General features: G+C 43.0%; 1 protein-coding gene across 1 annotated transcript; it reads left to right on the top strand.

Moving 5' to 3' along the window:
- Positions 1-52,183: 52,183 nt before the first annotated feature.
- On the top strand, positions 52,184-114,412 carry LOC132400436 (glycoprotein endo-alpha-1,2-mannosidase-like). Its single transcript, XM_059981386.1, has 5 exons — positions 52,184-52,240; positions 60,439-61,500; positions 66,090-66,199; positions 105,588-105,661; positions 110,044-114,412. The coding sequence occupies exons 2-5, from the start codon at positions 60,957-60,959 to the stop codon at positions 110,678-110,680; spliced, it is 1,365 nt and encodes a 454-aa protein (XP_059837369.1). The 5' UTR covers positions 52,184-52,240; positions 60,439-60,956; the 3' UTR covers positions 110,681-114,412.
- The last annotated feature ends 29,767 nt before the right edge of the window (positions 114,413-144,179 follow it).

Genomic DNA, 144,179 nt, shown 5'->3' with positions numbered 1-144,179 from the left:
GGATGAGGATGTCCTAGTCAACTTGCTCCTGGGGCTGGCGAAATCCGCCATCCGTGGGTCCTGGAAACGGGTGGCGGGAGGATCTCCCCGGGCAGACTGCCTGGCGATGTTTAGGGGGTATGTTCATGCCAGGGTAACTATTGAAAAGGAACACGCGCAGTCCACAGCGGCCTTGGAGGAGTTTCGTGACCGTTGGGCTCCGCGGGGTGTGAATGCCATCGTGGATAGGGATGGCAACATTCTGGTGTAATGTCTATTGTCTATTTGTAGTGCAGTAATTGTGTTTGCCACTGTTTTGTATATATTGTATAGCACCGATATTTGTAATAAAGGATTTTGTAATAAAAAAAACAGTGAGTGCAGGCAGTGAATGAACCCGGGGCAGAGGAACAGCAGACTCTGTCACAGTGAGCGCAGGCAGTGACTGATCCCGGGGCAGAGGAACGGCAGACTCTGTCACAGTGAGCGCAGGCAGTGACTGATCCCGGGGCAGAGGAACGGCAGACTCTGTCACAGTGAGTGCAGGCAGTGAATGGACCCGGGACAGAGGAACGGCAGACTCTGTCACAGTGAGTGCAGGCAGTGAATGGACCCGGGGCAAAGGAACAGTAGATTCTGTCAGTGAGTGCAGGCAGTGAATGGACCCGGGACAGAGGAACGGGAGACTCTGTCACAGTGAGTGCAGGCAGTGAATGGACCCGGGGCAGAGGAACGGGAGACTCTGTCACAGTGAGTGCAGGCAGTGACTGATCCCGGGGCAGAGGAACGGCAGACTCTGTCACAGTGAGTGCAGGCAGTGACTGATCCCGGGGCAGAGGAACGGCAGACTCTGTCACAGTGAGTGCAGGCAGTGAATGGACCCGGGACAGAGGAACGGGAGACTCTGTCACAGTGAGTGCAGGCAGTGACTGATCCCGGGGCAGAGGAACGGCAGACTCTGTCACAGTGAGTGCAGGCAGTGACTGAACCCGGGGCACAGGAACAGTCGATTCTGTCACAGTGAGCGCAGGCAGTGAATGGACCCGGGGCAAAGGAACAGTAGATTCTGTCAGTGAGTGCAGGCAGTGAATGGACCCGGGGCAAAGGAACAGTAGATTCTGTCAGTGAGTGCAGGCAGTGAATGGACCCGGGGCAAAGGAACAGTAGATTCTGTCAGTGAGTGCAGGCAGTGAATGGACCCGGGGCAAAGGAACAGTAGATTCTGTCAGTGAGTGCAGGCAGTGAATGGACCCGGGGCAAAGGAACAGTAGATTCTGTCAGTGAGTGCAGGCAGTGAATGGACCCGGGGCAGAGGAACGGTAGATTCTGTCAGTGAGTGCAGGCAGTGAATGGACCTGGGACAGAGGAACGGGAGACTCTGTCACAGTGAGTGCAGGCAGTGAATGGACCCGGGACAGAGGAACGGGAGACTCTGTCACAGTGAGTGCAGGCAGTGAATGGACCCGGGACAGAGGAACGGGAGACTCTGTCACAGTGAGTGCAGGCAATGAATGGACCCGGGGCAGAGGAACGGCAGACTCTGTCACAGTGAGTGCAGGCAGTGACTGAACCCGGGGCACAGGAACAGTCGATTCTGTCACAGTGAGTGCAGGCAGTGAATGGACCCGGGGCAGAGGAACGGCAGACTCCCATGTCGAGAAGGAAACAACAGGTTACACTTAGGAATACCAACGGAGCATCAGAGGTGCAACTGAGCAACACCATGAGACAAATCATTCTCCATACACAAGGACTCCAACCTCAGCGCTAAGTGAGAGCTTGCATTCAATAATTGTAGAAAGTGGAATGCCCACACCAGTCACAATTAACTCGACAAGATTAAACAGAAAGCACAAGGACTTAACAACTCTCATTAAGACAACAATTAGTAAATACAGGTGCTCTCAAAATGCTCTACGGCTCTCTGCAGGGCATGGCTCAAGACAAGGGTTGTAGTATACTTCAGATAAATGCCAAAGAAATGAGGAAAGCAGCCAAGACACTTCACCAGAAATGGAAAGGAAGGGGGAAGGAGTCAGGTCCGATGACTCCAGGACTCCAGTCCTGATGAAAGGTCTCAGCCCAAAACATCAACCCTTTATTCCTCTCCATAGATGCTGCCTGACCTGCTGAGTTCCTCCAGCACTCTGTGTGTGTTACACTGGATTTCCAGTACCTGCAGAACCTCCTGTGTTTGTGCTTCCCATCGTCTCCTCGAACCCCTCCCACTAATTCTCCTGCCTCACACTTTGGTGTGGGACAATCTGCAATAGCTAGTTCAGCTACCAACCATCCCATCTTTGGTGTGTGGGAGAAAACCAGAGCATTCGGAAAAATCCACGGTCGGAAGGAGAACATGCAGATTTGAAGATCCAACCAGAGTCTCTGGAAGTCGGAGGCAGCAGTGCTGTTCTGTCAGTGTCCATTCCTAAATTCCAAAGTTTAGTCAACCTATCATTCTTCTGTGGTGGTGAGGTGGAGATACATCTCTACCTAAGAGGTGTAAGATGCTCCTTCCCTCTGCTAGCCTGAAGGTCACCCTTGGGCAAGGTGTTGTACTTGCTTAGCCCCCGATGAAGGTCACGTGAAGCCCTGGGAACAGGTGGTGGATGTTTGAATGACCATCTCGTGCATATCACAAGCCCTGGTTATGTGACCTCTAATGCCAGGCAGACCATCCCTGAAGAGTATTAATAGTGGCTGGAGCCACCCATCTTGTAAAGACACTTCCCAGAAGAAGGCAATGGCAAACCACTTCTATCGAAAGCTTTGTCAAGAACAATCATGGTCAAGATGATCACTTATGTCATATGGCATGTAATGATGGTCATCATCATCCTTTTCTGCTCTCTGAACTTTGGCCTTAATGCCACCTTCTTAAAATGTCAGTAGGATCATCGCTAATTGGCTTAGTGCAGGAATTCCTGGTTGGCTTCCCCGTTATGTCCCCTCCATCTCCACACAAATAGTGGGACCTCTGATAAACAAAGTACTGGACAAAGTAAGTGGCCACCTCTATAACCGTTTAGTTTCCTGATGCCTCCTCCCTCTCCAGGCCCATGTTGCAGGGAGTGGGCCACTCAGTGGGGAAGATCACTGGCTGTCAGCTTCCAACGTTAAAAGACCTGCTCATCACCAGAGCAAAGAAAAGAGCTGAAAAAATTACTGCCGACTCCACCCAGCCTAGCAATCACCATCAGGGAGATGCTACAAGTCCATCACCACCAGGACGACACGTTATCTCCGAAGCTTCTTTCCTGTAGCTATCCAGCTTCTCAGCAAAACTCTCTCAGGTATAACACTCTGACTGCCCCTGCACAGCATCCATTAAATGGTCTTTCCTGCTCTCCTGGTTCTGTTGATAATTATTGACTGTTGATATAAGAACATAAGACTGTAAGATATAGAACAGAATTAGGCCACTTGGCCCATTGAGACTGCTCTGCCATTTCATCATGGCTGATCAATTTTTCCTCTCAGCCCCAATCACTTGCCTTCTCCCCATCCCTTCATAGCCTGACTAATCAAGAATCCCAAATCTGAAGAACTTCCTACAGAGGCACTATTGAAAGCATCCTGACTGCTTGGTATGGGAACTGTACCTCCCTTAATCGCAGGATTGCGCAGAGAGTGGTGTGGACAGCCCAGCACATCTGTAGTTGTGAGCGTACCATAATTCAAGACAGTTACAAAGACAGGTGTGAAAAATGAGCCCAAAGGATCATTGAACACCCGAGTCACCCTAAACAAGGTCTATTCCAGCTGCTACCATCTGGGAAACGGTACCATAGGTTAAAAGCCAAGACCAACAGGCTTCTTCCGCCAGGCCATCAGACTGATGAACTCACACTAATTTGAGTGTATTTCTATGTTACATTGACTGTTCTATTTGTTATAACTTATTATAAATTACTATGATTGCACATTGCACATATAGACAGACGTAGCATAAAGATTTTTACTCCTAATGTATGTGAAGGATGTAAAAAATAAAATTAATTCATTCAATTCATTCATTCATTTGAATACACAGCTGCTTGTGGCAAAGAATTAGTCCCTGGCTAAAGAATGTTCACATTTATTTCAGTTTGATTGTTGACCTGTAACCATTTGGCTAGTAGTCGATTTCTCATGGCTGTTTGCACTATTGTCTTGTAAATTGTTTAGTTGCTATTGCGTTGTCTGTTATGGTATTGTACTATGTTTTATGCTTGACACCAAACCACAATAAATTTTGGTATGTCTCACATACTGGCAATAAAGTAATTCTGATTCTGATTCTGTCTAGTGGACAGATGTTACTCTGCTGTCTAATCAGCTGGAAGTAAAATAAACTAAAGTAACAAGAACAATCCACTCTCTTAAATTGAAAATATCACAAAATCCTATCGAAAATTGTGCCCTTTGCCAACATCAAACAAAAGTTTAAAGGCAACATGAGGGGGAATTTCTTTACTCAGAGAGTGGTAGCTGTGTGGAATGAGCTTCCAGTAGAAGTGGTAGAGGCAGGTTCAGTATAACCATATAACCATATAACAATCACAGCACGGAAGCAGGCCATCTCGGCCCTCCTAGTCCGTGCAGAACTCTTAATCTCACCTAGTCCCACCTACCTGCACTCAGCCCATAACCCTCCACTCCTTTCCTGTCCATATACCTATCCAATTTTACCTTAAATGACACAACTGAACTGGCCTCTACTACTTCTACAGGAAGCTCATTCCACACAGCTATCACTCTCTGAGTAAAGAAATACCCCCTCGTGTTTCCCTTAAACTTCTGCCCCCTAACTCTCAAATCATGTCCTCTCATTTGAATCTCCCCTACTCTCAGCCTATTCACATCAACTCTATCTATCCCTCTCAAAATTTTAAATACCTCGATCAAATCCCCCCTCAACCTTCTACGCTCCAATGAATAGAGACCTAACTTGTTCAACCTTTCTCTGTAACTTAAGTGCTGAAACCCAGGTAACATCCTAGTAAATCGTCTCTGCACTCTCTCTAATTTATTAATATCTTTCCTATAATTCGGTGACCAGAACTGCACAGAATATTCCAAATTTGGCCTTATCAATGCCTTGTACAATTTTAACATTACATTCCAACTTCTGTACTCAATGCTTTGATTTATAAAGGCCAGCATTCCAAAAGCCTTCTTCACCACCCTGTCTACATGAGACTCCACCTTCAGGGAGCTAAGCACTGTTATTCCTAGATCTCTCCGTTCCTCTGCATTCCTCAATGCCCTACCATTTACCCTGTATGTTCTATTTGGATTATTCCTGCCAAAATGTAGAACCTCACACTTCTCAGCATTAAACTCCATCTGCCAACGTTCAGCCCATTCTTCTAACTGGCATAAATCTCCCTGCAAGCTTTGAAAACCCACCTCATTATCCACAACACCTCCTACCTTAGTATCATCGGCATACTTACTAATCCAATTTACCACCCCATCATCCAGATCATTTATGTATATTACAAACAACATTGGGCCCAAACCTGATCCCTGAGGCACCCCACTAGTCACCGGCCTCCATCCTGATAAACAATTATCCACCACTACTCTCTGGCATCTCCCATCTAGCTACTGTTGAATCCATTTTATTACTCCAGCATTAATGCCTAACGACTGAACCTTCTTAACTAACTTTCCATGTGGAACTTTGTCAAAGGCTTTGCTGAAGTCCATATAGACTACATCCACTGCCTTACCCTCGTCAGCATTCCTCGTAACTTCTTCAAAAAATTCAATAAGGTTTGTCAAACATGACCTTCCATGCACAAATCCATGCTGGCTACTCCTAATCAGATCCTGTCTATCCAGATAATTATTAATACTATCTCTAAGAATACTTTCCATTAATTTACCCACCACTGATGTCAAACTGACAGGTCTATAATTGCTAGGCTTACTTCTAGAACCCTTTTTAAACAATGGAACCACATGAGCAATACGCCAATCCTCCGGCACAATCCCCATTTCTAATGACATCTTAAAGATCTCCGTCAGAGCTCCTGCTCTCTCTACACAAACTTCCCTCAAGGTCCTGGGGAATATCCTGTCAGGACCCAGAGATTTATCCACTTTTAAATTTCTTAAAAGTGCCAGTACTTCCACCTCTTTAATTGTCATAGGATCCATAACTTCCTTACTTGTTTCCCACACCTTACACAATTCAATATCCTTCTCCTTAGTGAATACCAAAGAGAAGAAATCGTTCAAAATCTCTCCCATCTCCCTCGGCTCCACAAATAGCTGACCATTCTGATTCTCTAAGGGGCCAATTTTATCCCTCACTATCCTCTTGCTTTTAATATAACTGTAGAAACCTTTCGAATTTACTTTCACCTTATTTGCCAAACCAACCTTGTATCTTCTTTTAGCTTTTCTAATCTCTTTCTTAAGATTCCTTTTACATTATTTATATTCCTCGAGCAATTCCTTTACTCCATGCTGCCTATATCTATTGTAGACATCCCTCTTTTTCTGAACCAAATTTCTAATATCCCTTGAAAACCATGGTGCTTTCAAACCTTTAGCCTTTCCTTTCAACCTAACAGGAACATAAAGATTCTGTACCCTCATAATTTCACCCTTAAATGTCCACCATTTCTCCATTACATCCTTCCCATAAAACAACTTGACCCAATCCACTCTCTCTAAATCCCTTCACATCTCCTCAAAGTTAGCCTTTCTCCAATCAAAAATCTCAACTCTAGGTCCTGTCCTGTCCTTCTCCATAATTATATTGAAGCTAATGCTATTGATCACTGGACCCGAAGTTCTCCCCAACACATACATCTGTCAGCTGACCTATCGCATTCCCTAACAGGAGATCCAACACTGCCCCATCTCTAGTCGGTACTTCTATGTATTGTTGCAAAAAACTATCCTGCACACATTTCACAAACTCTAAACCATCCAGCCCTTTTACAGAATGAGCTTCCCAGTCTACGTGTGGAAAATTTAAATCTCCCACAATCACCACCTTGTGTTTACTACAAATATCTGCTATCTCCTTACACATTTGTCATTTACAGTATTGTCATTTAAAGCAAAATTGGATAGGTATATGGACAGGAAAGGAATGGAAGGTTATGGGCTGAGTGCGATTCAGTGGGACTAGGTGAGAGTAAGCGTTCGGCATGGACTAGAAGGGCTGAGATGGCCTGTTTCCGTGCTGAAATTGTTATGTGGTTATTATATTATATAGTGAACATGGGTACTGATTAAATAGAAGACCTTATTTCTCTGTAGGAAATAAACACAAATTGCTAGAGAAACTCAGCAGGTCAGGTGGCAGCAACAATGGAAATGAATAAAGAGCTGACAACTTGAGCCAAGACCCATCATCAGGACTTATCAACATTTCAAGCCAAGATCTTTCAAAAAGAAACATCTTTATTCCCTTCCTTAGATGTTGCCTGACTTCCTGAATGTCAATTTTCTAGAATGTTATTATTTGTCAATTTATTTGTGGTAATATTATTTCATTTGTTGTGTGTGAGTTACACGTACATTTGAGTTACATTGTTCAACCAGGTACTGAGGACCAGTTTCATTCAGCGCTATGCATGTATATGGTTGAATGACAATAAACTTGAACTTGACCTGAGTTCCTCCAACATTTTTGAAGGTGACACAAGTGAATCTGCAGATGCTGGAAATAAATAAAAACACAAAATGCTGGCAGAACTCAGCAGGCCAGACAGCATCTATGGGAGGAGGTAGTGACGACATTTCAGGCCAAAACCCTACATCAGGAGTGAAGTAACATGGGATGGTCGAGGGGGGATAAGAAGTGGGGGGAGGGATGAAGTAGAGAGCTGGGAAGTGATAGACTGGAGGGAAATGGGCTAGAATTATGGGAAATAAAAGAGAAAGAAAGGTAGGGCTGTGGGGAGATTATAATGAGGGGGAAAAAGAGAGAGAAAGAGATCCAGACTAAAATTATAGATAGGGATGGGGTAAGGCTCCAGCGCTCCGTCCTCCAGCAGTGGCGGGATCTCCCTGTGGCCACACACTTCAATTCCACAGACCACCCCCACTCCGATATGTCTGTCCATGGCCTCATCTATCGTCAAGATGAGGCCACACGCAGGTTGATGGAGCAATACCTTATCTCCCGCCTAGGTAGCCTCCTACCTGCCGTCATGAACATTCAACTCACAGACCTCCGTTGATACCCCTGCCCCCCCCCCCTTACCCATAATTTTCCACCTTCCCCCTAGCCCATTTCCCTTCAGCCTATCACTTCCCAGCTCTCTACTTCATCCCTCCCCCCACTTCTTATCCCCCCTCGACCATCCCATGTTACTTCACTCCTGATGAAGGGTTTCGGCCCAAAACATCGTCACTACCTCCTCCCATAGATGCTGTCTGGCCTGCTGAGTTCTACCAGCATTTTGTGTTTTTGTCCTCCATCATTTTACGTGTGTTACTCTGGATGTCCGGCATCTGCAGAATCTCTTGGCGGAGAAGACTTGATGGGCCAAATGGCCTAATTCTGCTCCCATGTGTATAGTCTTACAGAGAGAAATGGATCAGCCTTGCTAAAATGGTGGAGTAGACTCGATGTGCGGTGTGTGAGATGCACGTACTGTGTTGTGCCCCTTGGTCTGGAGGCACATTGTTTTGTTTGGTTGTATACTTATGTATTGTTATGTACCCGTGACATGTGACAGTGTGTATTTGTCACGTGACTGGTGTTGAAGCTATACTGGACTTGAGGTAATGGTCTTGTGATGGTGGAGTGATGTCATTTTCCCACCAGAAGAGGTCATGTAACAGGTTTTTTTTACAGGGTATAAAAGGAGGACCCCTCCCTGTGAGGAGGGGCAGTTCGTGGCTGGATTTGCTATGTTGACTTCATGCCACTGTGTGATTTAATGGTATGACACAGTGTGGTTGAAAGATGGAGTTTCATTTAACGCCTAAAGTTTAAAAGGTCATTGCCAGCAGTTTCTGTATAATGCTGCTAGTTGAGAATCAGTGGAGAGTGAAGATTGGAGTTCGGAAGTTAAAAGATTGAGGAGAATGGATTTCGACGGTGAAACAGGTTCGACCTTGTTTGATCCTCATTCAGAAGGAATTCATTGACTGTACTCGTGTTAATCCCTGTGAATAGCAGAAAGGATTGAGTACAGTGTTGTAAAGGAAAGGTCAGTGCCTTTAAGCCATTTCATTCTTCATCTTTCTAAATTCTTCGTGGGAAAGGTTTGATTTGGAATCGCGACAAGATGACGTGAAAGAGGATTTAAATCGTCTTAAAAAGTCTCTCCCTTCAATAGACTGTAAGCATTTTGAACTTTCGCAAAATTGTTTTGAAGAACTATTTTTGCAACATCGCTTTAAGAACTGTTTAAGCTTCATTGCCTTAAGAACCATTTAAGCTGCCGCACAGCAGCTGATTTCCGGTTATGTTAGTGATTTGTTTACTTTTGGGGGTTTGTTTTCAGTGTTTAATAAATGTTTTATTTGTTATAAAAACCCCTGCCTAACTCATATATTTATTGTTGCTTGAATCCATAACAGTATAGTTGAGTGACAATAAATGTAAACTTCAGATTAAGAGGAGATTTGATAGAGTTATACAAAATTATAAGGGGTATAGGTAGGGTAAATGCAAGCAGGCTTTTTCCACTGAGGTTGGGTTAGACTACAACTACAGGTCATGGGTCAAGGATGATAGGTGAAAAGTTTAAGGGAACATGAGGGGAAACATCTTTACTCAGAGGGTCGTGAGAGTGTGGAACAAGCTGCCAATGCAAGTGATCCATGCCAGCTCGACGTCAATGCTTAAGCGAAGTTTGGATAGGTACCTAGACGGTAGGGGTATGGAGAGCTATGGACCTGGTGCTAGTTGATGAGAGCAGGCAGTTTAAATGGTTTTGGCATGGACTAGATGGGCCAAAGAGTCTGCTTCTATGCTGTACGCTTCTATGGCTCTGAGTTCCCCAGCATCTTGCATGTGTTGCTCTGAATTCCCAGTGTCTGCAGAATCTCTTGTCAGAGCAGACTTGATAGCCAAATGGCCTTATAACCATATAACTATATAACAATCACAGCACGGAAACAGGCCATCTCGGCCCTCCTAGTTCGTGCCGAACTCTTAATCTCACCTAGTCCCACCTACCCGCATTCAGCCCATAACCCTCCACTCCTTTCCTGTCCATATACCTATCCAATTTTACCTTAAATGACACAACTGAACTGGCCTCTACTACTTCTACAGGAAGCTCATTCCACACAGCTATCACTCTCTGAGTAAAGAAATACCCCCTCGTGTTTCCCTTAAACTTCTGCCCCCTAACTCTCAAATCATGTCCTCTCCTTTGAATCTCCCCTACTCTCAGCCTATTCACATCAACTCTATCTATCCCTCTCAAAATTTTAAATACCTCGATCAAATCCCCCCTCAACCTTCTACGCTCCAATGAATAGAGACCTAACTTGTTCAACCTTTCTCTGTAACTTAAGTGCTGAAACCCAGGTAACATCCTAGTAAATCGTCTCTGCACTCTCTCTAATTTATTGATATCTTTCCTATAATTCGGTGACCAGAACTGTACACAATATTGCTCTTGTGTCTTGTAGTCTTCTCTGTAAGAAAACTTCCATACAGCTATACAGCTACCATCAACTAAACACCCGACTATTTTAATAGTATAAAAGCTTTATGGACCAGAGTGGGTTGCTTCTTTAAGTTTTAGTGGCTTAGATAATGTTGCTTAGCTCTAGTAAAGCTTCAGTAACTTACTGAAAGAAATAAAGTGCTTCAGGCAGACTAATGCCACTAAGATCCATTGAAACATAACATGGCAGAGAAATTTAAGACCATCATTAGTCCGACTGCCAAATTTGCCTTAGGGCATAGCGGTATGTCTCAGAACTCCAGAATCATTTTCCAGTGGAATTAAACCATACACAGGCATGGCTTCTCTCCTGAGTTCGTTCAGTTCCCTCATGGCCAATGAATACATCATTCTCAGTAAGGCTGATTCGGCATCCTTTGACACCTCAGCTCCTTTTGCATCCAAAATGGTCCCCATTCTCCCTGTTCCTTTTCCCCCCATGTGTACAAATACATTCTAAAATAGACCATTAGTGACAAGGGGAAAACTTAGTTTCTGTTCAAGATACACTCCTTCAGGAAGAACAGCATCAGCAATGTCAAAAATAACAAAGCAGCCTTTCTCAAGGCATGAACCTGACTGCATGAACATCGATTTCTCTAATTTGCATTTATTTCTTCTCCTCTCCCTTCTCTCTGTTCCCTTTCCCCATTGTGGCTCCCCTCTTACCTCGTCTCTTCTGCTCTCTGCTTATCACTTCCCCGGCCTACTCTAGTCCACTCTTCTCTCCAGTCATATTCCTTCCTCTCAAGCTGTTACTTTTTCCACCTATCGCTTCCCAGTTTCTCACTTCATCTCCCTTCCCCACCCACATGGTCTCACCTATCATCTTCTAGCTTGTTCTCCTTACCCTTGCCCCACCTTTTTATTATAGGTTCTTCCCCTTTCTGTTCCAATCCTGATGCGAGGTCTCAGCCAGAAACATTGACTCTTTATTATTTTCCATAGAGACTGCCTTTCCTGCTGAATCCCTCCAGTACTTTGCTTGTGTTAGCCTTTCTCAAACTGCCTTTTAAAAACATTAATGTCCAGCATATATGAGGAGTAACATATCCCAAACCTCGTACTAGCAAAGAAACAGTGAAGGAAGTCATAGTGTTGATTGACCATCAGACTACAATTTCCAACTCAATAAAGCACATGCCATGCCAATTTTAGAGGACATGTAAGGGCAGTTGGTCTCTAAAAGGCAAAAAGGTTCAGAGATATTTTAGAACACGATATTTTGGCCCACAATATTTTATTGACATTTTAACCAATTCCAAGATCAATCTAACCCTAACATCATAGCCTTTGATTTATTTTATTTCATTCATTAAGAATCTCTTATATCTTTCTGATATATCTGCCTCTATCATCATCCCAGCAGAGTGTTCCACACACTCACAGATCTTTGAACCTTCTGGTGTCAGTCCTGAGGCTCCTGTACCTTCTTCCTGATGGCAGCAGCGAGAAGAAAGAATATCTCGGGTGGTGGAAGTCCCAGATGCTGGATGCTGCTTTTCTGCGACAGTTTAGAAGTGCTCAATGGTGGAGAGGGCTTTAACTATGATAGACTGTGCCGTATCTATTACACATAGTAGGGTTTTCCTTTCAAGGACATTGGCATTTCCATACCAGGCCATGTTGCAACCAATCAATATACTCTCCACCACACATCAATAAAAGTTTTCAAAGTTCACAAACTCCTAAGGAGTAGTGGCACTGCCATGCTTTGTTTATAATTGCATTACTTGCTGAGTCCAGGACAGGTCCTCCGAAATAATAACACCGCAGAATTTAAAGTTGCTGACCCTCTCCACCTCTGATCATCCACTGAGGACTAGCTCATGGACCTCGGGATTCCTCCTCAATAATCACCTCCTTGGTCTTGCTGACATCGAGTAAGAGGTTGTTGTTATTGCACCACTCAGTCAGATTTTCAATCTCCCTCCTATATACTGACTCATCACCACTTCTGATTCGGCCTATGACGGTGGAGTTGTCAGCAAACTTGAATTTGGCATTGGAGCAGTGCTTAGCTACACAGTTACAAGCATAAAGTGAGTAGAGCAGGGAGCTAAGCATATAGATTTGTGGTGCAACCCTGCTGATGATATTGTGGAGGAGAAGTTGTTGCCAATCCCAACTGATTCGGGCCAGTTCCACCCTGGGAAAAAGGGGTTGGCTGTCCACTCTAGGTCTCTTGTCATATTGTACACTTCAAACAAGTTCTGTTTCAGGAGTTGGGTATCACTGACAAGGCCGGAACATATGGTTCCTAATTGCTCTCAACAGACTGGGAATGGAAATAGAAATAGGATTAGAATTGGTATATTATTGTCACGTGTACTCAGATAGAGTGAAAAGCTTGTCTTCCATACTGTTCATACAGATCAGATTATTACACAGTGCATTGAGGCAGAACAAGGGAAAACAGGGACAATGCAGAGTAAAGTGTAGCAGCTACAGAGAAACTGCACGCAGGTAAATCATAAGGTACAAGATCAGGTAGAAAGTGAGGAAAGAGTCCACTTTATCCTGCTGGGGAGCCATTTAATTGACATAACAATGATAGAAGCTGTTTATGCGGCTGGTAGTCCATGATTTTGGGCTTTTGTATCTTCTACTGATAGAAGGGGGGAGAAGGGAGAATGTCTGGCTGAGTGATCAGGCTGGCTGCTTCATTGAGGAAGCAAGAAGTGTAGAAAGAGTCCATGATGAGGAGCTGGTTCCCATGAAGTGCTGAGCTGATGCCAATCTCTGCTGTTTCTTGTGGTAACGTGCACAGCAGTTGGCAAATGAAATCATGATGCGGCCAAATATGGTGCTTTCTCTGACGCGTTGATAAAAATTGATAAGGGTTTGCAGGGTCATCTTAGCTTTTGTAAGTTCAAAACATTAAACTAATTCAACGGAAGATAGGTGAGCCTGAAAGCCTTTGAGTTACTTTAAGTGAGGCAGACACATATATCATGTGGTAGTGTGATGATGTCTGCAATTCACGTATGTGTACAGATAGCCTGTAATACATTATTTAATGAACAACTATGATTAATCAACCAATATATATACAAATCACTTAAATACAGTTGGTCCTCCTTCTCTGTGGGGGATTGGTTCCGGAACCCCCCGCGGATACCAAAATTCGCAGATGCTCAAGTCCCTTATTTAACATGTATCAGTGTGGTGGTCTTTAGGACCCAGCAGAACCCTGGACTTTATTTAACATGTCTCCGTACAGTGGACATTAGGACCTGGCGGTGAAGCTCTGAATCCAGAGTGTTTCTGTTCATGAAAATAATCACGATCGCAATTGAAAATAAGGTGGAAGTAATAATGCGATTGGAAAGAGGTGAAACGCCATCGGTCATTGGAAAAGCGTTAGGCTACAGTCGGTCAACGATCAGAACAATTTTAATGGAGCATGTGAAAGGCCCTGCCCCGATGAAAGCTACAATTATTACTAAGCAACACAGTGGTTAAATTATTGAAATGTGTATGTTTCTTAAGTGTTTATATGCATAGAAAGGTAAAATATGTACTATATACTAAGAAAAACGTTTGACTAACTGACGCTAAATGATACCGAATGTACCTGTTCCGACTTCAAATCCGACTTAAAGCCAGACTCAGGAATGGAACTCATTCATAATGTGGGGACTGCCTGTACTTTTAAATCATTTATAGATTACTTATAATACCTAATACAATGTAAATGCTATGTAAATAGTTGTTATACTGTATTGTTTAGGGAATAATGACAAGAAAAAATAGTCTGTACATGTTCAAACAATGAGAGCTGGAGAGAGACTTCCGGGTTTTCCCAATCCGCAGTTGGTCGAATCCGTGCATGCGGAATCCGCTGATAAGAAGGGCTGACTGTATTAAGAAAATATTAAATACACAGCACTCCACCCTGCTTAGCTATAAAAACCAACTCAATACAGAATGCATCACAATTGTATACACAGTATACTATATAATACAACGACTATTTATAGACTTTCTCAATACTTAAATTGTCCCATTCAGGCCAGAAGACTTATTTACCGTGGAGGATTTCTTACTCTTGTGGGATAATGGCTTTCCTGGGGATCACTCTGCTTAGCATGTCAGACTTATGGCTGTGAAACAATTTCAGGTTCTGAGACCTCCTCCATGGTGGTTGTAGAAGGTGACTCTGAGACTGCAGGAAACGGTTCTGACAGTGATAGCCACCCTTTCTTCTTCTAGTTTGTGCATCTTGATCGAGGGGAAATGTATTTAGTCCACTGGAGTATTCTCTTATTAATCCTCCTTTGGAGCCTGAAACCATGATGCTCCTTACACCATGCTTCACCGTTGGGTTGAGGTTTTGGTGTTGGCGTGCAGTGCATTTTTGCCTCCAAACATAGCAATGTACATTTCTGCCAGAAGGTTCAACTTTAGTCTCATCTGTCCACAGAACATTGTCCCAGAAGCATTGTAGAACATCCAGGTGGTTTTGTGCAAAGCTGAGACATGCAGCAATGCTTTTTTTTAGAGAGCAGTGGTTTTCTCCTTGGTGCCCTTCCATGAACATTATTGTTGTTCAGTGTTTTTCTTATAGTGGACACATGAACAGAGACAGTAGCAAGTTCTAGAGATTCCTACAGGTCTTTTGCTGTTACCCTTGGGTTCTTATTTGCCTCCTTCAGCATTACACATTGTGTTCTTGGTGTGATCTACGCAGGATGCCCACTCCTAGGAGAGTAGCAACAATACTGAGTTTCCTCCATTTGTAGACAATTTCTCTGACTGTGGACTGATGAACACGCAGCATTTTCCAGCTTCATTAGGTACCCGTTTTTTGCTTTTACATTAACCATATAACCATATAACAATCACAGCACGGAAACAGGCCATCTCGGCCCTCCTAGTCCGTGCCGAACTCTTAATCTCACCTAGTCCCACCTACCTGCACTCAGCCCATAACCCTCCACTCCTTTCCTATCCATATACCTATCCAATTTTACCTTAAATGACACAACTGAACTGGCCTCTACTACTTCTACAGGAAGCTCATTCCACACAGCTATCATCTCTGAGTAAAGAAATACCCCCTCGAGTTTCCCTTAAACTTCTGCCCCCTAACTCTCAAATCATGTCCTCTCGTTTGAATCTCCCCTACTCTCAATGGAAACAGCCTATTCACTTCAACTCTATCTATCCCTCTCAAAATTTTGAATACCTCGATCAAATCCCCCCTCAACATTCTACACTCCAATGAATAGAGACCTAACTTGTTCAACCTTTCTCTGTAACTTAATTGCTGAAACCCAGGTAACATCCTAGTAAATCGTCTCTGCACTCTCTCTAATTTATTAATATCTTTCCTATAATTCGGTGACCAGAACTGTACACAATATTCCAAATTTGGCCTTACCAATGCCTTGTACAATTTTAACATTACATCCCAACTTCTGTACTCAATGCTTTGATTTATAAAGGCCAGCATACCAAAAACTTTCTTCACCACCCTATCCACATGAAATTTCACCTTCAGGGAACTATGCACCATTATTCCTAGATCTCTCTGTTCTACTGTATTCTTCAATGCCCTACCATTTACCATGTATGTCCTATTTGGATTATTCCTACCAAAGTGTAGCACCTCACACTTATCAGCTTTAAACTCCATCTGCCATCGCTCAGCCCACTCTTTTAACTGGCCTAAATCTCTCTACAAGCTTTGAAAACCTACTTCATTATCCACAACGCCACCTACCTTAGTATCATCTGCATACTTACTAATCCAATTTACCACCCCATCATCCAGATCATTTATGCATATTACAAACAACATTGGGCCCAAACCTGATCCCTGAGGCACCCCACTAGTCACCGGCCTCCATCCTGATAAACAATTATCCACCACTACTCTCTGGCATCTCCCATCTAGCTACTGTTGAATCCATTTTATTACTCCAGCATTAATACCTAACGACTGAACCTTCTTAACTAACTTTCCATGTGGAACTTTGTCAAAGGCCTTGCTGAAGTCCATATAGACTACATCCACTGCCTTACCCTCGTCAACATTCCTCGTAACTTCTTCAAAAAATTCAATAAGGTTTGTCAAACTTGACCTTCCATGCACAAATCCATGCTGGCTGCTCCTAATCAGATCCCGTCTATCCAGATAATTATAAATACTATCTCTAAGAATACTTTCCATTAATTTACCCACCACTGATGTCAAACTGACAGGTCTATAATTGCTAGGCTTCCTTCTAGAACCCTTTTTAAACAATGGAACCACATGAGCAATACGCCAATCGTCCGGCACCATCCCCGTTTCTAATGACATTTGAAATATTTCTGTCAGAGCTCCTGCTATTTCTACACAAACTTCCCTCAAGGTCCTGGGGAATATCCTGTCAGGACCCGGAGATTTATCTACTTTTAAATTTCTTAAAAGCGCCAGTACTTCCACCTCTTTAATTGTCTTAGGTTCAAAGTTAGCTTTGACTTCCCTTGTCAGTCACGGTTGTACTATGTTGCCATCTGTGTGTTTCTTTATTTTTGGAATACATCTATTCTGCACTTTCCTCATTTTCCCCAGAAATTCAAGCTGCTCTGCTTTCATCCCTGCCAGCATCTCCTTCCAATTTCCATTGGCCAACTCCTCTTTGATACCACTGTAATTTCCTTTACTCCACTGAAATACTGCTACATCAGACTTCGCTTCATGCCTATCAAACTTCAAGAACTCAATCATATTGTGGTCACTGACTGCTAAATATTCCTTTACCTTAAGCTCCCTAATTGCCTCTGGTTTATTACGTAACACCCAATACAGTGTGGCTGATCTCTTAGTAGGCTAATGATAAGCTGTTCTAGAAAGTTTAATGATAAGCTATTCTCTTAGGCAGTCAACAAATTCACTCTCTTGAGATCCATTACCAACATGATTTTCCCACTCTACTTGCATGTTAAAATCTCCCATGACTAACATAACATTACCCATTGCCCTTTCTGCATGCTTTTTCTATTTCCCATTATAATCTACGGTCTACATCCCAGCTACCATTTGGAGGGCTGTATATAACTGCCACCAGGGTCCTTTTACCCCTGCAGCTCTTCACTCAACCCACAATGATTCAGCATCTTCTGATCCTGTGTCACATTCTTCTTCTAATGACGTGACACCATTCTTTACCAGCAGAGCCATGTCACCCCCTCTGCCTACAGAAGGAGGTACAGAAGCCTCCTGAAAACTGTCAGTGTTTCAGGAACAGCTTCTTCTCCTCTGCATCTGATTTCTGAATGGACATTGAAACCATGAACACTACATCACTACTTCTTAAACTCTGATTTTGCTATTTTATTTAGTGTGTGTGTGTGTGTGTGTGTGTGTGTGTGTGTGTGTGTGTGTGTGTGTGTGTGTATGTGTGTATTTCACAACATATGCCAGTGATGTTAAATCTGATTCTGAATTTTCTCTTTCTCTGCACTCTTTCAATATTATTTACATCCTTCCTGAAAGTAAGTGCACACAATACTCCAAATTAGGCCCGATATTTTATACAATTTGAACATAACATCCTATCTCTTGTACTTTAATTTATGAAGGCCAATGTGCCAGAGGTTTTCTTTACGACCCTATCAACCTGTGACACCTCTTTCTGGACACCAGACCCAACCAGTTCCTCTCCACCACTGCTTTCCTCATTCTTTGGCTTCTCCCACTTCCTTCAAACAAAAGGGTTAGGCACGGCCACTTGCATGTGTCGTCGGTATCCCTGCCTGTTGTCGGCTACGTTGAACAGTCTATGTTCCGTGCTACACTGATGACTGTCCTGTACTTTTCTTACACTACATCGACGGCTGCATTGGTGCTGCTTCCTGTACCCATGCTGAGCTCGTCAACTTCAACAACTTTGCCTTCAACTTCCATCCTGCCCTCAAATATACCATTCTCACACCTCCCTCCTCTTCCTCATTCTCAGTGTCTATCACTGGAGACAGCTCATCTATTATGTCTATTATGAACCCAGACATTCACAGCTATCTAGACTATACCTTTTCCCAACTTGTTACTTATAAAAGCGCCATCCCCTTCTCTCAATTCTTTCATCTCCACCACATCTGCTATCAGGATGAGGCTTTTCATTCTAAAATGAAGGAGATGTCCTCCACCTTCAAAGAAAGGGGTTTTCCTTCCTCCACCATCAACGCTGCCCTCAATCGCATCTCTTCCATTTCACACACATCTGCTCTTACCCCATCCTCCCACCACCCTACCAGGGATAGGGTTCCTCTTGCCCTCACCTACCACTCCAACAGGCACTGTATCCAGTACAAAATTATCTGGAACTTCTGCCGTCTCCTATGGGATCCCACGAGCAAGCACATCTTTCCCTCCTGCCCACTTCCTGCTTTCCACAGGGATTACTCCCTACGTGAATCCCTGGTCCACTTGTCCCTCCAGGTGCTTAACCTCGCAAGTGGAACAAGTGCTACACCTGCCGTTACCATTCAGGGCCCCAAACAGTCCTTCCAGGTGAGGCAACACTTTACCTCTGAGTCTGTTGGGATCATATACTGTGTCCAATGCTCCAGCTATGACCTCCTGTATATCAGTGAGACCCGACGTAAATTGGAAGAACATTTTGCCGAGCACCTATGCTCCATCCACCAGAAAAAGCGGGATCTTCCAGTGGCCACCCACTTTAAATCCATTTCCCATTCTGATATGTCAATCCGTGGCTTCCCATGGATGAGGCCACACTCCGATGGAGGAACAACTCCTTATATTCTGACAGGGTCTTCAACCTGATGGCTTGAACATCAATTTCTCTAACATCCTGTAATGGCCCGTCCACCTCTCCTTCTCCATTCCCATCCCCATTTCCCTCTCATACCTTATCTCCTTGCCTGCGCATCACCTTCCTCTGGTGCTCCTCCTCCCTTTTCTTTCTTTCCTCTCCTTCTGTCCTCTCCTATCGGACTTCCCCTTCTCCAGCCCTATATCTCTTTCACTGATCAACTTCTCAGATCTTTACTTCACCCCCTCCCCCTCCTAGTTTCACCTATCACATTATGTTTCTCTCTCCCCTCCCCCACTTTTAAATCCACTCCTCAGCTTTTTTTCTCCAGTCCTGTCGAAGAGTCTTGGCCCAAAACATCAACTGTACTCTTTTCCATAGATGCTGCCTGACCTGCTGAGATCTTCCAGCATTTAGTGTGTGTTGTTGTAACAAGTCTGCTCCTACATCTCATCATGGCTGAATCATTTTTTCCTCTCAGTCTGAATCTCCTGCCTTCTCCCCATATCCCTTCTTGCTCTGACTAGACAAGAATCTGGGCCTTAAATATCCCCAGAATATCTTAAATATCCACAGCTGCCCGTGACAACAAATTCCACAGATTCACCACTTTCTGGCTAAAGAAATTACTCCGCATCTCCGTCCTAAAAGGACGCCCCTCTATTCTGAGACTGTGTCCTCTGGCCATAGACTCTCCCACCATAGGGAACATCCTCTCCATATCCACTGTATCACAACCTTTCAACATTCAATAGGTTTCAATTAGGATGAATTCAATCTCCAGAATCTCATGTTATAAATATTGTATGGAGCCTTTGCTTCTACTGTAGAGGAGATTAACGAGTAATAATATTAATGGGTAATTATGTATAATAAAACATGGCTACTGGTCTCAAGCCATTACCAACATTGGTATAAGCTTGATGTTCATTACAACTAATTTGTTGCCACTCATATTTTTCTCAGTCTTCATAGTATTGTGGACCATAAACTTCTTTTTATTTGTATTTATATCTTTTTATTATAAACAGAAGTGAAGAACACACAAGCACAGCATTTACGAAAGAGAGGTAGCCTGGAGATGTTGGGGATTTTAAGCCTCACATCACTGGAATAATGAATACTGAAACAGCAGTTACAGTGTTTAGTACAGAGCAGATCGATAACCGTGAAGTGAGCTGGGTGAGTATCCAGACATCAGCAGAGAAGATAAAGAAATGATAACAAATGTTATGTCAAGTAAAGTGCTGCTCTTGGATTTATAATGGGAAATTCAAGTCAATAAGCTTGGTCTACAGTAGAGTCGCAAAGTATTTTACAGTAATTTACCTCAAGCTATTAAACAGACCGAGTCCATAATAAAGTTGTTTTACCGAACAAATGTCATTGATGAACCAAAGGGCATATTTTTCTTAGCTTTGCTTTATGAGAGACAGTGAAAATCTATTCTGGTTGCTTTGAGCTTTATTTGAAATTTTGAAACAAATTTTAATGGATCGGTAAGTAGAATGACATAATTACAACATTGAATGTAGAATTGTATTTGACATTATATTCATCCTGGTTTAGTAATAATTCTGAGGGAATTAAATTTGATTAGCTTGAGATGCAGTAGATATGGTGTCTAATACATCATTTCCCAATGCTGCTTTTTCCCTGTTGCAATGCATATAATGTATGTGGTAATGTACACCTGACTGTATGTCTATAGATATTAGCTGCTCTCCTCAATGACGGCAAAGCTCATGTTGTCTTTGTGGGCTTATTTATTGTCATTGGATTTGAGGATGATCTCTCTAAGGGCAGCATTTGCAGACATTTGCACTCAACATGTTTGGAGGAAGTAAATAATTTTCCCAAAGAAGAAAACCCAGCCTCATTGTTCAATGTTAAGCAGCACATTTTCATAATTATTTCTGAAGTCTCACAGTCTCAGAATAGAGGGATTCCATTTAGAACAGAGATGAGGAGGAATTTCTTCAGTCAGAAAATAGCAAATCAGTGGAATTCATTGCAATAGTCAGCTGTGGAGATCAATTCATTGAGTATATTTAAAGTGGAAATTGACAAGTTCTCAATTAGGCAGGGTGTCAAAGGTTAAAGAAAAAATGCAAGAGAAAAGGGATGAGAAGGAAAATAAATCAGCCATGATGAATTGTGGAGCAGAGTCAATGGGCCAAATGGCCTGATTCTGTTCTTATGTCTTATGGCTTAATGGCGTAAGTTAAAGGAAAATCCCTTTGCTTTAAAAAAAAGGCAAGGAAAATGGCCATTATAACAAGATCACTTGCAGAATTGGACTCTCAAACCCAGACATGGTAGGAACATCATTGGATACCATGAATGCCTTTGTTCCAGACTTCATTGCTGATGAGAATAAACAGAAATCTATCCTCATCAGTGTGATGGGAGTGTTTACATGTAACTTAACAAGCAAGTTGCTAAGCCCAGAGAAGGATTGGGTGGATTTGTTGAAGAATCTGTTCTGTCCATATCCAAGTTTGATGGTTTAAGTTTAAATCACATAACAAAGCCACGGTAGAGTAGCAGTTAGCGACAGGCTATTACTGCTTGGGGCATCAGAGCTCAGAGTTCAATTCTGGTGCCATCTGCAAGGAGTCTGTACTTTCTCCCCTGTGACCACATGGGTTTCCTCCGGATGCTCCAGTTTCTTCTCACTATCCAAAGACGTACTGGTTAGTAGATTAATTGGTCATTGTCAATTCTCCTGTGATTGGGCTAGGGTTAAATCTGTGGGACACTGGCGGGGGTGGCAGTGTTCCACACTGTATCTCTAAATAAAATTAAAATAAATAGATAAAATCATTCATTGTAAATTGTCCTTTGTCTCGGCTACAGTTAAATACGTGGGATGCTGGGCAGTGCGGCTTGTGGGCCAGGAAGGCCTGTTCTGCATTGTATCTTTAAATTAATTCAATAAATAATCTGAAGCAATTATAACAACACATGCAGTCCGATGTTAAGAAACAAGTTAGTTATAAACGATAACTGAATTCAAAGGTCACCTCATCTTTGAGAACCCACTGAAAACTGCCCATATTGTGGAGTCTGTTTAATAGAAGCATGCAGGACCTGCACATGAGGCTCGCACACCACATGTTAGAGGAACTAGACAGAGCAGTAACAGGAGGCAGAGTGGGAAGAAAAGCCACCTTCACTGGTGGGCTGCCAGGGATTAAGAGTGTTCTACACGAGTCATTGTTGGGACTGCTCCTTTCCATGCCATTGATCTGGATGATAGAATTGATGGACTTGTGTCCAAGCTTGCAGATGGTACGAAGATAGGTGGAGGGACAGGTAGTGTTGAGGAAGTAGGGAGGCTGCAGAAGAAAGTGACAGATGGAAAACTGTGTCGGGAAGCCATAGTTTGGGAGAAGACTATTTCTAAATGGGCAGGAAATTCAGTAATCCAAGGTGCAAAAGGACATGGGTTTCCTCGTGCCAGATTCTACAAAGGTTGGCTTGTGTGTTGAGTCGGTGGTGAGGAAGGCAAATGCAATGTCAGTATTCATTTCAACAGGGCTAGAATATAAAAGCAAATATGTATTGTTGAGGCTGTATAAGGCACTGACAAGGCCTCACTTGGAGTATTGTGAGCAATTTTTGGGCCCTTTATTTAAAAAAGGACATGCTGACATTGAGTGGATTCAGAGGAGGTACACTAAAAGTATTCCAGGAATGAAAAGCTTATTACTAAAGGAGCATTTACGGCTCTGAGCCTGTACTTGCTGAAATTTAGAAGAATGAGGGAAGATTTCATTGAAACATGGAAAAATAGAAAACCTACAGCACAATACAGGCCCTTCGGCCCACAATGCTGTGCTGAACGTACGTACTTTAGAAATTACCTAGGGTTCCCCATAGCCTTCTACAAATGCTTGTATTTTTCTAAGCTCCATGTACCTATCCAGGAGTCTCTTAAAAGACCCTATCGTATCCGCCTCCACCACCGTCACCAGCAGACCATTCCACGCACTCACCACTCTCTGCATAAAAAACCTACCCCTGACATCTCCTCTGTACCTACTTCCAAGAACCTTAATACTGTGCCCTCTCATGTTAGCCACTTCAGCCCTGGGAAAAAGCCTCTGACTATCCACACAATCAATGCCTTCCATCACCTTATACACCTGTATCAGGTCACCTCTCATCCTTTGTCGCTCCAAGGAGAAAAGGCCAAGTTCACTCAACCTATTCTCATAAGGCATGCTTCCCAATCCAGGCAATATCCTTGTAAATCTCCTCTGCACCCTTTCTGTGGTTTCCACATCCTTCCTGTAGTGAGGTGACCAGAAATGAGCACAGTACTCCAAGTGGGGTCTGACCAGGGTCTTATATATCTGTAACATTACCTCTCGGCTCTTAAACCACTTCACACTTATCTGGGTTGAACTCCATCCGCCACTTCTCAGCCCAATTTTGCATCCTATCAATGTCCTGCTGTAACCTCTGACAGCCTTCCATACTATCCAAAACACCTCCATTGAAACCTATTGAATGTTAAAAAGTGTGAACAGAGTGGATGTGGAGAGGATGCTTCCTATAGTGGGGAGTGTAGGTCAAGAGGCCACGCCACAGAATAGAGGGATGTTCATTTAGAACAGAAATGAGGAGCAATCCCTTTAGCCTGAGAGTGGTAAATCTGTGGAAATTCAGTGCCGCAGACAGCTGTGGAGACAATTCATTGGGGTAATTAAGGCAAAGGTTGATAGACTCATGATTAGTTAGGCCATGAAAGGTTACGGGGAATGATGGTGAGAGGGAAAATGAATCAGACTTTTAGATAAGGATGTTGATGAAAGCAAAATAGAGCCTGTGTAGAAGTGGAATTTTATACAGGAAGGCAAAACATTGTTTTGTTATATGTTGTTTATATTCTATGTCCTATAGCGTTTCAAGAACTGTAGATGATCAGGTCAGAAGATGCAGATGTTCGGGTGTCACGGTAGCGTAAGGGTTAGTGCGACACTATTACAGCTCAGGGCATTGGAATTCAGAGTTCAATCCCGGTGTCCAATGTAAGAACTTTATACATCATTCCCACAGAATATGTGGGACTTCTCTGGTTGCTCCAATTTCCTCTCACACTCATACCAGTTAGTAAGTTAATTGGTCTTTGGAAATTGTCCCCTGATTAAGCTAGGATTAAAACTGGGGTTGCAAGCTGGTGCAATTTGAAGGGTCTGAAGGGTATTCTCTCTAACTAAAGAAAAATTCTCCCTTTCCCATGGGATTCAGATTTATTTATTTGGCACATGAAATGCATCATTTCCCGAGAGTGTGCTGGGTGGCACAGTGCTTCACAGTACCACCAGTCTGGGCTCCATTCCCTCTGCTGTCTGGAAGGAGATTTGATGGTCTCCCCATGAATGCATGGCTTTCTTCCAGGTGCTCCAGTTTCCTCCCACAGTCCGAAGATGTACCGGTTGATAAGTTCATTGGTCTTTGTAAATTGTGCCGGGTATAGGCTAGGGTTAAACCGGGGGTTGTTGAGCAGCACAGCTCGAAAGGATGGAGAGGACTGTTCTATGCTGTATCTCAAGGGCTAAGTTGTACATGCCACTCATTCCGGCGCCCACGTAGTATACCCACAACAAGAGCTGGAGAAAAATAAAGGAACAAATTTCACCATTCCCATCTGCTCACCAAATTGTTTTTCCTTCTTTTGTACAACCTGCCATGTTGTTGTTTCTTTGTCCTGAAACACCAGGCAATGTCGAATGGAGGATGAGCAAATTGCTCTGCCAATTTACCAGTGAAGCAACGGTGCTCGCAATAACCTTGCTGTCTCTGATCACCAAATTTTCTGTCGTGAAATGCATCCCATACCTCTTTATGACCTGGATTATGCTTTCTGTTATTCGTTGTTCTTGTTATTTCTACTCTCCCTGCTGATTACATCCCTGACCTTTCCTTGCTCTGTAAGTTATTTGTGGAAACCAGGAAACTGATCATTTGAACTCATTAAAAACACTTTGACTAGAGAGACCTCTAGTGTGAAAAGTTGAAATAGCTTTCAGCTTTCCAATAGTAGCTCGGTTTACGATATAGTATAGAGAAAATTGATTCAGAAAAAGAGGGTGATTAATTAGTTATAGAGTCATGAAACATTACAGGTCAGAAACAGGCACATTGGCACAAGTAGTTTCTAACCAAACTATTATTCTGCCTAGTTCGATCAGTCTTCACCAGAACTATTGCTCTCGATACCCCTCACATCAACGACTTCTCCAAAATTTCTTAATCATTCTGACTCCAGCCAGTGAATGGTACTGACTCCATTAGTGAGTAGAACTGACCAGCCAGTGAATTGCACTGACACTAGCCAGTGAATGCTGGTGAACAGCCAGTGAATGGTACTGTCTCCAGCCAGTGAATGGTACTGAACAGCCAGTGAATGGTATTGACACCAGTCAGTGAATGATACTGAGAAGCCATTGAATGATACTTTCACCACCCAGTGAATGCTATTGACCCCACCAGTGTTTCTGATCAGATTCATTATTGATTAACCATTCCTGGAGCTCCACACACACACCGTGAAATGTGGACATGTGCGAGGCATTGCCTGAAATAGAAGTCCAAAAGAATAAATCTGTGTTACTGAGATCTTTCAGTGTCATGCAGGGGAGTTTACCATCTGATGCCACAGCACGCCAAGGCTGTTATCACCTATGGGCTTTTCCCAGTGACACACATGAAGACAGACATTAACAGCTGCTGGCAGACCATCATTCATTTGTTCCTTATGTGTCACGCCGTATGATGTGGGGGACCATGATTACTCTTGGCAAATGTTTCTACTGAAGTGGTTTGCCATTGCTTTCTTCTGGGCAGTGTCTTTAAAAGATGGGTGACCCCAGTCATTATTAATACTCTTCAGAGATTGTCCGTCTGACATCAGTGATCACATAACCATGACTTTCGCATATGATCATCCACCACTTGCTCCCATGGGTTCATATGACCTTGTTCTGGGTGTAAGCAGGCCCTACAGCTTGTCCAAGGCTGACCTGCAGGCTAGCAGAGGGAAGGAATGCCTCACACCTCCTTTGGTACAAATGATTCTCCACCCCTCCACCCAAGGCAGGTTACTTCCTCGGTGAAAAGGGGCCCTTTGGTCTGCCAGCATATGGAGATGCCAATGGAGGAATGCTGCTGGCTGGCACGTAGTGGGCTGAACAACGCACTGAAGCTTGGTGCAGCCACCACACCAAGGCTTGGTAGGAGAGCACCACAGGGTAGGGTCCTTCTCCTGCTGGAGATGGAGGGGCTGGATTGGATGAAGAAGCCCTTCAAATTAATGTAGTACAGACAGTCCCTGGGTTATGAACAAGTTCTGTTCCTGAGTCTGTCTTTAAGTCGGATTTGTACATAAGTCGGAACAGGTACATTGGTATTATTTAGAGTCAGTTAGTCAAACATTTGTTTTAGTATACAGTATATATTTTACCTTTCTATGCATATAAAACACTTAAGAAACGTACATATTTCAATAATTAAACCACTGCATTGCTTAGTAATAACTGTAGCTTTCATCGGGGCAGGGCCTTTCACATGCTCCATTATTCTCACTTTGTCCTTTACCTGTATCCTTTAAAGTTGTTCCAATTGTTGACCGACTGTAGCCTAAAGCTTTTCCAATGACCGATGGTGTTTCACCTCTTTCCGATCGCTTTATTATTTCCACTTTATTTTCAATCGCTATCTTTTTCCATCAAAAGAACAGAAAACTGTGGATTTTATGTTCTGTCGCTGAGCAGCAGTGAACCATCTGATTGGCCTATCAGAATTCTCTTGAGGAACTAGTTGATTTAATCAGCATTTCTGATCTGGCTATCGTTCATGATCACACTTAATTAAAAAAAATACAGCAGCAGCCGCGGGCAGCAGGTCCTCTGCTCCCCGGGTCCTAAAGTCCACCCGCAGTGAGACACTTTAAATGGGACAAGTTGGCAAGTGGGGGCGGTGCTGACTGGAAAATGGGGGGTGGGGTCGGGGTGAATCTTGCTAAGAAATGTTTAAGCCAAATACAAAGTTACACACTCAACACAGTATTAACGGCAACGACTTAAAATGGTGGACGGCGTTGTGATCCGACTTAAAATGGCGGACGGCATTCTCCTTCCTCCATTTGTAAGTATGAGTTGTCCTTAAGTTGGACGTTCATAACTCAGAGACTACCTGTAATTAGTCACCATCAGACAAGGGGGGTTGCCACATGAGTTCTGAAAGTATTAGCTATGAAGAGGAGGGATTTCTTCAGCCAGAGGGTGGTGAATCTGTGAAATTCATTGTGGAGGTCAAGTCACTGGGTATATTTAAAGCACAGATTGAAATGTTCTTGATTAGTGAAGAAAGCAGGAGATTGGAATTGACAAGGATCAGGATCGCCATGATGAAATGGCAGAGCAAACTCGATGGGCTGAATGGCCTAATTTTGCTCCTATGTTTTATGGTCTTAATGGAATGTAAGAATGAAAATGCATTACACAGCTTATTCTTGTAAATAAGTTTTATTATAAACAAAGTTTATTTTGTTAATTTAAGAAAAGCCTGGCAAGAGATCCAAAGAACAATAAATTTAAATGGTGATAGTACACAAAGAATGAGAAGGTAAATGGGAAGTTAAAACTCTTTTGCTTAGTTAAATGTCAAATGCTGTAGGGTGAGGTTTAAGGTGACATGGGGAAAGTTAAAGGAGATTTTATTTTTTCTTGAGCATGTTCGGTGCCAGGAATTTGCAGCTGGGCAATGTGGTAATGTAGCAGTTAGCACATTACTTCAAAGCGCTGAGGACTGGGGTTCAATTCCCACCACTGCCCCCATAAGGAGGTTGTATGTTCTCCTGGTGACCGCATGGATTTCCTCCAGGTGCCCAGTTTCCTCCCACAGTCGGTAGGTTAATTGGGCAATGTGGACCAGAAGGGCCTGTAATTGTTCTGTACTGTACCTCTAAACTAAAGAAGTGATGTATGAAGATTCAACAGCAATGTTTAAGAGAAAACCGAGGGATGTAAAGATTAACTATTAGCTTTATTTGTCACGTGTACATCAAAACATTGAAACATACAGTAAAATGTGTCATTTGCTCTGAGTAGCTTCTGGGGGCAGCCTGTAAGTATCACCACCCTTTCAGCACCAACATAGCATGCCCACAATATACTAACCCTACGCCAACCTGTAAGTCTTTGGATTGTGGGAGGAAACCGGAAACCCACGTGTTCATGGGGAGGACATACAAATGTAGGTTCAGGTGCAGATATGGATTCACTTATCTATCACATGTAATCAAAACATACAATGAAACGCATCATTTGTGTTAACCTAAGGCTGTGTTGGGGCAAGTGTCACCATAGGCTCTGGTAGGAATCAGACCCCTAATCTGACAGCTGGAATATGTGCAATTTAAATTGGTATCTGACAATGAGAGACATTGTGGGCCGAAGGCCTGTTTCTATGCTGTGCTTTTCTATGTTCTATGTCTGCTCTTTCACATCTTTATTGTGGACGTCGATGTCACTCACAACTTGGACTCAGCAGCCATCTATGAACACACAACAGAACGTACTGCCATCATTAGATATGAAGCATAACCAATCATGTCTGTTCTAACTGCCTCCATTACCCTGACTGGATGAACTTTATAAATTAATCTCTTGATGGTGCTGATCTCACCCAATCAGATATATTCTTTCCAATCCATCTCTCTTCCATCTTCTCTACAATTTCAACTTGTTCTCTTTCTTTCTCAATCCTTCCAAAGAATCTTCTGCCTGAAGCAGTAAATCTTCTAATTTTTCTACAGGTATAACTTGTCCTGCTGAGTTTTTCCAGCCATGGTAGCAGAGCAGCTAGCACAACACTATTACAGCTCAGGAGGTCAAAGTTTGAAGTTCAATTCTGGCACCATCTGTAAATCTGTATGCAGTTTGTATGTTCTACCCGTGACCAAGTGGGTTTCCTTCAGGGACTCCGATTTCCTCCCACAGCTAATTAGTAGGTTAACTGGTCATTGTCCTGGAATGAGTGTTATGTTTAGAAACAAATTGAAAGAAATACACAGAGCCGGGATAACTCATGTATGTTCTTCATTTTATTTTTAGCAAAGCGTGCATGATATAACATGGTGGCATGATGACGTATGCTACTTACATATTATGTAAGCAATTATGTAAGCAAACAAAAAATGCTCAATTAAACAATATTTATATTACACAAATATTAATGAAATATTAAATACACACACTTCTCTCTGGTTAGCTATAAACTCCAACTCAACATAGAATGTATGTCAATTTATATAAATACAGTATATACTATATAATACAACTACTATATAGACATCCACAGCATAGTAAATTTTATATAATCCCTTTCAAGGCTAAAGATGACACAAAATTACAAGGACGTTCAGGCAGTAGAATCAATAAAGTTAGATCTAAACAAAATCCAGACAAAACTTAATGTAAGTAAATGTAAAGTATTCCACACAGGACGTAGAAATATTAGATATACACATACAAAGGGGGTCTGGACTTAGAAAGTGCTCTGTATGAGAAGGATTTGCGTGTCCTGGTAGACTCATCACTAGCAACATCTACACAATGCACAGAAGCGATTAGGAAGACTAATAGAATGTTGAGCGATATAATGCGCTCAGTGGAGCTCAAGGCTAGAGATGTTCCCCTTAAATTGTACAATGTGCTTGTGAGCTCACACCTCGAACAGTGTGTATAATTTTGGTCTCCATATTATGTGAGGATGTGAAGGCACTGGAGAGAGGCAGAGAAGGGCAACGAGACTCATTTCAGGTCTGCAGGGTATGAGCTATGAAGAAAGATTGAAATAATTAAATCTTTTTAGCCTAAGTAGATGTAGAATGAGAGGAGATGATAGCAGTGCTCAAAATCATTAAGGGTATAATTAAAGTGGATGCCCGCTGGTACTTCAAAATTAACCCAGCATCAAGGACACAGGGCCATAGGTGGAGACTGGTTAAATGGAGATTTCAGAATAACATGAGGAAGCATTTCTTTACACAGCGAGTTTTGGACTCGTGGAGCAAACAATCTAGTTATGTAATTGACAGTAGCACCTTAGAGACTTCCATATCTAAACTGGATAGTGATTTCAACAAACTGTGTGAATAGAAGCCTGCAAGCTTTGATGGGCCGAGTGGCCTGTTCTTGACAAATGTTCTAATGTTGCCTCTCAGGTTCCAGGGTCAGGGATGTCTCAGTTCGAGTCCACAACTTTCTAAAGGCGGGGTATGAGCAGCCAGAAGTCTCGATGGATCTTGGCACCAATAACATAGGTAGGAAAATTGAGCAGTTCCTGAACAGAGATGAAAAGCAAAACCTCCAGGGTGGTAACCTTTGGATTGCTGCACATGCCACATGCCAGTGAGCACAAGAGTGGAATGGCTGAATAACTGGTGCAGTGAGCAGGGTGTCAGATTATTGGGGGAGGTATGATCTGTACAAAAGGGATGGGTTACACCTGAACCCAAGGGGGACCAATATCCTTCCGGGCAAGTTTGCTCAAGCTGTTAGGGAGGGTTTAAACTCATTTGGAAAGGAGATGGGAGGGTCGGAGTGGTAGTGAAGAAGCCCTCTAGGGGATCAGCTATTCAGGATTGGTTGTCGTATATTGTATTGATCTGTATTGGGTCCAATGTTGTTTGTCATATACATTAATGATCTGGATGATGGGGTGGTAAATTGGATTAGTAAGTATGCAGATGATACTAAGGTAGGTGGCGTTGTGGATAATGAAGTAGGTTTTCAAAGCTTGTAGAGAGATTTAGGCCAGTTAAAAGAGTGGGCTGAACGATGGCAGATGGAGTTTAATGCTGATAAGTGTGAGGTGCTACACTTTGGTAGGAATAATCCAAATAGGACATACATGGTAAATGGTAGGGCATTGAAGAATACAGTAGAACAGAGAGATCTAGGAATAATGGTGCATAGTTCCCTGAAGGTGAAATTTCATGTGGATAGGGTGGTGAAGAAAGTTTTTGGTATGCTGGCCTTTATAAATCAGAGCATTGAGTATAGGAGTTGGGATGTAATGTTAAAATTGTACAAGGCATTGGTAAGGCCGAATTGGAGTATTGTGTACAATTCTGGTCATCGAATTATAGGAAAGATGTCAACAAAATAGACAGAATACAGAGGAGATTTACTAGAATGTTACCTGGGTTTCAGCACCTAAGTTACAGGGAAAGGTTGAACTAGCTAGGTCTTTATTCTTTGGAGCGTAGAAGGTCGAGGGGGGACTTGATAGAGGTATTTAAAATAATGAGGGGGATAGATCGAGTTGACATGGATAGGCCTTTTCCTTTGAGAGTAGGGGAGATTCAAACAAAAGGACATGATTTGTGAGTTACAGGGAAAAAATTTAAGGTTAACACAAGGGGGAATTTCTTTACTCAGAGAGTGGTAGCTGTGTGGAACAAGCTTCCAGTAGAAGTGGTAGAGGTAGGTTTGGTGTTGTCATTTAAAGTAAAATTGGATAGGTAAATGGACAGGAAAGGAATAGAGTGTTATGGGCTGAGTGCAGCTCAGTGGAACTAGGTGACTGTAAGTGTCGGCACGGACTAGAAGGGCCAATATGGCCCGTTTCCACGCTGTAGTTGTTATAAGGTTATATGGTTTAATAAACCGGACTTGATTATGGATCTTATGGTAAAGGAACCCTTAGGAAGCACTGATCATAATATGATAGAATTCACACTACAATTTGAGAGGGAGATGCCAAAGTTGGATGTATCAGTATTACACTGGAGTAAAGGGAATTACAGAGGCATGAGAGAGGAATTGGCAAAAGTTGATTGAATGAGAACACTAACAAGAGAAATCTGCAGATGCTGGAAATCCAAAGCAACACACACAAAATGCTGGAGGAACTCAGCAGACCAGGCAGCATCTATGGAAAAGAGTACAGTCAACGTTTTGGGCCAAAACCCTTCGACAGGACTGGAGAAAAAAAAGATGAGGAGTAGATTTAAAAGGTGGTGAGGGGAGAGAGAAACACAAGGTGATCGGTGAAACCAGCAGGGGAGGGATGAAGTGAGCTGAAAAGTTGATTGGTGCAGAGGTACAGGGCTGCAGAAGGGGGAATCTGATAGGAGAGGGCAGAAGGCCATGGAAGAAAGAAAAGGGGGAGGAGCACCAGAGGGAGGTGATGGGCAGGCAAGGAGATTAGGTGAGAGAGGGAAAAGGAATAGGGAATGGTGAAGGGCAGGGTGGGCTTCCCTGGAAGTTGGAGAGATCAATGCTCAAAGCCATCAGGTTGGAGTCTACCCAGACAGAATACAAGGTGTTGTTCCTCCAACCTGAGTAGGACCTCATCATAACAGTAGAGGAAGCCATGGATAAACATATCGGAATGGGATTGGGAAGTGGAATTAAAATGAGTGGCCACTGGGAGATCCCGCTTCTTCTGGCAGAAGGAGCATAGGTGCTCAGCGAAGCGGTCTCCCAGTCTACTCTGGGTCTCACCGATATACAGGAGACCACACCGGGAGCACAGGACACAGCCCCAATCTACTCTGGGTCTCACCGATATACAGGAGACCACACCGGGAGCACAGGACACAGCCCCAATCTACTCTGGGTCTCACCGATATACAGCAGGCCACACCGGGAGCACAGGACACAGCCCCAATCTACTCTGGGTCTCACCGATATACAGGAGACCACACCGGGAGCACAGGACACAGCCCCAATCTACTCTGGGTCTCACCGATATACAGGAGACCACACCGGGAGCACAGGACACAGCCCCAATCTACTCTGGGTCTCACCGATATACAGGAGACCACACCGGGAGCACAGGACACAGCCCCAATCTACTCTGGGTCTCACCGATATACAGGAGACCACACCGGGAGCACAGGACACAGTCCCAGTCTACTCTGGGTCTCACCGATATACAGCAGGCCACACCGGGAGCACAGGACACAGTCCCAATCTACTCTGGGTCTCACCGATATACAGGAGGCCACACCGGGAGCGTAGGACACAGTCCCAATCTACTCTGGGTCTCACCGATATACAGGAGGCCACACCGGGAGCATAGGACACAGTCCCAATCTACTCTGGGTCTCACCGATATACAGGAGGCCACACCAGGAGCGTAGGACACAGTCCCAATCTACTCTGGGTCTCACTGATATACAGCAGGCCACACCGGGAGCACCAGTCCTGCTGAAGGATCTCGGCTTGAAAGTTCAACTGTACTCTTTTCCATTGATGCTGCCTGGCCTGCTGAGTTCCTCCAGCATTTTGTGTGTGTTGGTCTGGATTTCCAGCATCTGCAGATTTTTTTTTTTGTTTTTAAGTATTTCCAAACAGGCTTGTCTAGCAGTATGCCAAAGGTTCAAGAGTGTTCGGGGTCAGAAGTGAGTGCAGTTGCTATTGCCCGGGAGAGGGCGAGAAACTGAACAGTCTGGAGATAGGTAAGTCTACTAGACTAGCTGGATGATTCCCTAGGGTTCTGAAAGAGATAGCTGAAGATTATGGAGGCATGAGAAATGATCTTTCAAGAATCACTAGATTCTGGCATAATGAAAATAGCAATGTCAGACCACTCTTCAAGAAGGGAGGGAGCCAAAAGAAAGGAAACTATAGGCCAGTTGATCTGACCTCAGAAGATGGGAAGTTGTTGGAGTCCATTGTTAATGATGTGGTTTCAGAGTACTTGGAGGTACATGATAAAATAGGCCAAAGTCCACATGGTTTCCTTAAGGGAATATCTTGCTAGACAAATCTGTTGGAATTCTTAGAGGAAATAACAAGAAGGATGGACAAAAGAGAATCGGCAGATGTTGTGTACTTGGATTTTCAGAAGGCCATTGCAAGAGACTGCTAAGATAAGGGCCCATGGTAATACAGGAAAAATACTGTACAAGCACGGATAGAGCATTAGCTGTTGGGCAGGAGACAAAGAGTAGGAATAAAGGCAGCCTTTTCTGCTGGTGACTAGTGGTGTACCACAAGGGTTCATGTAGGGACTGCTTCATCTTACGTTATATGTCAATGACTTGGATGCTGAAATTGATGGTTTAGTGGCCTAATTTGCAGATGATTTGAAGAAGGTGGAGGGACAGGTAGTGTTGAGGAAACAGGGTGTCTTGCAGAAGAACTTAAAATGATTGGGAGAGTGGGCAAATAAGTGGCAGATGGAATACAGTGTTGAGAAGTGTATGGTCATGCACTTTGGTAGAAGGAATAAATACACTGTTTATTTTCTAAGTGGGGAGAAGGATCAAAAATCCAAGATGCAAAGGGATTGTGGAATCCTTGTGCATGATTCCCTAAAGGTTAATTTGCAGGTTGAGTTGGTGGTGATGAAGGCAAATGCAATGTTAGAATTCATTTCAAGGGGACTAGAATATAAAAGCAAGGATGCTGAGGCTTTATAAGACACTGGTGAGACCTCAGTTGGAGTATTGTGAGCAGTTTTGAGCCTCTTGTTTAAGAAAGGATGTGTTGACATTATAGAGGGTTTGAGGAGGTTTATGAGAATGATTCTGGGAATGAAAGGCTTATCATATGAGGAGCAATTAATGGCTCTGTGCCTTTACTCACTGGAATTAAGAAGAATGAGGGGTGATCTATTGAAAGTTGAAAGGACTAGAAGAGTGGATGTAAAGAGGATGAAGAGGATGTGAAGAGAATGTATTGGGAGAGCCTAGGGTCAAACATCCATTTAGAACAGAAATGAGGAGAAATTTCTTTAGGCGGGGGTGAATCTGTGGAATTCATTGCCACAGGTGGCCGTGGAGGAAAGGTTCCTTGAGTGTATTTGAGACATAGGTTGATAGTTTCTTGATTAGACAGGACATGAAAGACTACGGGGAGAAGGCAGTGGAATGAAGTTGAGAGGGAAATGTGTCAGCCATGATGAAATAGCGGAGCAAACATGATGGGCCGAATAACCTAATATCTGCTCCTATACCCTATGGTCTAAATCTGTGCAGGTGTAGACTTCCATCATTCATAACATCTGACATGACTGCACCTATACCATAAGTCAAGTCAAGTCATCACTTTTTATTGTCATTTCGACCATAACTGCTGGTACAGTACACAGTAAAAATGAGACGACTTTTTTAAGGACCACAGTGCTACATGAAACAGTACAAAAACTACACTGAACTATGTAAAAACAACACAGAAAAAAATTACACTAGACTACAGACCTACCCAGGACTGCATAAAGTGCACAAAACATTACAATAAGTACAAACTCCTTCCAGAGGGCGCTGGGATTGAACTCCAGTGCCTCAAGTTGTGCTAACTGCTACACTACTGCGACACCAAAGTTATTCATTTTTTAGTCACCGCAAAGTACTAGGGCAGGACTGGGAAATGCACTTTGCTGAGCGAGAGATGTCGACCATTCCTCTGCTCCAGGAATGGTGCCTGACCCACTGGGTTCCCGCAGCAGTTTGGTTTTGCCTCCAGTATACAGCATCACAGTCACTTATATCTCCTAAATACAACCTCTTTATTTGCTGTCAGTTCTAATAGATGCCAGAAACAAAATAATAATTTTGTTATAAAGCAATTAATGCTGTTTCTGTTTCCTTAGTTTTTGCCTTCAATTATTTCCTGATTTTATTATGCAGTCACTCTGTCTGGAAAGGATTTATTTTTCATTCTCAGCGTACTTGTTATATTTATTATATTCTGTGTCACGTTTATAATATTGCATTTGACTCTTAGAGCCTTCTGTCCCTTTGGTCTCGAACTAACTCTAATCCCAATTTCCCAATCTTTTCTTTAGTATATATTCTCAGCTGGATACCTGCAGGCTTCAGTAGTGTCTTTAAAATTCCACGCAAACTCATTTTGTGGAATGACTGAAACCGCCAGTCAATTCCATTGTAATTAATTTGCTGTTTAGTTCTGATGTAAGCTATATTACTTGACTATTGTTAGTTTTCATATTGTAAATTCCAAGGCTATTCAGTCCTGTGTCACTCTCATCATTATCAGATTTTTCATCAACAGTTTACAGATTTGTGCTTTTTTTCAAACTACAACTTAACATATTTTTCACTTCTCTGTGCAGTTTTGTAATTTTTTTGTGGGGATGTATTTCTTTCATGGCTGCCTGTTAGGAGACAATCTCAAGGTTGCATAATGTATACATACTTCAATAATAAATATACGTTTAACTTTGAATTTTGAGCTATCTTTCTGACGTAGCCGGTTATTTCTGCTCTTTTTTTATTTATTGTCATGATCACCCACTCTTTATGAACTCTTTCTGCCTTTTTTTAAATGACTGCCTTTGTCCCCTCACAAAGAAACAACGTGCTGCACTTTTTTGTTTACCTCAGACTTGTCTCTCTCTCTCCCTCTCTTTCTCTCTCTCCTGCCCTGCAAAATAGAAAAGGTGATGCATTTTTCTAATTTATACAACTTGCAACATCTCAACAGGTAGGTAATAGTCTCGGGTTCATTTTCAAACTTACTCATCACTGCTATTATGTTTTGTGACTCTAGAAATGAGTCAACAGGGAAGCATTGAGCCAGAGATAACTCACGTGCATCCTGTGTTTTACTTTTAGCGGGGTACACACCATATGATGTGGTGGGGAACATGATGATGTTTGCCATTGATATACTTTTACATATAACCTGTAATGGATTATATAAACAACAAAGAATTCTTAATCAAACAACATATTTACAATATTACTCTAACATTACAGAAATATTGAATACGTAACAATTAGGCTGTAGGTGGTGGGGTGGATATACGTTTCTACAAAAGGAGGTGTAAAAAACTCCTTCTCTGCGTCAGCCTAGAGGTCACCTTTGGGCAAGGTGTAGCGCCTACTTAGCCCCTTCCCCCCCCCAGTCAAGGTCACTTGGAGCCAGGGGAGTAGGTGGTGGATGTTCGTATGAGCAGCTGGTGCATATCACAAGTCCTGGTTATGCAACCATTGACGCCAGGCAGACAATCTCTGAAGGGTTTCGATAATAGTTGGAGTTACCCATCTTGTAAAGAAACTGCCCAGAAAAAGACAACGGAAACCCACTAGAATTTGCCAGGAACAATCATGGTCATACAATACAGCTCATAATGATGATGATAATAAATCGATGGATTACTGGGTGGTGTGACTCGTTAGGCCTGAAGGCCCTGTTCCACACTACATCTCTAAATAAATAAAATAACTTGCATTTAGAAGAAGCAATGAAGTTGTTTTTACAAGTAAGATTCCCACTGGATATAAAACAAGATGGATGGTAATTTAAAATCAGGCCACGACTCTTAACTGGCATAAAGAATCATCAAACCTTAGTATGTCAATGAAAACAGGGTAGCAGTTAGCATCCTAGTCACAAATGAGAGAAAATCTGCAGATGCTGGAAATCCAAGCAAGGACTCAGCAGGCCAGGCAGCATCTGTGGAAAACAGTATAGTCGACGTTTTGGGCCAAGGCCCTTCATCAGGACTGCGGGTCTCAGGCACAAATGTCAACAGTACTCTTTTCCATAGATGCTGTCTGGCCTGCTGAGTTCCTCCACCATTTTTATTTGTTGCTGGCAGCCAGATTAATGCTTTACAATGTCAGCTGTAAGGTCAGGTTTCAACTCTTGCTGCTGTCTGTAAGGAATTTGTTGTTTCTTCCCATAACCATGGGAGACTGGCACGTGGCCAAGCGGTTAAGGCTTTGCACTAGTGATCTGAAGGTCGTTAGTTCGAGCCTCAGCCGAGACAGCGTGTGTCCTTAAGCAAGGCTCTTAACCACACACTGCTCCTGCACGTTTATAGCCCAGTGGCGGCGGCTGGAGCAGTTTAGACAAGACCAGATTCCTCTAGGCACTCCATTTTCCTCCCACAGTCCGAACATGTACGGGTTAGGGTTACTAAGTTACGGACTTCCTACATTCACACCAGAAGCATGGCAACACGTAGGCTGCCCCCAGCACATTTTGGACTGCATTGATGATTGACACAGACAGCATATTTCACTGCATGTTTTGATGTACATGTGACAAATAAAGCTAATCTGAAAAATAATGAAAAAGCAGGGCCCAATCTGGCCTGTCACCAGAGACAACTTCTTTACATTCATTTCTGCAATTATTTTCAAAGTGTGTAAACAATTGTATTTCTACATAACTAACTAACATGAGCAAAATAGCAGCTTACAAAAACACAGCTGCTTCTCTGACTCACAAAAATGAAGCTAGTTTTAAATTCTTTGGCATAGTTTCCACAAGCCGTAAAGCTAATTAACACCTTTACCCACTAACCCACCCCTCCCTCACCACCTACCATCATTACTTGATCATTTCCTGTCAGACACCTTACGTACAGACCTTCCTATGCCTAGTGTCTGTTTAAGGACATACAAGCCATCCATGTATATAAGCTATCTAATGTACTTATATTTATTGTGTTATTTGTTATTGTTATTGTCTGTACATCCCTCCCACAGAATGCATGAGCTTTTCCCCGGTGTTCCAGTTTCCTCTCACAGTTCAAAGGCATATGGTTTAGTAGAATAATTGGTCATGGTAAATCGTTCCGTGATTAGGTGAGGATTGAATGGGAGGGGTTGCTGGACAGAGTGGCTTAGAGGGCTAATGGGGCCTAGTAGTCGGCAGCCATCCATCTCAGGGGATCATGGGTTTGCGCCTCTGGTGGAGGGTACAATCCTGGGCAGGAAGATTCGAAGAACCGGTTGTTGCCCATGCAGCAGGTTCCCCCCTCCATGTCACTGATGTAGTCCAAGGGAAGGGCAAGTGCCAATACAGCTTGGCACCAGTGTCGTCACAGAGGTTGCCAGAGTGAAGTTGTAAACAACATCCAACTGCCTTAGGGGCCCCGGTTCTGGATTTCTTCCTCGGGGTTTACTCCCGAAGCCTTTCCCATGGGTGGGTATGGCCGCAAGGCAGCAGAGGTTCAAAATCAGAGCTTTCCTTCTCCAAAGGGGCCTATTTTGCACTGTATCTCTAACGAAAAATTATATTATTGTGGGTGGGGGGGGGGGGGGTTGTGGTAAATCAGGTCCGGCATAACAATTATTTCATTCTCCTTTACACGGGAAATGACATTAAACAATCTTGACTCTGGAATGTTAAATCTTGAATCAATACCAATACAGTGCTTAGAAGAATGTATACGTAACTCCTACTGACTTATGGTGTCCAGAATACTGAATTACTGCTGGTAGTTTGCAGAGAGTCACTGGCTGGCAGCAGTGTGCAGATTAACTCATGCCTGGCTTCCAAGCAAGGTGGAGATCAAATACCAGTGTATCTGACAAACTGCTGGAGAGACTCAGCCGCTCAGGCAGCATCTGCAGAGATGCTACTTTTTGAGATATTAAATTATATTAGATGACAGAGATATTATTTTGCTCCGGATTCCAGTATCTGCCAGCTCTTACAGTTAGCAATTCTGTGTTGCAGAGCTGGGACAAGTTTGGAACATGTTTCTGCAGAAAAGCACAGAGCCAGCCCAGCTGCTATTTGTAATCAACAGATTGACTGATTGCTTCATTGTACAGAAAAGGAAACAATTGGAACTAGATCATAAACACAAGAGACTCTGCAGATGCTGAAACTCCAGAGCAACACACATAAAATGCTGGAGGAACTCTGCAGGTCAAGCAGCATTGATGGAGAGGAACAAAACAGGTGACATTTCGGGTCAAGACCCTTCAATAGGATTGAGAAGGAAGGGAGAAGACATTGGAATAAAAAGTTTGGAATTGGAACAATATCAGTGGTTAGCTGTGGTCTCATTAAATGGCAGAATAACGAAAAGAGATGAAACAGCTCACTCCAATCTTATTTTCCTTTGCTGAGAATTCCCCTTGCAAATACAAAGCATCACTCTCCCAGTCGCCTCCTTTCTCTGCCAGTGCATTATGTGGATCAGATTTCTGAACAGTTCATGACCACTGTCTGACTAATCTTTTCTTGTACTATTTATTTATTGATTTACCTATTTCACTACTTATTTTTTTGTTTGTTTATTTCTTCCCACAACCTATGGGCTCACTTTCAAGGACTCTTCATCTGATGTTTTCGATATTTATTGCTTATATTTTACTATTTTTGATATTATTTTGTATTTGCGCAATTTCTTGTCTTTTGCAATTAGTTGTTGGTCCGTCCTGCAGGGTGTGGTCTTTCATTAATTCTATTACGTTTCTTTCTATTCATGCCCACAAGAAAATGAATCTCAGGGTAGCATATGGTGACATACATGTACTTCGATAATAAATTTATTAGAACTTTGATATTTACTTTGAACTTTATTATTTACTGTTTACTTATTTTTATAACTTATGGTAATCTTCATGGTTTGCACAATATTGCTGCCACAAACCAACAAATCTCATAAAAATAGAACAATGATTCCTGATGGGGCAGTCATGTGTTCTAAGGGATTATTAGGAGAAATAGAAACTGCTGGGGGGGGGGGGTGATAAGTGGCATGAGACCTGACTGATTGTTAGCAGAGCTGGCACTTCCAAAAAAAAAGAGGCACTTGTGGTGAACTACATATACAACTACATGCCCCCCCACCACCGCCGCTGACTGCTCCTGTGGCTCCTCCCACAGACCCCGGTATAAAGGCAGTTGGAGGCACTGCTACCCCCCCCCCCCCCCAATCTCCAGGATATTGTGAGGTCGTTTCTTGCAGCTAATAAAAGCCTGTCGTTTGCCTCCCGTCTCCGAGAGTTATTGATAGTGCATCAGCACTGGAACACAGGAAGAACCATAGCTCAGCAGGCAGTGAGCACTCGTCGTCACAACGTGGCTGAAACTCGGCAATCTCATTTTAGCTTACCAACCAAGCCAACAGTATTGGGGATGCTTAAGTTAGCAGCCAGGGTGCCCAACAATTCTCCTTGACACACAACATGGAATGAGTTCTTGCAGTTTATCAGTTGGTAAGTCAAGTACACCCTCTCAACTTTCTCTATAGATCTACGGAAAATGGTGAAATAGAGCCAATCAGTGAATCTACTGACCCCGAGGATTCCTCTTGAGATATTCAAAGTGACCTCGGCTTCAAATGTGCGGTCAAGAACCAGCCTGGGGATAAAGAAAGAGACCTTAAGTGATTGGTCAATTGCACTAAATGGAATAGTATAAAAGTAATTTGCCGAACACCAGCTCTATCTTGAGTGACATTCAGAAATGGAATACTGTACTCTGTAATGAAACCATCAAGATTGCAGGAACACTTGCATAAAACACATCCTGATAAGGCTTTTTATGGTATTACTCAGTTCCAGAAGATGAAAGAAGCATTTTTTAAAGAATTGCAAACTCGAGTAATTTGCCAAGAAAGCTAAAACTAACTTTGATTGTAGTCTCATTGCTTCTTATAACATTTACAAGATGATATCTCATACAATTGCAGAGAGATTAATACAGTAATGCCTTGCCTATCAGAAGTGCTCACCAGTGTTTTGTAGTTTAAATTCAATTCCTCTGAGTAATAAGAACATAAGAAATTGGAGCAGGAGTCGGCCATCTGGCCCGTCGAGCCTGCTCCGCCATTCAATAAGATCATGGCTAATTTGGCCATGGACTCATCTCCACCTACCTGCCTTTTTCCCATAAAGACTAATCCCCTACTATGCAAACCTGTCCAACCTTGTCTTAAGTATATTCACTGAGGTAGCCGCCACTGCTTCATCGGTCAGAGAATTCCACAGACTCACCACTTTCTGGGAAAAGCAGTTCCTCCTCATCTCCATCCTGAACCTACACCTCTGAATCTTGGGGCTAAGTCCCCTTGTTCCAGTCTCACCTATCAATGGAAACAACTTTTCTGCCTCTATCTTATCTATCCCTTTCATAATTTTATATTTCTATAAGATCTCCTCTCATTCTTCTGAATTCCAGTGAGTCAGTCGCAGGCGACTTAATCTCTCCTCATATTCTAACCCCCTCATCTCTGGAATCAACCTGGTGAACCTCTTCCGTACCACCCCCAAAGCCAATATATGTTTCCTCGAGTAAGGAGACCAGAACTGCACACAGTTCTCCAGGTGCAGCCTCACCAGTACCCTGTACAGTTGTAGCATAACCTCCCTGCTCTTAAATTCAGTCCCTCTAGCAATGAATGCCAACATCCCATTTGCCTTCTCGATAGCCTGCTGCACCTGCAAACCAACCTTTTGTGATTCATGCACAAACACTGCCAAGTCCCTCTGCACAGCAACATGCTGCATTTTTTAAATTACTTAAATAATAATCTGCTCTTCCATTTTTCCTTCCAAAGTGGATGATCTCATATTTACCAACATTGTACTCCATCTGCCAGACTCTTGACCACTCACTGAACCTATCTATATTTCTCTGCAGACTCTCTGTATCTTCTGCATAATTTGCTTTTCCACTCAATTAATTGTCATCAGCAAACTTAGGTACACTACACTTAGTCTCCTCAGAAGAATCAGAACCAGAATCAGGTTTATTATCACCGGCACGTGATGTGAAATTTGTTCTTCTAGATTGTTAATGTATATCATAAAAAGTTGCAGGTCCAGCACTGATCCCTGTGGCACACCACTCACCCCAGATTACCAACCAGAGTAATACCCATGTATCCCAAATCTCTGCTTTCTATTGGTTAACCAATCCTCTATCCATGCTAATACATCAGCCCAACTCTATGTATCCTTATCTTATGGATAAGTCTTTTATGTGGCACCTTATTGAAGGCCTTCTGGAAATCTATGTAAATAATGTCCATTTGTTCCATTCTATCCACTGAGTTTGTTACATCCTCAAAGAACTCCAGTAAATTTGTCAAACAGGACCTGCCTTTGCTGAATCCATGCTGCATCTGCCTGGTGGATCCATTTCTTTCCAGATGCCTCACTATTTCTTCTTTAATGATAGCTTCAAGCATTTTCCCAATGATAGATGTTAAACTAACTGGCCTATAGTTACCTGCCTTTTGCCTACATCCTTTTTTGAACAGTGGTGTGACATTCACTACCCTCCAATCCTTACCTTCCTGCCTATCCTTCAGTATTACCTGATATCCTTGGATATTTAATTCCCAGTCCTCTCCACCCTGCAACCATGTCTCTGTAGCTCATAGCGTTGATGAAATGAGTGAAGACATAAAGTATCAGAGATACAAAAACAGAATTTGGGATACAACTGGATGAGTCAACTGTGCAAGACTATGGGGCATTGCTAATGACGTGGTACAGTTTATCAAAAATGCAGAAGTTTATAAAGAGATTCTCCTTTGCAAAAAGCTAAAAAAAAAATCAATGGACGATCAATCTACAATGAGCTCAACATATATATTCAAGATAAAAGTACTCTAATTAGGAACATGATCTATTTTGCAACAGATGGAGTACCATATATGACTGGTTGCCATGCTTGATTAGGGACATTTTTGAAAAAAGAAATTCCAACTCTGTTTGCAATCCATTGTGTAATTCATCATCAACATCTCACACCCTAAAAGCTCAGCCAATGACTTTTTTCAAGCATGCCTCTTGTAATATGCGCTATCAACAAAATTAAAGCTCATCTATTAAATAGCAGAATATTTTACCAGTTATGCCAAGATAATGATGAAGCTTTTGAACGCTTGCCTCTTCACACCAAAGTGCGTAGGCTGTCAAAATGCTGCTGCCTAAAATATTTCTTTCATCTTTTTGATGCTGTGGTTGAATTTTTCCTCAAAGTTGACAAGAGCTTGGGAAACAAGACTGAACTTGTTCAACATGGAGGTGTGACACTCCTAGCAATCTGTATGACAAAATGGACATTCTAAAATGTAAAACTACAGGGTGATAATTTCAATTTAATCCAGACAAAAAGAGTATTGTCAACTTGCATTGGAAAATTGGAAATATATAAGCAAAACATTGGAAGAAGAATATTCTCAAAGTTTCCCTGCCTGGAAAGTAAGGCACTCTCTGTTGAGAGGGGACTAAGCGTAGTGGATCTCTAAGTTTGCTGATGACACTAAACTGAGTGGAAAAGCAAATTATGCAGAAGATACGGAGAGTCTACAGATATATATATATAGATAGGTTAAGTGAATAGGCAAGGGTCTGGCAGATGGAGTACAATGTAGGTAATCTGCTTTGGAAAGGAAAATGGAAGAGCAGATTATTATTTAAATGGTAAAACATTGCAGTATGCTGCTGTACAGAGGGACTTGGGAGTGCTTGTGCAGGAATCAGAAAGGTTGGTTTGCCCATACAGCAGGCTATCAAGGAGGCAAATGGAATGTTGGCTTTCATTGCTAGAGGGATTGAATTTAAGAGCAGGGAGGTTATGCTACAACTGTACAGGGTACTGGTAAAATCTGCACCTGGAGTACAGCATGCAGTTCTGATCTCCTTGAAGAAGGATATACTGGCTTTAAATGCAGTTCAGAGGAGATTCATCAGGCTGATTGCAGAATTGAGGGGGTTAAACAATGAGGAGAAATTGAGTCACCTGGGACTGTATTTGCTGGAATTCAGAAGAATGAGAAGAGATCTTATAGAAACTTACAAATTATGGAAGGGATAGTTATGATAGAGGCAGGAAAGTTGTTTCCACTGATAGTTGAGAATAGAACGAGGGGACAAAGCCTCAACATTCTGGAGAGTAGATTAGGATGGAAATGAGGAGGAAATGTTTTTTCTAGAGAGTGGTGAATCTGTGGAGTTCTCTGCCCATTTTAGCAATGGAGGCTACCTCAATAATTATATTCAAGACAAGGTTGGATAGATTTTTTCTTAGTACGGGAATTAAGTGTTATTGGGAAAAGGCAGGTAGATGGAGCTGAGCCCATGATCAGATTATCCATGATCTTATTGAATGGTGGAGCAGATTCAATGGGCAAGATGGCCTACTCCTGCTCCTATTTCTTATGTTCTTTCACAGACAGTGATTTGTAAGAGTACTGCTTATACCTGCAGTCACTGAAGAAGGATTTTCAGTATCAATTCAAGGATTTGAATGATCTGGAAATTCCATACCGGGTAATTAACCCATTTTTTTTGCAAGGTGGAAGAACAGGAAGAGAGCTTACAGGAGGAAATTATCAAAATTCAGAATGATGAAGAAGCAAAAATGCTTTTCAAAAAATGTCAGCTTTTGTGGCTATACTGTCATATGAAGTTTCCTGGTCTTTGGAGGAGAGCCAACCTGCATTGCATTTCCATCCTCCTACCCTGTTGAAAAAGGCTTCCGTGGAGTGAGCCGCACACTCAGAAAGAACAGAAACCACTCCTGACATTGTTACTCAAGGGAACTAAAGACTTTTGCTGCCACAACTTGAACCAGATAGTTCAACTCTTGCTAAAAACCATCAAGCTTAAAGATCACATTGATATCAAAGCCCAGCACACAGGTGCTGTGTAAGCTAGCTTTAAAGACAAATAATTTAAAGCAGAATCATTTTTCTCATATGGTAGACATGCTTTTACATGAAGGGGTGCTGGAAAGTATATTGGGCCTAAGAGGGAAGCAGGCAAGCTTGGAGGTACTTCAGGAGCAGCATTGGCAAGTACAAAAGTGCTTTGGGAGAGGTTTAAGACAAAAAAAAATAGGGAAACACTAATTATAGAACATAGAAAATTACAGCACACTACAGGCCCTTTGACCCACAATGTTATGCTGAACTTTTAAGATCCTTCCCTTCCACATAGCCGTCAATATTTCCATCAGCATCTATGTGCGTATCTAAGAGACTCCTAAATTTCCCAATTGTATCTGCCTCTAGCACCATCCCCAGCAATGAGTTCCCCTTGCCCACCAGTCTCTGTGTAAAACACTTATGTCTGACATCCCCCATACGTTCATCTACTCATCTTGAAATGATGCCTTCTCATATTAGCCACTCCCACCTACCCTCGGAAAAGGTCTCTGCCTTTTATCATCTTGTACAGCTCTACAGGGGTGCATGGGAGGGGTAGCACCTCTAGATGGGGGGCTTGTCGCACTCCTTGGAGTGGCTCGTCATCTATTGTTCCCCACCAATGCCCAGCTCTCCCTGTAGCTCCTCGTAGCTGTTTGCATGTGACAGTGACCACACCTCAGGCAACGGCTTCGACAGGCTGGCTAAACCAGGTGAGGGTGGCCAACGGGTCTGAAACCCTCGGTGAGATGGGAATTTGCTCGACCCAGCATGTGGAGACTGCTTCGGTGGATCAGGCAGAGGAAACTCCAGGGGTTCAACGGCTGAGAAGGTGCTGCAGCAGCGCATTGTGGAGTGCGTAGGGCGCGGCAGAGCACTTAAGAAGACGCGGCCATCCAATGCAGCCAAGGAAGTTGACGGGCATCACGATTCTTTGTGCCACTGGATCCTGACTTCTGAGGCCGAGAGAGTGGGACAGTCTCTGTGCAAGGCTTTTCCACTTTAATATCTTTCACACACTGGTTACGTTGTGCAAAAGGTCGGCTGGTGGTGCAGTGAGATCAGCGCCGGGCTCGAGAATGGAGGTCCCCAAGTTCGGTCCAGTGACAGGCTACCCTGTGTGTGCTGTCCATCCGTGCTGGGTTGATGTTGAGCTCACAACTCAGCCTCGTAAAAAACACAACCACCCTGAACAACGTATGTCTTCCTCGGACGACAAGAGACAACCATTATTATTACTACAGCTCTAACAAGAAGCCTTTCATCATTGAAAAGAGAAAAGCCCAAGCTCACTCAACCTATCCTCATGAGACATGCTCTCCAATCCAGGCAGCATCCTGGTAACATTTTCTCTGCACTCACTCTAAAGCAGGAGTTCCCAACCTTTTTTATGCCATGGTCCAATACCATTAAGCAAGGAGTCCATGAACTTCAAGTTGGGAACCCCTGCTCTAAAACTTCCACATCATTCCTGTAATAAGGTGATCAGAATGGATCACAATACTCCAAGTGTCCAAAATGTCAGTGAAATTATCTTGATTCTGATGCTGAATCGCTTTGTACCTAAGTCACCGGAACTCAGTGAGCTTACTCCAGATCTTCGGTGGAAGCAGATACTATGAGTAACCAAGTAATATGTACAAAATGCTGGAGGAACTGAGCAAGTTGGACAGCATCTATGGAAAGAAATAAACAATTTACATTGCAGACTGAAACACTTACAGATGAAGTGCTACTCTGGATTTCCAGCATCTGCGGAATCACTTGTGTTTACAATGGTCCAGATAAATTGGCCCAAACATGAAGCTTTCATGTGAGATCTCCTGAGGAGAACTGGTCATTACACCTTGAGCAACAATCTCAGCTAATTCAAAGTTTTAGGAATGTGGGCATCAGTAATCGTGTTATTAAAAAGTTATAATGACTAATTAGCCCCTTATTAGGTTCAGGCTTTTAAACCAGTCTTTTTTATTGAAGCAACATGTTGCTTGTAAGTTTCATCCTTCACCCCCGAAAAATCTCTGAAGATAGAGTCATAGAGAATTACTGCATAGAAACAGGCTCTTTGCTCTATCTAGTCCACGCCAAAAGCCATTTAAACTGCCAAACAAATGACCTGCATAGGGACCATAGCCCTCTGTACTCCAACTATCCATGTACCTATCCAAACTTCTCTTAAACATTGAACTCAAGCTTGCATGCACCATTTATGCTGCCAGCTCATTCCACACTCTCACCACCCTCTGAGTGAAGAAGTTTCCCCTCATGTTTCCTTAAACTTCTCACCTTTCACCCTTAACCCGTGTCCTCTGGTTGTAGTCTCACCCAGCCTCAGTGGAAAAAGCCTGCTTGCATTTATCCTATCTACACTCCTCATAATTTTGTATACCTCTAGTCTCGGCCCGAAAGGTCGACAGTGCTTCTCCCTATAGATGCTGCCTGGCCTGCTGTGTTCCACCAGCATTCTATGTGTGTGTTGTTTAAATCTCTACTCATTGGTTTTGATGATACTACTCAGACTTCTGTTTAGCTGCAGTTTCATTTAGAATCAGGGTCACATAACATTTACTATGCAGCATGAGATCTTTCAGTTAACTGTCTGAGGCAGTTAAACGAAAACTTTCCGGGTTAATTCCAGCTTCTGATGGATCTATTTTGAAGTCTGGCTGTATTCATCTGAATTATATCCAGTGTGGTTCCTTAAGGTTGTCACATCCAGGGGAGGTAGTGGGGATAAGCTCCCACTACCTATTAAATACTCTCAATGGTGTGCATCTCCAATAGCCTCTGACATCCAAGTCCAAATCCAGGCTTCACTGTTGGCTTAGCTATTAAGCCAAGCAGAACCATTTCTGTAACTTACTTTGGGATCAATAAAGTATCTATCCATCTATCTTCTACTGACAAGAGAAGGGGAAAAGGTGGGTCACTTTGGGCAGATAGGACTAATCAGTCATGGCTGCCAGCCTATCCAGGAGAAGGTTAAATGACACTGATCTCAGACCTCGCACTCATGGGGAAGCTTCAGGAGCAAATCCCCGAGGAAAAGTACGGAGCTGGAGACAGTCCTATGTTGAATTCATTGCTGACTGGCAACTCCTGCTGGTGCCAAATTGTATCGATCTCTGCTATTCCTTTGGATTCATCAGCTGCATTGAGAACGGGAGCTATTGTAGGGCCCTGGATTGCATATCATGTAGGCAGCTGAGAAACAGTATCCATGGTCGGCCTCGACCACTGGAGGGCCTCCATATCCAGTGTTTAGAACCAGAATCAGAATCAGGTTTATTATCACCGGCGTGTGACGTGAAATTTGTTATCTTAGCAGCAGCAGTTCAATGCAATACATAATATAGCAGAGAGAGAAAAAATAAAATAAAACATAATAAATAAACAAGTAAATCAATTATGTACAGTATATTGAATACATTATTAAAAATGTGCAAAAACAGAAATACTGTATATTAAAAAAATGAATCGGATGGCAGAGCAGAAGCTGTTCCTGAATCACTGAGTGTGTGCCTTTCTGAGACACCGCTCCCTAAATATGTCCTGGGTACTTTGTAAACCAGCACCAAAGATGGAGCTGACTAGATTTACAACCTTCTGCAGCTTCTTTTAGTCCTGTGCAGAAGCCCCTCCATACCAGACTGTGATGCAGCCTGTCAGAATACAGTAACCCCTCCATACCAGACAGTGATGCAGCCTGTCAGAATGCAGTAAACCCTCCATACCAGACCGTGATGCAGCCTGTCAGAATGCAGTAACCCCTCCATACCAGACTGTGATGCAGCCTGTCAGAATGCAGTAACCCCTCCATACCAGACAGTGATGCAGCCTGTCAGAATACAGTAACCCCTCCATACCAGACAGTGATGCAGCCTGTCAGAATGCAGTAAACCCTCCATACCAGACAGTGATGCAGCCTGTCAGAATGCAGTAAACCCTCCATACCAGACAGTGATGCAGCCTGTCAGAATGCAGTAAACCCTCCATACCAGACAGTGATGCAGCCTGTCAGAATGCAGTAAACCCTCCATACCAGACCGTGATGCAGCCTGTCAGAATGCAGTAACCCCTCCATACCAGACTGTGATGCAGCCTGTCAGAATGCAGTAACCCCTCCATACCAGACAGTGATGCAGCCTGTCAGAATGCAGTAACCCCTCCATACCAGACAGTGATGCAGCCTGTCAGAATGCAGTAACCCCTCCATACCAGACAGTGATGCAGCCTGTCAGAATGCAGTAAACCCTCCATACCAGACCGTGATGCAGCCTGTCAGAATGCAGTAACCCCTCCATACCAGACTGTGATGCAGCCTGTCAGAATGCAGTAAACCCTCCATACCAGACAGTGATGCAGCCTGTCAGAATGCAGTAACCCCTCCATACCAGACTGTGATGCAGCCTGTCAGAATGCTCTCCACGGAACAACCATAGAAGTTTATGAGTGTATTTGTTGATATGCCAAATCGCTTCAAACTCCTAATGAAGTATAGGTCGTGCCTTACGAGCCTGATTGAATCTTTTGAGGATGTGACTAAACACATTGATGAAGGCAGAACAGTACATGTAGTATATATGGATTTCAGCAAGGCACTTGATAAGGTACCCCATGCAAGGCTTATTGAGAAAGAAAGGAGGCATGGGATCCAAGGGGACATTGCCTTTGTGGATCCAGAACTGGCTTGCCCACAGAAGGGAAAGAGTGGTTATAGATGGTCCATATTCTACATGGAGTTCGGTGACCAGTGGAGTGCCTCAGGATTTGGGATCCTTACTCTTCGTGATTTTTTATAAATGGCCTGGATGAGGAAGTGGAGGGGCAGGTTAGTAAGTTTGCTGATGACACAAAGGTGTTGTGTAGGTGTAGGTGTTGTGGATAGTGTGGAGGGCTGTCAGAGGTTACAAAGGGACATTGATAGGATACAAAATTGGGCTGAGAAGTGGCAGATGGAGTTCAACCCAGATAAGTGTGAGGTGGTTCATTTTGGCAGGTCAAATGTGGTGGCAGAATATAGTATTACTGGTAAGTCTCTTGGCAGGGCGGAGGATCAGAGGGATTTTGGGTTCCGAGTCCATAGGACACACAAAGCTACAGTGCAGGTTGACTCTGTGGTTGAAAAGGCATATGATGCATTGGCCTTCATCAATTGTGGGATTGTGTTTAAGAGCCAAGAGGTAATGCTGCAGCTATATGGGACCCTGGTCAGACCCCACTTGGAGTACTGTGCCCAGTTCTGGTCACCTCACTATGGGAAGGATGTGGAAACCATAGAAAGACTGCAGAGGAGATTTACCAGGATGTTGCCTGGATAGGGAAACATGCTTTATGAGAATAGGTTGAGTGAACTCGGCCTTTTCTCTTTTGGAGTGATGGAGGATGAGAGGTGACCTGATAAAGGTGTACAAGTTAATGAGAGGCATTGATCGTGTGGATAGTCACCCCAGGCTGAAGTGGCTAACACGAGAGGGCATAGTTTTAAGGTGCTTGTAAGTAGGTACAGAGGAGATGTCAGGGGTAAGTTTTTTAACGCAGAGTGGTGAGTGTATGAAATGGTCTGCTGGCAACGGTGGTGGAGGCGGAAATGATAGGGTCTTTTAAGAGACTCCCAGATGGGTACATGGAGTTTAGAAAAATAGAGGGCAATGGGTAAAGCCTAGGTAGGTTCTGAGGTAGGGGCATGTTCGGTACAGCTTTATGGGCCGAAGCACCCGTATTATGCTGTAGGTTTTCTATGTTTCTATGTCAGTGTCATTTAACCTGATTGTTATTCTGTTTCTGAATGTATCTTCCACATCTCCCTTTTAGTCTTTCTATAATTTATCTTAAGTGTTTATATTTTGGTAATTATACTGTAGGAAAGAGAAGATTATAATTAGGTACAGACACAAAATACTGAGGGAACTCTGCTGGCCAGGCAGCATTTAATGGAAAAGGGCCTGGTCGAAGTTTCTGACCGAAACGTCGACTGTATTCTTTTCCATAGATTCTGCCTGAGCTGCTGAGTTCCTCCAGCAGCTTGTGAGTGAAGCTTGGCTTTCCAGCCGCTGCATGATAACTCGGAAAGCAGCAGAATAGAGTTGAGAGAATTAATACATCAGCCGTAATGGAATAGAGGAGCAGATACGATGGAGAACCAGCCTGAAGGTTAGAACTGCATTTGAAAGAGAACTGCAACTCCACGTCGGTGGTTGTGAAGGACGTGTGTGTGTCCACCGCCGACTGTCCGGTCCCGGTCCCGGTCCCGGGGTAGTGGGCATCGCGCAGCGTCGGACAGCTGCAGGACCAACCCCCGCCACAGGGGGCGCCGGCGGCCGATTGATTGACAGCAGGTGGGCGGCGCCGCCCCTTTCGCGGCTGCGCCGGTTCCTTCGCCCGCCACGTGACCGGATGTTTGTGGCGGCGACCTCAGCAGCAGGTCCTTTGCCACCTGAGGAGGTGAGAGTGAACCGGAGGCGTGGAATGAATCAGCGGGAGAGGGGAGGGGGGTGGGAACCAGAGGGAGGTTGGTAGGGAGGAGGGGGCTAACGGGAGGGCATGGGGAAACGGGGAGTAGGGACAGTGGGAAGGTACCAGAGGAGGAAAGGAGGGGGAGCACGGACCGAGGCTGAGTGGAAGAGCGGGGCAGAGCTGGAGAGGAGGGAAGAGTGGTGTGAAAATAAATCCCTTCCCTTAGACGCCCTCCTCTCCAACTCTGCCCCGCTCTTTCGCTCAGCCTCAGTCCGTGCTGGAGCAGTACAGGTAGAGGTGGGGTGTGTGACGCACAGGGGCATTGTGTGTGGGTGGATGGGGTGTAACCTTGGGAACAGTGTGGGTGGGTTGTAACCCTGGGAGCAACGTGGGTTTTGGTTGTTAACCTGTGAGTGGGGGATGATTCCCGGCACGTTGCAGTTGGGGAGAAGGACGCTGGAGCTGTGGGAGATGGGGGGGAGATCTGGGTGCAGTGCAGAGTACAGAGATGGTGGAGGTTGTTGATCATTTAGTAGTCAAGGGGCTGGAATGATGTTACTTGAGGGACTGGCTGTTGGGTTTCTAAATGGTTGGGGGATAGGTATAGAAAGTAAAATTGATATTGTTACATTCAAGATTGGAAGACTGGTGGACAGGAAGAATTTCAATTGTGGCAGCAATTGGTTGGTTGAGATTGTTGGTTAAAGTTCAGAATCTTGGTTGGGGTAGTATCAAGGGAAGTTTGGAGCTGGTAGCTCTTTCTGGGGACTGGCATGAGAAGCTGTCAGACTATTAACCTTGGGACTGTTCACCGAGACATCTCTTCAGTCACACGGCTGTGATTTGGGTGGGTAACAGGCTAAGTGCACAGAGGTAAATGTTGCTGACCTCAGATACCACATTGGGTTTTTGTGTACATAACTGAATTCCTTTCTCTCTCTCTCTGCGGGATGTGATGAAACTGAAAATGAATAGAGTACATTTTGGAATCTCTTTGCCATGTCCACAAAATTTCTGTTCCTGACCTTAGAAGTGAGCATATTTAATGATAACACAGCACCCAATTGCATTTGGTGCATCTGCGAAACCAAACTAACTCATGATTACATTCAGGCTAGGGCTGATAAAGTCTGCTAAGTAGCAAGTTATATTTACGTCGCAAATGCTAGATGTGACCAGCAGAGATGTCGGGGTATGTTTTTCACGCAGAGAGTGGTGAGTGCGTGGAATGGGCTGCCAATGGCGGTGGTGAAGGTGGAAACGATAAGGTCTTCTAAGATACTTTTGGATAGGTACATGGAGCTTAGCAAAATAGAGGGCTATGGGTAAGCCTAGGTAGTTCTAAGGTAAGGACATGCTTGGCACAGCTTTGTGGGGAAAAGGGGCTGTGTTGTGCTGTAGGTTTTCTATGTTTCTAACCCCATACCTCTATCTTCTCGCCATAACCTTTGATGCACTGATCAATCAGGAAACGATCAATTTTCGCTTTAAATATATCCACAGTTTTATCCTCCTCAGCTGTCTGTGGCAGAGCACTCCACAGATTCACTACTTTGGATAAAAATAATTCTCATTATCTCTGTTCCAAAGAGTCACCCCTTAATTTTGAGGCTATGTCCCCTAGTTGTGGACACCATCACCATAGAAAACATCCTCTCTACATCCACCTTATATAGTTCTTTCATCGTTTGATAGGTTTCAGTGAGATTCTTCTAAATTCTAGTTAGTACAGGCCCAAAGCTGCCAAACATTCCTCATATGTTAACCCCAGCATTCCTGGAATTATCCTCATGAATCTCCTCTGGATTCTCTCCAATGACAACACATCCTTTCTGGGCCCAAAACTGTTGACAGTACTGCAAGTGCCACCTGACTGTCTTACAGAGCCTTAGCATTGTCTCCTTGTCTTTGCATTCTATTCCCCTCGAAATGAACGCCAAGATTGTATTTTTTGCCTTCTTTACCACAGATACAACCTGGAAGTTAACCTTCTAGCAACCTTACACAAGGTCTTTGATGTCCCTTTCCACCTCTATTGTTCCTTTTACCAAAATGTTTTATTGTACATTTCCCAGAGCTTTATTCTATCTGCCACTTTTTTGCCCATTCTTCCAACTTGTCTAAGTCCTGCTGCAATCTTATTGCTTCCTCAGCAGTAACTACCTCTCCATCTATCTTTGTATCATCTGCAAACTTTACATCAATTCCATTATCTAAATCACTGACAAACAATGTGAAAAGTAGCAATCCTAATGCTGACCCCTTGAGGAACACCACTAGTCACAGGCAGCCAACCAGAAAAAGCCCCTCTTATTCTCACTCACTGCCTCCTGTCTGTCAGTTCCTCTGTCCATGCCAGTATTTTTGCTGTAATGCCATGGGATTTTAATCTTGTTAAACAGCCTCATGTGTGGCACCTTATCAAACACCACCTTTAAATCTAAGTAAATGACATCCACTGCCTCGCCTTTGTCCACCCTGTTTGTTACTTCTTTGAAGAACTCTTAACAGATTTATCGGGCAAGATTTTTCTTTGCAGAAGCCATGTTAACTGTGTCTTATTTTATTATTGGTCTCCAATTAACCTGAAACCTCATCCTTAAAAATGGACTCCAGCACTTTCCCAACCACTGAGTTTAGGCTAACTAGCTTATAATTTCCTTTCTTTTGCCTTCCTCCCTTAAGGAGTGGAGTGACATTTGCAATTTTCCAGTTCTCTGGAACCATGCCGGAATCAAATGATTCTTGGAAGATCATGATCAATGTATCTGTTATCTCTTCAGCAGCTCCTTTCAGAACTCTGGGATGCAGTCCATCTGGTCCAGGTGACTTACCCACCTTAAGACCTTTTGAGTTTGCCTAGCACTTTTTCCTCTGTAATTGCAATAGCACACACTCCGGACACTCAATGATCTCTGACACACTGCTAGTGTCTTCCACAGCAAAGCTGATGTGAAGTACTTGTGCCATTTCTCTGTCCCCATTAATACTTCACCAGCTTCATTTTCCAATGGTACAATATCAACTCTCACCTCTCTTTTACTCTTTATATAACTGAATAAACTTTTAGTATCCTGCTTTATAATATTGGCTAACAGCTTCCCAATCACTCAACTTCCCACTCACTTTTGCTACCTTTCTTTGGTTTTTTTGCCGTCCTTAACTTTCCATGTCAGCCGCGATTGCCTAGACCTGCCATTTGAGAACTCTTTCTACTCCTGCGCCTTGTAAACTTTTCCCAGAAACTTCAGCCATCTCTGCTCTGCCATCATCCCTGCCAGTATCCTCCTCCAATCCACCTGGGCAAGTTCCTCTCTCATGCCTCTGTAGTTGCCTTGACAACAATTGTGATACTGATACATGTGACTTGTGCTTCTCCCTCTCAAACTGCAGTATAAATTCAATCATATAATGTTCCTTTACATTAAGCTCCCTAATAAGATCTGGGTTATTACACAACACCCAATCTAAGATAGCTTTTGCCTGAGTAGGCTCAATCACAAGCTGCTCTAAAAAGCCATCTCTTAGGCATTCAATAAATTCCTTCTCTTGCAATCTGTCACCAAACCCATTTTCCAAATTCCATTGCATATTGAAGTCCTCCATTACAGTTGTGTTATGATTCCTAGTTCATGCTTTTTCCAGTTATTTTGCAGTCTCAACCCCACATCTTGGCTGCTGTTTGGAGGTCTAATTATGATTCCCATAATGGTTTTATTTTACCCTTGCAGTTTATTAACTCCATCCATAAAGATTCAACATTCTCCAACCCTATGTCACCTCTTTCTAAAGATGTAATTCCATCGCTTACCAGCAGAGCCACACCACAGCCTATGCCTTCCAGCTTGTCCTTTTGATACAAAGTATATCCTTTGATGTTAAACTCCCAAATATGACCTTCTTTCTGTCACAATTCAGTGATGCCCACAACGTGATATTGACCAATCTCTAATTGAGATACAAGCTTGTCCACCTTATTCCGAACACTGTGTGCATTTAAGTACAGCACCTTCACACCTGCATTCTTCGCCCTTATGAATTTTGCCTCTGTTGTATAATTTAACACTGCTCTGTCTACAATTGTACCCAATCATTGGCTTGTCCTTCCTTACATTCATGTTACCCCCATCATCTACTTGTAAACCTACTGGCTCATCCTCAGCTCTATCCCCCGTCATATTAGTTTAAACAACTCCCAGCAGCTCGAGTAAACCTGCCCGCAAGAATATTGGTCCCCCTTGGATTCAAGTGCAACCTGCCCCTTTTGTACAGGTCTCACTTGCCCCAGAAGAGGTCCCAATGATTCAAAAATCTGAATCCCAGCCTCCTTCTTCAATCCTTCAGCCACACATTTGTCTGTCACCTCATTCTATTCCTTTCCTTACTGTTCCATGACAGAGGCAGCAATCCTGAGCTCTTGCTTCTCAGCTTCCTTTTTAATTCCTTGTATTCTTTTTTCAGGACCTCCCATTTTCTGTCCATGCCATTGGTACCAATATGTATCAAGATTTCTGGCTGCTCGCCCTCCCTTTTCAGGATATTGACACGGTCAGAAACATCATGGACCCTGGCACTTGGGAGGCACAGAATCACCTGTTTGTCCTCCTAATGATAGAGTCCCCTGTTCCTGTGATGTTCGGAGTTCTGTCCTCCAGTTTCTGATGCATCTTTGGTGTAGTTGCACTCAGGCCACAGTGTGGCTCATTTTGGCTGTAGAGTTTGTGCTGTCATTCACCTATTTTAATAGGGTTGGTGGTATTTTATGCCAGGCTCCCAGTTGAAAAGTTACTTTTACAACCCTGGGAAGGATATGCTGAGCAAAGTTGATCTTGAGTTAAGGGTGAAAGGTGAAATGTTTAAGGGGAACTTTGTCACTCAGCTAATGGTGAGAGTGTGGAGCGAGCTGGCAGCAGAAGTGGCGGATTGAGTTTGATTTCAGTGTTCAAGAGAAATTTGGATAAGTACGTGGATGGTAGGGTGTGGTGGGCTTTGTTTTGCATGTAGGTCACTGGGACTAGGCAAACTAGTAGTTCAGCATAGACTTGAAGAGCCTGTTTCTGTGCTGTAGCGTTGTATGTTGTTGACATCAGTGGTGGGTAAATTAATGGAAAGTATTCTTAGAGATGGTATATATAATTATCTGGAAAGACAGAGTTGTAGGAACAATCAGCATGGACTTGTGCATGGAAGGTCATACTTGACAAATCTTACTGAATTTTTTGAAGAGATTACAAGGAAAGTTGACGAGGGTAAAGCAGTGGATGTTGTCTATATGGACTTCAGTAAGGCCTTTGACCAGGTTCCGCAGGGAAGGTTAGTTAGGAAGGTTCAATGGTTAGGTATTAATATTGAAGTAGTAAAATGGATTCAACAGTGGCTAGATGGGAGATGCCAGAGAGTAGTGGTGGATAACTGTTTGTCAGGTTAGAGGCCGGTGACTAGTGGTGTGCCTCAAGGATCCGTATTGGGTCCAATGTTGTTTGTCATATACATTAATGATCTGGATGATGAGGTGGTAAATTGGATTAGTAAGTATGCAGATGATACTAATGTAGGTGGCATTGTGGATAATGAAGTAGGTTTTCAAAGCTTGTAGAGAGATTTAGGCCAGTTAGAAGAGTGGGCTGAGCGATGGCAGATGGAGTTTAATGCTGATAAGTGTGAGATGCTACATTTTGGTAGGAATAATCCAAATAGGACATACATGGTAAATGGTAGGGCATTGAAGAATGCAGTAGAACAGAGTGATCTAGGAATAATAGTGCATAGTTCCCTGAAGGTGGAATCTCATGTGGATAGGGTGGTGAAGAAAGCTTTTGGTATGCTGGCCTTTATAAATCAGAGCATTGAGTATAGGAGTTGGGATGTAATGTTAAAATTGTACAAGGCATTGGTAAGGCCGAATTTGGAGTATTGTGTACAGTTCTGGTCACAAAATTATAGGAAAGATGTCAACAAAATAGAGAGAGTACAGAGAAGATTTACTAGAATGTTACCTGGGTTTCAGCACCAAAGTTACAGGGAAAGGCTGAACAAGTTAGGTCTTTATTCTGTGGAGTGTAGAAGGTTGACGGGGGGACTTGATAGAGGTATTTAAAATAATGAGGGAGATAGATAGTGTTGACATGGATAGGCTTTTTCCATTGAGAGTAGGGGAGATTGAAACACGAGGACATGATTTGAGAGTTAGGGGTAAAATGAGGTGAAATTTCTTTACTCAGAGAGTGGTAGCTGTGTGGAATGAGCTTGCAGTAGAAGTGGTAGAGACAGGTTTGGTATTGTCATTTAAAGTAAAATTGGATAGGTATATGGACAGGAAAGGAATGGAGGGTTATGGGCTGAGTGCGGGCCAGTGGGATTAGGTGAGTGTAAGAGTCGGCGCGGACTAGAAGGGCCGAGATGGCCTGTTTCCGTGCTGTAATTGTTAAATGTTATATGATTCAATGATCATAAAATTTAACCAGGTTTGTGGATTTGTTTATTCTATTGCAAAATTATTAAGTAGTACGGTTGCTTCTAGTGAAAATGTAGTTTTGTTGAACTTTGTAAAACCAAAGTTGTATTTTTGCTCATTTTAGAGTTTCTTCCAGAAGCAATAATGGATTTCTTTTCTTATGTCTAGTTAATAGGTTTGTGTTTGTGTAAAATTATGCAATGTAAACCAACTACCAGTTGGTTAAAGTCCACTTAAAGTCCTATCTTCTAATCAGAATAAAGTGGATTCTCGTTAATTGGGAGACATTTTGGCCCAATTAAGCGTCTGTCCCAATTAGCCAAGGTTTCATGGAAATTGTTCATTCGTTATGTACCATGCCAATGACATAGGCGATCTTTCCAAGACCATTCTTGGCGAATTCTTCCACAGAAGTGGTTTTTTATTGCCTTCTTCTGGGTTGTGTCTTTACACCTTGCCCAAGGGTGATCTGCAGGCTAGTGGAGGGAAAGAGTGCCTTACACCTCCTTTGGTAGAGAGGAAATAGTTAAAAATATATAAAAATGACAAACTATTGTTGAACTGATATACAATTATGTATTTAAATGAAATTCAGAAAAATTAGAACACTACCAATATTATAGTAGTATAGAAGTGTATATTAGTTCCTAATAGTTATAGAGAGATGAATTTATCAAGAGTATGCTGCCGTGTTCTTTTGATTGACTGTAAATGAATAAAATTGTGCAGACACCAAGTGTAGATAATACACTGCCTTCAAATAATGCTGTCGATAGTTGCATCCTACAAATCTTCATTTTCATTGCAACATTCAAGTTGATTTTTGATATCTTCAAATTCTTTGTTGTTCCTAACTTGAGGAGTGAAATCATTTTATTTTCACTCCTAGCTGTTTCTGGCATCTCCAAGCCTGAATGCTTAAAAATGCAGTGAACAATATGATTCCAAATTGTCTTCCTGCTTATTTCTCACCAACTATCAGTGATTAAAAAAAAAATGCTGTTGCACAGTCAACTGACGCAATTTGAAAACTGTTCGCTCTAAGCACCTAGTGTGTAACCACACAAGTGCATGTGACTGATGCTAGTTAGAAACTGTTCAGCAGCAGTCTCCTTCAATTAAGTGACATAGTGTTCCAAATCCTGCAAGAAGACCACAATGGGTTTAGAGGCTTACGTGCTTCAAGAATCCAAAGAGCTATGTTGGCTGGAGTCAGGGCTTTATGCTATCACTCCTGCCAAACAGGTCAAAAAGTTGAGGCTTGACTACGAATAGTCCACCGGTTCTCCAAGTTCGGGGCTTCAGCTCAGGGCTAACAACTGGAAAAACAAAGTTGTTACGGGAAACAGAGTGTGATGGTGTTCCCGAGTCTCCACAAGGGACTTGCATGATAGGCAGTAGTGAAAACTGCGAGGAATCCCTGAGTACCACCAGAGGTGGAGGACCTTCATTGCTGCCCGAAACACTATTTTCTTTAGTTTTTGTTCTTTAAGAATTGTCCCAAATCAGCGGCTGCTCTGATTAACCAATATCCCACTTAACTGGAATCCACTGTTTTAACTCCTCCCTTTACTGTGGTTAGTTTCCACTTTGTTTCCAATAACAGATACTTCATAATCTCTTCACATTCACAGTTGTCCATTTCATTCATATTCCCTGTGTTTTCTGAAAAGGCGTTCAATTTTTGGGCAAGAGAAGAAATGAACTTAAATTTATTTTTGTTTCATTGCAGGTTGTAAACCCATGAAATACATAGAGGCCATTCTAACTTGGATGTGATTTCTCCACTTTCAACCTCCACACGCTTTAGCATCCATTTAAACAAATGCAGCATTAAAAATTTCCAACATTGAACCTTCAAGAAGGTTTGTAAGAGGTAACTGGTAATCACTATGCTTTTAAGTGTACTGGAAGTAATCATCAGGAAATAATCTATTCAAAAACCAGAACTTCATGTCATGTGGCTCAGTACAGCAAAACAGTTGCTTTGTTTCTTTAATAACTGGCTTTGGAGACAAAGTATAAATTTTATAGATTTTCAGAAATATCTGTATTTTTAATGTAATCATCAGAAAATTCCTCTTCCATTCCCTGATCTGTTGCTTGGTTTGAGAACTAATTTTTGTACACCTATAAACTGATCCCTTAAAGTGCTTGTGAAACTCCAAGAAAGGTCATTTCTTTCCCTGTCATTTTTTCGTGAACTCAATATATACTCGTGGATTTCATCAAAATTTGGAGCATGTCATCATGGCTAGATTTCGGAGGAAAATGTGGATCACCTTACTGCTCTTTCTTTTATTTGTTTTTGGTGTCATGATGGGCTTGAAGACCCTGAGACCTGAGGGCGCTGGATTTATAGATGGTGTAGGACTTGAACTATTGCCACAAATTCGACATCGAGCTGCAGTCAATAACTGGAAAGCAAATATCCCCAGTACTGAAAAGTCAGCGGAAAGTGGCCCTCTTCCTCATCGTTCAAATATGGATGGACGGCAGCGTGTGACTCGCAGTCCCGATGAAAAACGTGACCAGTTTCCTGCAGTGAATTATGATCTACATGCATTTTATTACTCGTGGTATGGTAATCAACAGATTGATGGTAAATACATACACTGGAATCATCCATTAGTTCCCCACTGGGATCCTAAAATAGCAAGCAGCTATCCCAAAGGAAGGCATAATCCTCCCGACGACATTAGCTCCAATTTCTATCCTGAATTAGGACCTTATAGTTCCAGGGATCCAGCAGTCCTCGATGAGCACATGAGACAGTTTCGAGCGGCGGCAATAGGTAATGTAACTCTTACCGTTACAGTTGAGTAATTTGTTGATGTATATATCTTTAAAGTAACTTATCAGTTCTCTTTCCCCACACTTGCCTTTTTGAATAGCTGGCAGATAAAATGTTGCTCATATTGTGAGAAAAGTCAGCTTGTTAGAAAGATTAATATTTGTTGTGCTTCGAACACTGTTGACCAGCCTGCAGGCAAAACCCTATTAAGTGAAAAAATAATTGAAAAATGGCAGAAGTAGCTCTGACCTTATTATTTTTGTGCATGGCCCAACTATTGAAATTGACAGCTAGGTAATTACAAAACAAACATCTCTATACTTTAGAACATTGGAATTGGTTTATTATTATTGCATGTACCAAGATAAAGTGAGAAGCGTGTCTTGCATACTGTTCATACAGATCAAATCGTTACACAGTGCATTGAGGTAGAACAAAATAAAACAGTAACAGGATGCAGAGTAAAGTGTAACGGCTGCAGGTGCAGGCACAGGTAAACAATAAGGTGCAAGTTCATAATGAGGTGGATTGTGAAATCAAGAATCCAACTTACTGTACAAGGGAACTACTTAATGTTCTTTTAACCATGGTGTACAAGGAAAAAGCAGTAACAGAATGCAGAACATATTGTTATGGTTACAGAGAAAGTACAGTGGTATTGGGATTGATTTATTATTGTCACATGTACAGTGTCAAATCATGACCCAGTGCAGAGTACACAGAACATAGAAATTTACAGCACATTACAGGCCCTTTGGCCCACAATGTTGTAACCTAGTCTAGAAACTGCCCAGAATTTCCCTAGTGCATGGCCCTCTATTTTTCTAAACTCCTTGTATCTATCTAAGAGGCTCTTAAAAGACCCTACTGTATCCACTTCCACCACTGCTGACAGCAGTGCATTCCACAGTGTGGAAAAACTTACCCCTGACATCCCCTCAGTAGCTATTTCCAAGCACCTTAAAACTATGCCACCTCGTGTTAACCATTTCATCCCTGGGAGAAATCCTCTGGCTATCCACACGATCAATCCCCCTCCTCATCTTATCAACTATCGGGTCACCTCTCATCCTCCAAGGAGAAAGGGCCAAGTACGCTCAACCTATTCTCATAAGGTACGTCTTCCAATCCAGGCAACATCCTTGTAAATCTCCTCTGCACCCTTTCTACAGTTTCCACATCCTTCCTGTAGTGAGGTGGCCAGAACTGAAACCCGTACTCCAAGTGGGGTCTGACCAGGGTCCTATGTAGCTGTAGAAGAGTAAAGTGTAAAAGCTACCAAAAGAGTGGCATGCAGATAAATGGTAAAGTGAAAGACCATAACAAGGCTGATTGTGAGGCCAAGGGTTCACCTTATCGTACACGAATCTGTTAACAGTGGGATAGAAGCTGTCCTCGAGCTTGGTGGTATGTGCTTTCAGAGTTTTGTATTTCTGCCTGATGGGAGATGGGTGAGTGGAGATTGTGATTATGCTGGCCACTTCCTGGGGCAGCAAGAAGTATAGACAGAGCCCACAGAGAGCAAGGCAGGTTCCTGTGATGCACTGAGCTGTGTCCACAACTCTCAGCAGTTTCCTGTGGTCAGAGAGCTGTTATGTATTCAGACAGAATGTTTTCTGTGGACATACTGTAAGAACAAAAGAAACAGGAACAGGAGTTGGCCATCTTGACCCATCAAACCTGCTCTGCCATTCAATAAGATTGTCTGATTTGGCTGTGGCCAGCTCCACCTACCTGCCTACCTACCTTTTCACCTTAACCCTTAATTTGCCTGCTATGCAAAAAATGTACTTACCCATGTTTTAATTATATTTAAGTTGGCTTCCATTTCGTCCCCAGGCACAGAATTCCTCTCAGGCAAAAGTAGTTTCTCCTCAGCTCTGAACTAAACCTATTCCCCTAAATCCTGAGGCTATGTACACTAGTTATATTCTTTCTTACCAGTGGAAATAAGGTCCCGGACTGTCTTATCAATTTCTTTCGTAATTTTTTTTTTATGAGATCCCCTCTCATTTTTCCAGGGAGTATTGTCATAGGCAACTCAATTTCCCCATCAGAATCAGGTTTATTATCATCGGCATGTGACGTGAAGTTTGTTAACTTAGCAGCAGCAGTTCAATGCAATACATAATCTAGAAGAAGAAAAAATAATAAACAAATAAGTAAACTAATTATAGTATACAATAGGAAGTAGTGAAGGGGGATGGAGGCATTACTAGAATTTTAAGAAATCGATGTTCAATCCCCCCTTTCACCATCTTCCATCATAGGAAACATCCTCTCTACATCCACTATATCAAGACCTTTCACTATTTGATAGGTTTCAGTGAGGTCACCCCTCAGTCTTCTGAAATCTAGTGAAAACAGGACCAGAGCCATCAAGCACTCTTCAAATGACATGCAGTATGATCCTGGAATCATTTTCATGAATATAGATTAAGGAAAAAGATTGGCAACTATCTCAACTACTTGTAGCTGTGTGATATTTAATTTCCGATTTGGAAAAGGGGAGGTGCAACAAGACCTGGGTGTCATTGTACACCAGTCATTGAAGGTGGGCATGCAGGTACAGCAGGTGGTGAAAAAGGCAAATGGTATGTTGGCATTCATAGCAAAAGGATTTGAGTACAGGAGCAGGGAGGTTCTACCGCAGTTGTACAAGGCCTTGGTGAGACTGCACCTAGAATATTGTGTGCAGTTTTGGTCCCCTAATCTGAGGAAAGACATTCTTGCCATAGAGGGAGTACAGAGAAGGTTCACCAGATTGATTCCTGGGATGGTAGGACTTTCATATAAAGAAAGACTGGATTGACTCGGCTTATACTCACTGGAATTTAGAAGACTGAGGGAGGATCTTATTGAAACGTATAAAATTCTAAAGGGATTGGGCAGGCTAGATGCAGGAAGATTGTTTCCAATGTTGGAGAAGTCCAGAATGAGGGGTCACTGTTTAAGGATAAAAGGGAAGCCTTTTAGGACCGAGATGAGGAAAAACTTCTTCACACAGAGTGGTGAATCTGTGGAATTCTCTGCCACAGGAAACAGTTGAGGCTGGTTCATTGGCAATATTTAAGAGGAAGTTAGATATGGCCCTTGTGGCTAAAGGGATCAGGGGGTATGAAGAGAAAGCAGGTACAGGGTTCTGAGTTGGATGATCAGCCATGATCATACTGAATGGCAGTGCAGGCTCAAAGGGCCGAATGGCCTACTCCTGCACCTATTTTCTATGTTTCTATATTGTGTTAGTGAAGCAGCATTGTAGTATAACGGTTAGTACAATGCTTTACAGCACTGGTGATGGGAATTCAATTCCCACCACTGTCTGTAAGGAGTTTGACCTCCCCATTACTGCATGTGTTTCCTCTGTATGTTCCATTTCCTTCCTGCATTCTAAAGGCGTATGGATTTGGGTTAGTAAGTTGTGGGCATGCTGTATTTGAAACACGGTGACACCTGCAGGCTACCCACAGTACATCTTCGGATTCCTTCCTCTCCAGCCCTTTATATTTCATATCCACCTGGCTTCACCTGTCACTTTCTAGCTTTCCTCCTTCCCCTTGCCCCATCTTTTCATTCTGGCGTCTTCCCCTGTAGTTTCCAGTCCTGCTGAAGAGTGTTGGCCCAAAGCATTGACTCTGTATTAATTTCCATAGATTCTGCCTGACTTGCTGAGTTCCTCCAGCATATTGTGTGTGTTACTTTCGATCTCCAGTGTCTGCAGACTTCCTTGTGTTTGTGACTTGTCGTATCCTTGGACTGTGTTAGTTGTTGACTGTAAAGACATATTTCATTATGTGCTTCCAAATTTTTCTTAAACCCATCACTCCTACTTGGCATCGACAGCCAACAGTAGCTCACAAGTGTCCTCTGTCCTGGGCCAGCAGATGGTTGATTGACCCTGTGGCTTCTGACATGTGACAAATAGATTTCATCTTTAATATTTGGAGAGAATGAGGGTGGAGGTGCACATCAGAGAAATCAGTCCAAACTGTGTCCATGTAATGCATTACAGAAAGGGGGATGGGGGGGAGGTTTACAAAACTAGCTGAATATTAGGTTCACTGATCACTCAGAATGCATGTACTATGGGTGTTATACATGTTCCCTGACACATCCTTCACATCAAAGTTATTGTGCAAGTTGTGTGGAAGAATTCGGAGTTGGAAGTTTCATAACAATGACAAAGTTTTTTTTTAGCTTTATTAAAGATATAATGAGTTCTTGTTTGCTGTGTACATGCTACATTTGCCAATATGTTTTGTGATTCAGTTGTATCATAACAAAAGCTTGCACTTGATCTCACCCATGGTCTCTCAGTCTCTCCTTTACTCCTTCATTCCTCTCAACCCCCATCTTCCTTCCACCCCACTTTCCCTCAACACTACTCTCTCCTCTACCCATCCAACCCTCTAAACTGCAAGTGCTTAATGGGAATATTAGTGTTTCTTCTTTACATAAACTGAACTGACCTAATACAGAATTATTTGGTTTTTACATTATTATTCTTTAATATATTTAGCAGAGCTCCCACTGTGTCTGTTAAAACGGTACTGGTAAGGGTATCAATTCTGTTCCCTGCAACTATGTAGGTGTGTTGGCCCTGTCCTGGTATCCACCTGGATTGTCCGATGATAATGGCGAGCCCACCGATGATCTAGTGCCAGTCATACTGGAAGCTGCTCATAAATATCAATTAAAGGTATTTTTAAAATGTATTTTTACACCTTAAGCTGAAAATAAAAGGCTTTGTTACCCATGTGGGATGCACCTAGTGTAAAAACTCAAAAGAAGCAGAACTAGTCTTGTAAAACAGTTTGACAATGTAGCTCCAGTGGTTTTGATGACTAATTCATGTGGCTACATTGGGTAATCTCATTTCAGTCAAGCTGTGGTCTCTGTTGAGATCATTCTCAGACCTAGATAGTTTATAAGTTCATATGGATGGTTTTAGGGACAGAGAGGGGAGGTAGGGGTCAGGTTAATGTTTAAGCAACACTGATGTGGGAAGATAGAAGGAAGAATAGAATTCAGGAAAAGGGATGTAGAGGAGTTAGAGGTCAGGCCTCCTGAGAATGAAGGACATCCATGGATGTCGGGTCTGTCGGTTCTGGGATTGGGTGTCTGGTCGAGCAGTCAGCAGCAAGAGTTTGGCATCCTATCATCAGCTAGACCAGGAGTCCATAAGACTACTTATGGCCATTTGGCTCATCAGGTCTGCTCTGCCATTCTATCGTGGCTGATCCCAGATCCCACTCAACTCCATACATCTGCTGTCTCGCCATATCCTTTGAAGCCCTGACCAATCAGGAAACAATCAACTTACACCTTAAATATATGCACAGACTTTCCTCCGCTGCAGACTGTGGTAGAGCATTCTGCAGATTCACTACACTGTTTAAAACAGAAATCCTCCATACCTCTGTTCTAAAAGGGTCACCCCCTCAATTTTGAGTTTGTGCCCTCTAGCTCTGGATACCCCTACCACAGTAAACATCCTCTCCACAACCACCCAATCTAGTCCTTTCAACATTCAGTAGGTTTCAATGAGATCACCATGCATTCTTCTAAATTCCAGTGAGTACGGGCTCAAAGCTGCCAAAATGCCCCTCACATGTTTACCTCTTCATTCCTGGAATCATCCTCGTGAACTTCCTCCGGACTCTCTCCAATAACAACACATCCTTTCTGAGATATGAGGCCCAAAACTGTTAACAATACTCCAAGTGCAGTCTGACCAGTGTCTTATAAAGCCTCAGCATTATCTCTTTTATATTATATTCTCCTTGAAATAAATGCCAACATTGCATTTGCATTCTTTACCTCAGATTCGACCTGTAAATTAACCTTCTGGGAGTCTTACTGATGTTGGTACCATCTCCTCATTTAGATAATAATCCACACTGTTGTTTTTTTTACCAAAATACATTATCATACATTTTTCAACACTATTCAATCTGCCACTTTTTTTGCCCATTCTTCCAATTTGTCCAAGTCCTGCTGCTTCCTCAGCATTACCTACCCCTTCACCTAACTTTGTATCATCCACAAACTGTTGCAAAAGCCATTAATTCCATTATCCAATTCACTGACAAACAATGAAATGTAGCAGTCCCAATATTGACTGTTGAGAGACCCCCTAGTCATTGGCAGCCAACTAGAAAAGTCCCCTTTTATTCCCACTCGCTGTCTCCTGCCAGTCAGCCATTCCTCTATCCGTGCCAGTACCTTTCCTGTAACATTATAGGATTTTAAACATCCTCAAGAATGACACCTTATCATATGCCTCTGAAAATCCAAGTAAATGATATCCACTGCTTCCCCTTGGTCAATCAGAAGTCAGGAAGTTGCTTTGTTGCTTGTTCTGAATATTGTGGGCATGGTGGTTGCAGGCTACCCTCTGCGCACCCTTTGGTGTGTTGGTTGTTAGCACAAATGATGCATTTCACTCTTTCCATGTACATGAGATAAATAAATGAATCTGAAACATGGTATTTCTGCAGGGCCAATTACACTGGTATGGCTTCCAAGATTTGTTTTGCAGTTTCTGATGAACTGCTGTTTGCTTCCCAACCCACAGAGTGCCTCTAATATAGGACACGTTGACAGAGCACTTGCAGGCAAATTTGCAGTTTGGTGATTGGAAGTACAAAAGACAGTGGTGTGAAGTGGGCACCGATTCTGTATCAACAGGTCTGACTACAGTGTGCAGAACTGTGGTCCAGAGTAATCACTTAATAAAGAAATTGATTGACTGTAGAATCTTGAAAGGGTCAATTACTTAAAAATATAAGGATCTTTATGAAGACAATTTTCCTCCTTTAGTGGACTCTATGAAGTATTCATTTAATAGATGGAGCCCACTTACATTTTCACTTGTAGATCGTATTCATGTAGTTAAAATGATGATTTTACCAAAATTTTTATATTTATTTCAGAATATCCCAGTTTTTTTGACTAAGAAGTTTTTTGATCGGATTGATTCTGTTATTCTATCTTTTATTTGGGATAATAAAAGACCAAGAATTAGTAAATGTCATTTACAAAAGTTGAAAAAGGACGGAGTTCTTGCTTTGCCTAATCTAAGAATGTATTATTGGGCTGTTAATTTGCGATATATGTCCTTCTGGTTATATTGGGGTGATAGGAATGATCGGCCAATTTGGGTAGACCTGGAACTGAGAGCTGTGAAACAGTTTTATTTAACTTCGTTATTAGGAGTTGCTCTGCCTATACAATTAGCTAAAGTTGCTAATTTAAACATATATCCTGTAGTTAAGCACTCTTTCCAAATTTGGCTCCAGTTCCGCAATTTTTTTTAATCTTAAAAAATTTAAACTTTGTAGTATAATTTATCGTAATTACTTTTTTAAACCTTCCTGGAGTGATCCAATTTTTTTACTTTTGAAAAATAAAGGTATTAATTCTTTTTTGGATTTATTTAAAGAAGGCAGATTGATATCTTTTGAACAAATAATAAATATTCTCTCATATTCACACTTTTTGCAATACCAAGTTATACATTTTTTACAAAAATATTTAAGTAATTTTCCTGACATATTGGAGGCTGACTTGTTAGATACTATTATGAATATGAACCCTTCGATGAAAGGTTCTATTGGAAGAATTTATAATTTATTATTACAATGGGATAAGCGTCCTTTACTTAAGATTAAACAAGATTGGGAGAAGGAGCTGAATTTGACTTTTATATGGGAGGATTGGATGCAGATTCTGAAGCTGGTTAACTCTTCTTTGATCTGTGCTAGTCATTCACTGATTCAATTTAAAATTGTACATCGTTGCCATTTGATGAAGGAGAGACTTTCTAAAATATTTCCCAATGTTGACAAGTATTGTGATAGATGTAAAACTGAGATAGCTACACTGACACATATGTTCTAGTCATGTTTTATATTAAAACAGTTTTGGAAGTCAGTCTTTTTGACAATTTCTAAAGCACTCAATCAACTTACAATCTAATAAATTGACTGTGCTTTTTGGAATAATTCCTCAAAATATCCATGGTATTTCTGTGTCTGACCAACGTTATTACATTTGTTACATTGATAGCTTGGAGGGCCATCTTGTTGAAATGAAAAGATATATCAGCTCCTACTTTGTCACAATGGTTCTCTCAAGTGATGTTGTGTCTTAGCTTGGAGAAAATTAGAAGTTGAACCTTTATTGATTTTCAGAAGAGATGGGGCTCATTTGCTTGTTACTATCATTTCAGTTAACTGATAGATTTCCTCCACAATCTAAGTGTAAATTTTATATATCTTTCTTTCTTGTTGGCGGTTTGATGTTTGTTTTTAGAAGCTTTCTGTATGACGCATGGCTCCAATGGGTTTATTTTTTTTCTCACTTTTCTTGCTTAGTAGGGTTTTTATTCACAAAAATTTTCAATCCTTAAGATAATTTTATTTTGAGGTATTGTAAGTGTTGCTACTTCAATGTACCTGTGTTATTTTTGAATAATAATAATAATAATAAAAAGATTTGAAAAGAAAGGATCAATAGATAAACATGTGATAGTGTTAGAATGACTGGAACTAATATTATACCTCTGTTAATATACACCATACAGCAGTAAAATCAATCTAATACAGGGATTCCCAACTTGGGGTCCACAAACCCCTTGGTTATTGTTAAGGTTCCATGGCATAAAGGTTGGGAACCCTGATCTTTTTCCGTTCTTCTTTCATCCAAATGCTTCTTAACTTTTCCTAATGTATCTGCCTTTTCCCCCACCTCTGGCACTGTGTTCCACACCACTGTGTTTAAAAAAACGAAAATACCTCTGCCATCCCCCTGCACTTTCCTCCAGTCACCTTAAAATAATGCCTCCTCATATTAGGGAAAAAGTCTATAACCCTCATCATTCGTCTACACTATCACAGCACTATTAACTTTGGTGTCATCTGCGAGCCTTTCGACTTGTCATTTATGAAAATCGCAAAGAGCAGGGGTCCCAGAACAGACTCCTTTGGAACTCCAATGGTCACCCACCTCCAGGCAGAATGCACTACATCTACAACTACCCTCTCTTCTATGAGCAAGCCCATTTTGAATCTATACGTGAAAGTTCCCCTGGAAATCATTATAAATATTTGCTATTAAACATGTGATAGTAAAAAGCACTGAAAGGATCACTGGAGTCTCCCTCCCCCATTGTGACATTTACCAAGAGTGTTGTAGCCAAAGGGCTCAAAGCATTGTTCAAGATCCCTACCACCCATCCCACAATCTTTTTTGCCCATTCCCATCAGGACTAGGACTGCCAGAATGGGTAACAGATTCTTTCCTTGGGCTGTAAAACTAATGAATATCAATAAGCAATAGACAGTAGGTGCAGGAGTAGGCCATTTGGCCCTTCTAGCCAGCACTGCCATTCACTGTGATCATGGCTGATCATACACAATCAGTACCCTGTTCCTGCCCTCTCGCCATATCCCTTGACCCCGCTATCTATAAGAGCTCTATCTAACTCTCTCTTGAATGCCTCCAGAGACTTGGCCTCCACTGCCTTCTGGGGCAGAGCATTCCACATATCCACCACTCTCTGGGTGAAAAAGTTTTTCTGCATCTCTGTTCTACCCCTTATTCTTAAACTGCGGCCTCTAGTTCTGGACTCACCGGTCAACAAGAACATGTTTCCTGCCTCCAGTGTGTCCAATCCCTTAATAATCTTATATGTTTCAATCAGATCCCCTCTCATTCTTCTAAATTCCAGTGTATACAAGCCCATTCGCTCCAATCTTTCAACATATGACAGTCCCGCCATTCCGGGAATTAACCTTGTGAACCTACACTGCACTCCCTCAATAGCAAGAATGTCCTTCCTCAAATTTGGAGACCAGAACTGCACACAATACTCCAGGTGGGGTCTCACCAGGGCCCTGTACAGTTGCAGAAGGACCTCTTTACCCCTATACTCAATTCCTCTTGTTATAAAAGCCAGCATGCCATTAGCTTTCTTCACTTCCTGCTGTACCTGCATGCTTACTTTCATTGACTGATGTACAAGAACACCTAGATCTCGTTGTACTTCCCCTTTTCCTAACTTGACTCCATTTAGATAGTAATCCGCCTTCCTGTTCTTGCCACCAAAGTGGATAACCTCGCATTTATCCACATTAAACTGCATCTGCCATACATTTGCCCACTCACCCAACCTGTCCAAGTCACCCTGCATTCTCATAACATCCTCCTGACATTTCACACTGCCACCCAGCTTTGTGTCATCGGCAAATTTGCTAATATTACTTTTAATCCCTTCATCTAAATATCCTGCCACCACTGTGGTCTCGTCACTAGGGCAGCATGCTGTTTACTGTACTGATACCTGTTTGCTGTTTACTTGTGCTGTGCATTACATGCATTTTGAATTACCTTGTAGACAGTAAGACATAGGAGCAGAATTAGTCCATTCGGCACATAATGCCTGTTCTACCATTTCATCATAGCTAAATCAATCTTCCTCTCAGCCCCAATCTTCTGCCTTCCCCCCACCCCCCATATCCTTTCATGCCCTGACCAATCAAGAATTTATCAACCTCTGCCTTAAATAAACATTAAAAGCTTGGCTTCTACAGCTGCCTGTGGCAAAGAATTCCACAGTTTCAACACTCTCTGACTAAAGAAATGCTTCCTCATCTCCATTCTAAAAGGATACCCCTCTATTTTGATGCTGTATCCTGTGGTCTTACACTCTCCCATCATAGGAAACATCCTCTCCATATCCACTCTATCAAGGCCATTCGATAACTTTCAGTGAGGTCACCTGTCATCCTTCTGAATTCTATTGAATACAGACCCAGAGCTATCTAACACTCTTCATATGATAAGCCATTCAATCCTGGAATCATTTTTATGAACCACCTTTGAACTCTGTCCAGTCTCAGCACATCCTTTCTAAGATGAGGGTCCCAAACCTTCTCACAATACTCCAAGTGAGGCCTGAACATTACCTCCTTGATTTTATATTCTAGTCCTCTTGAAATGACTGCTAACATTGCATTTGCCTTCCTCACCAGACTCAACCTTTAGAGAATCTGGCACAAGGACTCCTAAGTCCCTTTGCACTCCAGTTTTTTGTATTTTCTCTCCATTTGATAATAGTCAGCCCTTTCATTTCTTCTACCAAAGTGCATGACCATACTCTTCCCAACACTGTATTCCATCTGCCATTTCTTAGCCCATTCTCCTAATCTAAGTCCTACTGTAGCTTCTCTACGTCCTCAAAACTACCTGCCCTCCACCTATCTTCGTACGTCTGCAAATTTTGCAACAAAGCCATCAATTCTATGATCCAATGATCCAAATTATGGACATATGATGTAAAAAGAATCAGTCCAAACACAGACACCTGTGGAACACCACAAGTCACCAGCGGCCAGGAAGAAAAGGCTCCCTTCATTCCCACTTTTGCCTCCTGCCAATCAGCCACTATTTTATCCATGCTGGAATCTTTCCAGTAATACCATGGGCAATCAGCATTACCAGAGACACCACACACCCCGGCCACTCCCTGTTTGACCTGCTTCTATCCAGCAAAAAGTTCAGGACACTAAAAACCAGAACAAATAGACTGAGGAACAGCTTCTACCCCAGAGCTGTGGCTTCGATCACACCACTCCCACAGAACAATGACTGAAACTGTGAGCACACACAAGGACTCAAATACTTGCACTAACGGCACTTTGTGCATTACTGTGACATTTTGGTGCTGCTCTAACTTATTTTCTGCTACGTATCTATTTAATACCGTTTTTCTATTACTGTCTTGTTTTTATCTACCGCTTTGTTTGATTGCCTGAGAGGAAGCCAAACAGAGTTTCATTGTACCTATGTATAATGACAATAAAGATCATTTAATTCATTTCAATTCTAGCTTGTTAAGCAGTCTTATGTGTGGCAACTTTTCAAAGGCCTTTTGAAAATCCAATTACACCATATCAACTGATCCTCCTTTGTCTATCCTGTTTGTTACTTCTTCAAAGAATTCCAACACAGGCAAGATCTTCTCTTTAGGGAACTATGCTGACTACAACCTATTTTATCATCTCCCTTCAAGTACCTTGAGACGTAATCCTTAATAATCAACTTGAACATCTTCCCAACCACTGAGCTCAGACTAACTGGCCTATAGTTTCCTTTCTTCTGCCTTTCTCCCTTTTTGAAGAGTGGAGTGACATTTGTGATTTTCTAGTCTTCTGGAACCATTCCAGAATCTAGTGATTCTTGAAAGATCAATACTAATGCTGCCATAATCTCTTCAGCCACCTCTTTTAAATCTCTGGGCGTCCACCGTCTCGTCTGGGTGACTTATCTACCTTCAGACCCTTCAATTTCCCAAGAACCTTTTCTCCAGTTATGGTGACTTCACATACTTAATGCCCCCGACACCTGGAATTTCCTTCATAACTCTAGCGTCTTCCACAGTGAAGGCTGATGCAAAATGTGTATTCAGTTCATCTGCCATTTCTTTGTGCTCCATTGCTACCTTTTCAGCATCATTTTCCAGCTCTCACCTCTCTTTTACACTTTATGTATCTGAAGAAACTTCTGGTATCTCCTTTAACATTATTGGCTAGCTTACTTTCGTACTCCATCTTTCCCACCTTACCAATTTCTTTAGTTACCTTCTGATGGTTTTTATAAGCTTCCCAATCCTCTAAGTTCCCACTAATTTTTGCTCTATTATATGCATTCTCTGACTTTTATTTTGGCTTTGACTTCTCTTGTTAGCCACAGTTGTGTCATTTTTCTTCATTTTATTAACTTTAATTTATTTTATGTTCTGTTTCCAATAAATGTTTTGTGGTTGCACTGTGATCCAGGGAAACAGTGTTTTGTTTAGTTTTATATTTACAGTCAGATGGCAATAAACTTGAACTTTTATGTATAGCACTGCTTCAGATATAGCTAAAACTGCTTGAAATGCTAGCATGAGAGGGCATAGTTTTAAGATGCTTGGAAGTAGGTACAGAAAAGATGTCAGGGGTAAGTTTTTTTATGCAGAGAGTGGTGAGTGCGTGGAATGGGCTGCTGGCGGCGGTGGTGGAGGCGGATATGATAGGGTCTTTTAGGAGACTCCTGGATGGATACATGGAGCTTAGAAAAATAGAGGGCTATGGGTAAGCCTAGGTAGTTCTAAGGTAAGGACATGTTCGGGACCGCTTTGTGGGCTGAAGGGCCTGTATTGTGCTGTAGGTTTTCTATGTTCTAATTTGTTTATTGAACAGAAGCGAAGAGCCAAATGCTTTGCCAAGAACATCACTCACTGAATAATGAGCCAGATTATCTAATCTATCAACTGGCAATTATAGCTGTATCTATGGGAATAGAGCAATATTTTTATTTAGAATGTGTGAGTCACCAACCGCGTGACTTCCCTGGATATTTATATTTATTTGGAGAGACAGCGTAGAAAAGGCCCTTCAGGGCAAGTTCAAATTTAATTGTCTTTCAGCCATTTGCTTGCTTGTTGCATACACCTATTAGGGTGCATTCTCCAGATACCTTATGAGGTAACCGTAGCCTTCAGCCAGGAGCAGATGTCATCAGGTGGTTCCCAACCTTCACAGAGTGTTTCGACCCTTAACCACGACACTCTCCAGTTGGTGGGCCAGCAGTGGTGGCCAAATCACTGCCCATCTGCTCCTGGCTTCCAGCTTCCCTCCTCTCTCCTACTCCAAATCCAACAAGAGGCTCGTTCTGCCTCTTCCACCATCCTACGAGATGCTTGTTTTTTGCTCCTTTTGTCCAGGCCAAGAGCGGACAACAACCACCATGCTGATTTGGCTGGGAAACCTCTGCAGCTGTTCTCCACAGTGAAGAGGGCCTCTTCCCATCCCTCCTCCCATGGCACCGTCAGCTCAACCAGAATTATTTTCCGGTCTTCAATTGACCTCAATACAATGTCCAGACGGAGGGTTGTGTGCACCACCTCCAGGAACTGCAGCCTCCTTCCCACATTGACTCTCATCTCCCAGGACCTGGTCGTTAGCAGCAGATTTGGCTTTGGTTGTTTGGTTATGAAAGGCCTGGCTCCCTCTTTGATGAAGGTGATGGCCTTCCTCAAATCTGTGCCAGCATCCTCTTCTTGCAACTCTCTCGCTCTAGTGTGTCAGCAAGAGCCAGCAGCACCTTATCATGGCGCCACCTATACCATCCTTGAATTAGAGCTGTTTTACACCCGGACAGTACATGAGCCAGTGTCCCCTTCTGACCACAGAGCTTACAGTTCAGGTCCTCTCTCATCCCCCATGTGTACAGATGTAATGGCGAAGGAAGGGTGTCATACACAGATCGCAAGAGGCAGGAAATATGGAAGGGCTCCAGTCTCCATAACTCTGCCCATGAGATCTTGCGCTTGGGCAGATCCCATTTTGTCCAGGCACCCTTGGACCCTTGTTACACTGCCTTTGACATCTGCTTCTCTTCCTCACGGATCCGTACTTCTGCCTGTACCATGTCTCGCCTGTTCCTTATGCTCGTGTTTGCCCATTGCTGGAAGTGAACTGAGCAGAGGCCTTGCCGCCCGACACGGGGGTTGCCGATGATATCTCGCAGCTTCAGAGAGCACACTGCCAGCCCTACTGCTGCGTTGGCTGCCCACTTGCGCCCAGATCTGGTTGTAACCCCTGCTTGCTTTACCAGATCGTCATTGGAATCTCTCAAGCTTAATAAGGCTCTGCATTTAGCCACCTTGAATTCCTCCACAACAGACAACGGGGGAAGCCGCAGCTACTGGGATTGAATATAGAGTCCCACTGAAGAGAAGCTTGGAGGAACTCCTAACCATCTCCGTAGGTGCTTGTTGGTTTTCCTCTCAATGCCCTCTACAGCGGTCATGGGGAACTCGTGAAGTGTGAAGAGCCAGAGAAGCCTGGGCAGAAGGCCGTATTGGTACAGTCGGGTCTTGAATTTACCGGGAAATCTGGATTTGTCGAGCTTCTTTAGGTATTCGTCTGTCTGTTTCACAGCATTGGTGACATTGGCCCCATCTGTCAGTGAAGTATTAAACCATTCCCCCAAGCATTTTATCGGGTTATCTTCGATGGAAGGGATGACGTCACCCTGAACTTGGAGGCTAAACTTTCTAGTTACTTTGCCCTTTCTGATCACCGTACACCTGGGCTTCTTGGCCTTGAAGGACATCCTCACCCAAGTGGCTTACATTGTCCAGCGTTTCCAATACCCATCTTGATTAGACTTGTGACACAGTTGTTATAGTGAAGTCGTCCATGAACCCTTGTAGAGCCAGCTGGGCAATGCCTGACTCCTGCATCAGGCCGTGGGTTACGTCTCCTGCTGCTGGTATTAGGAGGTTCACTCCCATAATAAATAGGGTGGGGGAGATGATGCACCCTGTTGGAATCCCCTTCTGGAGGTCCTGCCAACTAGTTGTGAAATGGGCTGATGTAAATCTGAGTTTGAATCCTCCTAGGTTAGCTGTTGATCATGTCTCGAATAGCCACTGGGATGTAGTAGTGGTCAAGTCCTTCTGGGATGAGGAATAGACAGTAGGCGTTCGCGAGGTCTAAAAAGACAACTGTTACATCGCCTTTTTTCTGCTTGGCCTCATGGATCAAATGGCTGATCATTGAGGAGTATTCTAGACTGGAATGTGGCCTTTCTGGATGGGATGTGTTGATATACCAGTTCTGCGTCATGTAAGAAGTCAGCCTTCTTGCAAGCACAGAAAAGAAAATCTTACATTCCAAATCCAGGAGAGAAATTGTTCTAAACTTGGCAATTGTGGAAGAACCCTCTTCCTTTGGAATAAAGCATCCCTCTGCCAATTTCCAGCTTGATGGAATAGTACCTTTGGCCCAGATCTTTGTCATGACCTTCCACAGCCTCCGAAGAAGTTTTGGGCATTTCTTATACACCTTATAAATATGCCACTTGTGCCTGGGGAAGCTGATCCTTTAGATTTCCGTATGATGTCCTGGATTTCCTGCCATGTAGGCTCCTTCACATTCAGCTCAATTGATGGTTTTTCCACTCTATGCACAGCCTATTGGTTCCTAGTCCCTGAGACCTTCGTGAGTCGCTGTGTGCCTCCCGAAGGAACTCCTCTACCTCTGGCTTTGAGCTGGATGGTATACCAGATTTTTGTTGGCCAAGAAGAGCCCTGGTGAAGCTGAATGGATCTCTCACAAACTGCAATCGCCTTTTCTCTTTCCTCCTCCTTTGCCGTCGAAGATGTTCAGCCCTCCGGAGTTTACATAGCTGTTCCTGCAGCATGCTGGTTAAGTTGTTGATACCGTCTTTTTCGGCCACTGAGCTGGTTTTAAACCTCTTGTTGAACGTCTTTAATTCACCTCTGAAGCGACAAACCTCCCTTTCCCTCCTATTTGGTTGCCGCAGTAACTTGGGCTGACTCCTCCTCTCCATTGGGCCAAATTGTTCCTTAGCTAGACTGTACGCTATGGCTGTGAGTGAGTCGATCTTTCTGTGTACTGGACCTGCCAAGGCAACTTCCAGGATGCCGTCTAGATCATCATCGACCTGCATCCAGGTGATGTTGTCTGACGATCTAGGCCATTTGATCCTGTCTTTCCTTGACAAATGGATTGGGGTAGCCGAGGGGGAGCTCACTTGGTCTGTTTGGTGCTTAGGGGACTCAGGTGCGGAGAGATCTTCAGCTCTGTGGGGTGCTTGCTGGCTGTCAGTCTCCTTCGTCTCTCTGGATACTAAGTCCGTGTACTGCACTTGGGTCACCATTGATCCACATCTAGACCTGCTCTGGTGTATCTTGAGCCCTCTGATGTTTTTGTAGACTTTCCCGCAATGATACCTTACTGTGAATTCCTCTCCAGTCTGTATTGTTTGCTTTACCTTCCTCATACTCATGTTTCCTGTCCTGGCTGTTGCCGGTATGTCCGTCCCGTTGAGTCTCTCATCTTCCCCCCTCTCGGGAGACTCTGGGGGTATTGCTCTTCGTGTCCAATCGTAGCTTGAGTGGTGCCCTCTTGCGAGTGCTGCCCACGAGGTTGCTAGCCTTGTGAGCCCATGCCAGTCTTTCCTGGAGGTCAGCTGTCTCTCCAGCATCACTGACCTTCTTCAGTTGTCATCCAGTCTTTCCTGGGAGCCACTGGTAAAAACCAAAGATTATTTGTTACATACACCTGTTAGGGTGCATTCTCCAGATACCTTATGAGGTAACCGTAGCCTTCAGCCAGGAGCAGATGTCATCAGGTGGTTCCCAACCTTCACAGAGTGTTTTGACCCTTAACCACGACACTCCCCAGTTGGTGGGCCGGCAGTGGTGGCCAAATCACTGCCCATCTGGTCCTGGCTTCCGGCTTCCCTCCTCTCGCCTACTCCAAATCCAACAAGAGGCTTGTTCTGCCTCTTCCCCCATCCTACGAGATGCTTGTTTTTTGCTCCTTTCGTCCAGGCCCGGAGCTGACAACAACCGCCATGATCTGGCTTTTATTTTGGCTTTGACTTCTCTTGTTAGCCACAGTTGTGTCATTTTTCTTCATTTTATAACTTTAATAATTTATTTTATGTTGTGTGCAATAGATGTTTTGTGGGTGCACGGTGATCCCGGGAAACAGTGTTTTGTTTAGTTTTATATTTACAGTCAGATGGCAATAAATTTGAACTTTTATGTATAGCACTGCTTCAGATATCGCTAAAACTGCTTGAAATGGCTAGCACGAGAGGGCACAGTTTTAAGGTGCTTGGAGGTAGGTACAGAGGAGGTGTCAGGTAAGTTTTTTATGCAGAGAGTGGTGAGTGCGTGGAATGGGCTGCCGGTGGCGGTGATGGAGGCAGATAAGATAGGGTCTTTCCTGGATGTCTACATGGAGCTTAGAAAAATAGAGGGCTATGGGTAAGCCTAGGCATTTCAAAGGTAAGGGCATGTTCGGGACAGCTTTGTGGGCTGAAGGGCCTGTATTGTGCTGTAGGTTTTCTGTTTTTCTATGTTCTAATTTGTTTATTGAAGAGGAAGTGAAGACCCAAATGCTTTGCCCAGAACATCACTCACTGAATAATGAGGCAGATCATCTAATCTAAAAACTGGCAATTATAGCTGTATCTGTGGGAATAGAGCAATATTTTTATTTAGAAGGTGTGAGTCACCAACCACGTTACTTCCCTGGATATTCATATTTATCGGAGAGACAGCGTGGAAAAGGCCCTTTGGGGCAAGTTCAAATTTAATCACTCAGGAATACCCATGAATACAGCAGAGTGAAACAGTGTTACTTCATGCCCAAGGTGCAAAGCATAGTGCCAACAGTCACACACAGCACAAGGCACCCTGAGCACACGTAAAACAGCATTAAGATACAAATAAATTAATCCAAATCCCTGAGATCATGAATATTAAGACCATTAGACATAGAAGCAGAATTGGGTTATTTGGCCTATCAAGTCTGCTCCGCTATTCAATTATGGCTGATTCTTTTATCTCCTCCTTAGCCCCACTCCCTGCCATTCTCCCCATAATCTTTGATGCCGTGTCCAACCAAGAACCTATCAAGCTCTGCCTTAAATACACCCAATGACCTGTCCTTCACAGCTGCCACAACTTCCGTAAATTCACCACCCTCTGGCAAAAGGAATTTCACTGCATCTGTGTTTTAAATGGACACCCCCTCCCGGTAGAGATCGTAAAGAGCTCCATATTTTTTGGTGTTCACCTGACGGAGAATCTCACCTGGTCCCTCAACACCAGCTCCATAGCAAAGAAAGCCCAGCAGCGTCTCTACTTTTTGCGAAGACTGAGGAAAGTTTATCTCCCACCCCCCATCCTCATCACATTCTACAGAGATTGTATCGAGAGCATCCTGAGCAACTGCATCACTGCCTGGTTCAGAAATTGCACCATCTCAGATCGCAAGACCCTGCAGCGGATAGTGAGGTCAGCTGAGAAGATCATCGGGGCCTCTCTTCCCGCCATCACGGATGTTTACACTACACGTTGCATCCGCAAAGGAAACAGCATTATGAAGGACCCCACGTACCCCTCATACAAACTCTTTTCCCTCCTGCCATCTGGGAAAAGGCTCCAAAGCATTCAGGCTCTTACGACCAGACTATATAACAGTTTCTTCCCCCAAGCTATCAGACTCCTCAATACCTGAAGCCTGGACTGACTCCTTGCCCTACTGTCCTGTTTATTATTTATTGTAATGTCTGCACTGTTTTTGTGCACTTTACGCAGTCCAGTGTAGGTCTACAGTCTAGTATAGCTTTCTCTGTTTTTTTTAATTACGTAGTTCAGTCTAGTTTTTTGTACTGTGTCATGTAAACCATGGTCCTGAAAAACATTGTCTCATTTTTACAGTGCACTGTACCAGCAGTTATGGTTGAAATGACAATAAAAGTTGACTTGACTTGACTCAACTCTCTCCTGAGGTTATACTGTCTTGTCCTAGACTCCCCTACCATTGGAAACATCCTTTCCACATCTAATCTGTCCAGGCCTTTCAACATTGAAAAGGTTTCAGTGAGATCCCCCTTTATCCTTCTGAATTCCAGCAAGTACAGACCCAGAGCTATCAAACGTTCCTCGTATGCTGACCCTTTCATTCCCGCATTGTCCTTGTGAATTTACTCTGAACCCTCTTCAAAGACAGCATTTCTTTTCTTAGATTAGGAGCACAAAATTGTTCCTGATATTCAAGGTGAGGTCTCACCATTGCCTTATAAAGCCTCAGTGTCTCATCCTTGTTCTTGTATTCTAGTACACCCTAAATGAATTATAACTTTGCCTTCCTCACCACTGACTCTACCTGCAAGATAGCCTTTAGGCTGTTCTGCACAAGGACTCCCCAAGTCCCTTTGCATCTCAGATTTTTGAATTTTCTCCCCATTTAGAAAATAGTCTGCACATCTATTTATACTGCTGAAGTGCATGACCATGCATTTTCCAACATGATATGTCATTTGTCGCTCTCTTGCCCATTCTTCTAATCTGTCAGATTCCTTCTGCAGCCTACCTGTTTCCTCAACATTACCAATCTTCATGTCATCTGTAAAATTAGCAATAAAGCCCTTATACAGCATAAAAAGGAGCTTTCCCAGCACCAACCCCTGTGGAAGATCAGTAGTCACTGGCAGCCAAACAGAAAAGGATCTTTTTAAACCCACACACCTCCTACCAATTAGTCAATGCTCTGATCATGCCAGTAACTTTCCTGTAATACCACGCACTCTTAACTTGGTAAGCAACTTCATGTGGCACCTTGTCAAAAGCTTTCTGAAAGTCCAAATATACAACATCCACTACATCCCCTTTATCTATCCTACCCTTCAGGAAACCATGTTGACTTTGTCCTATCTTGTCCTCTGTCACTAAGTACTCCATAAGCTCACCCTTGACAGTTTTCTCCAACATCTTCCCAACCACTGAGGTCGAGCTAACTGGTCTATAATTTCCTTTCTGCTGGCTTCCTCTTTTCTTAAAGAGTGGAGTGTCATTTGCAGTTTTCTAGTCCTCTGGCACTATGCCAGTATCCAATGATTTTTGAAAGATCATTACTAATGCCTCCACAAGTTCTGCCACTACCTCCTTCAGAACACTAGAGAGCAGATCATCTGGTCCGGGTGACTTATGTACCTTTAGATCTTTCAGTTTTTTGAGCACCTTCCCCTTATAATAGTAACTGCACTGATTTCTCTTCCCTCACACCCTTCAACATCTGGCATACTGCTAGTGATTTCCACAGTGAAGACTGATGTAAAGTACTCATTTAGTTCATCTGCCATCTCTTTGTCCCCATTATTATTTCTCCAGCCTTGTTTTCTAGCAGTTCTGTATCCACTTTCATCTCTATTTTTATATGCTTTAAACAATTATACTATCCACTTTGATATTGTTTGCAAGCTCACTTTCATGTTTCAATTTTTCCCACCTAATGACTCTTTTTGTTGCTCTCTGTAAATTTGTAAAAGCTTCCCAATCCTCTGTCTTCCACCTACTTTTTGCTTTTACATTAGCTTTGACTTCCCTTGTCAAACATAGAATACATCTATCCTGCACCTTCCTCAGGTTTCCCAGAAACTCAAGCCATTGCTGCTCTGCTGTCATCCCTGCCAGCATTTCCTTCCAATTTACTTTGGCCAATTCTTCTTTCATACCACCATAATTTCCTTTACTCCACTGAAAACTGCTACATCAGACTTTACTTTCTCCCTATGAAATTTCAATTTGAACTCAATCATATTGTAATCATTGCCTCCTAAGGGTCCTTTTACCTTAATCTCCCTAATCACTTCCATTTCATTACATAAAACCCAATCCAGTATAACTGATCATGTAGTAGATTGCTTTAAAAAACCATCTCGTAGCCATTCAACAAACTCAGTCTCTTGAGGTCCATTACCAACCTGAATTTCCCAATCAACCTGCATGTTGAAATCTCCCATAACTATCATAACATTGTCCTTTTGACATGCCTTTTCTATTTCCTGTTGTAATCTGTGGTCCACATCCCAGCTACTGTTTGAGGCCTGTATATTTCACTGTCATCAGAATCCTTTTACCTTGCAGTTTCTTAACTCAACCCAAAAAGATTTAACATCTAAAGATCCAATGTCTCATCTTTCTACTGATTTGAAGCAATTCTTTACCAGAAGAGTCATGTACCCTCTCTGCCTACCTTTCTCTCCCTCCAATACAACCTTGGACATTTAGCTCCCAATTATAACCATCCTTCAGCTACGACTCAGTGATGAGTACAACATCATACCTGATTACAGGTACCCCCCGTTTTTCGAACGTTCGCTTTACGACAACTCACTGTTTACGAAAGACCTACATTAGTACCTGTTTTCGCTAACCAAAGAAGATTTTCGCTTTTACGAAAAAAGATGCCTGCTTTATACGAGCGTTTACCCCGAGAAAGACTACAATAACCGTGAAACCTTGTGCGGGCAGTTGTTTGCACATGCGTGTACGTGCCGATTTTTTTTTCTCCAAATCGATTTTGGCTCACTGTCTTCCCGATTTTGATAAGTGCAACTACACCGTATATAGAATATTTCTACTTTATATAGGGTGTATATTTATCATATCATTCCTGCTTTTACTATATATTAGTGTTATTTTAGGTTTTATGTGTTATTTGGTTTGATTTGGTAGGTTTTTTTGGGTCTGGGAATGCTCTACCTTTGGATTGGGGGGGGAGGGGGAGAGAACCTGTATCAGTAATAATGCAACAACATCATACACCTTATTTCTTATACTTTGTGCAGTGAGATATAATACTTTGAGTATTATATTTGCTATCCTTTCTGATTCTGCATTTCTAATGCTCTGATACTCACCCTGCTGGCTGCATTTATATCCTTTCGTCCGCCTGCCCTTCCTGACATTCTGACTGTGTATTATATTTGCTTTTTTACCATCCATCCGACCCTGAGTCCCTTCACTCTGGTTCCCACCTTCTTGTCAAATTAGTTCAAACCCTCCCCAACAGCTCTACCAAACTTGCCCATGGGAATATTCGTTCCCCTATGGTTCAGTTGCAACCTGTCACTTTTGACCAGGTCATACCTTCCTCAGAAGAGATCCCAAGAACTTAAGAACGCCTGCATGTGCTTTTCAACCATGCATTAAATGTGATGACAGAATATAGTATCAATGCTAAGACTCATTGGTGAAGGAAGAGCAGTAGATGTAGTGTATATGGATTTCAGCAAGGCATTTGATAAGGTACCCCATGCAAGGCTTATTGAGAAAGTAAGGAGGCATGGGATCCAGAACTGGCTTGCCCACAGAAGGCAAAGAATGGTTGTAGACGGGTCATATTCTGCATGGAGGTCAGTCACCAGTGGTGTGCCTCAGGGATCTGTTCAGGGATCCTTACTCTTCCTGATTTTTATAAATGACTTAGATGAGAAAGTGGAGGAATGGGTTAATAAGTTTCTTGATGACACAAAGGTTGGAGATGTTTTGGATAGTGTGGAGGGCTGTCAGAGGTTACAGCGGGACATTGATAGGATGCAAAACTGGCCTGAGAAATGGCAGATGGAGTTCAACCCAGATAAGTGTGAAGTGGTTTATTTTGGTGGGTCAAATATGATGGCAGAATATAGTATTAACGGTAAGACTCTTGGCAGGGTGGCGGATCAGAGGGATCTTAGTGTCTGAGTCCATAGGTGCTCAAAGCAGCTGTGTAGGTTGACTCTGTGGTTATGAAGGCATACGGTGTATTGGCCTTCATCAATCATAGAATTGAGTTTAGGAGCTGAGAGGTAAAGTTGCAGCTATATAGGACCCTGGTCAGTTCCCACTTGGAGTACTGTGCTCAGTTCTGGTCACTTCACTATTCTTCTTTGGCTGTCCATCGATTTTTTTTTATGATGACCGAAGCCTGGGCAAGGTTGTATGGAAGACCTGCAGTTGCCCATGCTGCAAGTCTCCCCTCTCTATGCCACTGACATTGTCCAAGGGAAGAGCATTAGGACCCATACAGCTTGGCACTGGTGTCGTCGCAGAGCAATGTGTGGTTAAGTGCCTTGCTCAAGGATACAACACGCTGCCCAAGTTAAGGCTCGAACTAGCGACCTTCAGATCACTAGATCGACGCCTTAACCACTTGGCCACGCACCACACTATAGGAAGGATGTGGAAACCATAGAAAAGGTGCAGTGAAGATTTACAAGGATTGAGGAGCATGCCTTATGAGAATAGGTTGAGAGAACTTGGTCTTTTCTCCTTGGAGTGACAGAGGATGAGAGGTGACCTGATGGAGGTGTGTATGATGATCAGAGGCATTCATCCTGTGGATAGTCAGAGGCTTTTTCCCAGGGCTGAAATGGCTAGCATGAGAGGGCACAGTTTTAAGGTGCTTGGAAGCAGGTTTAGAGGAGATAATGGGTAAGTTTTTTATACAGAGAGTGGTGAGTGCGTGGAATGGGCTGCTGGCAACGGTGGTGGAGGCAGAAACGATAGGGTCTTTTAAGGGACTCCTGGACAGGTGTATGGAGCTCAGAAAAAATAGAGGGCTATGGGTAACCCGAGGTAATTTCTCAGGTAAGATGTTTGGCACAGCTTTGTGGGCCAAAGGGCTGTATTGTGCTGTAGGTTTTCTATGTTTCTATTAATTAGCCAAATCATCCTGTTTCTACCTCAATGGCACGTGACACAGGCAGAAATGCAGAAATTACTGATCCTGTTTCTCAGCTCTCTGCCTTGCGCTCCAAATTCTCTCTTCAGGACCTCATTGCTTTTACTTCTTATATCATTAGTACTGTTATGTACCAAGACATCTGGCTGCTCACCCTCTCTCTTTAAAATATTGCAGCAGTCTTCATTCGAACATGATATAGCTTGTCTTCTGCCAAGCAAACACCAGAGGGCAGCACCAGCCCCAATATGTACTCCACCTTCACCCTCAGGTGGAGTGCACCGACTCCCAACAGCTTCCCCGTAGGCACCTGCAAACGAGCAATACCACGGCCTGAGAACTAGTCCTCGCCACGACTGAGACCACACAACTCCCTCCATCATCCACCCCAGCCATTCGCCAACAATTCAGTGAATTGGACTTGCAGCATTCCACATTAACAGTGTCCAAAAGGATTTTGTGATGACAAAAAGTGAATATCACTTGCACACCAGTGTTGTGCACAGACTCCAAATCTGTGATGTAGGCAGCAATGGCACGATCCGCACCATCCAGCTCCTTCAGTTTCTCCACCAACAAGCAACTCGCTGATCGGGTAGACCTGCAGTACTTGAAGTTTTTAATGTCCAGCATGATCTTGAAATCATAAAAACTAAGTTTTAAAAAATAAATCTTTTGTTGGCCCCATAGAAGCTGTTGCATTTCAATCCAGCAACCACTGATTTAACCCTAACCTCATCACAGAAAAGTCTACAATGATCTATTAACCAGTATGTCTTTGGACTTTGGGAGGAAATGAACACATTTCAGGGGGAAGATGTGCAGACTCCTGACAGAGTACCCTGGGATTGAACAATGTCCCAAGTGGTGTCCAGAACATCACTACTATGCTTTTTCTTTAATTTTTAAATCTTTTTATTAATTTTCAAACAGAACATTAAGAAAAAACAACAAATACAGAGAGCTTGAGAGTACATAATTAATAAGGCCAGAATACAATAGACAGCAGGTGCAGGAGTAGGCCACTCGGCCCTTCTAGCCAGCACCACCATTTACTGTGATCAGGGCTGATCATACACAATCAGTACCCTGTTCCTCCCCTCTCCCCATACCCCTTGACCCCACTATCTATAAGAGCTCTATCTAACTCTGTCTTGAATGCATCCAGAGACTTGGCCTCCACTGCCTTCTGGGGCAGAGCATTCCACATATCCAGCACTCTCTGGGTGAAAAAGTTTTTCTGCATCTCTGTTTTAAATGGCCTACCCCTTATTCTTAAACTGTGGCCTCAAGTTCTGGACTCACCCATCAGCTGGAACATGTTTCCTGCCTCCAGTGTGTCCAATCCCTTCATAATCTTATGTTTCAATCAGATCCCCTCTCATCCTTCTAAATTCCAGTGTATACAAGACCAGTCGCTCCAATCTTTCAACATATGACAGTCCTGCCATTCCAGGAATTAACCTTGTGAACCTACGCTGCACTCCCTCAATAGCAAGAATGTCCTTCCCCAAATTTGGAGACCAAAACTGCACACAATACTCCAGGTGGGGTCTCACCAGGGCCCTGTACAACTGTAGAAGGACCTCTTTACTCCTATACTCAATTCCTCTTGTTATAAAGGCCAACATGCCATTAGCTTTCTTCACTGCCTGCTGTACCTGCATGCTTGCTTTCATTGACTGATGTACAAGAACACCGAGATCTCATTGTACTTCCCCTTTTCCTAACTTGACTCCATTTAGATAGTTATCTGCCTTCCTGTTCTTACCACCAAAGTAGATAACCTCACATTTATCCACATTAAACTGCATCTGCCATACATTTGCCCACTCACCCAACTTGTCCAAGTCACCCTGCGTTCTCTTAGCATCCTCCTGACATTTCACACTGCCACACAGCTTTGTGTCATTGGCAAATTTGCTAATGTTACTTTTAATCCCTTCATCTAAATCATTAATGTATATTGTAAACAGCTACGGTCCCAGCACCGAACATTGTGGTACCCCACTTGTCACAGCCTGCCATTCCGAAAGGGACATGTTAATCGCTTCTCTTTGTTTCCTGTCAGCCAGCCAATTTTCAATCCATGTCAGTACTCTGCCCCCAATACCATGTGTCCTAATTTTGCCCACTAATCTCCTATGTGGGACTTTATCAAAAGCTTCCTGGAAGTCTAGGTACACTACATCCACTGGCTCTCCCTTGTCTATTTTCATAGTTACATCCTCAAAGAACTCCAGAAAATTAGTCAAGCATGATTTTCCCTTCGTAAATCCATGCTGACTCGGACTGATCGTTCTACCGCTATCCAAATGTGTCCTAATTTCCTCTTTTATAAATGACTCCAGCATCTTTCCCACTACTGACGTCAGGCTATCTGATCTATAATACCCTGTTTTTTCTCTCCCTCCCTGCTTGAAAAGTGGGACAACGTTAACCACCCTCCAATCCACAGGAACTGATCCTGAATCTATAGAACATTGGAAAATGATTACCAATGTGTCCACAATTTCTAGAGCCACCTCCTTAAGTACCCTGGGATGCAGACCGTCAGGTCCTGGGGACTTATTAGCCTTCAGACCCAACAGTCTATCCAATACTGTTTCTTGCCTAATATAAATTTCCTTCAGTTCATCCATTACCCTAGTTCCTTTGGCCACTATTACATCTGGGAGATTGTGTCTTTGCTAGTGAAGACAGATCCAAAGTACCTGTTCAACTCATCTGTCATTTCCTTGTTCCCCATAATAAATTCACCCATTTCTCTCTTCAATGGCCCAATTTTGGTCTTCACTATTTTTTTGCTTTTCACAAACCTAAAGAAGCTTACAAATACAAATACAAACAGTTGATAACATGGATATAATATAATAACCTCCCAAACTCATACTGTATTTACCAAAACAAACCCCCCCCCAAAAAAAAACTAACAGCAACTAACCTAACTAACATGAGCTGTTGTATCATATCAGGTATACACAGTAGTGAAATTAAATCCACACCTCTATCCAAATAACTAAAGATGATAAGAGAAAGTTAGATATAATAGAACTTGATAAAATGAACTTATTCAAGCCAAAACATTTATTGAATTGAAACCATATTTGTAATGTATATTTAAATATAGGGTTAAAAACACAAAATGCTGGCAGAACTCAGCAGGCCAGACAGCACCTATGGGAGGAGGTAGTGATGACATTTCAGGCCAAGACCCTTCATCAGGAGGGATAAATAACTATTATCACCATTGGTAAGCCAAAAATTGCAGTAATAGGATGAGGTTGCAAATTAATACTCAAAACTATTAAAATGCTACCAAAAATATCTTTCCAGTATTTCTGCAAGCAAGGGCAAGACCAAAACGTGGGTCAAAGAGGCTACTTCAGAGTGGCATCTATCACAGATTGGATTAACATGGGAATAAAATCAATTAAATTTATCCTTAGATATATGGGCTCTGTGTACCACCTTGAACGTTTTTGGCAAATATAGAAGATGAGTTAACTAACTGTAAAATTGTAGGTAAAGGAAATTGAAGTTCTTTTTCCCATTTATTCTTAATTTTATCTAATATCCCTGGCTGTATTTTCATGATCATATTATAAATGACAGCTGTTAAACCCTTCTGATAGGGATTTAAAACTAAATTTTTTTCATAATATTAATTGGGTATGAATTCGGAAAGGACTGTAACATATTATTCAAAAAATTTCTAATTTATAAACATCTAAAAAAAAGGGCTCTAAGCAAATTATATTTATTAGACAACTGTTCAAAGGACATGAAACAATTATCTAAAAATAAGTCATGAAAACATGTTATACCCCTCGTTTTCCATAACACAAAGGCTTGGTCCATAACAGAGGGCTGAAAAAGAAAGTCAGATATAATAGGGCTTGATAAAATGAACTTATTCAAACCAAAACATTTATGGAATTGAAACCATATTCGTAATGTATATTTAACTGTTGGCTAGTCATTTGTTTATTCATTTTAGAGAGGACAAAGCGGAGCAAAGACCTTTAGATAGGACCTATAGAAAAACGTGTACATATTTACACTCCAGATTTACCCATTGTGGACTTCGTATTGCCACCGAGTCCTGTGCCTAAAATATTAAATACCAGATATTAATCGCCCAATAATAAAGGCTTTGCCAAGCCACCTTCCTTATTAGACTTCTGTGAATATTTTTTACTTAATCTAGGATTTTTATTCTGTCATACATAGAAAGATATTTTAGAGTCAATAATGTCAAAGAAGGATTTAGAAAAAAAAATTGGTAATGCTTGAAATAAGTATAAAAATTTAGGTAGAACTATCATCTTAATAGCATTGATTCAACCAGCCAATGACAAACAATGGGGACCATCTAGTAACGAGTTGCTTAATCTAGTCAATTAAAGGTAAAAAATTAACTTTGAATAAATCTTTATGTTTCTTGGTAATTTTAATACCCAAATATGTAAAGTTATCTGTAATTACTTTAAATGGTAGATGTTTATAAATTAAAACTCGTGTATTTAATGGGAATAATTCACTCTTATTGAGGTTCAGTGCATAGCCAGAAAAGCTCCTAAACTGAGCAAGCAGAGATAAAACAGCAAGAATAGATCTCAGGATCAGAGATATATAGTAAAAAATCATCGGCGTATAATGATAGCTTATATGTCCCTTCCCCACGGGTAATACCAAAAATGTTAGATGAATCACAAATAGCAATGGCTAAGGGTTCCAAAGCAATGTCAAATAGTAGAAGATTTAGAGGATAGCCTTGCCTCGTGCCACGAAACAACTGAAAAAAGGGAGATCTTTGATTATTGGTAAGAATTGAAGCCAAAGGCGAATAACATATTAATTTAATCCACGATATGAATGCCTGGCTAAAAGTAAAATTCTGAAGCGTACTAAATAAATATGGCCATTCAACTCTGTCAAATGCGTTCTCAACGTCCAAAGAAACAACACATTCTGGGGCTCTAGATGAAGGAGTATAAGCTATATTGATTTCTAATGTTAAAAGATGAATAATGATTTTTAATAAATCTAGTTTGATCCACAGAAATGATTTGAGGTAGTATAATTTCCAATCTAGTGGCCAAAATTTTGGTAAAAATCTTGGAATCCATATTCAGCAAGGTTACAGGCCGATATGATGCACATTCAATAGGGTCTTTGTCTTTTTTAAGAATTAGAGAAATGGAAGCTTCATAAAAAGATTGTGGTAATTTACCTACAGTTAATGCGTCCTTAAAAATTTTACATAACCAAGGAGAAAGTATAGAAGAAAAAGATTTTAAAAATTCCACAGTGTAACCATCCGGACCAGGGGCTTTACCTGAATTCATTGAAAAAAATAGCCTCTTTTATTTCAGCTTCCGTAATGGGTGCATCTAATTGATGCACAATCCTCAGCTGATAACTTGGAATATTTAAGTTTCTTTAAAGATTTATTCATTATGGAAGAATTGTCAGAAAATTCTGATTGATATAAAGAGTTATAAAATTCTTGAAAGACTTTGTTTAATTCTTTATGATCAACCGTCAGAGTACCATCTCATTTACGGATCTTAATGATCTGATGTTTAACTGAAGCAGTTTTCATTTGATTAGCCAATAATTTAACAGATTTATCCCCATGTATATGAAACTGAGATCTAGTTTTAATTAATTGATTTTCAATTGAAGAGGACAATAGCAAACTGTGCTCCATTCAAAGTTTAACACTCTTTATAAAGCTCCTTACTAGGAGTCACAGAGTATGTCTTATCAATTTCTTTAATCTTATCAACCAACATAAGTATTTCACTGTTAATTCGTTTTCTGATTCCAGCAGAGTATGAAATAATTTGTCCACGGATAAATGCTTTAAAGGTGTCCCATAATATTCTACTAGAAATCTCTTCTGTAGAATTTGTTAAAAAGAACAAATCAATTTGTTGTCTAATAAAGTTGAGAAAGTCTGAATCCAGAAGTAGAGTTGAACAGCCATGTTTCAACGCTTGAGGATGAATCTGTTGTTTGAATAGATAATTTCAAAGGTGCGTGGTCAGAGATAGTAATAGAATCATAGTTACAGTCAACAGCTGTGAGTGAATGATGATCAATAAAGAAATAGTCAATTCTTATGATAAACAGGAAATATGAAAATTCTTTATCCTTAGGATGTAAAAATCGCCAAATTTCAGAAATTCCAGAATCAACCATAAAGGAGTTAATGAGAGAGGCTGATTTATTCGGAAGAACCTGGTTAGACTTAGATCTATCCATCGAGGGATTTAAACAGCAATTAAAATCCCCACTCATTATCAGCATGTACTCATTTAAATTAGGAAGGGATGTGAATAAACACTTAAAAAATTTAGGACAATCAATATTCTGGGCATAAATATTAACTAAAACAACTTTTTGGTTAAAAAGTAAGCCAGTAAGGAGCAAAAATCTACCTTGTGGGTCTGAAATTGTTTCATAATGAATGAAAGAGGTTGAAGAGTCTGTAAAAGTAGGAACACCTCTCCCTTTAGCTTGGGAATTCAAAAGGTACTGTTTTACCTTCCAAAACCTAAAAAAACGTTGACTATCCTCTTTCCTCACGAGTCTCTTGTGCAAAAATAATATTAGCATTCATGCTATGGAATACTTTAAATATATTTTTCTGTTTAATTGGATGGTTTAGACCATTTGTATTACAAGAGACAAAGTTAATAGTCTTATCCATATTGCTAATGTTTATCGTAATAAACACACAAGGTTAAACAGAAGGTAAAGTCATGAATCAGGAAGAAGAGAGCAGATTCAAAGAAGAACTGGAAGTTATGAAACTTCAGACATTTTGGTAGTTTCAAGTCAGCCCACGAAGGAAAATCTAAGCGAAAAGCAAAAGAAACAGAGAAACCTCCTCTCCCACCCGCAAAAACCCAAGAAAAAGCCAGAGGAGTGCTAGCAAGCAGACTAATACTAAATTTACCCCCCTCTCTCAAGACGGCAGCTCAAAAAAAATGAAATGGCACAAACCACCCATATTTGAAAACAAAGGGTTACTGTAATGAGAAGACTGTAGTAATTAATATTAAAAAAGAGGGCAAATGTTAGAAAAAAGAAAAAAACTAGACCGTTAGAGCATGAAACAGGGTAGCATTATATTAATATTTCGATAAAACAACAGCGCTCTTGTACAGACACACACAAACGGATGTGACGTGTCCAAGAAATTAAGGTCTTATGAGAAGAAGAAATGACATCTTGAAAAAAAGAAGTTAAAAAAAAACTAAATGCTCCAGCATAAAAGATATAAAAAATAAATTCAAACTTAAAAAATTTAATTAATAACTTTCAAAATCAAAAGATTAATAATTAAGAAAAGAGTCTTGAAAAGAAACCAAAAACGAACATTTACTTGGACATATAAAAAGTAGTTGCACTATCAATTGACACACACGGATCTTCAAATTATGAAAGGTCCGAGTCTATAAGCTAATTGTTAGCTTTAAAAAAAGAGCAAAAACAAAAAGAAAACTGTTAAAGACATAATAAAAATACAATACGTTAATCGGCTCGTAGCAGAACGATGAAGTTCTTTGAGAAACCTTTGGGCATCAGCTGGAAATTTAAACAGCCGGCGAGAATTATCGGGATGAACGACTCTCGGATGCGCTGGGAATAACAGCGCTTGTTTGAAGCCTTTCCGAAAGAATTCTGACATCACTGATTAAAAGCCATTCTTTCTCTCAAAACTTCAGGACTAAAATTTTCCACGATACGAAATTTGAATTCTTGCAAGTTGATCATGCCCTTCTGTCGGGCATTTCGAATCAGATCTTTAATATGAGCATAGTGAAGACGGATGATAATTGGCCTTGGTTTTTTGCCTGGAGCTGGTTTTAAGCGAGAAATGCGATGTGCGCAGTCGATCACTGGAGGGGTATCCAGAACCTTTGAGCCGAACACCTCCATTAAGAATTTAGAGACAAATTCAACAGGATCGCCCTTCTCGACATCTTCCAGGAGCCCGATTATCCGCAGGTTCTGTCTTCAAGATCAGTTTTCGAGATCGATAATTTTGGATTTGTAGTGTTCCAACACTTGACAAGTGGAAGACAACTTTTGTTCCAAAGTTTCAATTCTACGATCCCTCTGACGAACGGCTTCGTCGAGATCTGAGATTCTTGATTGTTGTTGTTGGATTTCCGATATAAGCGATTGGAGACTTACGTCTACCGTCTTTAAAGTTTCGTCACGCAAGGAAAATTTTGGGTTAAGTTTTTCCTCCAGTCTCTCATCCAGAAGTTTCCCGATTGCATCCAGAGTTAATGGTTCCTTAGTTGCTTTGGCTTCTTTAGTTTCTCATGCTCTCCCAGCCATTTTAACAAATTGAAAGTAAAGCTCAAAAAGTCAAAAAATATATCTTAAATATCAACCCCTTTGGTGTAGGTATAAGTAGGTCAGTTAGGGGGTGATTGCAGGTAAGAGAAGTAAAAGGATTGGAGCGAAGCCTAATTCAGCTTCACACCATGAATGCCATCTTGAGAGTCACATCGCTACTGTGCTGAGATCCCATGGAATTCTACATTAATTCAGGTATTTTCGATGTTCCTGAATTCTTGGTCAGAGTTCTCACTGGTTTAGACAGGAGAGGATGGAGTGTAGAATCTTCAATTTGAAGTTTTATTGAAATTGATCCACAAAACCTACTTTATTGACATAAGAAACATTTCAGTGGGCAAAGCACAAGGCTTCTACTGGCCGTTAGATTGATCCTGCATTGTAAAACCAGATGAGCTGAAGTGTAAATCTTAACAAAAACTGATGATCGTTTCAATCTATTGATAGGCTCTAAAATAACGAAGTTAAACGTCAGCTCTAAAAGGGATTTATGTAACTCAAGCCCAAATGTGCCATTTGAAAAAGTAACTGTGTAGCTAGTAATTTGCTAAGGTTAGTTTTAATTCTTGAATAGTACCAAATAACTTCAGGGAGGACCCTTTTGAAATTCGAATGAATATAGAAATGAGCATTACAGTGTTGACCAAATAGCAATTCTGAAGGGCGCCAGAGTGCCCTGTCCTATTGAGCGCATGATGCCGAGGCACCTGGTGTATAAGGGAAGGGCTTTGAAAGGTATTTAGAGTGGAGGAAATATGACTAATGCTGGACAGCGAGGAATCGGGTTCAGATTTATTTATCAAATGTATTAAGTTCAAATAAATGTTATTATCGAAGAACCATATACAACTCTGAGATTCATTTTCTTTTGGGCATTCACTGCAATTCTATAGAATCCTAACTATAACAGTGTGGCGACCCACTTTCTGCGCAGGCAGACTGGCTCACAAATAGCCCGCGTGCGGGGAGAGACTTTGGTAATGCACCTCTGAGGTCATTTCCACCCGGAGAGGACGGGTACTAGGGATTAAAAGCCAGCGCCACGAAGTTTGAATAGTCTCGAAACGACTTAGCAACTGCGTGTCATTGTTTCTAGCTCTGTATGTAGTCCATCGCTACATTGGTGACCCCGACGGTCCAAATGGGATTTCGACCAAAGATGACCAACTCTTCATCTGTTCACGCAGTTTCTCTAAAACTACTGACTTTCTGGACACTGCGGCCACGCGTGTGGTTTAACCAAGCAGAAACCCAGTTCCAGATTCGGCAGATCTCTTCTGATTCCACGCGTTACTATTACGTGGTGAGCTCCCTTGACCAGGAGACAGCCACCCAGGTTGCAGATTTCATACAGTCGCCCCCCGGAAGAAGGCAAATATGAAGCATTCTAAGCGCTGCTCAATGGAACCTTTGGCCTCTCCCGGCGTGAGCGAGGTGCCCGCCTGCTGCACCTGGACGGTTTGGGAGACAGGTCGCCGTCAGCATTAATGAACGAGATGCTGGCCCTGGCTGATGGACACAAGCCCAGCCTCATGTTTGAGCAAGCGTTCCTAGAGCAACTGCCCGAGGACATACATCTGCTGCTGGCCAACACAGATTTCAGTGACCCTGGAAGGTGGCGGCCTGGGCAGACGTGCTGTGGAAAGCCAAGAGGGAGAGCAGGGCATCGTCAAACAGATTACCAAACCACGCACCCAACAGCAGACCAGACCAGGCCCGGCAGCAGAGCGCACACAACCCAGAGGCAGGAGTGAGGAGGCCAGTGAACAGTGGTGTTTCTACCACCAGCGGTGGGGCACAGAAGCCAGCCATTGTCACCCGCTCTGCAAAGGCCAGGGCCAGTTGCCACTAATGGCTATGGCAGCTGGCCACCAGGACAGCCTCTTGTACGTCTGGGACAAACAGTCGGGATGCCACTTCTTGGTTGACACCGGAGCGGAAATCAGCGTCTTAACCCCCGATGGGGTACGACACCCGCAACAGGAAGCCAGTACCCACGAACGGCAGCACGATATGGACCTACAGCACCCGCACAGTACAGCTGCAGTTCGGCGCCAGCTGGTTCACGTGGGACTTCACACTGGCTGCCGTGGCCCAACCACTCCTGAGGGCAGAATTCTTGCGAGCTCACAACCTGCTGGTCGACTTGCAGGGGAAAAGACTGGTACATGCAGAGACTTTCCAGACGTTCTCCCTGGGTGAAGCCAAGTTGCCGGCCCTACACCTGGACTCCATCACACTGTTGGACAATGAATTCACCAGAATCCTAGCGGACTTTCTATCGATTCTGGCACAGCACTTCACGGCAGCCATGCCCAAACATGGAGTACAGCACCACATCCTGACCCAGGGACCACCCCTCCACGCCCACGCACGAAGGCTTCCCTCGGAAAAGCTCCGTCTGGCGAAGGAGGAGTTCAAGAGGATGAAGCAATTGGGGATCGTACGGAGGTCCGACAGCCCATGGGCCTCCCCCCTGCACATGGTGCCCAAAGCAGCCGGGGGTTGGAGACCATGCGGCGACTACCGCAGACTGAACGAGGCTACAACTCCAGACCGCTACCCCATGCCGTACATACAGGACTTTGCAGCAAACCTGCACAGGGCAAGAATCTTTTCCAAAGTAGACCTCGTCCAGGGATACCCGGATACCTCAAGTCCCAGTACACCCTGAAGACATCCCCAAAACAGCACTCATCACCCCGTTCGGTCTGTTCAAAATCCTCCAAATTTCATTCGGCCTGAAGAATGCCGCACAGACGTTCCAGCGGCTAATGGATGCGGTGGGACACGACCTGGACTTCGTGTTCATCTATTTGGACGACATCCTCAAGTCAGCAGTAGTCGTCAGGAGCATCTGTCCCACCTCCCAACAGCTCTACTCCCGCCTGAGTGATTTCGGCCTCACGATCAACCCGGCCAAATGCTAGTTCGAACTCGATACCATCGACTTCCTGGGCCACAGGATTACCAAAGACGGGGCAACAACTCTGCCCGCCAAGGTAGACGCGATCCGCCACTTTGCCCGGCCCAACACAGTCAAAAGCCTGCAGGACTTCGTTGGTATGGTGAACTTCTACCACCGTTTCCTCCCCTCAGCAGCCCGTATCATGTGCCCTTTGTTCACCCTGATGTTGGGTAAAGGCAAGGACATTACCTGGGATGAAGAGGCTGTGGCCGCTTTCGTTAAAGCCAAGGAAGCCTTGGCAGATGCCGCGATGCTGGTGCACCCCAGAATGGACATTCTGACCGCCCTCACAGTGGATGCATCTGACACAGCAGTCAGTGGGGTGCTGGAGCAACTCATCGAGGGCCGCTGGCAACCCCTGGCGTTCTTCAGCAGGCACCTACGACCACCCGAACTCAAGTACAGTGCCTTCGACCGGGGGCTGTTGGCACTGTATCTAGCAATCCGGCATTTCAGGTACTTCTTTGAAGGCAGGCCGTTCACCGCATTCACAGACCACAAACCGTTGACCTTCACATTCACGAAGGTGTCCGATCCCTGGTCGGCTCGCCAGCAGCGACATCTGTCCTACATCTCCGATACACGACAGACATCCAGCATGTCTCAGGAAAGGACAATGTCGTGGCGGACGCACACTCCAGACCAGCTATCCAGGCCCTGTCCCTGGGGGTGGACTATGCAGCACTGGCGGAGGCACAGCAGGCAGACGATAAGATGCCCAGCTATAGGACCGCAGTCTCAGGTTTGCAGCTGCAAGACTTCCTCGTGAGAGGACCCTCCTGTGGCTACCGGCCAACCTCGCCCCATTGTCCCTTCAGCTCCATACACGGTTTGACGCACCCATCTATCAGGACAACCGTCCGGCTGATCTCCAGCAAGTTCGCATGGCACGGACTTCGCAAACAGGTCAGCGAATGGGCTAGAACGTGCACGCAGTGCCGAACAGCCGAGGTGCAGCAGCACACTAAAGCCCCGCCGCAGCAGTTCGAACCCACCCACCGGAGGTTCTACCACATTCATGTGGATATCGTGGGGCCCCTGCCAGTGTCACTAGGAGCGCGGTACCTCCTAACTATGGTAGACCGGTTCACAAGATGGCCAGAGGCGGTCCCGCTCACCGACACATCTGCCAATTCCTGTGCCCGAGTGCAGATTGCAACTTGGGTAGCAGGCTTTGGGGTACCGGCCCACATGACCTCCGACTGAGGTGCCTAGTTCACCTCCAGCCTCTGGTCGGCTATGGCCAGTCTGTTGGGAACGCAGCTACACCACACAACTGCCTACCTCCCACAGTCGGACGGACTAGTGGAATGCTTCCACCGTCACTTGAAGTTGGCTCTCATGGCCTGCCTGAGAGGACCTAACTGGGTGGACGAGCTTCCCTGGGTCCTGCTTGGAATTCACACAGTGCCCAAAGAGGATCTGCACGCCTCGTCGGCCGAGTTGGTGTACGGCGCACCCCTGGCCATCCCGGAAGAGTTCATACCAGCCCCAAGGGGGCAAAAGGAAGAACCCGCAGCAGTCCTGGACAGACTACGCAAAAGGCTCGGCAACCTGGCCCCCATACCGACTTCACAGCACGGACAGACTCCGACCTACATACCCAAAGACCTGCAGAACTTTAAGTTTGTGTTTGTACGAAGGGGCGGACACCGGGCACCGCTACAGCAGCTGTACGAGGGGCTGTTCATGGTGATCAACAACAATGGGTCCATGTACGTTCTGGACATTGGGAGGAGAGAGGAGGTTTTCATGGTGGACCGACTCAAACCAGCCCATGTGAACTTGGCTCAGCCGGTCGAGGTTCAGGCACCACAGCGCAGAGGCAGACAGCCAAACAGAGACTGATCCAGACTGTGGACATTGGGGGGTGTATTGCTGGTCCTGAGGGGGGGTTATGTGGCGACCCACTTTCTGCGCAGGCAAACCGGCTCACAAGTAGCCCGGGCGCGGGGAGAGACTTTGGTAATGCACCTCTGAGGTCATTTCCACCCGGAGAGGACGGGTACTAGGGATTAAAAGCCAGCGCCGCAAAGTTTGAATAAACTAGTCTCAAAACGACTTACCGACTGTGTGTCGTCATTTCTAGCTCTGTATTTAGTACATCACTACAACAGGATGAATGCAAGATCATCCAGAGTGTAACAAACTTAAATAAATGGCAATAAATAATGGGAACACGAGATAATAATATTCTTAAAGTGAAATCATTGGTTATATGAACATTTCAATGATGGGACAAGTGAGTGTAAATATCCCCTTTTATTCAATAGCCTGATGGTTGATGGGTAGTAACTGTTCTTAAACCTGGTGGTAGGAGTCCTGAGGCTCTTGTACCTTCTACCTAATGACAACAGTGAGAAGAGAGCATGACCTGAGTGGTGGGGGTCCCTGTATGCTGCTTTCCAATAACAAGATAAATATGCCCACAGAAGTAGTTCTCAATTGGACGGGGGTAGGCAAACGTGACTGACAAGAAAAATTAAGGACTGCATAAAAGCCAAGGATAGGGCATATAAGGTAGCAAAAGTGAGTGGGAAGTTGGATGATTGGGAAGCTTTTAAAATCCAACAAAAGTTAACTAAATCAGCTAAACGAAGGGAAAAGATGAAATATGAGGGCAAACTAGCCAATAATATAAAGCAGGATATCAAATGTTGTTTTTCAGTTAAGTAAAGAATAAAAGGGAGGTAAGCATTGATATTGGACCACAGGAAAATGATGCTGGTGAGATAGTAATGGGGGCAAAGTAATGGGTGAACTTAAGGGTAGTTTGCATCAGTCTTCACCCAGATAAGTGTGAGGTGGTTCATTTTGGTGGGTCAAATATGATGGCAGAATATAGTATTAATGGTAAGACTCTTTGCAGCGTAGAGGATCGGAGGGATCTTGGGGTCAGAGACCATAGATGCTCAAACCTGCTGCACAGGTTGACTCTGTGGTTAAGAAGGCGTATGGTGTATCAGCCTTCATCATCGTGGAATTTAGCTTAGGAGCTGAAAGGTAATATTACAGCTATATGGGACCCTGGTCAGACCCCACTTGGAGTACTGTGCTCAGTTCTGTTCACCTCACTACAGGAAGGATGTGGAAACTATAGAAAGGGTGCAGAGGAGATTTACAAGGATGTTGCCTGGATTGGGGAGCATGCCTAATTAGAATAGGTTGAGTGAACTCGGCCTTTTCTCCTTGGAGTGACAGAGGATGAGAAGTGACCTGATAGAGGTGTATAAGATGATCAGAGGCATTGATAGTGTGGATAGTCAGAGGCTTTTTCCCAAGGCTGAAGTGGTTGCCACAAGAGAACACAGGTTTAAGATGCTGGGGAGTAGGTAGCGAGGAGATGTCAGGGGTAAGTTTTTTACTCAGAGTGGTGAGTGCATGGAATGGGCTGCCGGCAGCGGTGGTGGAGGCGGATACGATAGGGTCTTTTAAGAGACTTTTGGATAGGTACATGGAGCTTAGAAAAATAGAGGGCTATGGGTAAGTCTGGTCATTTCTAAGGTAGGAACATGTTCGGCATGTAGGCTGAAGGGCCTGTATTGTGCTGTAGGTTTTCTATGTTTTTATGTTCCACTGTAGCAGTGTGCTAGACGTCCATAAGTGTCAGTGAGCAAGGGTGAGTGCCAGTGTTATTACAAACAAAAAGATACTAACCGACTCAAACAAGAGAAAATCTGTAGGTGCTGGAAATCCAAGCAACACACGCAAAATGCTGGAGGAATTCAACAGGCCAGGCAGCATTGATGGAAAAGAATATTGTTGATGTTTCAGGCCGACAGCCATCGACAGGATAGGTGATGAAAAGCTGAGGAGTAGATTTAAAAGGTGGTTAAGGGGAGAGAGAAAGGTGATAAGTGAAGCCAGAAGACAGAGGGATAAAGTAAAGAGCTGGGAAGTTGATAGGTGAAAGAAACAGAAGGCCAAGGAAGAAAGAAAAGGGGGAGGTACCAAAGGGAGGCGATGGGCAGGCAAAGAGATAAGGTGAGAGAAAGGGAAGGGGATGGGAAATGAAGGAGAGTGGGGGGGGGGGGGGCATTTATGGACTTTCGAGAAATTGATGTTCATGCCTCAAGTTGGAGACTACCCAGTCAGATCATAAGGTGTTGTGCCTCCAACCTGAGTGTGGCCTCATCACTACAGTGGAGGAGGCCGTGGACAGAAGTATGGGAATGGGAAGTGGAATTAAAATGGATGGCCACTGGAGATCCTGCTTTTTCTCATGGGCAAAGCGTGGGTGCACGGCGAAGCGGTCTCCCAGTCCACGTCGGGTCTCACTGATAAACGGGGTCACACCCAGACACAGTATATGACCCATAGGTGAAGTGTCGCCTCACCTGTTTGAGTGGTAGTAACAGAGGAGGTGTAGGGGCAGGTGCAAGAATAAATGCCAAGAGAGAGATCGGTGGGGAGGAACGAATGGACAAAGGAGTTGCAAAGTCGCAAACGAATGGACAAAGGAGCGATCCCTGCAGAAAGCAGAGGGGGGGAGAATAACTTGGTGGTGGGTCCTGTTGGAGATGGCAAAAGTTTTGGAGAATTACGTGCTGGACGCAGGAAGCTGGTGATGGTAGGAGAGGACAAGAGGAACCTAATCCCAGATAGGGTGGTGGGGGATGGGGTTAGAGCAGATGTACATATAATTGAAGAGACAAACTCAAAGGTCTTAAGGTGGATAAGTCACCTGGACCAAATGGACGACATACTAGAATCCTGAGGGAGGTTGCTGAAGAAATAGTGAATGCATTGGTCATGATCTTTCAAGAATCACTTCATTCTGGTTTGGTCCCGAAAGCCCATTCAATAGCACCAGGCTACAGCAATGAGGTTTCTCACAGGTTGCCAGTGCGTGTTTAAAGGAAAGAAGGGACAAGCAGGGTGGCCGTTGTCGGGAGCAGACGGGTGCTGAGAGTAGCAGTGTCAGGCTTTGACTCAAAGGAGATTTTGGCTCGAAAGAGACATTGGTTCTGGGTAAGCTTCTGTTAAGGTTCCCTTTTTGACCTCTTTACTGTACCTAGTGTAGTAAATGGTTGTTGTGTGTTCTTCATGCTGGATATTGGAGTCCTGGGAGACCCAGAGTCTCCTGGAGAACTACATCTGTGTGAACTGCATCCAGCTGCAGCTCCCTGAAAACCGTGTTAGGGATCTGGAGCAGCAGCTGGATGACATTCGGCATGTACGGGAGTGTGTGGAGATCATCGATCAGTTACAGGGATGTAGTCAACCCGAAGTTGCAGGAGGTGAGTAGCTGGGTGACTGTCAGGAGAAATGGAAGTGTGAATAGCAATTAGCACAGAGCACCCCCGGGGCCATTCCCCTCAAGAATAAGTATAGCATTTTGGATACTATTATGGGGGATGACCTCGCAGAAGAGTGCCACTGAGACTTGGTTATGGCAATGAGCATAGGTCTGTGGTGCAGAAAGGGAAGAGAGGAGTGGTAGTGATAGGAGACTCAATAGTGAGAGGAACAGACAGGAGATTATGTGGACGTGAATGGACACCTGGATGGTATGTTGCCTCCAAGGTTCCAGAATCAGGGTCATCTCAGATCGCATCCACAACATTTTAAAGAGGAAGGGAGAAAAGCCAGATGTCTTGGTGTCAATGACATAGGAAGGAAAAGCAAGGAGGTCCTGAAGAGAGAATTTGGAGAGCTAGCCAGAAAGCTGAGGAGCAGGACCTCCAGGGCAGTAATTTCTGGATTGCTGCTTGTGCCACACGTCAGTGAGGGTAGAAACAGGATGATTTGGCAGATAAATGTGTGGCTGAAAAGCTGATGCAGGGCACAGGACTTTAGGTTCTTGGATCATTAGGATCTCTTCTTGGGGAGGTTTGGCCTTTTCTAAAGTGATGGGTTGCACCTGCACCCAAGGGGAACCAACATTCTCATTGGCAGGTTTGTTAGAGCTGTTGGAGGGTTTGAACTAATTTGCCAGGGGGTTGGAAACCAGAGTGAAGGGACTCAGGATAGGACAGATGGTAAAAAAAGAAAATATAACATGCAGTCAGACTGTCATTTACAGCAGGCAGATGATAGGACATAATTGCAGCCAGCAGGGTGAGTGTCAGTGTATAAGGGATGCAAAATCAAAAAGTGTAGCAAATACAGTACTCAAAGTGTTGTAGCTCTATGCACAGAGTATAAGAAATAAGTTGGATGATTTTGTTGTACTATTACAGATTGTTGGGTGTGATGTTGTGGCCATCACTGAATTGTGGCTGAAGGATGGTTGTAGTTGGAAGCTGAATGTCCAAAATTACACGTTGTGTCGGAGGCATAGGGAAGTACGCAGAGGGGGTGGTGTGTCTCTGCTGGTATAGACCATAAGATGATAAGACATAGGAGCAGAAATACGCCATTTGGCCCAATCGAGTATATTTTGCCATTCAATCATGGCGATCCTTTTTGTACCCTCCTCAGAATCACTCCCCAGCCTTCTCCCCCTAATCTTCCAAAGAAGAACATACCAAGTTCTGTCTTAAATACACCCAACAACCTGGCCTCCTCAGCTGCCTGTTGTAATAAATTCCACCAATTCACCGCCCTCCAGGGAAAGAAATTTCTCTGCATCTCTGTTTTAAATGTATGGCCTCTCTATCCTGAAGCTGTGCCCTCTTGTCCTAGACTCTCCCACCATGGGAAACATCCTTTCCACTCTGTCTAGGCCTTTCAACATTCAAAAGGTTTCAATGAGATTCCTCCCCCCATCCTAAATTCCAGTGATTACAGACCCAGAGCTATCAAACATTCCTTGTATGATCACCCTTTCATTCTTGGAATCATCCTTGTGAACCTCCTCTGAACCCTCTCCAATGAAGGTGAGGACTCGCTAGTGCCTTACAAAGCCTCAGCATCACACCCCTGCTCTCTTGAAATGAATGCCAACATGGCACTTGCCTTCCTCACCACCGACTCTACTTACAAGTTGATCTTTAAGGTGTCTGCACAAGAATTTCCTCTCCATTTAGATAAGCGTTTGCACATTTATTTACTACCAAAGTGCATGACCATGCATTTTCCAACATTGTATTTCATTTGCTACTTTCTTTCCCGTTCTCCGAATCTGTGTAAATCCTTCTGCAGCCTACCTGTTTCCTCAACACTACCTGCCCCTGCAGCAATCTTTGTATCATCTGCAAACTTGGCATCAAAGCAATGCCTTCTATCATCTACAGTCATTGATATACAACATAAAAATAAGCAGTCCCAACTTCCACTCCTGCAGAACACCACTAGTTATTGGCAGCCAACCAGAAAAGGATCCTTTTATTCCCATTTGCTGCTTCCCACCAATTAGCCAATGCTCTAACCATGCCAGTAGCTTTCTTGTAAAACCATTGACTCTTAACTTGTTAAGCAGCCTCATGTGTAGTACCTCATTGAAGGCCTTCTGAAAATCTAAATATACAACATCCACTGCATCTCCTTTGTCTATTCTACTAGTAATCTCTTCAAAGAATTCCAACAGGTTTGTCAGGCAAGATATTCCCTTAAGGAAACCATGCTGACTTTGTCTTATCTTGTCCTGTGACACCAAGTATTCCATCACCTCATCCTTGACAATTGACTCCAACATCTTCCCAATCACAGAAGTCAGGGTAACTGGCCTATAATTTCCTCCTTTAGTGGATTGTCATTTGCAATCTTCCTGTCCTCTAACAACATGCTAGATTCCAGTGATTCTAGTTTTAAAAAATTCAGATTTCAGGGGTTTTCAGATGAGTGGTACTCAACCTGTACTAGGCTGTCGAGGTGAGTGAGAACTTGGGTGTGCCGTTCTGCATCAGGACTGCTCTGCCATTCCTTTGAAGCTGATTTATTATCCCTCTCAACACCATTCTCCTGGCTTCTCCCTGTAACCTTTGATTCCCTGGCTAATCAAAACCTACCACCTCCACTTTGAATATACCCAATGACTTTGCCTCCATGGCCATCTATGACAATGAGTTCCACAGATTCTACTCCTCTGTTCCAAAGGGACGCCCTTGTTTTGTGAGGTTGTGTCTTCTTATACTAGACTCACCCACTATAGGAAACATACTCCACATCCACTCAATCTAGGCATTTCAACATCTGATAGAACAATGAGATCCTGGCCTCCCCCATTCTTCTAAGCTCCAGTGGGTACAGGTCCAGAGACAACAAACACTCCTCATGCACTAACCGTTTAATTCCCAGAATCATTCTTGTGAACCACCTCTGGACCTTCAATGCCAAATTATCAAAGTGCAGTTCCAAATGGTACATGAAAAAGGTGACAGAAATGCAAAATTACAGGCTTTAATCAGTGCTAATTCAATTCAGATAACAAGCTGGGCGAATTGACATAAGAAATGGAAATAAATGATCACAGCCTTTATGGATACCTTGGGGTAACACGAGCAAGGTTGATAAATGAAATCATCAGAGATAATATTATGGACCCTGCCTGTGTTAATTCTTACCAACATGAAACATGCTTGTTTTCTTTTTCAGTTCTGATAATGTTTTCTCTTAAGATGCTACTGTGTTATTTCAGTGTTTCTTGCTTTTATTTTGGATTTCCAGCGTCTGAAAATTGCTATGAGGTAACAGTAATTATCCTGAAATGATGACTGCCAATGTTTCCGGTATTTTTCTTTTCAAAGGTCACCTTTCACATTGAGCCGTATGAAGGAAGAGAGCATACTTTCCACCGTAATCTGAAATACATCATTCACAAGTAAGTCTTTTACTCAATGTATGTTGTTGCCATCTTGAGACAGTATCTCCTGTAGATTTAAACCAATGGTGGGATAGATGTGTCTCTGATTTATTAAGCAGACTCCAAACCTCTCTGCAGCCTCTTGTGTTCTTGCACTTTCAGATTGCTGTATCAGGCCATGGTACAACTAATCAGGATACTTACAACTTTGAAGTCCTTTGTGCAAGACTGTTCAAAACATAGTCAGTTCAAGAAAATTACACACATTTTAATTGGACCTCAGCTTTCTGCTGCAGGTGAGAGTCCCAGTTGTCCCCTGTTTCTCACATCACCTACATCTGTGGAGGTTTGTTAGCATGTTTGATGAACCTCGTAAGGAAGTAAAGACACTGCCACATTTTCCTTATGATTGCTTCTGTGCTGCTTATCATCGGATAAGTTAACAGCCAGGAATTTAAAGCTGCTGACTCTCTCAACCTCTGATCCCACAGTGTAGATTGGCCTTTTCACTCTCCTTCCTCTTCCTGAATTCAATAATCAGTGGTTTATTCTCTTGCTATAATAAAATTAGAGATTTTGTTATGGTCATCCGTGTTTTCTTAGTTGCTTCTCTGGGTTTAGGGATAATCAGTCATGGTTGATGGCATAGAGTGGAGCTGGCATAAATATTGAAAAGCTCTAAAGAGAAAACTGATGTGGGACACCTGGAGATCTCACCTGCAGCGGACGTCAGACCGGTGAGATCCCATAGATCGTAGCAGTCCAGTTAAAATATGTGCAAGTCTTCTGTCCTGCATATGCGCTGAACAGACTTGCACAAAGGACGTCAAAGCATTTTATATGCAGTTTTGTGCCACTTTGCATAGAACGCCACAAAGCACAGTACAAGCCCTTCGGCCCACAGTGTTGTGCTGACCTATATAAGCTAAACCTTCCCTCCACTAGTACTCCATTTTTCTTGTGGTGACACATCTGGGAAGAGGATGTGAAAAGGCTCAGGAGTCTGATAGCAGTGGGGATAAAGCTGTTCTTGTCTTGCCATCCAAGCTTTCGAGCTGCTGTATGAAAAGGGAATGACCAGGGTGGCAGGCCTCCCGGGCAATATTGTTAGTCACCCTGAAACAACACTACGTAAAGTTAAGACATAAGATATAGGAGCAGAATTAGGCCATTTGGCTCTTCAAGTATGATCCATCATTCAATCACAGTGGTTATTTTTTTCAACCCAATACCCCAGGCTTCCTCCTGTAACCCTCAAGCTGGTTAGCGACAGAGCCAGTGGGGAATGGAGAGATGGGTATGCTGTATTTTATTATGTACTTTTATTTAGAGATACAGTACAAAACAGGCCCAATGAGCTGTGTTGTCCAGCAACCCATCTGTTTAATCCTAGCTTAATCACAGGAAGCTCCAAACAAGAGAAGGAGTAAAGGTGGATTACTGGCACCATAAAACCAATCATCTTAGACAGATGAGGCTCACCAGCCGTGGTTGGCAGCTCATTTAGGAGAAGGAAATCTCTGATCTCAAGCCTCTGCTGCCTTGCGGCTGTACGCACTCATGGGAAAGTAAACCCCCCCCCCCCATGGAAAATTCCAGAGCTGGGGTTTCTAAGGCAGTCCTAAATTGAGTTCAACGCCGACCAGCAATTCCTGTGTCGCTTCTGGTACCACACTCTATGCGTCTCTGCCGTTCCTTTGGGTTCATCAGCTGCGGGGGGGTTGGTGGAGGAACGGTTCCATAATGTACTGCCCTGGTTTATATGAGGCCTCCTCCTCCTCCTCCGGTTTGTGCAATGACTTGTGTATTATGTACACAGCTGGGCCACGACATCCATGGTCAACCCCGATCACAGGGCAGTTTATAATGACCAATTAATCTACTAGCAAGTACATCTTTGGACTGTGTGACAAAACTAGAGCATTCGAAGGAAACCTACATGGACACAGAGAATGTACAAATCCCTTACAGGCTGATTCCTGTTACGCACCCCGTAACTGGGTTTATAGACCAGCAGAAATAGAAGAATCTGTTGGAGTCTGGTGGCACTCTAACCAAGAGTGTTTATTAGTAAAATAAGCAAAACAATACCAATAATACAAATATACATATAAAACAGGTTAACAATAATAAACCTAGAATGTAGGAATAATAATAAGCAATAATAAACAAGCTCTAGCAATGTCTAGGGGTAAATGAATAGTCATAGAAGAATATAAGCTTCAGTTCAGTTCATGTGTGCTGAGGTAGTTGTGGTTGCTGTATTGTAAGTTGTTGGAGAGAGAGACCGTTGTGGTCATTTGGTTATCACCCCTCCGTCCTCGGCTAGACCGTTCCTCTGTGGTGGACTCGTCACTCTGGCATGAGTGGACACACACACAAGTCCCCACCGGCCCTGCCGTCACACTGTGAGCTTTATTGACCGATCTCCTGATTCGGTCCTCGAAGCCCCCACCTTCCTGTGGGTGCACAACACTCGGTCAGTGTCCACTGGTGTGTCTGAGGGGTGTCTCCCCACACCTGTCTTTTATCCCCACTGACGGGGTATCAGCCATCCATCAACTCAAAATGACCATCAAACTAGGCCACTCCTGCTGTCTCCTCGGGAATGTTAACGAGCAAATGACCTTGTAGTGAAAGATAAGCAATCAGTGAAGAATCCATAATACATAAATCAACTGTCTCTCTCTCTTATCTGTAGCAGATGCCTTTACCTCTGTTCTGCATCTCTCTCTCTCATTAGCAGCATAGCAACAGCAATAGTTCATAGTTCTCGGGGGGGGGGGGGGGAATGGTTAACTCTGCACCCCATTTCCATCAGGTCTGTTCAGCACTCATAACATTCCAAACTCCCATGTTCCAAGGTGCAGTAGCCTCATGATAACTGCTACGCTACTGGGGTATTCCTAAAAAAATGCACAACTTCACTGTTTCTGAATGAAATTTCAGTGTTTGTCTCATTCTGAAACTTGTTTCTTTTTGCCTCACTGACTTGTATATCCTCAAATTTCATATCATTAAAATCTAATGTAAACAGCAAAGACTCTAATGTAATTCATTGACCTGCCACACTTTACCTCCAGTCTGGGGGGGGGGAGAGGAAAATCTGACCATGTTCTTCATGTCTTTTAGCATGAGCAAATGGTGGAGTGTTTGATGGACTGAATGACCTTATTCTGCTCCTGTCTCCAATGGTCTTATTCACCCAGTGCTTGGTAGCAGCAGGACAGAAATCCAGACATGTGCCAACCACCCAACAGTGTTTCGATTCAGATTCGGATTGATTTATCACATATACAGTCCATTCAAACATACACCTGTGTCGTTTGTGTTATCAACCAACACATGCAAGCATGTGCTGGGAGCAGCCCTTTTCCCACCTTCCCTATCCACCTACTCATACACATAGACCTCCAGGCCTTTGACTTCAGGCCTCCAACTTCAGACCACTCAAGGACATGGGTTTGACCTTTGGATCTCGATGCCCAGACTCAACGTGGGCAACTGACTCCAACAATCGGGACTGTTGGGGCATGACCCTTAGTATCTCCTTCACATACTAGGGACTTGCTGCCCATATGGACCTCTTACCCAGATCCAGAACTCACCAGAGCTGGGGATTGCTGATCTTGTCAGTGCCTGCTGACCCTGTCTCCAAGATCACAAATGTTCGACCATGTATCAATACCACCTAAACTTGAACTCCTGCCCAGACTCTTCATTTACTGCCCTTAACCCTCCCTAAAGCCAACCTGACCCCTAACTCCCACACAGTCCCCAAAACCTTCCCTACGAACCTACAAATAAATAACAGGCTGAGCTACAATGTTGGCGAGTCGCTTATTGGCAGAGAAGCTGCAGGAGTGGGCTTGGTGTGAATTGTGCTGCTACCTGCTATAGAGGAGTCAGTCAGCCAAGGCGGTGTACAGTTGAACAGTGGGTGATTGTTTTATTAATTTTTCTGATGGCCTTGTTGGACATTGCTAATATCGAAAACTACAAGTTTGATTCAGTGTTTGTTAGTAGACAGCAGGGATGCTGCATAACCTTGGTCCTAGCGAGGATAGGCCTCAAACCACACTATCACCTGCTTGCAGCTGCCCAGGATGGACAAAGTGTTGCAGGTGGTGTGGCACTGTGTCCATGCCAGTGTCAGTGCTGCCTCCAGTGTTTGCTCAGCACAGGAAAACCTGTATTGTGTTTAACTGTAGACTTGCAACATCCATAGACTTGGGGACATGGACTATATTTTATGCTATGTGTGACTGTTGGTACTGTGTCAGCACCAGGGCCCTGGGTTAACGCTATTCCATTTGGCTGTATTCATGGGTGTTTATGTACGGTTGAATGACAATCAAACTTGAAACTGAACTTAGTTTTCTTTCTTTTCCTTTTCACAGGTATGGATCCCACCCTGCATTTTATAGGCACAAAACTAACTCAGGGAAATCCCTTCCGATGTTCTACATTTATGATTCATATATCACTAGCCCAGGATCTTGGGCCAACCTTTTCTCTGCTTCAGGATCGAGTTCAGTTCGAAACACTCAATACGACGCACTATTCATTGCCCTTATTGTCGAAGAACAACACAAAAATGACATTTTACAGGGTGGATTTGATGGCATGTATACATACTTTGCAACAAATGGATTCTCTCATGGTTCCTCTCATCAAAACTGGCAAGCAATAAAAGATTTCTGTGACAGCAATAACCTTATGTTTATCCCAAGTGTAGGACCTGGGTATATAGACACCAGCATTAGGGCTTGGAATAACCATAATACAAGAAACCGTGTCAATGGCAAATATTATGAGACTGCTTTAAGTACTGCCCTTCTAATTCGTCCAGAAATAATCACTATAACTTCATTTAACGAGTGGCATGAAGGAACTCAGATTGAGAAAGCTGTTCCCAAGAAGACAAGTCAGGTAGTTTATCTGGACTACCTGCCTCATAAGCCAGACATCTACCTGGAGATAACTCGGAAATGGGCTGAAAAGTTTCACAAAGAGAAAGAACAGTGGCTGATGTGAATGTTTTCAATCTTTCTTTCATAAAGGAATAAAGTAATATTGATCTGTGCAATCAAGAACTAAGATTTTTTTTCAGGTGAGGGGAGGGTTTATAGTGGTGGGAGAATGGGTCATCACTCAATCTTGTAATTTAATAGTGTCAGCCAAGGTCAAAATTCTGTGTTCAGTGACTAGATAAAATCATCCTCGTACTGAGTTGAGGAAATGCTTGTATTCTTTATAGCATTTCTCAGGATATTCCAGAGTGCATGACGTCCAAGTATTCCGAAATAGTGCAGGAAAATGTAGGATTTACTTGGATTATAGCAAGCTGATTCAAACAGCAATGTGGTAGTGACCAAGTAGTCTATTTTAGTAAATCTAGCAAGAGAAAACTATTAACCAGGATATTGCAGATAACTCTGCTTTTTAATCCCATTCCGACGTGGCCACCTCTACTGCCACGATGAGGGAACAACACCTTACATTCCATCTGGGTAGCTCCAACCTGATGGCAGTAGCTTTGATTTCTCGAACTTCCTGTAATTGCCTACTCCCTCCCTCCTCTCCTTCACCATTCCCCATTCTTGTTACCTTCTTTCACCTTATCTCCTTACCTGCCCATCAGCTCCATCTGGTGCTCCCTTCCCTTCCTTCCATGATCTTCTGTCTTCTCCTATAAGATTCTCCCTTCTCCAGCCCTTTATCTCTTTCACCAAACAACTTCCCGGCTCTTCTCCCCACCCCACTTTCCCCTCTTGCGGTTTCATCTATCATCTGCCAACTTGTACTTCTTCCTCCCCTCCCCCACCTTAAATGCAGCTCCGCCCCCTTCATTTCCAATCCTGATGAAGGGTCTCAGCCTGAAACGTCAACTGTTTACTTCTTTCCATAGATGCTGCCTGGTCTGCTGAGTTCCTCCAACATTTTGTGTGTGTTGCTCTGGATTTCCAGCATCTGCAGATTTTCTTGTGTTCCTTCTATTTAATAGTTCCATGGGATATTTTACAAAGGTTCTATGACTGGATGGAAATTAGGTTATTTTTACAAAGCGTTATAAACTTGTAAGTTTCTCCAATGAAGTGGTAACATAAAACTAGGTCTAATAGATACCAACAGCCCTCCTTTGAGTTACAATTAATATACACTCTTAATTGAGTGTTTGCAAATAGTTCAGCCATTGAGAGCAGGCTACAGGCACTTTTGCCTGTTAATGGTGTAATAATGATCTCAGTAATCTCTCCTACTCAGCACCCAGTTGTTCAGTACATCAGCACAATCCAAGTGTCCACTCTAGACTTCCCTGTATCATTTGATTATTGGTTCATACAACATGACTTTGAGCTATTTGTAAGCACTATCAAATTACTTGAATTATGAACATTTAATTAACAGTTTATTGTGACACTGAATTCCTTTGGGGATGATTAGACTATCAGTCACACAGTTAATATTGGAGAATATCAGTATGTTTTCAGGGATTTAATGGGTTGGGAAAAGAATCACTTAACTTTTGTTACAATGCAGATAATGTTACAGTTTACTTGTGTTTCTTGTGGACGAGAATTTGAGAAAATGTTTATCTTGTGGTTTCAGCTGGGCAATGGAAACTACATGCCAGCTGCCTTGCATTTCTTAAGATGTTTCTCAAACTTGTAAAACTACTGTATATTGGTATTATTTAAACTTACTCTACTCCACTGTGTGGCTAAAATATAGACTTATAATTGGTAGGGCTACTACATGTGAGATTAACACTTGAAATTTTTCATGTCATTACTTTTTCACTGTACCTGTGGATTTTCTTCATTTATTTGTTGGTAAAGGATTGATGACTGTCAGATTGTAAACTGAATGGTTCAAGTTTTTTTTTGTTTAATGATGAATAAGGATATTTTCATCTTGTCTGTTGAATTGAGGTAACAGTGTGTTCTAGCACACCAGCATACATAATTGTCTAAGGGTTGAATCTACTTTTCACAAGGCCCAATTCTCTGCTGATGTGCTTTAACAGTAAAAGCTACAGTACATAGTGGTTATATTTTACAATTTAAATTCATTTAGTAAAACTAAAGATAAACACATTTTTTTGTTATTAGATAACCTTTTGTATTAACCTCAATGCCCACATACTGAATTTACTGAATAGACACTGAATAAAACATTCTGAACATTTGGAATTATACCTCTACTAATGCATGCCAAAGGACAGCCTTTAATTGCACTTGGGTGAACTAGTTCAGTATAATTTTGTTTTATTTTTTTCCCCCCAAGTTTCATTTTGAAAGGGCAGTGACCAGAGTGGAACTGTACTGTGGAGAGGAAATTTCTGGTAATTTTCACCTGTAACCTCCCGGTTCTGGGGAAGGCAGTCGCTGCCCCTGTGAAGCTGATGAAATCTCATTTGGGAAGATGCTGCATGATGTGTTCCCCTGTTAGAACTCAGTATCACAAAAGATCAGATGGTACACCAGATGCAGTTAAACAATTGAGCTTTATAATTCGTAAGTTAGTACAGAAACAAAGAGGAAGAAGGTCCATTTTAATGAAACAGTCTACCGTGCACTTTGGAGCTCACGTATTTCCATCCTTCAATTTTCCGTCCATCGATTTCCTCTGAGTGTCATCAACTCCTGGACCCTCACTCCAAGCCCACTCCATCCTGCAGTCTACCAGCTCGCTCCTCTCAAGTCCTCTTTCTCCCCGACAAAGGACTGCGAATTCCTCCTCTCAGACACACGAAAGAAACAACACACCTCTCATTGGGCAGCACATATTCCAAAGCCCTCGTTATCTCTAGTCATAACCCAAACACTGCTGCTACAGAGAAACCATTACATTAGCAGTGAAACCTTACAGAGCATTATACACCTTCCCTTTTCAGTTCCCCACTCTGACCTCTTCTCTTCGCAGTTGCCTATCAGCTTCCCCTGTTGGTCACACTCCTTTCTCCCATGGTTCACTGTCCTCTTATCAGATTTCTCCTTCTCCAGCCCTTTAGCTTTCCACCTATTACCTCCCAGTTTTTTACTTGCCCCACATGGCTTCACCTATCAACTTCTAGCCTGTATTTCTTCCCCTCCCTTCACTTTATTCGGACATCTTTTCCCTTCCTTTCTAGTCCTGATGAAGGGTCTCAGACTGAAACATTGACTGTTAGATGCTGCCTGACCTGCTGAGTTTCTCCAGCATTTTGAGTGTGTTGCTCTGGAAATGTACCGATCATATTTTGTATTGATGGTTAACATTGAAAGCTTGTGAAATTCCAGTTTATGCTTAACTTTACATAACTATCGTCTGGTATTCCAGTCTTTATAGATGTTTTTGCGGGTTTTAATTATGAGGAAAGGCTCGCGTGTGGGTAGTAAATGTAGTGGAGCTTCAAATATTTTAACACAAGCAAGTACACTTGATCATAAATTATTTCATTTCTATACCATTAATTACAATCCAAGTTATTATTGGATAAAATATTGCTAAAGTGGTCAGATATGTAAAGAAAAATGTTTATTGTCATGGTATGTGTCAAAGGGGTAAATGCCTTGGGCTTTAGCTTGATAAATAAAGATTTTCATAGCGCATCTACATCTCAGATTTAACACCTCAGTCATACTTGTTACCCCTAGCATGTAAATACATTTATAGATTCAACTCCTACTTGTATAATACAAGACCAATGAAAAGATTGTAAAATTCTGTGCTATATTTATGGTGCACGAACCTTTAAAATTCAAAAAATAAAGTTTAATACCACTGCAATTTGATCTTTGTTATTATTTACCAGCACATGAAGAACTTTGTGTTCATTGTTTTAATACTTTTGAAAAATTGTATATGTTGGGTGGGATTTATTGTCATGAGGTATTTTTTGACAACAAAGACCTTTGTATCAATTATTCCTGTAGTGCAAAAATAGTGAGCTGGTATTCATGGGTTCTCTTTCTGCTGAGAAATCTGATGGTAATGGAGAAGAAACTGATCCAAAAATGTTGAGTATGTGTCTTCATACTCCTGTACCTCCTCTCTGATGGTAGTAATGAGAAGAAGGCTTGTCCAAGGCAGTGGATGTCTAACAATGTCACCCATACAGATCAATTTATTACACAGTGCATTGACATGGTACAAGGTGAAACAATAACAGAATGCAGAGTAAAGTAACAGCTGCAGTGAGTGCAAAGCATGCAGACAATGGGTGTGAAATCAAGCAAGGTACATAGAACACACACAAAATGCTGGAAGAATGCAGCAGGCCAGACAGCATCTAAAGAAAAGAGCATAGTCAACGTTTCAGGCCAAGAGAACTGAGGTCAAGAATCCATTTTATGATACAAGGAAATTGGTCAGTAGTCTTACTACAGCATGATAAATGCTGCACTTGAGCCTGGTAGGACACGGCTTCACATGTTTGTATTTTCTGCATGATGAAAAAGGAGAGAAGGACCCAGGTGAGTGGATCTTTGACCATGCTGGCTGCTTCATCAAGGCAGCCAGAAGAGTAGACAGGGTAGGCATAAAGAAGGAAGGTGACCAAATCATTAACAGGGAATCTCTATCTAGCATAGATAGGGTACAAGGGCAAGATCTTTTTGCTAAATCTTAATCCTTCCTGTCTCCACAAGTGCTGTCTGGACTTTTTGTACTATTATTTCAGATTTCCTACTGCAGATTTAGCATTTTGAAATTCAAAGGGAGGTGATTAGATTTTCATCCACTGGAAGTTGTGTGCATTAACGTTATTCAGAGTATGGTTTGAACTCAAGTCCTGGTTACCACTGAGCCCAACTCATTCTCCGTGATAGTTCCAATATTATGCTGTTGGTGTACATCATCTACAGAGCCTAATATTGTCAAGACCCGCAATTACCAGCTCTTAGCTTCGTCCCACCCCCCTCCAGTCTTCTCCTATCATTTCGCGTTTCCCCCTTCCCCCACCCCCACTACTTTGAAATCTCTGGGTATCTTTCCTTTTGGTTAGTCCTGACGAAGGGTCTCGGCCCGAAACGTCGACAGTGCTTCTCCTCATGGATGCTGCCTGGCCTGCTGTGTTCCACCAGCATTTTCTCAGATTCAGATTCAGTTTATTTTCATTTAGAAACCGCAAATGCAATGAGACAACGTTCCTCCAGAATGATATCACAAAAGCACATGACAAAACAGACTACACCAGAAAATCCACATAACGTTAGGCAATCCCCAATCCAGAGTCCGGAAAGGCTGCTGCGTATTTATATCGCGCTACCGTCTTAGCGCGTACCCCAGAAAGGAGCTCTAATCCCACCAGACAAGACCAAAAACTAAAGCTACAAGTTCTGCACAAAACCACATAGTTACAACAGTGCAAACAATAGCATAATTGATAAAAAAAAAGACTATGGGCACAGTAAAGATAGTCCAAAGATGTTAAAAGACCATAAGTTCAAAAGAAATCACCACACAGTTTCCACAAGTCCTCAGGGTCCCGATTGACTCGTCATCCCACGCAGGCAGCAGAAGGGAATACCCCCACTATGGACTTCCACAGCACCACCCGACTCAGCCTCGCAGACGCAGCACACAATGAAAGCGCCTTGACCACAGCGGACTCCGAGTACATCGAACCTCCGAGCCTCCGACCATCCCCTCCGGCTCAGCCTCTCCAAGCACCATCCTCTGCCGAGCGTATTAAGACGCCCCCACCAATGGCCATCAGCAACGTGACCCCAAGGACTGGGGGTCTGTTCTTCTCAGCAGAGACCCGGACCTCACAGCAGCAGCAGCAACGAAGAAGGTCTTCCTGGAGGTATCCAGATGTTCCTCCGTGCTCCCACATCTGTTTTTCGTCTGATTATGATTGCGCATGGCACCCGGCTTCACAAATAACAGATTATCAGCTCCGGAGTGGCCACTGCAAGCTGCGTCACACCACCATCTTGGATCTTAACAACCTCAAATTTTGTGTGTGTTGTCCAGAAATTAAAAGGCGTGTTAAGCTGCCAATTCATGGCATGCCAGCAAGCAGATGGTGCAGGCAAGCTTTATGGAATTGCGCATGAATGAACAGTGCTTACACAGCTGAAGGCCTCCCATTGGCTTGCTGTTTAAAGGGTATTGGGTAAGCAGTACTGAGTTGAGGTGGATGAAGTTGTGTGGAAAGGAGACAGATTAGGAAAAGGTGAGTTATGGGTCAGTGGGAAAATTGAAGTCAATTACTAGGCAAAGGGATCAGAATCTATTGTTGGTAAGGGAGGTTAGGAGAGGCATTAGGGTTAAGGCTGATTGGGCTATTCAGTCTGGCAAGGTGGTGGGTGTGTTCAAGGGGTTGGCAGATCTCTGGTTAGAAGGGTTTCAGAACAAAAACAACAGATCACAGTATAGGCCCTTTGTCACACAATGTGTCAACACTTCTAACCTACTTTAAGATTGATCTAACCTTTTCCTCACACAGAACACTCACTCCATTGTCTTTCACTCATGTACGTATCTACAAGCTGCTAAATGTCCGTAATGTATCTCTCTTAACAGCACCCAAGACCACATGCTTCCCTCACCCAGCACTCTCTGTGTAAAACGGCTACCTCGAACATCCCCTTCATACTTTCTTCCGGTCACCTTAAGTTTATGCCCCTCATATGAGCCATTTCTCCCAGGGAAAAGGCACTAGGTGTCCACTCCATCTGTGCCTCTTATCAAGCCGCATCTCATTCCCCTCCATTCTGAAGAGAAATGCCAGCGCTTCTCTCAACCTTTCTTCATAAGACATGTTCTCTAAACTAGGCCGTATCCTGATAAATCTCAGCACCCTCTCTAAAGCTTCCACATTCTCCCTATAATGAGTCAGCCAGACTGAACACAATACTCCAAAGTGTGGTCTAACCAGAGTTTTATAGAGATGCAACTCAATCCCCTGACTAATGGAGACTAACACATGGTATGCCTTGTTAACCACCATATCAGCTTACACAGTTGCTGAGGAATCTGTGGACATGGAGCTCAAGGTCCATCTGTTCCTCCATACTATTAAGAATCCTATTGGGGAGGATGGGGGTGCGATCATCTTTTAGGGTGTGAGGATAAAGTGATTCCTGGAGCCAGATCTCCCTGGTCAAATGGAAAGACAATGGAAACCATTGGAGTTACTGCTATGACCTGGCATAGACTGAGTCCATTGTGGATAAAGCCCTCCCCACGATTAACTTCTAGAAGGAGTGTGGTCGCAGGAAAGCACCATTCATGATCAAGGATCCCCTTCATCGAGAACATTCTCTCTTCATGCTATTACCATCATGCAGGAGTCTCAGGACTCACACCACCAGGTCAGGAGGCAATTATTACCCCTCAACCATCAGACTCTTGAACCAGGGGAAGAACTTCACTCAACTTTACTCCCCCCTACACTGATCCCACAACTAATGGACTCACTTAATATTGTTCATTTATTTATTTTGTATTTGCATAATGTGTTGTCTTTTGCCCATTGGTTGTTTGTCTGTCTTTGCTGTGTGCGGTCTTTCACTCATTCTATTATGTTTCTTTGTATTTACTGTCAATGCCTGCAAAAGAATTCATCTCAGGGTGTCAAAATATGCACCTTAATAATAAATTTGCTTTGAAATTTGACTAGATTTGATGAACTAAGTATACCACAGGAAGGAACACAAGATCAGCTCTAATGCACGTGGTTGAGGCTGGCAGTGCATTCAGCAAAATCTCTGAAGTGTTGCTCAATACGTATCGAAGGGCCCAGAGAAAATCAACGTGGTTTTAGAATTTTTATTTCTCACTGCAATTGAAGATAGCTTGTAAAAACATGCTCCAAGCTTATTCAACTTTTCATCGTACGACTTTCTTACCATCTGAGGTAAATCTTTACTTACATCCACTGATCTGTACTTCTGCGAGTTAGCAATATGCACAATATTTTGAGAGCTGATCATTCCTGTCATTTTGCGCTGTAATGGGTGGCTGCTTAGTCCGGGTTGTCCTCGGAAATCAACGTGGCTTCATATTTCCTTATGACACAAAACAGGCCACTCAGCCCATTATCTTGTGCTGACCCTGATGCTAAGTTGTACTAAATAGTCCCCTCGCTATGAATCATCCATAAGTTGTAGGCATGCTGAATTGGTGTCAGACACTTGTAAGCTGCTCCCAGCACATCTTTGAGCTGTATTGGTTATTTCACCGTCTGCTGCAATATACATGTATCAAAACCAATCTGTCTTTCTTTCTCAAGCGGCCCAATCATGATTTTGATGTCAGAGTCATAGGAACGTACAGCACAGAAAGAGGCCCTTTGGCCCATTTAAACTGCCTACCCCCATTCACCTGAACCTGGACCGGAACCCTCCATATCCCTGCCATACATGTCCTCATCCAAAGTTTTCCTAAACATTGGCTTGCACCACTTATACCAAAAACTTGTTCCACACTCGTGATCCTCTAAGTGAAGAAGTTTCCCCTCATATTCCCCTTAAACATTTTATCTTTCACCCTTAATCTATAACTTCTGGTTCTTGGCCCATTCTACTTCAGTGAAAAAAGCCTGCTTGCATTTACCTTATCTATACCCCACATAATTTTGTATGACTATCAAATCACTTCTCAATCTTCTGAGTTTTAAAGAATATAGTCTCAACCTATTCAATATTTCCCTATAACTCAGATCCTCCAAACCCGGCAACATCCTTGTAAACTTTATCTGTACTCTCTCATCTGTGTTTACATCTTTCCTGTAGGTAGGTTAGGAAAAACAGAGATATCTACAATGAATATAGGCAGCATGGAGTAAATGAGGTGCTCGAGGAATATAAAGTATGTAAGAAGGATCTTAAGAAAGAAATTAGAAAAACTAAAAGAAGATACAAGGTTGTGTTAGCAAGTAAGGTGAAAATAAATCCGAAGGGTTTCTACAGTCATTTTAATAGCAAAAGGATAGTGAAGGATACAATTGGTCCCTTAGAGAATCAGAGTGGACAGCTATTTGTGGAGCCGAAAGAAATGGGGGAGAATTTGAACAATTTCTTTTCTTCCGTATTCACTAAGGAGAAGGATATTGAATTGTGTAAGGTAAGGGAAACAAGTAGGGAAGTTATGGTAACTATGACAATTAAAGAGGAGGAAATACTAGCGCTTTTAAGGAATATAAAAGTAGATAAATCTCCGGGTCCTGACGGGATATTCCCTAGGACTTTGAGGGAGGTTAGTGTAGAAATAGTAGGGGCTCTGACAGAAATATTTCAAATGTCATTAGAAATGGGGATGGTGCTGGAGGACTGGCATATTGCTCGTGTGGTTCCATTGTTTAAAAAGGGTTCTAAGAGTAAACCTAGTAATTATAGGCCTGTCAGTTTGATGTCAATGGTGGGTAACTTAATGGAAAGTATTTTTAAAGATGGTATATATAATTATCAGAATAGACAGGGTCTGATTAGGAACAGTCAATGTGGACTTGTGCGTGGAAGGTCATGTTTGACAAATCTCATTGAATTTTTTGAAGATGTTACGAGGAAAGTTGACAAGGGTAAAGCAGTGGATGTTGTCTATATGGACTTCAGTAAGGCCTTTGACAAGGATCCGCACAGAAGGTTAGTTAGGAAGGTTCAATTATTATTTATTAATATTGAAGTAGTAAAATGGATTCAACAGTGGCTGGATGGGAGATGCCAGAGAGTAGTGGTGGATAACTGTTTGTCAGGTTGGAGGCCGGTGACTAGTGGTGTGCCTCAGGGATCTGTACTGGGTCCAAGTTGTATGTCATATGCATTAATGATCTGGATGATGGGGTGGTAAATTGGATTAGTAAGTATGCAGATGATACTAAGGTAGGTGGCGTTGTGGATAATGAAGTAGGTTTTCAAAGTTTGCAGAGAGATTTAGGCCAGTTAGAAGAGTGGGCTGAATGATGACAGATGGAGTTTAATGCTGATAAGTGAGAGGTGCTACATTTTGGTAGGAATACTCCAAATAGGACATACATGGTAAATGGTAGGGCATTGAAGAATGCAGTAGAACAGAGTGATCTAGGAATAATGGTGAATAGTTCCCTAAAGGTGGAATCTCATGTGGATAGGGTGGTGAAGAAAGCTTTTGGTATGTTGGCCTTTATAAATCACAGCATTGAGTATAGGAGTTGAGATGTAATGTTAAAATTGTACAAGGCATTGGTAAGGCCAAAATTGGAGTATTGTGTACAGTTCTGGTCACCGAATTATAGGAAAGATGTCAACAAAATAGAGAGTACAGAGAAGATTTACTAGAATGTTACCTGGGTTTCAGCACCTAAGTTACAGGGAAAGGTTGAACAAGTTAGATCTTTATTCATTGGAGCATAGAAGGTTGAGGGGGGACTTGATAGACGTATTTAAAATTATGACGGGGGTAGATAGAGTTGACGTGGATAGGCCTTTTCCATTGAGAGTAGGGGAGATTCAAACGAGGACATGAGTTGAGAGTTAGCGGGCAAAAGTTTAAGGGTAACACGAGGGGGAATTTCTTTACTTAGAGAGTGGTAGCTGTGTGGAACGAGCTTCCAGTAGAAGTGGTAGAGGCAGGTTCTGTATTGTCATTTAATGTAAAATTGGATAGGTATATGGACAGGAATGGAATGGAGAGTTATGGGCTGAGTGCGGGTCAGTGGGTCTAGGTGAGAGTAAGCGTTCGGCACAGACTAGAAGGGCTGAGATGGCCTGTTTCCGTGCTGTAATTGTTATATGGTTATATAGGTGACCAAAACTGTACACAGTACTCCAAATTAGGCCTCACCAACATCTTATACAACTTCAACATAACATCTCATTTCCTGTACACAATATATTGAATTTAGGAGGCCAATGCCAAAAGCTGTATGACCCTATCTATCTTTGCTGCAACTTTTAGTAAATTATGGATCTGTATTCCCAGATCTATTTACTCTACCTCAGTCCTCAGTGCCCTCCTGTTCACTGTGTAAGTCCTACCCTGGTTGGTCCTACCGAAATGCAATACCTCGCACTTGTCTGAATTAAATTCCATCTGCCATTTTTCTGCCCATTTTTCCAACTAGGGTAGATCCTGCTGCAAGCTTTAATAGTCTGCCTCACTGTTCAGTACACCCTCACACTTGGTGTCATCTGCAAATTTGCTGATCCAATTAACGGTGTTATCTTCCAGATCATTGATATAGTAGATAAACAACATTGAACCCAGCACCGGTACCTGCAGCATTCCACTAGTCACAGGTCTCCCGTCAGAGAGACAACCATCTACTACCACACTATGGCTTCTCCCACAAAGCCAGTGTCTAATCCAATTTAAAACCTCATTCTGAATACTGAGTGACTGAACCATCTTGGCCAGCCTCACATGAGGGACCTTGTCAAATGCTTTGCTAAACTCTATGTGGACAAAATTTTCTGCTTTGTTTTCATCAATTTTCCTGGTAACTTCCTTGAGAAACTGCATAAGATTGATTAGACAACACACACAAAATGCTGATGGAACACAGCAGGCCAGGCAGCATCTATAGGGAGAAGCACTGTCGACATTTTGGGGTGAGACCCTTTGTCAGGACTAACTGAAAGAAAAGATAGTAAGAGATTTGGGAGGGAGAGGGGAGGGGGAAATCCAAAATAATAGAACAATCTCAGGATTGCTACCTGTGCCACGTGCGAGTGAGGCAAGGAACAGAAAGATTATAAAGATTAATACGTGGCTGAGAGAATGGTGCAGGAGGGAGGGCTTCAGGTTTGTAGATAATTGGGCTTTGTTCCAGGGAAGGTGGGATCTGTTCCGAAGGGACGGTTTACACCTGAACTGGAGCGGTACTAACATTCTTGCAGGGAAGTTTGCTAGTGCTTCTTGGGGGGGGTTTAAACTAAATTTGCAGGGGCGGGGATCCAGAATGAGAGAGAGGATAGCAAGAGGAAGAATAAAGGACGGATGGGGACTACACAGTTCCGGAATATTAAGTGTGTAGTAGAGAAAGGTGAGGCGGAACAAGTGATAAGGAGGACACATGTACAGAGGGATGGTCTGACGGAACATGGAGTTAAATGTGTTGAAAGAATAAGTAAATTTAAGAAGGACAACAAAATTCTAGGGGCGTATAGCCCAATCGGAGTTCAGGGAGCTGGGTTAAGCACAATAGGCAGTGATTCAAACAAAGAGAGGAGAAATGGGCTAAAAATTCTATATCTGAATGCACGAAGTGTCAGGAATAAGGCAGATGAGCTTGAAGCTCAGGTGCGAATGGGAAACTATGATGATGTTGGGATAACGGAGACATAGCTGCAGGGAGATCAGACCTGGGAAATGAATGTACAAGGGTATACATGGTATCATAGGGACAGAAATATGGGCAGAGGGGGTGGGGTGGCCCTGTTGTTGAGGAATGAGATTCAGTCCTTTGCAAGGGGGGACATAGGGTCAGGAGAAGTAGAGTCTGTGTGGATAGAACTGAGGAACAGTAAGGGCAAAAGGACCCAAATGGGTGTTGACTATTGGCCACCAAACAGTAGCATGGATATTGGGTGCAAGTTGAATAGGGAGTTAACATTGGCATGTGGCAAAGGTAATGTCGCAGTAGTTATGGGGGATTTCAACATGCAGGTGACCTGGGAGAATTAGGTTGGTGCTGGACCCCAGGATAGGGTGTTTGTAGAGTGCCTACAGGATGCATTCTTGGAACAGCTTGTACGAGAGCCGACCAGGGACAAGACTATTCTGGATTTAGTGTTATGTAATGAACAGGATTTGATAAGCGATCTTGCAGTAAAGGAGCCATTAGAAGGTAGTGATCATAATATGATAAGTTTTTATCTGCAATTTGAGAAGGATAAGGGCAGCTCGGAGGTGTCAGTGTTGCAGTTGAACAGGGGAAACTATGGAGCCATGAGGGAGGAGCTGGCCAAAGTTGACTGGACGGATAGTCTAGCAGAAAAGACAGTGGAACAGCAATGGCAGGTATTCTTGGGAATAATGCACAAGGTGCAAAATCATTTCATCCCCCAGAGAAGGAAGGATTCAAAGGGGGGAAAGGGGCCACAGTGTTTGACAAAGGAAGTCAGAGATTACATAGCATTAAAAAAAAGAAAGTATGACAGAGCTAAGGTGAGTGTGAGGACAGATGATTGGGAAAGTTTTTAAGGAACAACAGAACTTAACTAAAAAGACAATACAGGGAGAAAAAATGAGGTACGATCGCAATCTAGCCAGGAATATAAAGGAAGATAGCAAAAGCTTTTTTAGGGATGTGAAGAGAAAGAAGATAGTTAAGAACAATGTTGGGCACTTGAAGAATGAATTGGGTGAAATTGTTATGGGAAACAGAGAAAAGGCAGAAGAATTTAATGAGTACTTTAGAACTGTCTTCACTAAGGAAGACACAAGCAATCTCCCAGATGTATGGATGGGCCAAGGACGTAGGGTAACAGAGGAAATGAAACAGATTGACATAAGGAAGGAAACGGTGATGAGAAGACTGATGGGACTGAAGGCTGACAAATCCCCAGGTCCGGATTGTCTGCATCCTAGGGTACTAAAGGAGGTGGCCCTGGAAATTGCAGATGCATTGATAATCATTTTCCAATGTTCCTTAGATTCAGGATCAGTTCCTGAGGATTGGAGAATGGCTAATGTTATCCCACTTTTTAAGAAAGGAGGGAGGGAGAAAACAGAGAACTATCGACCTGTCAGCCAGACATCGGTGGTGGGGAAGATGCCAGAATCCATTACTAAGGATGAAATAGTGGCATATCTAGATAGCAGTGATAGGATTGGGCTGAGCCAGCATGGATTTACCAAGGGTAAATCATGCTTGACTAATCTGTTGGAGTTTTTTGAGGATGTAACCAGGAAGTTAGACAAGGGAGATCCAGTGGATGTAGTGTACCTCGATTTTCAGAAGGCATTTGATAAGGTCCCACATAGGAGATTGGTGGGTAAAATCAAAGCTCAGGGCATCGGGGGGAAGACATTGACTTGGATAGAAAACTGGTTGGCAGATAGAAAGCAAAGGGTAGCGGTGAATGGGTGTTTCTCGGAATGGCAGGTGGTGACTAGTGGGGTGCCACAGGGCTCGGTATTGGGACCACAACAGTTTACAATTTACGTCAATGATTTGGATGAAGGCATTGAAAATAACATCAGCAAGTTTGCTGATGATACTAAGCTGAGCGGCAGGGTGACATGTGATGAGGATGTTAGGAGAATTCAGGGTGACTTGAATAGGCTGAGTGAGTGGGCAGATACTTGGCAGATGGCGTTTAATGTGAATAAATGTGAGGTTATCCACTTTGGGAGTAAGAACAGGAAGGCAGATTATTATCTGAACGGTGTAGAGTTAGGTAAGTGAGAAATACAAAGAGATCTAGGAGTCCTTGTTCATCAGTCACTGAAGGTAAATGAGCAAATGCAGCAGGCTGTGAAGAAGGCTAATGGAATATTGGCCTTTATTACAAAGGGAATTGAGTACAAGAGCAAGGAAATCCTCTTGCATTTGTACAGGGCACTGGTGAGACCACACCTGGAGTATTGTGTACAGTTTTGGTCTCCAGGGTTAAGGAAGGACATCCTGGCTGTAGAGGAAGTGCAGCGTAGATTCACGAGGTTAATTCCTGGGATGTCTGGACTGTCTTATGCAGAGAGGTTAGAGAGACTGGGCTTGTACACGTTGGAATTAAGGAGATTGAGATGGGATCTGATTGAAACATATAAGATTATTAAGGGATTGGACAAGATAGAGGCAGGGAATATGTTCCAGATGCTGCGAGAGTCCAGTACCAGGGGGCATGGTTTGAGAATAAGGGATAGGTCATTTAGGACAGAGTTAAGGAAAAACTTCTTCTCCCAGAGAGTTGTGGGGGTCTGGAATGCACTGCCTCGGAAGGCAGTGGAGGCCAATTCTCTGGATGCTTTCAAGAAGGAGCTAGATAGGTATCTGATGGATAGGGGAAATCAAGGGATATGGGGTCAAGGCAGGAACCGGGTATTGATAGTAGTTGATCAGTCATGATCTCAAAATGGTGGTGCAGGCTCGAAGGGCCGAATGGTCTACTTCAGCACCTATTGTCTATTGAGAATACAGGAGGGGGAAGGATGAAGCCAAAAGCTGGAAAGTTGATTGGCAAAATGGATACACAGCTAGACAAGGGAAAGGATCATGGGACAAGTGGCCTAGGATGAAAGAAAGGGGGATGGGAGCACCAGAAGGAGATGGTGAGCAGGCAAGGAGTGATTGTGAGAGGCAGAGAGAGAAAAATGAGAGAAAAAGGGGGGAATAATAGATAGATAAATCATAAATAAACAAACAAACAAATACATAAATAAACAAATAAATAAATAAGGGATGGGATAAGAAGGGGAGGAGGGGCATTAACGGAAGTTAGAGAAATCAATGTTCATGCCATCAGGTTTGAGGCTACCCAGACGGAATATAAGGTGTTGTTCCTCCAACCTGAATGTGGCTTCATCTTGACAGTAGAGGAGGCAATGGATTGACATATCAGAATGGGAATGGGATGTGGAATTAAATTGTGTGGCCACTGGGAGGAAACTTTCACCGAACACCTACGGTCTGTCCGCCAGAGAAAGCAGGATCATTAAATGGAGTACCAAATTTAACTTCCCGACTGGGAATTTCATTGTAATTCAATTTCGTGCTGTCTTCCTTTTAACTCAGTTTCGAGCTGTTTTTGTTTTAACTCAGCCTCTGTCTTTAGTTTTTCCAAGCTGTACTATTGCTCAAGCTCACTGGGTTTACCTTCAGGAAACCTTTGTAGCACCTCGGCCTTAAATACCAGCTTAGCTATATAGTGCTCAGCTATTTTCCTCTGAATCTCTGCCTTTGTCATACCCTTCTTTACTTCTGTAGAGTCCAGCTCTTTAGTAATTTCCAACAACTCAGCCTTTTTGGATCAGGGTCTGACTTTGTCAGAAATTCTTCAATTTCCATTGCTGCTGATTTCCACACACAAATAAATCAAAAGGAATTGAGTGTATCCCCTTTCCAAATCAAATCGATAATTAATCAATTAATAAGCTCCAAAATCTCATATCCCGGATGAGCCCCCAATTGTTACATACCCAGCAGCAATGGAATTACACATGGAGTCTGGTTTTGATGTTAAAACCACTATATTTATTAGTAACTACTTGTAATATTGTAACTTAAACAAGGTAAGTCAAAGTTAACAGCATTATGTAGGTATATATGTGTGTGCCTTCCAAGGTAACAAACTTGGAAACAAGGCTTAGAGTCTTACGAGGGTAAAATAGGAAAGTTCAGTTGTCCAGGAAAGTTCAGTTGAATGATGGGAGAGAGATATTTGTAATCTAGGGTAAATGTAGAGAGAAGGCGATTACGTTGAGTTCCACAAGTAAACGAATTAACCGTTGTCGAAGTTTGTGTCTGTTGAGTCGTTCCAATGTCCACTTAGAAATATCACCAAAGTGACCTGTCACAGGAATGTCAACTTCAAGTGATTACCACATAACATACCCAGGCAACTTTGAGTGGTCCCACAGGACATTCCAAAATCCACTTTGGATTTGGTTATACGAAGTGACAGACACACATTCTGGAACAAACCTTGCATCAACAGATCTTAGTTCCAGGTCCTACTCAAACTATGAAAGTAGCTGTTCTGTCTCTCTCATTCCAACTGACCATCTCTCTCTCTCTCTCTGTAAAATTCAGAAGAGAGCCGAGAAAGCTGGTTGCTGACATCATAGTTAGTTCTGCCTCACTCAGTCACTCTTAAAGTGACAGTCCACCATGCAAATCAGCAGGCTTGTAACACACATCCCTATTTCACCAGGGTATGAGGCCAGTGGCCACCCTGCCTGTTGAATCAGTTTACCAGGGTGTGGCTGCTGTCACATGCAAACAGCTACTTAGTGCCACAGATGAGAGCGGAGTGTCCAGTGGGGGTCAAAGGTGAGTGAGCTGCCCCAGAATGGATCCAGTAAGCCCCTTCACCAGAGGTGCTACCCCTTCCTGGAACACCCTAAACACCCCTGTAGTAGCATTACACTAACTCCTATGCTATTCAGCTCTCCCACTGCTTAATTCTTAACTTGGGTCTATGATTTATTTGTTGTATTAAGTGGATTATTTTGCTTACTTGGCATTTAATTAAATTTGATTCACCAGAATGAACAGGTATACACCATGTAATTAGAACGAAGAATGAATTGCTTCTTTATCACAAGGTGTTACTAACGTAATTCTGATTTATAAAATGTATTTTTGACTAAAATAAATAGATTGTGAAAGGTTAAAATTTGCAGTTAACAATTGCATTAGCTAGGGTTTGATTCTGCAAACTTGTAAATTGCTTCCTCAAGCTGAACCAGTTGAATTCAGAAGAATTATGCCCAAGGTTGTTCAGGCAAACCATACAGTTGTGCACACCATGTAAACCTGACTGACACATTGACTGACACAAACCCTTGGTTTCAAAGCTCAACAAAAAGTTGTCGGAGCTTCTTGGCTGAGATGCCATGACAATAAATATCTTGCTTACTATTTTTTCTCCTCAAACATTGTTTTGTTCTTCGCCTAATACCACGGGGAATTCAAAGTTCAAAGTAAATTTAATATCAGAGTACATACATGTCACCATATACAGCCATGGGATTAATTTTCTTAAGGGCATGCACAGTAAATACAACACTACATAATAGTATGAATGAGAAACCGCTCCCAAGGTGAACAAACAAATGTGAAAAAGGCAACAAACTGCAAATATAATAAGGAAATAAACCAAAAAAGCAATAAATATCATGAACATGAGATGAAGAGCACTTGAAAGTGAGAAACGTTTCAGTAATGGGGCAAGTGAAGTGAGTGAAGTTATTCCTTCTGGTTCAAGAGCCTGATGGTTGTGAGGTATTTACTGTTCCTGAACTTGGTTGTGTGGGATCTGGTGCTTCTGTGCTTTCTTCCTGATGTCAGCTGTGAGAAAAGAGCATAACCTGGATGGTGGAGGTCCTTAATGATGTTTTCTTGCAACAATACTTCTTGTAGATGTGCTCAATGGTGGCATCGAAACCTAGAAAAGCCAAGGTCATGATGATCTACACCCCAGCGTACTGAAAGAGGTGGTAAGAATCAATGGATCTTTTTCAGGATGGCAAGTGTTGACCAGTGGTGTACAACAGTGACACAGTAGGCAACATGGTAACGTAGCAATTAGCGCAGTCACTTTACAGTGCAGGTTTGTACCAGTTGATTGTGTGAAGCCTCAGCTTTATACAATGTGTACAACCATATAGTTTGCCCGAATAAACTTAGTGAGGTAGTGTTCATGGTTTGGTTCATTGTCTATTCAGAAATCTGATGGTGGGAAAGAAGCTATTTCTGAATTGCTGAGTGTGTGTCTTCAGGCTCCTGTACCTTCTCCCTGATACTAGCAATCAGAAGAGGTTGATGAATGATGGAATTGTAAAAGAGGGATAAAATGAAGTTTGAGATTAGCTCACAGGGAAGCTAAAAGCTGACTAAATGCTTTCATAAATACATGAGGTGAAAAAGATTGATGAAGGCATCTTATAATCAGAAATATATGAAGAATGGTGACGATTTGTGAAGAAAAATGTGAAGATTGCTGAAGAGATGTGTAGATTGGTAGATATGTGAAGATTTGGTGAAGATATTTTAGAGTCAGAAGATGAATGTATTATGGGCAACAAAGATATGAATAATATATTGAATGTGTCTTCAGAGAAAAGGCACTAATAATTATCCAGAGAAATTAGGCAGCCTTAGATGTCAGTGAATAGGAGGAAGAGAAAGAAAGAAATCAATATTAGTAATGAAAAGGCGTTCAGGGAGATGATGGTATTGAAGCCCAGGGTCCAGAAGTCTGTAGACAGAGGAGACTACAGTGACTGGAGTCGGGAGCAAAGTAGAGAGCTCAGTGGCTCAGAGTGAAATCCACTTTGTTGAGTTTCTGTCACCTGGAGTGACAATTCTTCCCCTGTTCTTACCTCTTCTAATGCAATACCTTCCTGTCATGGTGCCATAATATTTCAGAATTGTTTTCGACATTTTCAACACCTTTGGAATTTTGAATAGATGGTCCACTGGATGGAAATGAAATAGTTTCTTCTGCTGACTGGAGAAATTGCAAACACAATTAAGAATGCTAGAGCTGTCTCTTGCCTTACCATCAGGAGAATTCTCACGTGGCTAAATGGGAGCTTGTCACAAAGGCATCTTGACAGTAATTCCTTGCTTTTGTTTCTTAATTGACTATCTTCAGAACCTTCTGCATGAGGGCATCAATGGAATGTTTATCCAATTTCAGGCCTTTGATTCTTGTTGTGGTTTCTGTGACATGCTAGGAAACAAGCACATAAGTAGAATATAATTGTGAAAATTCAATACTCCTCACTATTCACCAATTCATCCCTAATCCATTTTAAAACATTTATTAACGTTTCATTCATTTCAATGAGACAAAGGATCTTTCTGTATACAGATGCCCTTCTACTCAAGTTTGATATTGTAAACCCTCAAGACTCCCCTCAAACCCAAGATTTCCACACAGTTAAAAATACAGTGAAATTTATTTGTGATACGCGTGACCAGAAATGCTTTCTCTCTGTCTGGTGGATTTTATTTCAAACATTTTTTTCTTTCAGTATTCTTTATATATTCTGTCATTCTGAATTTTAGGAACAGTTTCTTTCCCTCTGCCATCAGATTTCTGAATGATCCATGAACTCTCACCCTCCCTCTCCCTCCAACTATGTATCTATCTATCCATCTCTCTCTCTCTCTCTCCCTGTCTATATATATATATATGTATATGTATGTATCTTATTTTACATTTTATATGTTGCACCATACTGCTATCTTAAAGCAACAAATATAACAACATGCAGTTAATGATAATTAGCGTGATTCTGAGATTGGTCGTGAATCATAAATAATGCAAATTTATTGATGTCAAAATTCAGAGTAAATTTATTATCAAAGTACATATATGTTAGCAGATACAGTTCCTATAGCTCTTATTCAAAATAAGAGAAAATAATATAAGCAGTAGATTTAGAATCAAAGAGTCAAAGAAAACAATATAGAAATTTAAATTACAACTCTTTTGCAACACACACAAGATGGTGGAGAAACTCGGCAGATCAGGCAACAGCTATGAAAATGAATGAACAGTCAACGTTTTGGGTTGAGACCCTTCTTCAGGAATGGAAAGGAAAGGAAAAATATCAGAACAAAAAGATGGGGGAAGGGGGAGGAGGATAGCTGGAAGGTGATGGGTGAAGCCAGGTGGGTGGGAAAGGTAAAGGGCCGGAGAGAAAGGAATCTGATAGGAGAGGAGAGTGGACCATAGGAGAAAAGAAGGAGGAGGGGAGGCAGGGGGAGGAGATAGGTAGGTGAGAAGAAGAGTTAAGAGACCAGAGAGGAAAAAACTACAGGAACGAGAAGTTTATTCATGTTGTGCTGTCTTTACGACAGTTATTTAGTTTATAATATTTTCGCTTAGTAATTCATTCAATAGTATTTTCTAGTTAGAATTAGAAGTGTTTAAAGTATATCCATTGCATGTAAAATATATCGGCATGCGATGACGTCACATCCGGTTTCGCCGCGTCTTGTGGGAAAACACCGGTTTGAAATTAGCGCGAGGGTGGGGGCTTTCCACGAGGCTCACCTGAGCACAAGCAGTTTTGCAGGCATGAGAAATCACAGTGAGAGCAACGCTGTAAGTTAATAGATAATCGATATATTGAACTAAGATGTTAATGCTGATCCTGTTAGAGGTAACGACGGTAGATAATGTTTATGCTTTCGTTAGTTAAAGAGTCGCGGATAGTTTGCATGGAAGTGTATTTAAAGTAGTCAATGGAGCAGGTAAACTCTCCCTGTATACTGCACCTTAGTGTAATGTAGTTATAGTCACCTTTGCAAGTATTTACACTTGAAATGTGATATTAAGGAAGGAACAAATACTGTATCAATCTTGTATTGTTTTATCAACAGTTTTCACCATATGTTAATGTGAAGAGTGAACAGTAAATGGTTAATCTTACTGCGATCTGGTTTGCATTAACTGTGGTTTATCCGGACGTTAAATTCGGCGTTTCGTTACACCCGAAGGAGAACGTTACAGTGAAAAAGCGACATTATCAGGTGTTTCAAGTGCTGCAATGTCAGCTCAATCCAGCATCAAGTCGACGCCGCCCAGCGACAGGGGCAGTAAACCGACATCAAGTAAGCCCACCCGGGCGTTATCAGGTGTTCCAAGTGCTGCAATGTCAGCTCGAGCCGGGATCAAGTCGATGGCGCCCAGCGACAAGGGCAGTAGAACGACATCAAGTAAGTCCGCACAGGCAAGAGCCAAGGCAGAAGCCGCCAAGGTGCGACTGCATTACGCCAAACAAGAGGCAGTTTTGAAAATGAAACTGGCCACCAAAGAAGCCGAAAGGGCCGCCAGACAAAGAGAAGAGGCTGCCAGAGAAGCCGAAATCCAGAAAGAAAGGGCCGCCAAAGAAGCCGAAAGGGCCGCCAGATAAAGAGAAGAGGCTGCCAGAGAAGCCGAAATCCAGAAAGAAGAGGCTGCCAGAGAAGCCGAAATCCAGAAAGAAAGGGCCGCCCGAGAAGCCGAAATCCAGAAAGAAAGGGCCGCCAGACAAAGAGAAGAGGCTGCCAGAGAAGCCGAAGAGGCTGCCAGAGAAGCCGAAATCCAGAAAGAAAGGGCCGCCAGACAAAGAGAAGAGGCCGCCAGAGAAGCCGAAACCCAGTTGGAAATGACAAAAATATCGACAGAGTTGCATGTGCTGCAGCTAGAAGGAGAAGGAGAAGCTGCCAGGGTGGAAGCAAAGTACATAGAACAAGCTGAAGGGTCGCGTGATCTGACCGAAGTAAGATCTACTTTAGAAAGGACCAGACTGGAACGCACAAGCGACTATGTACAATATCAAATAGACAGGCAGGCTCGTCTCCCCTCTCCATACGTATTCGATAACTTCCCCAGCTACGAGGAACCTCAGAGAGTCACGATTGCATCACATCCATACGAGGAAGGAAATTTACCCTCACGGCTCCGTGATGAAGTCAAGAATGAAAGAACCGACAACGCTCCTTCACCCCCACAACAGGACGGCGGGGAGGGAGAGGTTCACTCCAGGACAACAATTGTCAGCTCGAACTGTACAGAAGTTTGCGGTCAAACTCAGTCAAGCCGTTCTTGTTCCGAGATCTGCCTCACTGAGGTGTACCCTAAAGAAGCACAACAAGACATTACCAAGCGTAAAGTAACCGACGAGACGCTAGGTCAGTCAGTTTTCGTTCAAACCGAGCACGGAAACAAACTTGCACAATCAGCTCAAGATACCATTTCTTTAAAACCCAAAGACACCAAGGTCTTCAGAGATGAAGCAAATAATGGGGTTGCCCCATTGCCAATCAGAGAACCACGCCAGCGCTCACCAGATAACAAAGAGCAGGCAGTCAAACGGTTCACGTCCTTACGGAAAACCTGGAAAAGGAAACCTGAGATACAGCAACGCACCCGATTGGCCCACGAGGTACTGTGCACCCTAATGGCAGAGGTCACAGCCATTATAAACGCACAATCATTCCTACCTGTGTCTTCTGACCCAGAAAACCCCTTTATACTTTCGCCATCAACGCTCCTTACGCAGAAGGCAGGAGCACCTCCGCCACCAGGAGACTTTTCAGACAAGGATTTGTACACAAAGCAATGGAGACAAGTCCAGGCTCTGGCAAATCAGTTCTGGCCCCGCTGGAGACAGAAATATCTACACTCGTTGCAACAGAGACGAAAGTGGACAGAACCCCGAAGGAATCTTCAAGTTGAAGACTTAGTCCTGCTCAGGGACAAGCAAGCCACCCGCAACAGCTGGCCAATGGCCAGAATCACTGTTACATTCCCTAGCGGGGATGGACATGTCAGGAAGATCGAATTGAAGACTACCGACCAAGGCGATGTGAAAATTTACCAAGGGCCGGTTACAGAAGTTATTCTACTTCTACCCAATGACTGATTAAGAGACTAAGTTTCGTACTCTGCTCATTGTGACCTTACGAAGGTCAAGCGGGGAGTGTGCTGTCTTTACGACAGTTATTTAGTTTATAATATTTTCGCTTAGTAATTCATTCAATAGTATTTTCTAGTTAGAATTAGAAGTGTTTAAAGTATATCCATTGCATGTAAAATATATCGGCATGTGATGACGTCACATCCGGTTTCGCCGCGTCTTGTGGGAAAACACCGGTTTGAAATTAGCGCGAGGGTGGGGGCTTTCCACGAGGCTCACCTGAGCACAAGCAGTTTTGCAGGCATGAGAAATCACAGTGAGAGCAACGCTGTAAGTTAATAGATAATCGATATATTGAACTAAGATGTTAATGCTGATCCTGTTAGAGGTAACGACGGTAGATAATGTTTATGCTTTCGTTAGTTAAAGAGTCGCGGATAGTTTGCATGGAAGTGTATTTAAAGTAGTCAATGGAGCAGGTAAACTCTCCCTGTATACTGCACCTTAGTGTAATGTAGTTATAGTCACCTTTGCAAGTATTTACACTTGAAATGTGATATTAAGGAAGGAACAAATACTGTATCAATCTTGTATTGTTTTATCAACAGTTTTCACCATATGTTAATGTGAAGAGTGAACAGTAAATGGTTAATCTTACCGCGATCTGGTTTGCATTAACTGTGGTTTATCCGGACGTTAAATTCGGCGTTTCGTTACACCCGAAGGAGAACGTGACACATGTCATCAGGTTGGAGGCAACCTAGACAGAATAAGAGGTGTTTCCCTCAAACCTGAGAGTGGCCTCACCATAGTAAAAGATGCGGCCCAAGTCGGAACCGATGGCCAGCCATTTTACTCTATTCCCATTCCCACAGTAGAAGAGAACGCCATGGCCTGACATGTCAGGACAAGAACGTTCCAACATTCTAACCCACCTGAATTCATCTATCTCCTCCTAGTTAGTTTTCCTCTCCCTCCCCCTATTTTTTATTCTGATGTCTTCCCCCTTCCTTTCCAGCCCTGAAGAAGGGTCTCAGCCAGAAACATCCTCTGATAATTCATCTCCATAGACGCTGCCTGACCTGCTGAGTTCCTCCAGTATTTTGTGTGTGTTGCTCTGAATTCCCAGCATCTGCTGCATCTCGTGTCGAAAATTCCTTTAAAATTCTATAGAGTCTGGTGCTGACAAATTGTTTTGTTTGCTCACCTAGATTATTGAATCGAAATTGACAAAAGAAAGTCCAATTAACATCTGTAAGTGATACTATGATTCAGATCTGGACAGTCTACAAAATTTATTTTTCATTTGGGCCCTACTGAAGGGTCTCAACCTGAAATGGTGACTGTATACTCCTCTCCATAGATGCTGCTTGACCTGCTGAGTTCCTTCACCATTTTGTGTGTTGTTTATTATTTTTCATGCATTTTCTTCTCTCCTTTGTCCCACACATAGTCACTGCTTTCAGGGGAATGACACCATGGTTTCAGATGTCAAATCCAATCACTTGCTCAGGGAGTAAACAATAATGAAAAATACAGCAAAATCCTGTTCACCCGTACAACCGAGGGCTTCTGCAGTTCGGGCCTCACCAGCACCCCGGCAGGTAAGCAGGACTCCTCTTCGTGGTCTTCCGGAGCATCAGCCGCTCCTGGAAATGTGGGGTTTCCCATCACTCTCGCTACGTCCCCAGGCCGTAACAGGACTGGTTTTGACCGGATGGACCACACAGTCCAATGTTTATGCTCATCATCCAGCCCAGCGTGGCCACACACTTCCTCAAAAGCAGCTCGGAACACAGGGAGCATGGACAATGTTCTCCCTCCTTGCAGGCTCCCACTAGCCTCCTCACAAAAGGAGGGTTGGTCCCCACAAGAATTGAATCTTTGTCATTCTTGACCGGGTCAGGACAAACCAACACTAATGTATCAAGTACCTCAGCTACTCCCACATCTGCCTCCAAAAACTCCAGCTTCAATGACAAGTAACCATCGTACAGGTAGTCATCCATACCAAGGCCCCTGATCTCTCCTGCACTGAGTGGAGTCAATGGTAAATGCATCAAATACCAATTGTAAAACAAACGGTACAACAGAGTAACCTGAGAGCCGGTGTCGAGTATGGCTCGAGCACAACTACCCTCAATCTGGAGCAATACACTGAAGCTTGGCCCCACTAAGCTTTCAGGAATAGGGTGTTTTGTTTTAGGGTGTTCCTTGATACATTGCTGGGACGTGTTCCCCCTGAGATGCCAGGCCGTTCCCTCACTGGGTCTCTCCACTTTGGTACCCGGGGACTTACTCTCCGAGGGGTTTCCCGTCATCCCATTATTCACGCTCCCGTCTGAAGTGTCGTTCTTCACCACAGTCATAGCAAACAATACGAGAAGCTCCTCTACTGAGGGGACCCCATTCACTTGCAGCCCTCTGTGTAGTCTGTCCCCTTAGGAGTCCGCCTCCCTATCAGCTCTATCATACTGGGGGGGGGGGGTGCACCAGCTGATAACAACAACCGGGATATCTCAGTCCTCCTCTCTTAGTTCTCTGATCAGCTCAACAAATGGTGGGGGGAGGGGGTGCGTCTTACGAGATATTTGGAGACCCCAAGCGATCATGTTCCATGAATGGGCACCTTTCACCACTTGGTCCAATCTGAACTGACTCACCTCAGCCGTTTGAATGTCCCCCTACACCACAAGCAACCCAGCTGCCTCTCTAGGTGGAAAGTTTCTGCCCTTTTTCCTGAAGCATGTACTGAATCCCTGTCATAAGCTCCATTGGGCTTCCCGTTGCACCAAACACATTTTCTAGCACTTGCAGAGGTAGCAAAGGGGTTCTGTACCTTTACAGATCTCACTACATCAGCAGCCAGACCCTCAAACTTTCAACCAATCGCTGTCTTCTTACATCATCAGCGCACTGCCACGCATCCAGCATCTGAGAGGTCTGCTCCGCCCATGACTCATACTCCTCTTCCCCCTTGGGGGTGGGCTTCACCCCTGAGAACATTCTCAGCTTTTGATAGCTAGTACCCTCAGCCTGTGCACTTTGCCATTTATTTGCCAGAGAGGTAAGGACTGATACCAACTCAGAATTCTCACTCCTCGCTGGAAGACTCATTAAACTTTCCACATCAGACCACTCCTTTCCCTGCTCTGCAGAAATGACAGCAAACTGAAATTTCTGCCCCCAGCTATGGCATGCACGCCCCAATAGTACCAGGTAGTTCCAATGCCGTTATGTCAGCACTAGTCCAAACTAAAACAAAGTCTTTGCCCGCCATTTGTCAAACTTATGCTCCATGATTGTAACTGCTCCTACAGCTTTAATGGCAGTCAAAATCCGAATTAACAATTCATCAAGAATACAAATGTCTGCCCCACTCAATACACATGCATTCGTTACCGGTAACCCCGTGGATTGGTAACACAGCTCAACCCTACAGCATCCATAATCATGTATCATATTTGCTTTATCAAACAATAGTTTAACACAGGGTTAAGCACAAAACCAACCCACTGGATCAGTGCTCAGGGCAATCACACATGTAATTGATCCCGGACGAGCCCCCACAATGAAACCCCCTCATTTCCTAGGCTGTGTAAGTCTAGGGAAGACACTCTCCAGTCCTGCCAAACTCATGAGGTTGAGACAGTTCTTCTGCACCAAACCCTGGTTTGTTTGGATGCTACCCTGTTACATCTCAGTGCCAGGAAATAACAGACAGTACACTGCATATGGTTAAAGGAATTATGTTTATGAATCTTATCTTAACTATAGGGTTAGTAAAGAAAAACAAAAAGTAAAGGGCCAATTTTAATTAAAACAGCCAAATGTACACAAGTCGGAGCTCATCTTGAACTCACATGCTGGGCGTTTGGCCTGCATGAAAGCCCATGCCACCTTCCGAACGTCACTTGCAATCCATCTCGAACAAACGGGTTGCCCACCAGGTCATATCCTACGACCGGTTCTCCCTAGTGTCTTCTCTCTTCATCTCCCACCGAACCAAAAACAAAAAACCCCAAGACCAACCTTAGTGTCCCTCACCAGAAAAACCAGCCCTCAGCTTGACCCCCCATAGTAATTGGATGGCACACATTCCTCATCATCCCTTATCTTCAACGATAACCCAAACAGGCTGAAAGCAGAACAGATTGCTCATGCAGAGCTGCTAAATGAAATACATACAGCATAACAGTAAAAGTGTAAACCATGGCATTACACCACTCTTTGCCTCCTGCCTGTTAGTCACTGCTTTATACATGCTAGAATCTTTCCTGTAATACCATGGGCTTATAGCTTGTTAAGCCGTCTCTTGAATGGCACCTTGTCAAAAGCCTTCTGAAAATCCAAGTACTCAACCTCAACCTATTCTTCTTTGTCCATACCGCTTGTTAGTTCTTCAAAGAATTTCAACAGATTTCTCAGGCAAGATTCTCTCTTGAGGAAACCATGCTGAATGACCTATTTTATTGTTTGCCTCCAAGTACCCTAAGATGTCATCCTTAATAATCAACTCCAACATCTTCCCAACCACTGAGGTCAGACTAACTGGCCTAGTTTCCCTTTTCGAAGAATGGAGTGACAATTACAATTTTTCAGTCTTCTGTAACCATTTCAGAATTTAATGATACTTGAAGGATCATTACTAATGCCTCTCAAATCTCTTCAGCCACCTCTTTCAGAACCCTGGGGTGTACACCATCTGGTCTAAGTGACTTATCTACCTTCAGACCTTTCAGCTTCCCAAGAACATTCTCTCTGGTTAACGGCAACTTCACACACTTCATGCCCCTGACACCTGGAACTTCTATGATACTTGTAGTGTCGTTGACAGTTAATAATGAAGCAAAATACTTATTCAGTTCATGCATCATTTCCTTGTCCCCCATTACTACCTGTCCAGCATTGTTTTCCAATGGTCTATTACCAATTCTCTTGTCTCCTTGACACTTTAGGGATCTGAAGAAACCTTTGGTATTCTTCTTTAATAATATTGGCTAGGTTACTTTCATATTCCATCTTTACCTTCTTAATGACTTTTTTAGTTGCCTTCTGTTGGGTTTTAAAAGCTTCCCAATCTTCTAATTTCCTACTAATTATTCCCACTAATAAATGCACTCTCTTTGGCTTTTATGTTGGCTTTGACTTCTCTTGTTAGCCATAGTTGTGTCATTTTGCCTTTAAAATACTTCTTCCTCCTTGGGATGTAGATATCCTCTGCCTTCCAAATTGCTTATAGAAATTCCAGCCATTGCTGTTCTATTGTTCTATTGAATCTCCCCTACTCTCAGTGGAAAAGGCCTATCCACGTCAACTCTATCTACCCCCGTCATAATTTTAAATACCTCTATCAAGGCCCCCCTCAACCTTCTATGCTCCAAAGAATAAAGACCTAACTTGTTCATCCTTTCTCTGTATCTTAGATTCTGATACACAGGTAACATTCTGGTAAATCTTCTCTGTACTCTCTCTATTTTGTTGACATCTTTCCTATAATTTGGTGACCAGAACTGTACACAATACTCCAAATGCCTTGTACAATTTTAACATTACATCCCAACTCCTATACTCAATGCTCTGATTTATAAAGACCAGCATACCAAAAGCTTTCTTCACCACCCTATCCACATGAGATTCCACCTTCAGGGAACTATGCACCATTATTCCTAGATCACTCTGTTCTATTGCATTCTTCAATGCCCTACCATTTACCATGTATGTCCTATTTGGATTATTCCTACCAAAATGTAGCACCTCACACTTATCAGCATTAAACTCCATCTGCCATCGTTCAGCCCACTCTTCTAACTGGCCTAAATCTGTCTTCAAACTTTGAAAACCTACTTCATTATCCACAACGCCACCTACCTTAGTATCATCTTCCCCTAAGAGTTCTTTTACCTTAAGCTCGCTAATCAATTCTGGTTCACTGAGCAACACCTAATCCAGAATAGCTGATCCTCTAGTGTAGGGTTTCTCAACCAGTGTTCTGCAGAACCCTAAGGTTCTGTCAGAGTTCACTTGAAGAGATCATGACTAACAAACAACTTCGTGCTGCATGTAATGCTCACACCTGCAGTAGTGAACAGTGACCGAGCAGACCTCCTAGCAATCTCAGCCCAGAACGGCAGTGCGCAGTTCGACCATGTTTATTTGTTTGAGTCTATTCTCAGGTTTTGATGCAAGATGGAGAGGCCATTGATAATTGGTGAGTGCTGCATTGAACAGAGGAAAGGACAGTAGGCTGTTGAGTGTGAAGTGCATTTTCTGAGATTTAAATGGACTCGCCAAGCTTGGACTGTGATGTCAGCCTTTCCCTTCCAAATTATCTCCCTCAACTTCCCCTTGCACACTGCTGACAGACTTGTGAGAGTGAACAAACTTCCAGTGTAGTGGAAGTTACTGCTACAATAAGTGTATGGTGCTACAATAAGTGTATGGTACACTGGAAAAATGTTGAATTTCCCCTTGGGGATGAATAAAGTATCTATCTATCTATCTAATAGAAAATTGGAGAGAAATTTTCATTCTAAAGGCTGTCGAGTGTGGCAATTTTTAAAGAGGAGGTATGAAATGGAAGAAGAGGATTCTAGGCCTAAGCATATGGACAATTCTGATAAGGTTAATGATCTCACTGCACTGTATTCTGACTGTGCACTCCACATGAGATTTACTGACCTGCTCCTGGACAAGTTCTGAATTTCTGTGAAAGAAGAGTATCCTGCCATTCATAGGAAAGCAATGAACAGTTTTCCGTAGTTTTCAACTTCTTACCTGTGTGAGCAAGATTTTTCTTGTTTAAGAAACATCAAGAGCAAGGATAGAAGTCATTTCATTTCAACTGAAGTGAAATCCGTGTACTTATATCAAGTTAGACCCAGAATTGACAAATGAATTATGTTTGTGTAACCCCCTGGGAAAGGTTTCACTGCGAATGTAATAGTCTTGCTGTAGAAGCACTACTAATGTAATGGGTTTTCTGTAGCAGCGGTGTTTGGGTTATGGCAAGAGATAACAGGGGCTTTGGAATGTGCACCGTCCAATGAGGAGAGTGTTTTTTCTTGTTGTGTGCCTGAGACCGAGGTGATCTGGGTCTTTTGTTCAGTGGAAGCTGGGGAGAGAAGATGCCAGAAAGGAGAGGTCATAGACACCAGAAAAGAGTGGATTTGCAGTGGGGCCGGGAGTTGATGAAGCCCGGGGGAATCGATGGAGGACCAGCAGAAGGGAAACTATGATCTCCAATTTGTGCACATTAGACTGTTTCATTAAAATGGGCCCTTTTCTTTTTGTTTTTCTTTACTAATCCTTTAGTCAAATTAAGAATTATAAAGCTAAATTGTTTAGTTGCATATGGTGTACCGTCTGTTATTTCATGATACTGATTTGTAACGGGAACACATTACACAGCATCCACACAAACAGAAGGTTTTGCACCTCAATCTCACACGGTTGGTGGTGCTAGAGACTGTCTTCCCTAGACTAACACCACCGGCCGAACCTGAGGGTTACGTTTGCCTTATGAACTTTTAAAATTTATGGAAGGAAAAGAAAGAGAATAATTTCAGTAAATGCAAACTAAAAGGTAACTTTTTTTCGAGAAAGATTGGCTAAAAATTTATTCTCTACTCAAAATAGCTTTGACAATTATGTCTGGATTATTATATCTACAACTTACTGATCACACTAATATACTGTGTGCTCTTGATATAATAATTTTAATGCAGGGGTTCCCTGAGACCTGAAAATTATTTCAAGGGTTTCTCCAGGGCAAAAATGATGAAAAAGGCTGCTCTTGTGGGCTCAACTACAAGTTACTTTAAAAAGCCATCTCATATGTACTCTAGATATTCCCCTCCCGTAATCCAGCACCAGCCTAATTTTTCCAATCTACCTGTTTATTGAAATCCCCCATGACTATTGTAACATTGCCCTTTTGGTAATAACATCCTTATCCAAGTATACAATATACAACCTCGGGATACATCCTCTTGCAGGCAGTCACAGAACAAAGAAACACAATAAACGAAAATGTCCCACACAACAAAGACCATGAAACACCCAGTGTGTGAAAAAATAGATAGTGCAAACAACAAAAAAGAAATAACACAGACAACTGCAGAATTACTAAGCTTATTTATTTTTTAAGGATTACAAGCATGAAACAGAGGGATAAGAAACAAGAGGGGGAGGAAGAGATAGGGGGAGAGAGGGAGGGAGGGGGAGAGAGAAGTGTGGAGAGTGAAGAAGGAGAGAGGAGGAGAGTGGGGAGAGAGGGGGAGGGGGGTAGATTCTGAAACAAAAGGTCAAAGAGTTCAAGAACAGTTATTACCCTCAACCATCAGGTTCTTGAACATAAGAGGATAATTTCACTTACCCCATCATTGAAATATTCCCACAACCTATGGACTCACTTTCAAGGACGATTCATCTCATGTCCTTCATGTTTCTTGCCATATTTTTTTGTTTTTGCACAATGGTACTCAGCTGCCTTGATTGGCTGTAGTTTTTCATTGATTCAATTGTTTCTTTGCATTTACTGTGAATGCCTGCAAGGAAATTAATCTCAAGGCTCTGTACCGTGAAATATATGCACTTTGATAATAAATAAATTTTGAACTTTGAACACACACTATTAGATACGTGGGTTATGACCAAATGAAAAAAATGGCTGGAGTCACTTAGCACTTTTGTGTAAGGGTGTTTATTAGATGCATCAAAAACTTGAATTTTAAATGTTGAATTTCTTACAGTTGTACCATGGAGAGCATTCAAACTGGCTGCATCACCATCTGGAATGGGGAAGAGGCTAATGCACAGATTGAAATAAGCTGCAGAGAGCACGTGTGGGTACTGGCTGTCATGCTTCTGATTGTTAATTCCCTATCTTGCCCCTGAACTCCTTTGATTATGCTGTGATTCCAATCATTAATTTCCCATTTAATGCTAATTTGCTTGATGACAGCACACCTGGTCTCCATCAAGAACTGCAGTATAAGAACCTAGCATCACAACCACTGGTTGCCAGTTCGTTGGTCTATTCCTGTGTGATAACTTGGTTTCCCGACTGCTTAGAACCGTTAGTTCTAAGTTCAGCTCCAGTTTGAAGATATTCCAAGAAAACCCGGTCTCCATGTCAAGACTCCATATCAGAGCTCCGTGTCAAGATTCCTCCTGTTTGCTGTTCAACGTTCACATCTGCGCCAGCATCCCAACTCAGTCTCTGTGTCTGTGTCCTGCACTTGGGTTCTCCTCAGTCACTCCATGCAACAGAATGAACTGGCCGTAATGAACCCCGCGGACACTAATCACTGCAACATGCCCTCGCCAGCGAGGGCTCCCTACTGGGCTTGCATGATCAGCTTTCCTGGGATGTCATGAAGAACCTCCGTTCCCTGTCAGTGAATGTAAAAAATGTCAGTGAACAGGTCGACCGAGTGTCCACTCATCTTAACCTGTCTCCAGGAACTCTGTCTGACCAGCCCGGACAGCCTGTAGTGGCAACGCCCTATGTGTTGACAACATGACCGCTAAGAGAGCCACATGTACCTGAACCAGAACCCTACGATGGGGATCTGGGGAGGTGCCGGGCCTTTCTGCTACAATGCTCCTTGGTGTTTGAGCAGCAGTCATCCATATACGCCACAGACAGATCAAAGATAGCTTACATCATGGGGTTGTTGCAAGGAAGTGCTTAGCGTGGGCCACCGTGATTTGGGATAATCAGCTAGAGACCTTCTCTTCATTCACCACCTTCATCCCAGAAATGAGGAAGATTTTTGACCATCCCGTCCATGATAAAGTTGCTGCTAAGCATCTACTTACCCTCTATCAGGGCTCACGCAGTGTCGTTGAATACTCTGTGGAGTTCTGGACGATAGCAGCTGTCTTAGGGTGGAATGATGGGGCACACCAGGAGGTATTCCAGCAAGGCCTCTGTGACATGGTGAAGGATCAGTTGATGGCTAAGGAAGACACTAACAGCCTGGATTCAGTGATCTCCCTAGCCACCAGTCTGGACAACTGACTCCAAGAATGTCAAAGAGAGAGGACCAGTCGTCCTACACCTTTGGTTATCCCATGGAATGTTTTAGCATCTTCTCCCAGCCCTAGTCTCTCTCTTTCTCCCGCTCCTAGAATAGTTCTTGTTCCGGCCACTTCCACCACCCTGGGAGAGGAACCAATGCAGCTGGGATGGAGCCATCTTTCTCCCACAGAGCGACTCCGGAGATTCAGAGCCGGGGGTTGTTTCTATTGCGGTCAGTCTGGCCAGACCAAGAATTATTCTAGGTAGCTACCTGTTCCCTTCGGCTAAAAGGGAGGGCTCACCAGTAGATAGGGGGACCATGGTGAGTCAGACAACATTCTCTTCCGTCCCCCAATCCCGGATGCAGATCCAAGCTACTGTAAGCTCCCACCAACAGTCCCTGTCTCTGTCCGCCTTGGGGGACTCTGGTGCCGAGGGAAACTTGTTGGATGAGAACACAGCTTTCCAGGCCGGAATTCCTCGGGAGCCATTGAGTACCCCTCTGGAAGCCCA

This window comes from Hypanus sabinus, chromosome 10, assembly GCF_030144855.1.
Source record: "Hypanus sabinus isolate sHypSab1 chromosome 10, sHypSab1.hap1, whole genome shotgun sequence".
Classification (NCBI taxonomy): Eukaryota; Metazoa; Chordata; class Chondrichthyes; order Myliobatiformes; family Dasyatidae; genus Hypanus; species Hypanus sabinus.
The sequence above is the reverse complement of the archived record's forward strand: the minus strand, read 5'-3'. Positions and strand labels throughout refer to the sequence as shown.

What these genes read in the sequence shown, in the direction of transcription:
- LOC132400436 (XM_059981386.1), top strand. Translation starts at nt 60,957, where the DNA reads ATGGCTAGATTTCGGAGGAAAATGTGGATCACCTTACTGCTCTTTCTT. An exon ending in GTTTCGAGCGGCGGCAATAG is followed by an intron (nt 61,501 to 66,089) that starts GTAATGTAACTC and finishes GCAACTATGTAG; the next exon opens with GTGTGTTGGCCCTGTCCTGG. An exon ending in CTCATAAATATCAATTAAAG is followed by an intron (nt 66,200 to 105,587) that starts GTATTTTTAAAA and finishes TTCTTTTCAAAG; the next exon opens with GTCACCTTTCACATTGAGCC.